General features: G+C 44.8%; 1 protein-coding gene, 1 long non-coding RNA gene and 1 pseudogene across 44 annotated transcripts; all 3 read left to right on the top strand.

The window, feature by feature from the left end:
- Nucleotides 1–3,057: 3,057 nt before the first annotated feature.
- Nucleotides 3,058–37,269, top strand: LOC134807664 (uncharacterized). 5 transcript variants are annotated; one of them, XR_010148697.1, is made up of 5 exons: nt 3,060–3,404; nt 13,861–13,995; nt 15,049–15,132; nt 28,115–28,196; nt 30,626–31,362. It is a non-coding gene; the product is annotated as an uncharacterized LOC134807664 (long non-coding RNA). The 5 variants fall into 5 exon arrangements; XR_010148691.1 differs by having other exon boundaries at nt 29,494–31,362; XR_010148696.1 differs by lacking the exons at nt 28,115–28,196; nt 30,626–31,362 and adding an exon at nt 36,999–37,269 and having other exon boundaries at nt 3,058–3,404.
- A 14,500-nt stretch (nt 37,270–51,769) lies between these two features.
- LOC129136312 (protein FAM87A-like) lies at nt 51,770–55,192 on the top strand (annotated as a pseudogene).
- Nucleotides 55,193–81,551: 26,359 nt separating this feature from the next.
- Nucleotides 81,552–142,773, top strand: LOC100608468 (tubulin beta chain-like). Of its 39 annotated transcripts, XR_010148650.1 has the most exons (14): nt 82,475–82,608; nt 83,834–83,937; nt 102,991–103,173; nt 104,653–104,734; nt 104,820–104,938; nt 107,267–107,434; nt 108,742–114,167; nt 116,697–116,865; nt 120,847–120,892; nt 120,979–121,086; nt 128,135–135,780; nt 136,425–136,639; nt 139,386–139,659; nt 142,672–142,773. XR_010148650.1 is itself a non-coding variant. In XM_063787714.1 (12 exons), the coding sequence occupies exons 9-12, from the start codon at nt 116,716–116,718 to the stop codon at nt 128,941–128,943; spliced, it is 1,113 nt and encodes a 370-aa protein (XP_063643784.1). In that variant the 5' UTR covers nt 82,475–82,608; nt 83,834–83,937; nt 102,991–103,173; nt 104,653–104,734; nt 104,820–104,938; nt 107,267–107,434; nt 108,742–110,522; nt 111,858–114,167; nt 116,697–116,715; the 3' UTR covers nt 128,944–134,913. The 39 variants fall into 39 exon arrangements, 35 of the variants coding, with proteins under 35 accessions (XP_054517378.1, XP_063643808.1, XP_063643835.1 ...); XR_010148662.1 differs by lacking the exons at nt 136,425–136,639; nt 139,386–139,659; nt 142,672–142,773 and having other exon boundaries at nt 128,135–131,337; nt 135,462–136,412; XR_010148664.1 differs by lacking the exons at nt 136,425–136,639; nt 139,386–139,659; nt 142,672–142,773 and having other exon boundaries at nt 128,135–129,153; nt 135,462–136,411.
- The last annotated feature ends 1,406 nt before the right edge of the window (nt 142,774–144,179 follow it).

Genomic DNA, 144,179 nt, shown 5'->3' with positions numbered 1-144,179 from the left:
TGAGCAGTGAGATATTCAAGCACAGCACACACACACTTCTCAGGACAGCTGTCGTGAGAGTTCCGTGCTCATTTCCTTCTGGATACATCAGCAACTCACTCTGCTATGATCCTGCAATACATCTCATGTTAGAATTAGAGACATCTGGGCCAGGCACAGTGGCTGACGCCTATAATCCTAACACTTTGGGAAGCCGAGGCAGGCAGATCACCTAAGGTCAGGAGTTCGAGACCAGCCTGGCCAACATGGTGAAACGCTGTCTCTACCAAAGATACAAAAAATTAGCTGGGCATGGTGGCGCGCGCCTGTAATCCCAGCTACTCGGGAGCCTGAGGCAGGAGAATCGCTTGAACCCGGGAGGTGGAGGTTGCAGTGAGCCGAGATCGTGCCACTGCACTCCAGCATGGGGGACGGAGCAAGGCTCTGTCAAAAAAAAAAAAAAAAAAAAATTGGAGACATCTGGATCAAATCAGCTGCCAGTCTCGCAAACTGTAGGGTAACATCCTATTAAGATTGCTGCTTACACATCATCTATAAAATACTGAAAATATCATTCTAAGAAATCTTTTTTTTTTGAGACAGAGTTTTGCTCGTTGCCCAGGCTGGAGTGCAATGGTGCGATCTCAGCTCACTGCAATCTCTGCCCCCTGGGTTCAAGCAATTCTCCTTCCTCAGCCTCCTGAGTAGCTGGGATTACAGGCATGCACCACCACGCCTGGCTAATTTTGTATTTTCAGTTGAGACAGGGTTTCTCCATATTGGTCAGGCTGGTCTCGAACTCCTGACCTCAGGTGATCCACTGACCTTGGCCTCCCAAAGTGCTGGGATTACAGGTGTGAGCCACCATGCCTAGCCAAGAAACCCTTATTTTAAAACAAGCCAGGCGCGGTGGCTCATGCCTATAATCCCAGCACTTTGGGAAGCCAAGGCGGTGGATCACTTGACGTCAGTAGTTTGAGACCAGCCTGGGCAACATGTTGTAACCCCATCTCTACTAAAAATATATTTTAAAAATTAGCTGGGCATGGTGGTGGGCACCTGTAATCCCAGCTTCTCAGGAGGCTGAGGCAGGAGAACCACTTGAACCTGGGAGGTGGAGGTTGCAGTGAGCGGAGATCACGCCACTGCACTCTAGCCTGGGTGACAATAGAAAGACTCCATCTCAAAAACAAAACAAAACAAAACAAAAACCCACTAAAAAAAAGACTCCATTTCAAAAACAAAACTAAAACCAAAAACACAACACAAATATAGTACACAAATGAAAATAATTACTGTGTTAAACACAGTTTCATAGAAAATAAAAGACCAATCAAATACAATAAGCTGCCTTTTTAGATGGGTATGTTATTCTTCTTTCACAGCTAAAGAAACGGGCTCTTCTTCTAAGGCCAACAGTGACCTGAAATTATTGACTGGCTTTTCCAATCAAGTGGACAAAATGGTACCAAGGTCGCCAACATCAGACAAATTCACTTGAGGGCCTTATCTATGTGCTTTGAAAGACAAAACTGCTTTTGTTAAGGACACTGTATTTCAGAAAAACATAATCATATTAACAAATAATAACACTGTAAAATGCTGATGTGTTGAATGCTACTTTAGAAAAACATGCTCAAATCTAGGGAAAAAATTTGATACAAAACTACGTATCAATTATCTAGCTAGCTAGCTATCTAGAGACCTGCTTTCATTCTATTGCTCAGGATGGGAAGCAGTGGGATTATCATAGCTCACTGCAGCCTTGAGCTCCTCAAGTGATCCTCCTGCCTCAGCCTCCTAACTAGCTAGGGCCACAGGTGGACACAGTTATGCCTGGGTTTTTGTTTGTTTGTTTTGTAGAGACAGGGTGTCACTACATTGCCCAGGCTGGTGTCAAACTTTGGAGTCTCGCTGTGTTGCCCAGGCTGGGGTGCAGTGGTGCGATCTTGGCCCAATGCAACCTCCGCCTCCCGGGTTCAAGTAATTCTCCTTTATCAGCCTCCCAAGTAGCTGGGACTACAAGCATGCGCCACCACGGCCGGCTAATTTTTGTATTTTTTGTAGAGACTGGGTTTCACCATGGCCAGGCTGGTCTCCAACTCCTGACCTCAGGTGATCCACCCGCCTCGGCCTCCCAAAGTGTTGGGATTACAGGTGTCAGCCACTGAGCCTGGCGGAGCACTTTCTTATGTTTTTAAGTAGCCTAACCCAGGTGGGGCGCTGTCCCTCACGCCTGTAATCCCGACAACTCTGATGGCCAAGGTGAGAAGATCGCTTCAACTCAGGAGTTTGAAACTGGCCCGGGCAACATAGCGAGGCCCCCCCCGACCCCATGTCTAGAAAAAAATACAAAAATTAGGCCAGGTGCCCACCGCGCCCGGCTAATTTTTGTATCTTTTGTAGAGACGGAGTTTCGTCATGTTGCCCAGGCTGGTCTCGAACTCCTGAGCCCAAGCCATATATCCTCCCACCTCGGCCTCCCAAAGTGCTGGGATTACAGTAGGGCCCAGCCAGCCTCATGTTTTATTTAGCAGTCCCTCCCTGTTGCACACCTGGATAGTTTTTTTAATTTTTTTAGACAGGGTTTACCTCAATCTCGCAGGCTGGAATGCTGTGGTGGGATCATAGCTCACTGGAGCCTTGAACCTTTGGGTTCAAGTAGCTGGGGGGCTGAGGTAGGACTACAGAGACGGGGTTGCGCCATGTTGCTAGGCTGCTCTTGGCCTGAAGGGTCCTCCCGCCTCGGCCGCGCCAGACATAGTTTTCTATTTTTGACCAACATAAACACTGTGCTGGGTCTGAATTTTTCAGCTACCCTTCTTCAGCCGGCAACACACAGGACCTGCGGGGAGGTCGCTTTTACCAGTCCCCACTCTGGCGAGAAAACTGCCCAGCTCCAGGCACCATAGCGCCCCAGTGACGTAGCCGAACACCCGCGCCTCTGACGTCGCCAAAGGCCCACCTCTATGGTGTGGGCGAAGACCCGCCCTTGCGACGTCACGGAAGGCGCGCCCTTGCGACGTCACGGAAGGCGCGCCCTTGTGACGTCGCAGGGGACTACCACTCACGCAGAGCCAATCGGAACTCGCGGTGGGGCTGCTGGGTCTTCCAGGAGCGCGCAGGAGCGGACGCTGCCTATGGGTGGCCGGGCGGGATGTAACCGGCTGCTGAGCTGGCAGTTCTGTGTCGCTAGGCTTCTGCCCGGCCGCCGCCGCACATAAGCTGCGAGGAGGAGCTTTACGACTGCCCGGTCTTCGGGGCCGGGCGCAGCAAGGGCCAGACTCTGCGCTAGCAGGCGCTGCGCGCCAACCGGCCAGCACCTGTCGCAGAAGGTGCAACCGATCGCACTGTCGCGCAGAAGCTCCTCAATGGCCAGCGCCAGCTGCAGCCCCGGCCGCCCACTCGCCTCAATCTGAGCCTGGGTACGTGCGCCCCACAACGCCTCCCCCAGCCAGGGCCCGGGGATCCCCGGGAGCGTCCCCGGCTACCTGGCGCCGCTCATCCTGGATAGGGTCGGCCCCCTCTGAGGCTGCCCAGCATGAGGGAGCTGCACCCCTGAGCTTGAACTCTGATGGCCCTTTGTAATAGCATTAAGTCTTTGAAACTTTGTAGCGGGGTAGAAGGGGCTAGGAAATGAAGAAAACATCTTTTTAAAAATATAAGCAGTCGGCTGGGCGAGGTGGCCCACGCCTGTAATCCCAGCACTTTGGGAGGTCGAGGCAGGTGGATCACGGGGACAGGAGTTCAAGACCAGCCTGGCCAGCATGGTTTCACTGAAACCCCGTCTCTACTAAAAACACAAAAATTAGTCAGGCGTGGTGGCAGGTGCCTGTAATCCCAGCTACTTGGGAGGCTGAGGCAGATAATTGTTTGAACCGGGATGCGGAGGTTGCAGTGAGCGGAGATCGCGCCACTGCACTCCAGCCTGGGCAACAAACCAAGACTCCGTCTAAACAAACAAATATATGTGTGTATATATATGCGATCGAGCCTGGGAGGTTGAGATTACAGTGAGCTGAGATTATATAAGCGATCGAGCACTGGAGGTTGATGTTACAGTGAGCTGAGATTGCGCCATTGCACTCCAGCCTGTGTAACAGAGGGAGACTCTGTCTCTAAAAAATTATACGCAAGTGAGAGCTTTTCCTCCAGCGCTCATGCTCAGACTGAAGAAAGTAATTGGGCCAGGCCTGGTGGCTCACGCCCGTAATCCCAGCATTTTGGGAGGCGGAGGCGGAAGCGGGTGGATCACTTGAGCTCAGGAATTCCAGACTAGTTTGGGCAACATGGTGGAACCCTGTCTCTACAAAAATACAAAAAATTAGCTGGGCATGGTGGCATGCACTTGTAGTCTCCGCTACTTGCCGGGCTTAGGCGGGAGGATCGCTCAGCTGCAGCCTCGACCTCCAGGGGCAATCCATTTCAGCCTCCCAAAGTGCTGAGATTACAGGAATGAGCTATCGTGCCTGGCTTTACACTATATTTTAATACTTTTTTTGAAAATGGAAACTTTTACAGGCAATTCACTTCCTTCAAACTAATGATAAGGAAGTGATGCTGTTCTGTTCTGTTTTGTTTTTTGTTTTTGTGGTTTTTTTTTTCTTTTTTGAGATGGGGTCTTGCCCAGGTTGGAGTGAGGTGGTGCAAACAAGGCTCACTGCAGCCTTGACCTTCGGGCTCAAGGAATCCTTCCCCGTCAGCCTCCCCGGTAGCTAGGACTACAGGTGCATGCTACCACGCTTGGCTAATTCTTTTTTTGAAATGGAGTCTCACTCTGTCTCCCAGGCTGGAGTGCAGTGGTGCAATCTCGGCTCACTGCAGGCTGGTCTCAACCTCTGACTTCGGATGGTCCACCCACTTCTGCATCCCAAAGTGCTGGGATTACAAGTGTGACCCACCGCGCCTGGCGATTTTGCTCATTTTAGATACTAGAACTTTTTAATTTAAAAATTTTTTTTTTCCTGAGATGGAGTCTTACTTTGTCTCCAGGCTGGAGTGTAGTGGCGTAATCTCGGCTCACTGCAACCTCCGCCTCCTGAGTTCAAGCGATTCTCCTGCCTCAGCCTGCCAGAGTTGCTGGGATTACAGGTGCGCACCACCACACCCAGGAGTTCAAGGCTGCAGTGAGCCATGACCGTACCACTGCACTCCAGCCTGGGCAACACAGCGAGACCCTGACTCCACAAATAAATAAATCAACATCATATGATCTGTACCAGGGTATAGGCAGGTGCTATGATCCCCACTTTTCATCCTCAACTCTAAGTTGAGTCATACATCAACCTCTAGTAAAAAGTGGCATGCTCTCAGTCAAAGGGGTAAGCCCAAACCACGTGGAGAGAATCTTATCTCTTTTGAGAGCTAATATAAAAAGAATTCCTCCTAGGCATAAAAATACTGTGACACCAGTTACTTAGGCTAAACATGCCTATTATGCTAAGTGAGTTATTAACAATAAATACTTTAACTCTGTGCCATGTTAATTATCATAATCTGATTTATAATTTGTTTTAACCTTAGGTTATATATACCTTGAAGCCATTTATATTTTGGTATACTTGTAATAATTACTATACACTGGACTAGGTATATTGGACTAAACACGGAGAGTCAAAAAAGAGTATGTGGTCAGAGTAGAAATCATGCCCTAGCTTCCTTCGTGTCTACCTCCTACCTTGAGTAGAAGTGGTAGAAAAAGTAATTACCTAAGATTTTTTGGATTCTGGTTTGTGGAGAAGCACCCTTATATTTAGGCTGATGGGCGGCGAAATTAGAAAGTATTTTTTGTGATTTAGAATTTTATACGGAGATGTTCATTGTGATTAATTATTCTTTGTATTAGCAGATTTTTGCTTTTTATAGCTGCATGATTTCTTGTTTATTATTCATTCATTATTGTCTATTAATAAAGAAAAACTTTATTTCACTGAGGCAGTGATATATAATCCAACTTGGATTTTTAAATAATGACTGACTTTTTTTCTTTGGGAATACATTACTGTTAAAAATGTAATTATTAGATACATTACTTTTAATGAATATAAGTGGTATAATTAGAAGGCTGAAAAGAATCCTTGGAAACGCGAGTTTAATTTGATAGCTAAGAAACTGAGGACAAGATACTTATTCTTTGTAGCATATTTTCTAATGTCATTTCATTGTCTCACCAAGAAATACTTGCATAAAGCAAGTTCAATTACAGCATCTGTTGAATATTTAAGGTTGAGTAAAGTGGGTGAGTTTAACAGATATTTTCCCTTATTTCTTTTAGGCGAATCTGGATTGGGAAAGTTGACATTAATCAACTCATTATTCCTCACAGATTTGTATTCTCCAGAGTATCCAGGTCCTTCTCAGAGAATTAAAAAGCCTGTACAGGTCTAGATATTGGTATTTTTAATTGATGATAAGCTGGAATAATATTAATACACACAAAGCACGTGTTGTAACTTTCATTATGCTTCCTTAGAGGTGAGATGCAAATTTGCCCTTAGTCAGTGTAAGATGGTAAATATGACTTCATAAAATTAAAAAAACAGAAGAAGTACAGTTAATCGAAAGAATTATCTTGACTAGAACTTTCCAAATTTGTCCTAAGGATTCTCCTAGAGATGACACTGTGACATAGTAACCAATTCCCCTGGAGTTGTGCTATGTAGTATGATAGTCATTTGCCACATGTTTAAATCAATTAAAATTAATTAAATTAAAATGCAATTTCTCATTTGCTCCAGATACATTTCAAGTGCTCAACAGCCACATGTGCCAAGTGGCTGCCATTTTGTGCAGCACATGTATGATTTTCATCATTGTAGAAAATTGCATTGGACAGTGTAGAGAAAACATGATTCATAGAAAAACTATTGTTATTTAAATACAGTGTTCTATATTAGTCAGTGGGATAATACCATATCATAGTTGAATGGCAATAGCAATTCTGTAAGACTCCCAAGCTATATGTGATCTAATTTACTGCTTCTCAGTCTTTGCTATGCATTCCAATCCTGGGTATCCTGTTAAATTTATTTCTTCTAGTAGTTCTGAGATGGGCTGCCTTTCTACACTTCTAACAAGATCCCAGGTGATGCTGATGCTGCTGGATGGTAGATCACACTTTATAAAGCAAGGGGCTAGACTCTAGATATGCACTTTTTATTAAATAGTACAGCAGCCTGTAGCCATTTGTGGCTATTAATCTTTGAAATGTGGGTAGCCTGAATTGTGATGTTCTGCAAATATAAAATATGCCACAGATTTCTAAGACTGAGCATGGAAAAGAAAATCTCCGTAATTTTTTATATTGATTGTATACTGCAGTGATAATATTTTGGATGTATCGGGTTAAATAAAATTGACTGATTTCACCTTTTTCCTATTTTAAAAGTGGCTACTAAGAGAATTTTAAATTACTTACATGACCGACATGGTATTTTTATTTGGCAGCGCTGCTCTAAGCTGTTGATGAAAAATATTGTTGGTGAGCTCTGCTTAGGTAATATATAGGACATGAGCAGAGAGGAGGCACGTGAACAGTTCTGGCTGGAGTAGGCTTCATTGAGGCCGTGATGCTTTTAGCTGGATTTGAAGAAGTGGTAGTGATCATCCCAGTGCACAGGATAGGAGGACAGTCTATATATTCTGAGCGGTAACTCATATATATCATACTGCAAGACCCCAAAGGAGTAATTTTGTGAAGTAAATATCTTATTTCTCCTTTTTAATGTTTCTATTTTAGGAATTTTTTTTTTTTTAGTAACCTTCATAGGGCTTGAGATTTAAAATTACCTGCAAAATTCTACTCTAAAAACTTGATCCTACATGCTTATTTTGTGATAAATATTGGAAATTTTAAACCTAAGCAAGAAAATGAAATTTGAACTTTCTTAATTTGGGTATTATGAATACCTTAAGTATTTATGAATTTAGATATGAAAGGTAAAACTAACCACTATCCAAATTAATATACAGTTCATTTCCAGAACCCTAGTTTCTTCCATGTGCTCACTCGCATTCAGTATTACAACCCCCAAAGATAAACACCTTACTGACTGCCTTCTCCATAAATTTGCCTGTTCTTGAACGTTATATACGTATACTTTTTTGTATCTGTTTTCTTTCAGTGAAGATTATGTCTGTATTATTTACTCATGTTGGGCGTAGTTGTTTTTTTCATCGTCGTATAATACTCCATTGTGTGAATGTATCAGTATATCCTTTATTATTTATTGTAGATAAGCCTTTGGGTTTTCAGTTTTTTACTAACGGGAACATTCTTGTGCATGTCTTAGTAGACTTAGGCACTCATTGCTGTTGTGTGTGCATAAAGATATAAAGGTATTTGAGTTTATTTTATTTGATTTCTAGTGAGGTTGAACATGTCTTTTGTACTCAATAACTGTTCAGATTTCATTAAAGTCTTTTGGTAATCTTAATATTTTCTGTCATTTTCTTGCTGATTTATAGGAGTTTGAAAAATCTAATAATCCCCTACATTTTAGATATTGCAGACATTTTCTCCCCAGGTGAGCATCTGTGAAAGATGTGACATGCCCTCAATTTATTTTAGAATTCTTACATTGGCTTAGCTTCAAAATAAATTGCCTAAACCCATTTTACCTTCCTTTAAAGTAACACTTCAAAAATATCCTCTTCTGTTGTGAATATCTTCCCGGAAACTCTCTTTATCTTGAAAACAAAGGGGTAATGGAGGTGAGAATATCTCTAGTAGGATTTTTAAGACAGGCCTGTGCACACTGTTAAATATCTTTTCTGTACCAAAAAGAAGACCTGTAACATTTGAGAACCAGATTGATCCTTAGTAGAATCCTGTAGAAGTCCTCTTTCCTGATTGAACCATGGAGGTGTATTCCTTTATATACTGAAAACTAGCTGAAGATAATCTAAACTCTTGTGCCCAGTTAGGAAAGAACATGCCATATTACGGACAGGGTCAGACTCATTCAAGAAGCGTGAATATAGTTAGAAAATGAGAATGTAATCTTTTTAATAGTTGGCTGGCTCCTTACCAAGCCCAGTAGTCTTGAAGATATAGGGGAAATAGTGTAAAATGGTTGTCAAGATGAATCTAAAATGGAAATTAATCAGTTCCCTAGAATAGATTGAGAAATTAGCTTTAGGAAAAAGATAAATTTCACACACTCTCTACCACGGAAGGTACAGTGCTGATTCAGACAGACTGGGAATGGTCTCATTTTTAAGTGGTGATGTGAGGTACTTCACTGAGCATTGTGACAGGCACGGGCTTGGGAAGAGCCTATTAGGAAATGGGAGAGGCATGAGACTAAGGAGCACATAAGAGTAATATTAGCACAGAAATTCTTTTTGAGGTTGAAGGTCACTAATTTTATGGTATAGGAATAGAAAGGGGTTAATCCAGAATGGGATTTGAATTGGAAAGGGAAAGAAATAAAGGTTTTGGGAAGGAGGTTGCTAATAGAAAATGAGAGGGGCAAGGGATTTGAGGTCTCAGTAAGGAGACAGGGATGTGAGGAGTGGAGAGGTTCAGAATAGAAAGCCAAATTAGAGTTTTGGGATCAACTTTCTTCTTAGTAAAGTAGTCCTGGGTCTTCGTGAGAAGGAAGTATTCTTCAGGCATAACTGTTCTACTATTGGTTACTTCCTCTTTCATTTTCTTGTGGAACACGATGAAACATTTAAGATGATATTTGTCTTTTGAGCAAATAAATAAGGGAAATAGATAGTTTTTGTGTTTGAGCTAAGTGGAGTATCTCAGGCCATTCCAATGTCTTCAGAGTTTTGGCTGTAATGCTACCTCTTGAGCAAGTGTAGGTAGAGGTAAGCTCTTGACAGAAAATTTTAACCCTCTCTTCAAAATGTTATATGCTTAATTAAATAACTTCTTAATTTACCTTAATAAATGGCGTGTAAACATTAAGTTAGAAAAGGTTAGTGTATATGAAGCTGTATAATCAACATTGTTTGACTTTTTTTCCTCAGATTGTAAAACTGAAAACTCAGTATACTAATACTCTTGTATACTGTATACACTCAGTATTAGAAAATGGGTACCTTTGATTTCTGGAATCTCGGATGCCAAAAGAGGTCTCAATAGATGAATTATACATAGATGATTCATAGATGATAGTTTTAGTTTTATTTATTTTTCAGGGAAAAACATTTGAAAATGTTCTTGATTCATTTTTTTGGTATTAAATTATGCAGCTAATCTTAGAGAACCCTGAGTGATGCCATAAAAGATGTTGATGTGGCCTGCTTAAGGAAAGTGCACGGGAAAGTGGCCATTTGGAATAGATTTGTTAAGAAAAGTTTGAAATTCTTGGACTTGAACTAATTTGTTTTCCATGGATCCCATGAGGATACTTGTAAAAGCAGATGATAGGGTCCAGTTGGATCCTGTGAATGGCACTAGTTTGCAGTTATGTTTTCTGGATCTCTTCCATATGTCGCTGACTTCTTTGTATTTGACCATGTATGGACATACAGAATTTCATAGTCCAGAGAAGAAAAGAAGCTTTATAAACATTCCTTATGTGTGTAAAATACAAATCTTCATTTGTCTTAGCAAGTCAATAAGTAATTAAATTGTTGAACTGGTTTTTTTTTTAAACAGGGAAATATCTTAAAATTTAAGCTGTTAGGTTAAAATGTGTATTTGGTATACAGCATATTACTGAAGGTAGAATGGGCTTCATTTGGTAATAAAGGAACCAGAAATATTTTTAAGTAAAATTGGGAGATGATTCATGTAGATTAACTATATTTTTGTATCACTTTCTAGAATACAGTACTATGTTGTTTAAAAGAGTAAGTAGGTAAAGGAGTGGTATAATTACTTTGGATATTTCTGCTTCAGCCACAGTTACCATGAATAAATGATCTGTCTTTATAAAGGAGATGGAGGTGAACTCAAGATATTGAGATGTTAGATTTGACTGGGTTGTCCTTTGACTGGAAGATCACCAGATAAAGAAAATGTAAACTTCCTAAACCAGATAAGATGATATCGTTAAAAAAATTTTTTGGCCCAGCACTTTGGGAGGCTGAAATGGGAAGATTGCTTGAACCCAGGAGTTTGAAGCTGCAGTAAGCTATGAACTACCATGCACTCCAGCCTGGGCAACAGAGTGAGACCCTGACTAAAAAAAAAAAAAAAATTTTCCTTTGGTTCTCATGATTTCACACTGATGAATCTGGTTGTTTTCTCTTAGTCATTTTGCCTCTCTCATGTTATTAGGGTAACCTGATAATAGACATGTTATCTGAGTTATGTGGTATGTAACAGTGATCTTCTAAATGATGGGCATCCATCACTGATACTGAGGATGATCAGAAACTATTACAACTCTTATTTATTGATGTTTACTTTTAATCTACAGATAAATGATAATACATATTAATACTTAATATTCAGATTGCCAATAGTATATATTTGGTGGGTAAATATCTTTTGGATCTGCAAAATTTTCACTGATAGTTTGTATCAGGATCAAAGCAGTTTGAAGAACATTAATCTAAAAGATAAGACTTTGGCATCTCATTTCTCTAAAAGATAAGTCATGCATGTCCACATCTCAGGCAATTTTTTTCAGTTTTATAAGTTTTATTCTTGATAATAAAATTCTTTTAACAGAAAACTCTTGATTGCTATAGACCTCTGCTGTGTATTCAGTAGTCACTAGCCACATGTGTCTATTTAAGTTAATTCAAATTAAATAAAATTAAATATCAGTTCCTTATTTGCACTAGTCAGATTTTAAGGAGTAAGTAGCCACATGGGCAAGTGGCTACCATCTTGGACAGTGTGGATACACAACAATTCCATCATCTCAGAAAGTGTTATTGGATAGTGTGGCTACAGATTTTTCTTGCTCAGCAATCTTAGTCTCCGCATGTTAGTCTCTTCATGCATTAGGTAGCATCTATAAAACAAGCCAAAAGGAAATAGGCTATCTCTAAAAGTGTCCCAAACTTTTTGTCTTGTAAATTAGCTTATCAGCATACTTGGAGCCTCTTGCCTTAAAAAGGACTTGATATAAATGTGTATCAGGAGAAAGCCTATCTTATGAAGGAATTATTCCCTTTTTATTTGAATCCATGTTTGCTTTATCTTGGGCTCCTGAAAACTGATACTTTGCATTTAACAGCAGCATATGCCCAGGATGAATGATAATACATCTCCTGATACAGAGCTTGAGGTTACAGAATATCTTAAATTGTTCCAGGAACTGTTGTTATCATTTAAGTCCAATAATCAGTAAGATTTCACCCTACCAGAATACACTTTTTTTTATTAACTGTCTGGACCTTTGCTGATTACATTGTCCGGAATGTGGAGTATCACATTTGAGAAGAGGATTGGATCCTAGCCATAACATAAATATAAGGGTGATTACATCCATGCTGAGAAAGATTTAGGAATGATAGTAAGTTCATTTGAGTGAGTGGTTTGGGCCAAACTTGATAGAGAATAGTCCAGGAAGACATTTACTATAAACGGTAGATTAAATGTTCTTGCCTGGTTAATTACATTTGAACTCTGTGAATGACTGAATCACTCAAGCTGCTTAATTGTATTATTAGTGCACATTTAAGTTATGTATTACATGTCTTTAGTGGTGATCAGAATTTTATCAGTTCCTCTGTCTTTTTTTATACCAAGTATGACTCATAAACCCTGAATTAATTTGCCAAGAGATTGGCATACTATTTGTATATATGCTTTTCTTTCAAATAATCTGGATTCCCAATGCCCACAATCATTGATCCTAAAGAAAATGTGGGAGTAGGTAGATAAACTCAAACATCCCTACCATCACCCCTGGTAGGAAATCACTGGTGTAATGTATGATATTAACATCTGCACCAATTACTCTTATAGGTGGAACAATCCAAAGTTTTAATCAAAGAAGGTGGTGTTCAGTTGCTGCTTACAATAGTTGATACCCCAGGATTTGGAGATGCAGTGGATAATAGTAATTGGTAAAAAGGATTTGTCCTCACAACTTTCCAGTGTATTTGGGGTACTGGGGTGGTTAAACTTTCTCTTCTTAACATTTTAAAACTCTTCTTAGCAAAGGTCACCAAACTTCAAGTAACATGACAGGTTTGTATACCAACTTTTCCACTTATTTGACAAAGTTTAATTTCAAAGTTAAACAAAGAAGTTTAACTTATTTGAACCCATTTACTTTTTGATAAAATGGAGATAATACCTATCATAAAATTGTTTTTAAGACATATTCCAAAATAACGTAGCTAGATAGAAGAATTCTCATTATTGTAAGAAATTCAAAATGCTTTGCTTTAATTTTATCCATTTGTATAAATTCTATCTCAATCCTAATTTAAACCTGATATTTAGACCTTCAGTTTTTCCATAAGTCCTAAGTGAAGAAAACAACTATGAAATTTTAGTCTGAAGTAATTATCTTAGTATTTTATAAATAACTTTAATTTTGTTTGAATTCACATTGTTTTTGAGGTATTTTTCTGTCAACTCTTAAAACTCCTAAGTTCATCATGAAGTTTTTATATTATTTAAGTAATCTCTCATTTGAAATTTGAAACTGAATATAATTGTTTTCATATTATGAAGTGTGTTATTAATACACTTACTAGTGCCAATAGTATGCTAATAATTTAGCTGTGTTTCAACAATAAATATTTTCTTTCATTTGGAAAGTTTTGAAATAATGAATAAAGATTTATTCAACACAATTTATATTTTTGAATCTTTATATAGAATAACTTGACATATCTTCCATTGGTTAATTCATTTTGCCTATTTGAAAATATTGATTATTGTCCTTTAACAGTCATCAGTTAATTCATATGTAGAATTGCAACTTAATTGTTTTGTTTATTTGCATTCTATAGCTGGCAGCCTGCTATCAATTACATTGATAGTAAATTTGAGGACTACCTAAATGCAGAATCGCGAGTGAACAGATGTCAGATGCCTTGTAACAGGGTGCAGTGTTGTTTATACTTCATTGCTCCTTCAGGACATGGGTCAGTAACCTGATACTTCTGATTCCTTTTTATTGTTGTTGCTTACTGTTACCTTTATGTGCATATTTGAGTAATCTTTAAGTTTGTGAAGTACATACAACTATACCCATTATTAAGTACCAAATTTCATGTAGAAATGTCTTAGTTGAAAAGCCTTTTTAAGTCCTGTGTAAGCTACAGTGATTTTACTCCTTAGTTCTTATTCATAAGGATTTTCCCTGCTTCATGGAAATAAACAGTGTTGCCACCATGGTTTGAGGTCTCAATGTGGCAAATTTAGCTTTCATGTTGAACTACCAAATAAAGAGAAGCAGCCAAACCAGTTAGACATATTCAAAATAAATCCAGAGATGCTATTTATTATAAGTCTCATAAGAGATGGTTATCAAAAGCACTTGCATGCCAATGTTTTCTTGTGCCATTTCTTTCTGCAAGAAATCTGTTTGGCTTCTGTTTCACCTTAGCTGTCATAGACATGTTTAAGTATCATGTTGTCAGTACTAACCTTTTGTTTATTAGGACATAAGACCTAAGAATCTAGACATTAATCTGATGTGATTGTTCTGTTTGTTATAGTTAGCCTGTACTCCCTTTTTTTGTTCTTTGTACTTCCCCTTTCATTTTGAGTACATATATGTGTCATTTGTAACTGCAGATTTTTCCAATTATTCTTCCTTAGTCTTTTCCTTTGGGTAAGTAACTCAGCATACATAATTCAGCCACCTGGTGATTGTAACTCCACCATCTCTCCACCAAAAGAACTGTAGTAGCATCAAGCTACATAGCATTAAGTTATCTAACACTCACATTACAGTAGAGTAAACCAATTCCTTCAGGTATACCTTTCTCTTCCATTTTTGGCTTCTCGCTCTCTTTTTTTTGTTTGTTTTTATAGATGGGTCAATGCCCATTATCACTCTAGATGGATAAGGGAGCCTTAATTATATACTTATATTTTTGCACTGTCAGATTGGAGTGGGGTAAAAATGTTTCTTCTTTTATGTGTAATACTCTTGTTTTTTGTTTTTTGTTTTTTTTTTTGCTGTGCCCTAGACCATTACATAACTGAAGACTCCCACCTTCAGGCAGGATTGGGTAGTACATGTTTGTAACTACCTGGCATTGCCTTTTGTTGAGGTAATTTCAGTTTTTATTAGTAGTTGTAGTAGTAGTAGTATACTTTAAGTTCTACAGTATATGTTCACAATGTGCAGGTTTGTTACATATGTATACATGTGCCATGTTTGTTTGCTGCACCCATTAACTGGTCATTTACATTAGGTATTTCTCCTAATACTATCCCTCCCCCATCCTCCACGCCACGACAGGCCCTAGTGTATGATATTTCCCGCCCTGTGTCCAAGTGTTCTCATTGTTCAATTCCTACCTATGAGTGAGAAACACCTATGCGGTGTTTGGGTTTCTGTCCTTGTGATAGTTTGCTCAGAATGATGGTTTCCAGCTTCATCCATGTCCCTGCAAAGGACATGAACTCATCCTTTTTTATGGCTGCATAGTATTCCATGGTGTATATGTGCCACATTTTCTTAATCCAGTCTATCACTTTATGGTGTTCTCAGTTTATATATTTAAATCACTAAACTGACTCTTTGACTTAAAAGGCTCAAAAAAAGTCATCTCAAAAATACAACACACTGTATAACCTTTTATAAGTATTTATGTAGCTTCTTGAATTTATATTTTTAAATCATTCTCATTTAACTTGTCAGGGCCTTTTCCTGAAAGCCAGGAGAGTGAAATCTTAACCTGCAGTTAAGTCAATAAAATTTGTCAGCTTATAACCAATTTTATTATTTTAGATTTTCTGGACTCTCTCCAACTATAGTAATTCTCATGAAATCACATTCCTGCCATCCCCTTGGGGAAAATTTTATTTCTTAAAATTGCATGGGAAATGAGAGCTTTTTTAAAAGAAAAAAAGTTTTATATTCAAATGATATGTAGTGGCTTTGTGCCATTTCTTATTCATCACAAGGGGTAAGATGTTTAAAATTGCTATATCTTATATATAAAAATGTACCTTTGAATAATTTCTCAGTTTAACTATTTTTAGAAATGGAGCACAGTTTTGCCCATTGTACATGATATTGTGGATTAAGTGAAAGAATATGAGGCTGGGCGCGGTGCCTCACGCCTGTAATCCCAGCACTTTGAGAGGCTGAGGCAGGCGGATCACCTGAGGTCGAGAGTTCGAGACCAGCCTGACCAACATGGAGCAACCCCGTGTCTACTAAAAATACAAAATTAGCTGGCCATGGTGGCGCATGCCTGTAATCCCAGCGACTAGGGAGGCTGAGTCAGGACAGTTGCTTGAACCTGGGAGATGGAGGTTGCGGTGAGCCGAGATCACACCATTGCACTCCAGCCTGGGCAACAAGAGTGAAACTCCATCTCAAAAAAAAAAAAAAAGAATATGACACAGAATTTTATGTATAGAGTTCCACGTACCCTGCTCACTACAGACTGAAATTCTATGCAGTCTAATAAATGAATCAGAGCCTTTCCATCTTGTCTGGGTAGTCCCTAGGTTCCCTTTTTAGAGGGTTTTGTTTTTAGAGTGATTATAAATTCGTCCAACAGTGCACTTTCAGTGCCTCCTACCTCCCTCTACCAAGTATGAACTGCATGCATGGCTGATATATGATTTCGGCTATTATCGCTTCATGTGCGTTGTTCACTATTTTGTAACTGTTATTAAAGTAAAATACTGACTTGGAACATGAATTTTAAAATGGTGTTTTATCCTTCTAGTATTGATTCCCACTTTTAGAAAAATTGGTGTCATCCAGTGAGTTTTATATAGAAGGATTTTTTCCCTTAGAAATACATACATACATACATACAAAAAAAATTTGTCATTTTCCCTGTAGTTGTTTATTATGCTGTAGAATTTGAGGCTAAATAGTCTTTTCTCTCTGCTGTGGGTTTATCTTCTAGAAATGATAAAGGATTTTCTATTGCTTAAAAACAAGATTTAAAAACTAAATTTGTTGATGAAAAGACTAGCCAATATAAATCTAAATGGACAGAGGGAAAAAATTCAACCAGAATGTAATGCACATGTGAACTAAATGTTTTCTGTTGCTGACGTTTTGTAGGCTTCTGAAATTTAATGAGACTTTTACAAGGTTTACCTTTTTTCCTAAAGTTTAATTTTTAAACTGACTTAAATGTTTTTTGACACTTTGGTTATATTTAAGAAGTTGACTTCTCTAATTTCCTTGTCATGTTTATTTTTAAATATCTTTCTCTTTAAAAGTTGGGATACTATAATAAATATTCAGCAAGTATTTTGTGTTTAAATATAAAATCTTGTTATTAGGATTTTAATACTTTATATATAGTATTTATATATATAAATATAATATAAACAAAACTAAAGACTCTATGAAAGAATCAAATGGATTTTCTATAACTGAAAATTTCAATGACTAAAATTAAGATATTACCAGATAGGTTTAACAGCAAATTCCATAAAGTTGGTAAGAAAACAAGAATACTCAAAAAATGGAAAGAAGTAGAAAATAAAAGCACTGAGAAGCATAGAATGCAAATTTAGAAAAGAGCTTAAGAGACATATCAGACATGGTAAAAGGTTTAACGCACATATAATCAAACTTTCCTAGCTCTGTTCACGGAAAGGGCCTGGGAGCTGCAACACCTCAACAGCAACAAGCACACCTGCTACCTAGAACTTGGTTTCTAAAAACCATCCTCCTCTAAAAGGAAACAGAGCTCTTTGAAGAAATGGTCATTTCAAAGCTAGAGCACAGAAAGTATAAGATGAGCCCAGAATATCTTTTTGTACAAGAAAGTAAGGCAATGCTCAAAGAATGATGGAGACATGCCCAAAAAAAGCAGAGAAGCCAACTTGAAAAGATTCCAACAGGCCAAATATGGGACAATTTGAACATCAGAATAAAATGGTGACAGTCACAGAATTATAACCCATTGAAAAAAGGAATTCATGACATCATATTAATATAAATAATAATTGAATATTGAAATTCGTTAAAGGAAATGAGATATTTATGTAGTCTTAAGGTATCTTCTCACAAATTATGTATTACTTACAAAGGGGAAAAGTGCACCTTAACGTGAGAATCTTGGCAGAACCACTTTAATCAAGAGGTTTAGTTGAGCATTATCAGTAACAGAGTAAATCAAAATCATGAGCCACTTGATAGATACAATGAGAAAATAAAGCATCACTTCTGTGACACCCTATAAAAAATGAATCTAATAATGAGGAAACATTAGAAAAAAACCAAACTGAGGGATATTCTACAAATAAATTGTCCTGTAATCTTCAAAAATTTCAAGGTTATAAAAGTCAAGAGAAACAGACAATCTTTTCCAAACTCAAGGGAACTAAAGAGGCATGAAATCTAAATGCTTAATTCTGGATTTCATCTTTTTGATATAAAGAACAGTATTGAGACTATTGATAAAATTTGAGTGGGGTCTGAAGATTCATTGGTAGTAGTAAGCTCAATTTAATTTCCTCACTTTGATCATTGTACTCTGGTTTTTAGAATGTTCTAGTCAACAGGTAATATGAATTAAACTAATCGAGGGTGACAGGGCATTATATCAGCCACTTATCAACAAACATTTCAGAGAAAAATAGTTCCTTGTATTGTTATTGCAATTTTCTTTGAGATTGCCCCCTCCAAAACAGTAAGAACTTTCAAAAACAAACAAATATATCAAGCCACAGATTCAAAGTGCTATAAACTCCATGCATGATTAGTTCTCACTCATAGGTGGGAATTGAACAATGAGAACACATGGACACAGGAAGGGGAACATCACACACCAGGGCCTGTTGTGGGGTAGGGGGAGGGGGGAGAGATAACATTAGGAGATATACCTAATGTTAAATAACGAGTTAATGGGTGCAGCACACCAACATGGCACATGTATACATATGTAACTAAACTGCACATTGTGCACATGTACCCTAAAACTTAAAGTATAATAAAAAAAATCATACCTAGGTATATCACAATAAAACTTGACCTCAGAGTTTCTAGCTCTCAAGACCAATTCCTCCCATCCTGCCACTAACAGATTTCTCCAAACATCTCTGCACCTCAGAGTGCAAATACAATCAAACATTTCACTCCATTGATAGGAAGCATCCTTCACTATCTTCTACCAAGGCCTTCCTCCTTTGGTGCTTCAAAATTTTTTATGAAAGGAACATCCATTTTATTCAAAGCACCTCCAAACCTGCAATCCTAAGTTCCAGGCAACTCAATCCCAAAAATCCACTGTAGATGCCCAAAGGCTGGGGTGTTCGATCTTCAACATTTTTGCCTTTATGGCTCCCAGTCAAGATAGAGCTGCACCAAGTCCAATTCCATTCCTCATCACAGATGATTTTTTCTACTTTAAGATCAGAACTATACAAGCTTCTTGCTTTGTGTCAGCATGCTGTTGTACCCATGGGCAAATTCTTAGGTAAGACAAAAACACAGCCCCAAGGGCAGGTAGTAATTTTTTCAGAAAAAGGTAAGGCAATCAATTATCTCAGTCTGCCCAGGACAGTCCCAATTTACACATGTATATTCTCCCAATCTGTAGGCTGTCTTTTCATTTTGTTGATTATTTCATTTAATTTTTTATTATTTATTTATTTTATAGAGACAGATCTCATTATGTTGCCCAGGGTGATCCTTGATCTCCTGGCCTCAAGTGATCCTCCAACCTTGGTCTCCCAAAGTGCTGGGATTACAGATGTGAACTACCACACCCAGTCAACGTGCAGAAGGTTTTCAGTTTGATGTAGTCTGATGTAGTCTCATGTATTTATCCTTGTTGTTGTTGCCTGAGCTTTTGGTGTGATATCCAAAAATATCATTGCCAAGATCAATATCAAGAAACTTTCCCCCTATGTTTCTTACAGAAATTTTATGGTTTCAGATTTTTCATCCATTTTGAGTATATTTTTGTGTATGATGTAAGATAAGGGTCCAGTCTCCCCAGTGTTGGATATCCAATTTTCATAACACCATTTATTGAAGAGATTATTCTTTCTCCACTGTGTTTTCTTGATGTCCTTGTCAAAAACTAGTTAACTTTTATATGCTTGGGTTTATTTCTGGGCTCTATTCTGTTTCATTGCTTTACATCTCTGTTTTCATGCCAGTGCCACAGTGTTTTGATTACTATAGCTTTGTAATATAATTTGAAATCAGAATGTGTAATGCCTATAACTTTGTTTTTTGCTCTAAAGATTTATTTATTTATTTATTTTTGCCATTTCAGGTCTTTTGTGGTTTCATATGAATTTCAGAATTGTTTTTCCTATTTCTGTGAAAAATGCCATTGACATTTTGATAGGGATTGTGTTGAATCTATATATTGCTTTGGATAGTATGGATGTTTTAACACTATTAATTCTCCCAATCCATGAACATGAAATATCTTTCCATTCACTTGTGTCTTCTTCAATTTCTTTCATCAATGTTTTATAGTTTTCATTGTGCAGATCTTTCACTTACCTGGTTAAATTTATTCCTACAATTTCATTCTTTTTGATATTAGGGTAAATTGAATTATTTTCTTGATTTCTATAAATTATTTCTTATAATACTCATACTTGTCAGGCCTCTGGGCCCAAGCCTGCATGTATACATCCAGATGGCCTGAAATAACTGAAGAATCACAAAAGAAGTGAAAATGGCCAGTTCCTGCCTTAACTGGTGACATTACCTTGTGAAATTCCTTCTCCTGGCTCAGAAGCTCCCCCGCTGAGCACCTTGTGACCCCCGTCCCTGCCCACCAGAGAACAACCCCCTTTGACTGTAATTGTCCACTACCCACCCAAATCCTATAAAACAGTCCCACCCCTGTCTCCCTTCACTGACTCCTTTTTCAGACTCAGCCTGCCTGCACCCAGGTGAAATAAACAGCCTTGTTGCTCACACAAAGCCTGTTGGTGGACTCTCTTCACACAGATGCGTGAGACAATACTAACACTAATATTATTTTGATTCGTCAGATGGAAAAGTAAGGCTTGAAGAGGTTAGAAATAACTTTTCCAAGGTCACAGAGCTAATTGCCACAACTATAACTCAGCTCTAGTATGTGAACAAAGATTTTTTTATACCAAACCAAAATTATTTATTTCTACTCCACTATTCTATCATGGTGCATTTTAGGTGCTAATGGGAAAAGGTGCTCTATGATGGTGTCCAATAGACAATTAAAATTCAAATCTGGAAATGAGATCTGGACTGAAGATTTTTTTAAAAATTAGCCCTCATCACATGTAGTCAGCTGTAGAAATCCTTAGCATGGCTGAAATTTTTCATATTAAGAAAAGACTAGAACTTGGCCAGGTGTGGTGGCTCACACCTGTAATCCCAGCACTTTGGGAGGCTGAGGTGGGTGAATCACCTGAGGTCTGGAGTTTGAGACCAGCTGACCAACATGGTGAAACACCATCTCTACTAAAAATACAAAAAATTAGCCAGGCGTGGTTGCACATGCCTGTAATCCTAGCTACTTGGGAAGCTGAGGTAGGAGAATTGCTTGAACCCAGGAGGTGGAGGTTGCAGCAAGCTGAGATCGTGCCATTGCACTGCAGTCTGGGCAAAAAAAGCAAAACTCTGAAGAAAGAGAGAAAGAGAGAGGGAGAGAGGGAGAGAGAAAGGAAGAGACAATGAGAGACAGAAAGAAGGAGAGAGAAAGAACAAAAGAACGAATGAATGAACAAACTAGAAATCGAGCAGGAACCTTGGAGGACCTATTGCTTAAGGTGTAGGCCAAAGAAAGTAAGTTAGGGCAAGAGACTAAGGTATGCCAGAGACCCAGGACAAAACACAGTGCAGAGTGATGTCACAGAGCCAAATGGGAGTGCAAGCTATGGCAAGCCCTCCCAAGTATGTGTGGGTTAAATGTAATTAAATTCAAAATCTCTCAACCCAAAAATTTTCTCCACAAAGGAAGTAGAAAAACAAAACAGTTCATTATTGAATAAGCATTAAACCAGAATGTGATGTGTGAATATAATGGAATGGAATGGAATGGACACGAATGGAATGGAATGGAGTGGAATGGAATGGACCCGAATGGAATGGAACGGAATGGAATGGAATGGAACGCACTCGAATGGAATGGAATGGAATGGAACGGACATGAATGGAATGGAATGGAATGGAACGGACACGAATGGAACGGAACGGAACGGAATGGACTTGAATGGGATGGAATGGAATTGAATGGACTCTAATGGAATGGACATGAATGGAATGGAATGGAATGGAATGGAATGGACTCAACTGGAATGCAGTTGAATTGAAAGGATCCAAAAGGAATGCAATGGAATGCATTGAAATCGAATGGAATGGAATGGAATGGAATGGACTTGAATGGGATGGAATGGAATGGAATGGAATGGAACCGAATGGAATGGAATGGACTTGAATGGAATAGAATGGAATGGAATGGAATGGACTCGAAAGAAATGAAATGGAATGGATTCAAATGGAATGGAATGGACACAAATGGAACCAAATGGAATGGAATGGACTCGAAAAGAATACAGTGGAATTTAATGGAATGGACTCTAATGGAATGGAATGGACTAGAATGGAATAGAACGGAATAGACTCGAATGGTATGGAATGCAATGGAATGGACTCGAATGGAATAGAACAGAATAGACTAGAATGGTATGGAATGCAATGGAATGGACTCGAATGGAACGGAATGGAATGGACAAGAATTGAATGGAATGGAATGGAATGCAATGGAATGCACTCGAACGGATTGGAATGGAATGGACTCGAATAGAATGGAATAAAATGAAATGGACTCCAATGGATTGGAATGGAATTGACTCCAATAGAATTGAATGGAGTGGAACCGAATGGAACGGATTGGAATGGAATGCACTCAAAATGAATGGAATGGAATGGATTGGGCTCAAATGGAATGGAATGGATTCGAATGGAATGGAATGGAATGGAATGAACTCAAATGGATTAGCATGGAATGAAGTGGACTCGAATACAATGGAATGGAATGGACTCGAATGGAATGGAATGGACTTGAACGGAATGGAGTGGAATGGACTCAAGTGGAATGGAGTGGAGTTGAATGGACTCGAATGGAATGGAATGTAAAGGAATGGAATGAACTCGAAAGGAGTGGAATGTAATGGAATGAAATGGACTCAAATGGAATTAAATGGAATCGAATGGAATGGACTTGAATGGGATGGGATGGGATGGAATGGAATGGAATGGAAGGGAATGGAATGGAATGGAATGCAGTTGAATTGAATGGACCCGGAATGGAATGGAATGGAATGGAATGAAATGGAATGAAGTGGACTCTAATGGAATGGAATGGAATGGAATGGAATGGAATAGACTCGAATGAAATGGGATGGACTCGAATGGAATGGAACGGAATGGAATCGACTCGAGTGGAATGGAATGGAATGGAATAGAATGGAATTGACTCAACTTAAATGGAATGAAGTGGAATGAACTCGAATGGCATGCAATGGAATGGAATAGAATCGAATGGAATAGAATGGACCCAAATGGAATGGAACGGAATGGAATGGAATGGAACGGAATGGAATGGAATGTATTGGAATGAACTCCAACGGAATGGAATGGACTCGAATGCAATGGAAAGGAATGGAATGGAGTGGACTGGAATGGAATAGAATGGAATGGAATGGATAGGACTGGAATGAAATGGAATGGAATGGACTGGAATGGAATGGACTCAAATGGAATGGAATGGAATGGACTCAAGTGGAATGGAATGGAATGGAAGGGACACGAATGGAATGGAATTGAATGGAATGGAATGGACTGTAATGAAAAGGAATGGATTGGAAAGGAATGGAATAGAACGGAATGGATTCGAATGGAATGGAAAGGACTCGAATGGAATGGAATGGACTCGAATGGAATGGAGTGGAATGTATGCGAATGGAATGGAATGGAATGGAATGGAATGGATTCGAGTCGAACAGAATGTAATGGTATGGAATGGACTCGAATGGAATGGAATGGAATGGAATGAAATGGACGCGAATGGAATGGAATGGACTCGAATGGAATGGAATGGAATGGAGTGGAATGGAATGGACTCGAATGGTATGGAATGGAATTGAATGGACTCGATAGGAATGGAATGGAATGCAATGGAATGGAATGGATTGGACTCGAAAGGAACGTAATGGAATGAAATGTGCTGGAATGGAATGGAATGGAATGGAATAAAATGTAATGGAATGGACTCGAATGGAATACAGTTGAATTGAATGGACCTGAAAGCAATGGAATGGAATGGAACGGATTGGAAGGGAATGGAATGGAATGAAATGGAAAAGACTCGAATGGAATGGAATGGAATGGAATGGAATGGACTGAAATGGAATAGCATGGAATGGAATGGACTCGAATGCAATGGAATGGAATGGACTCGAATGGAACGGAATGGACTCAAACGGAGTGGAGTCGAATGGATTCAAATGGAATGCAATGGAATGGAACGGAATGCAATGTACTCGAATGGAATGGAATGTAATAGAATGAAAATTACTCGAATGGAATGGAATGGAATGGACTCGAATGGAATGGAATGCAATGGAATGGAATGGCATGGAATGGAATCGAACAGACTCGAATAGAATGCAGTTGAATTGAATGGACCCGAAAGAATGGAATGGAATGGAATGAAATGGACTCGAATGGAATGGAATAGATTGAAATGAAATGGAATGTACTGGAATGGAATGGAATGGAATGTACTGGAATGGAATGGAATGGACTCGAATGATATGCAATTGAATGGACTCGCATGGATTGGAATGGACTCTAGTGGAATGGAATGGAATAGAATGGACTCCAATGGAATGTGGTGGGATGGATTCAAATGGAATGGAATGGAATTGAGTGGATTTGAATTGAATGGAATGTAATGGTATGGAATGGAATGGAATGGAATGAAATGGACTCGAATGGAATGGAATGGAATGGACTCAAATGGAATGGAATGGAATGTACTCGAATTGTGTGGAACGGAATGGAATGGACTCGAATGGAATGGAACGGAACGGAATGGAATGGAATCGACCCGAATGGAATGGAATGGAATGGAATGCAATGGAATCGAATGGGATGGAATGTATTGGAATGGACTCGAATGGAATGGATAGGAATGGACCCGAATGAAATGGAATGGTCTCGAGTGGAATGGGATGGGATGGGATGGGATGCGATGGGATGGGATGGGATGGGATGGGATGGGATGGGATGGAATGGAATGGATTTGAATGGAATAGAATGGAATGGAATGGAATGGAATAGACTCGAAAGGATTGGAATGGAATGGACTCAAATGGAATGGAATGGACATGAATGGAACGGAATGGAATGGAATGAACTCGAATGGAATACAATGGAATTTAATGGAATGGACTCTAATGGAATGGACTTGAATGGAATAGAATGGAAGAGACTCGAATGGAATGGAATACAATGGAATTTAATGGAATGGACTCTAATGGAATGGACTTGAATGGAATAGAATGGAAGAGACTTGAATGGAATGGAATGCAATGGAATGGACTCGAATGGAATGGAATGGAATTGACTCAGATGGAATGGAATGGACTCGAAAGGATTGGGATGGAATACAATGGAATGGTCTCGAATGGAATGGAATGGAATGGAATGGACTCGAATGGAATGGAATGCAATGGAATGGACTCAAATGGAATGGAATGGAACTGACTCGAATGGAATTGAATGGAATGGACCCGAATGGAATGGACTCGAATGGAATGGAATGGAATGGAAAAGAATGGAATGGAATAGAATGGACTGGAATGTAATGAGTTTGGAATGGACTTGAATGCAATGGAATGGAATGGAATGGAATGGACTCAAATGGAATAGCATGGAATGGAATGGACTCAAATGCATTGGAATGGAATGGACTCGAATGGACCCGAATGGAATGGAGTTGAATGGACTCATATGGAATGGAATGGCATTGAATGGACTCGAATGGAATAGAATTATAACAGAATGGAATTAACCCGAATGGAATGGAATGGAATGGAATGAAAGGTATTCGAATAGAATGGAATGGAATGGAATGGAATGGAATGGACTCGAATGGAATGGAATATAATGGAATGGGAATGGGAATGGAAGGGATGGGATGGGATGGGATGGGATGGGATGGAATGGAATGGAACGGAATGCAATGGAATGGACACCTATGGAATGCAGTTGAATTGAATGGACCCGAAAGCAATGGAATGGAATGGAATGCAATGTACTCGAATGGAATGGAATAGAATGGACTCGAATGGAATGGAATGAACTCGAATGGAATGGAATGGACTCGAATGGAATGGAATGGAATGCGCCCAAATGGAATTAAATGGAATGGAATGGACTCGAATGAAATGGAAAGAATGGACTCGAATGGAATGGAATGGAATGGAATCGAATGGAATCGAATGGAATGACATGGAATGGATTCGAATGGAATGACATGGAATGGACTCGATTGGAATGGGTTGGGATGGAATGATCTAGAATGGAATGGAATGGAATGGACTCAAATGGAATAGAATGGAATAGAATGGACTCGAATATAATGGAATGAAATTGGCTCGAATGGAATGGAATGGACTTGAATGGAATGGAATGGAATCGAATGGAATAGAATGGAATGGACTCGAATGGAATGGAATGGAATGGAATGGACTCGAATGGAATGGAAAGGAATGGACTCAAATGGAATAGAATTTAATATGGAATTACAAACCACAGTGATATAACACACACGCATGAAGATTTCTAACATGCCATCCTAAATTAAGTCACTGTATCAGTCAGAGTCCAAGTATAGGAAACAGTCACTACCCATGCAAACCTGAAGAGACCTTCATACAAGGGAGCTGAGGCAGCCGCAGCCTGCAGCTCTGTCTTCTAGTCTTGCAGGCATTCATTTAGTTAGTGGAAGCATATCTCCTCCCAGAGCCCAGGCTGCAAGAGTCTGAAATGGAGCTTTTAGCTTTCCAGCCTCTGTATCAAAAGGGCACACCAGAAAGAGGCTAGAATGAATGGTTGGGCACTAACAAATATTTTCACAACCTAAGCCCATACTCGCAGTTGTTTGCTGAACAGACAATCAATAAATCAAACAGCCCTTCCATGTAGAAATTAAGAAGGAAACACAACACCAAAACTCATTATTAAATAGCATTTTGTATTTGAAAACTCATTATTAAATAGCAAATAAATTGCACTAAAATACAAAATTGTAGAATTTGTATTCTGGGAAGCCACAGTAACAAATCCCTGTGACAGAACCCACGAAGTAGAGGTCTCCTGTGGGAATGATGACCGAGGCCCTCGCCGCTGCTCCACCTGCCCCTACAGGGATGCCCTGCTTTTCCAGTTGCCCTTACTCTGATGTGCATCATGGCAGGAAAAAGTGGGCTGCTGCTTTCCTTTAATGCTTTTTGTCCCACTTTATTTTTCACTTTTGCCTAGTATATCTTTTCATTCTTTTATTTTCAACTTTTGTAAATCTCTGTTTTAGGTGGGCTTCTTACGTACAACTTGGAGTTGGGTTTCACTTTTTGATTCAATCTGAAATCTTTTACTTTTACCAGCCTTCAGGTTATGTGTATAAAGTTATGTGTTTACATGTATAGATACAATGTTTGGTCTTACTTTTATGACATGTTTTTGTAGCTTTTTGAAAAAGTTTGTGTTCTCTCTGTAGTTCTTCTGAAATTTAGAAATGTTTTCACTATTTTGTACTAGGGGTTACTTTTGGAATTTTAACTCTATGTAATTCCCTCTCCTTCGGAATCCTCATACAACACATCTTAGCCTGTTAGTTTCCTGTTCCACATTGTGATAAAACTGTCATTCATCTTGCTCCTTCTTCCTTCCATCCCTCTCCTCTACAACTTGATTTTAGTGAATAACATCTTAGTGCCTCCCTGTGATTATAGGTGAGACAGTCAACAAACCTCTAACCACCGACCTTTTCTCCTCTGCCCTCCACTCACACTCTGCTCCATCACCCTCAGCCACACAGCTGACGCTGTAGAGATTCACTGACATCCAGTCTGATGGACACTGTTTCTCCAGCCGAAACTGCTCATGAGAACAGTGAGTATTCCCTGAGTTCTCACATGATCAATAGTGTTTGTTTGAAGACTGGATACAAAAGATGGTTTGACTGGACATAAAATTCATGGGCCATCCTTTCTTCCTGGAGGATCCCATAAGTAAGGATTACTCCACTATCTGAAGAATTTGGAGAAATTTGAAGCCACCCTGATCTTTTCCCTCAGTAAGAGATGACATGTTTGTTTACCCATTGGGAGGTTCTTGCTTCATCTTCAGAGTTTAATAATTCCTGTAGGATATGGCACACTCATAACCTGTTCTCAGTCAACCTTCCCCAGCATAAAATTTGTCCTCTCACAATGTACACTTCCATCTATTTTTACCTGAGCAGAATTTTCCTGAACATTATCTTTAAATATTTGTTCTGTCCTTTTGTTTTGTTTTCCTGTTTGAAGATTCCAATGATAAATATGCTGGAACCCCTCTCCCTGTTCTCTTCAGCTGTAATTTTCTTTCTAGTTCCTTTTAAACTCATGATTACGGTTTCATTCTTATTAATTCTCTCATTCGTATTTTTCCATCACCTTTTTTGTGTTTCCCAAAACATCTGTCTTCTCCTGGGCCCTTCCAATCGCACCTTCACCTCTGTGGTGGTTCTCCTGGCTGCTGCCATCCTTTTTTCTGCCAACTTGACTTTGTCTCCTGCTGTCTCACTTGGTTGTACAGGTTGAGCATCCCTAATTCCAAAATCCAGAATCCTCCAAACTCCGGAACTTTTTGAGCATGGACATGATGCCACAAGTGGAAAATTCCATACTTGACCTCATGTGACGGGTTGAACAAAATTATTAAAAATACTGTATAAAATTACCTTCAGGTTATATGTATAAGGTGTATGTGAAACATACATGAATTTCGTGTTTAAGCTTGTATCCCAAGTTATCTCATTATGTATACGTAAATATTCCAAAATCTGAAAAAATCCAAAATCTAAAACACTTCCAGTTCTAAGCATTTGGGATAAGGGATACTCAACCTCATTAAAATCTCTTTTCTGTTTTGTGGCATTCCTGCACTGGGATCTTCTGCCACAGAACTGCTTCATGAGTTTCCTGTTTTTTTCATTTATGATGAACTGTCTGGTCATGATTCCATCCTGCTTCACAGACACATTTCCCACAATTTCCTTAGAGAATATCCATGCAGTGATGGTCACCTTCTCTAACAGGCATTTCAGAGTGAGGTGGGACTTCCTAGGGCACCTGTTTTGCAGATGCCCTCAGGGTGGGGGAAGGGCAGCTTCCAGCCTTCCCAGTTCCAGCACTCTCTCCCCCAGCCGCTACCTGCATGTGAATCCCTGGGAGACCCCACAGCCCATGTCTCTGAGTAAAACTGGATCCAGGAAGCCCTTTGCTGTCAGTGGTCCTCCCTGGAACTTCTGCACTCTGCAAGCTGGAGTTGAACATCTGCGACTCAGCCTCTCAGTGCACAGGGTATGTGGGGCTCGACTTCTAGACCTGGCCCTGACGAGTGCTTTTGTTAGCCTGAGCCCTTCTGCTCAGTTCCGCCTATACTATCGCTGCCCAGGCTTAGCTGCTTTTGGTAAGCCTCATGCACATTTTAGAGTGTGTGAATTGCATCTGCCTCTTATTTCTCTGAAAATGGAGTTTTTCATCCCTTCCTTCCAATTCTCCTTCCAGCCTTTCTTGATTTCCAGAATGAGAAATCACTAAGTCATATACTGAGCCACAAATAACATTATAAATGTGACAATTACATGATAATCTTTGGGGGGAAAACATTCTGTGATTTCTAACATATTTACATAAAAATATCTTACACTAAAACACACCAGTTGAGGGCACTGGCCAGAGATAAGATTAGGTTAGGCCAAGCAAAGCTGAGAAGACCATTGTTAAAATTTCAATCCTGTTCCTTTATCTTTTCAAATTAACTGAATATTGTTATTAAATTTCTTGTTTTAGTGTTGAATAGCACCCCTTTTCCCTGCTTCACTTTAGAATCAATTTAGAGACAAAGGATTCAGGCCAACTGAGGTTATCAGCATTATCGCTAATAATAGCTGGACTGGCAGATGCGATTCAGATTCACACAACAATGGATTTCCTAATCTGAATCCTAGACTGAGATGAAGCCAGCCAGCCGTAAGCATTGCTTAATAACCAAAGCCTCCCCAGATAGGCTTCTTGCCCTACAGCACTGAAGACATGAAAGAAACAGACCAAAATGTACAAATATCTTTTATTCCTCAAAGGAAAAAGAAGAGTTACACATGCCTGTTTCTCACCAATAAGAGGGGTCAGGGCAGAGTGAGTCTGGGAGAGAGAGTTCTACCACCACGGTTCCCAAAGCATCGTCTAGGGGCCTGTTAGGGGAGCCCGAGGTCTAAACTATTTCCACAGTTTCACTAAGATATGATTTTCCTTTTCCATCCTCACATTTGTTAGTGTGCAGTGAAGTGCTCCAGAGGCCCCAGCATGCTACATTACAGAAGACTGAACTCAGGAGAGATGAGGAATAATCCCCTCCATCACACCAGACACCAGGAGGGTGTGCCAAGGTGTGAGACATACAGTCCAACATGCTACACTATGGAAGACTGAACTCAGGAGCAGAGATGAGGAATAATCCCCTCCATCACACCAGACACCAGGAGGGTGTGCCAAGGTGTGAGACATACAGTCCAACATGCTACACTATGGAAGACTGAACTCAGGAGCAGAGATGAGGAATAATCCCCTCCATCACACCAGACACCAGGAGGGTGTGCCAAGGTGTGAGACATACAGTCCTTACTCTTTTTTTGTTTTGTTTTGTTTTGTTTTGTTTTGTTTTGTTTTGTGAGATGGAGTTTCACTTTTGTCCCCCAGGCTGGAGTGCAATGGCCCGATCTCGGCTCACTGCAACCTCTGCTTCCTGGGTTCAAGCGATTCTCCAGCCTCAGCTTCCCGAGCAGCTGGCATTACAGGTGCATGCCACCATGCCCGGCTAATTTTCTGTATGCCTGGCTAAGTTCTGTATTTTTAGTAGAGACAGGTTTCACCATGTTGGCCAGGCTGGTCTCAAACTCCTGATCTCAGGTGATCCGCCCACCTCGGCCTCCCAAAGTGCTGGGATTATAGGCGTGAGCCACTGCACCCAGCCCAGTCCTTACTTTTAAATAAATGGAGAAATATTTTAAAAATTGTTTTAATTTCTAATGTGGCAAACGTTAATAGATATAACTCACATGACCAAAATCTCTTTGGGGTCCTCAGTAATTTTAAAAAGTGAAAAGGACCCCTGAGACAACATTTGGGTTTGGAACTGCTGCTCCACTAGGGGAAGAAATACCAGAACAGAGAATATGTGTTCCCTGGGAGATAAGGCCTTCCCGACTACCTCCCCTCCTATCATCGAAATAAGTTTTCTACATTTCTTTAATATCATGTTTTAAAATTCCTTTTAAAAGACTGAAATCATCAGCAGAAGGCACGGGATTAGCTTAGCACAGTCAGTTTAGACTAGTTACCCACAGAGGACTACAGAATGGACATCACGAGGCATACATAAGCATAGAGGTGAAAAGGGCCGTGTTCATAGTTGACAAGATTACATTTCAGGTTAAACTGGTAACTAAGATAACAGGGAAAAAGACAATTAACAAAGAAACTGTAATCGTCCATAAGCCTAATTAGCCATAAAGCAAAGTCTGTTGGGAATTTAATGAACATTTGTTAAAAACACAAATATTATAGGAAGTTTTTTATGCAGTCATGGGTCGCTTAACAAGGGGGATACAATCTGATCCGAGAAATGCATTGCTAGGTAATTTCCTCATTGTGTGAACATCACAGAGTGTATTACACAACACCTACACAGCTAGGCTACAGACCTATACAACATATTAATGCACTGAACAGCAACTGTAACATAATGGCAAGTATCTGTGTATCTAAATATATCTAACCATAGGAAAGATACAGTAAAAAAAGGAAACAATCTTATGTGGCCACTACACTACACGCGGTCGGTCATTGACCAAAACATCGTTATGTAGTGCATGACTGCATATCTCCTCAAATCTGACAATTCTAAACAAGTAAAGATGTGGAAGAATTAGATAAACAGAAAGAAAGTACATCCTTCAAATAGAGAATCTGTATTTTTTTCACACATCAATAGAATATTTACAAAAATCAATTATAAAGAACGCTACAAAGGAAAACTTAATCATTTCAAAGAATTAGAGATCTTAAAGGCCAAACTCTCTGGTGGTAATATAATAAAACTAGAATTCAATAAAGTTAAATAAAATCACAGCTATTTGAAATTCGAAGTCCACTTCTGAACACCCTTGGATCTGGGAGCAAATTGGCACTGCATGTGTGCCTGGGCTCCTGAAGGGCCTCACATACATGGGGAGGGGCAGAGAAAGAGAAACAACAACATCCACTACCTCTATTTTTAAAGTCAGCCTTACTACAAAATACAGAAAGTATTCTTCACTGGGCAGACCAAATCAGCTTTGCTCAATCTTCGCCTTTGGGTTCCTTTAGACTTATAATGAACTGTAAGCATTTACTGAGTGATTATTATAAAGGCACCATTTGAAGTACCTGATGCCCTTTTAATGCTGTAATGCCCCTGTGAAGTAGGTCTTACTATTATCCCTGCTCTAGAGATGAGAAAACTGAGGCAGGGAGAGATGAAGAAGCTGGCCCCAAGGCCACACCACTGAGGAGGGAGGGGCCAGACCTGGAGAGCAGGGGGATCCCACAATCTGTGCTTGTGCCTTCCTGCTCTGCTGCTTCCCAGCTAGCGTGTGTGCTGGACACAGCCCTCAGTGATCTCAACTTTGATTATCTAATTTTAAAAAGACTTCTCAAGTTTATTGTCTTTTACAAAAAAGGGATGTAATCTAGCAAGCCAAAGCAGAACCAAGCAGACTTTGTAGTTTTCATCAATTTTCTGGACGCTCCAGCCACTTTCCTCAGGTCCTTTAGCAATGTGTGGACTGCCCGCCCACCGCTGCCCCGAGGTAAGGAAGCACCACACTACAACCTCACGCAGGCTGGATTAAAACATGTCCTCCACTTCAGGCTTAGGAACCAGCGCCCCTCCTACAGCTCACAAGTTGCTCAAGCAGTGGTCTGTGAGAAGTGATTCTATTTTTGGGGTTGTCCCTTTTCTCTGCTTTTCTTGGGAACCATTTTGACTCTCTGTCAAATGTTCACTGACTTCTAGCACTGGCAGAAAGAACGTCTGCTTTTTTATCTGAAACTGAACTGTTACACAACTTATAATTTTATTTTGGTAAAAGCATTCTTAGTTGCTGTGTTTAGTCATACTCTACAAATTATCTTGTTGGTAGGATAAATATGGTGAGAATTAAAGAAAAATGAAGATGGTAGTGGATATTTGCAGACTATTATCAATACCGGCATTTCAAACTTCCAATATAATTTGGATATTTGCCTGGAGGACAAACTTTTTGGCATGCCATATAATGAGGAGCCTTATATTCCCAGTGTGCTCAAACTGCCCTGACACCACCTATTCACCGTCGTCAGCAATCTATGTTCAATTTTCCTTAAAAACATCGGTTACAAGGTCAAATTTAATTCAACTGAGGTCAGACTCTCAGGGGAGCTGAGGAGCACTTCCTTCAATGGAAATGGCCATTTCTGAGTGGTGACAACACTGTCATTTCTTGGACCTTCTTTAACAAATCTGTTCTCAGGAGCATTAACATACTTTGCTAATACATTTTAATCTGGCATTTTTATGGGGGTAATTATAGGAAATGCCTGGAATTAAATAGCCTACAACCAATTCTTGGATCAACAATTAGGAAAACTGAAAAATATATATGTAAATATATCTTTTTCTGTATAAGAAAAGTCCTGCTAAGTTAGGAAATTAGAGGATATCTTTGTGTAGAATCTTTTTATAAAGTGGAAATAGGCCAGGCATGGTGGCTAACGCCTGCAATCCCAGCACTTTGGGAGGCCGAGGCAGCCAGATCACCTGAGGTCAGGAGTTCAAGACCAGCCTGACCCATATGGCAAAACCCCCTCTCTACTAAAAATACAAAAATTAGCCAGGTGTGGTGGCAGGTGCCTGAAATCCCAGCTACTCGGGAAGCTGAGGCAGGAGAATCTCTTGAACCCGGGGGGCGGAGGTTGCAGTGGGCCAAGATTACACCACTGCACTCCAGCCTGGGCGACAAAGCGACTCTGTCTCAGAAAAATACAAAATAAAAAAATAAAGTGGAAATAACTTCCTCTGCTTCTAACTATGCAGTTTGCTTGAAAAAAAAAAAAAGTAACCTGTAGGTGCAGTACAACTATCAGCACAAATGTAATTATCTTAGAGTATCTTAATAGTTCCTACTTCAAGTAGAACTTATGAAGGAGTTTAACTGTGGTAAAAATAATAATAATAATAATTGGAGTAACTTAGAAAACATTTATGTATACAATAGTTGGTTTGTATGCTCAGTCACTCATTCATTTTAGGAATAACAAGTGCCTACTACTTGCCAGGTGCTTGGGATATAGCAGGGCCTACTGAATAAATTATTATACAACAGTAAATTAGCATTGGATTGTGTTGCTTAAAACAACACTCACCAGAGCAAACAAAAGCCTGATTAGCAATATGATCTGAAATTTTAAAAACAGCCCTTTTCAACAGTTCCATCTAATTTGCCAGGTCATTATTTTATAATGTCATATGGGATTGCTGGGTCAAATAGTATTTCTGGTTCTAGATCCTTGAGGAATCACCACACTGTCTTCCACAATGGTTGAACTTATACTCCCACCAACAGTGTAAAAGTATTCCTATTTCTCCATGTCCTCTCCAGCATCTGTTGTTTCCTGACTTTTTAATGATAGCCATTCTAACTGGTGTGAGATGGTATCTCATTGTGGTTTTTGTTTGCATTTCTCTAATGACCAGAGATGAGCTTTTTTTCATGTCTGTTGGCTGCATAAATTTCTTCCTTTGAGAAGTGTCTGTTCATATCCTTTACCCACTTTTTGATGGGGTTGTTTTTTTCTTGTAAATTTGTTTAAGTTCTTTGTAGATTCTGGATGTTAGCCTTTTGTCAGATGGATAGATTCCAAAATTTTCTCCCATTCTGTAGGTTGCCTCTTCGCTCTGATAATAGTTTCTTTTGCTATGCAGAAGCTCTTTAGTTTAATTAGATCCCATTTGTCAATTTTGGCTTTTGTTGCCATTGCTTTTGGTGTTTTAGACATCAAGTATTTGCCCATGCCTATGTCCTGAATGGTATTGCCTAGCTTTTCTTGTAGGGTTTTTATGGTTTTAGGTCTTATGTTTAAGTCTTTAATCCATCTTGAGTTAATTTTTGTATAAAGGTGTAAGGAAGTGGTCCAGTTTCAGTTTTTTGCATATGGCTAGCCAGTTTTCCCAACACCATTTATTAAATAGGGAATCCTTTCCCCATTGCTTGTTTTTCTCAGGTTTGTGAAAGATCAGATGGTTGTAGATGTGTGGCGTTATTTCTGAGGCCTCTGTTCTGTTCCTTTGGTCTATATATCTGTTTTGGTACCAGTATCATGCTGTTTTGGTTACTGTAGCCTTGTAATATAGTCTGAAGTCAGGTAGTATGATGAAAAGATTATAAATCATTCTACTATAAAGACACACGCACACGTATGTTTATTGCAGCACTGTTCACAATAGCAAAGACTTGGAACCAACCCAAATGCCCATCAGTGATAGACTGGATAAAGAAAATGTGGCACATATACACCATGGAATACTATGCAGTCATAAAAAAGGATGAGTTCATGTCCTTTGCAAGGACATGGATGAAGCTGGAAACCATTATTCTCAGCAAACTAACACGAGAACAGAAAACCAAACACCACATGTTCTTATTCATAAGTGGGAGCTGAACAATGAGAACACATGGGCACAGGGAGGGGAACATCACACACCAGGGCCTGTCGGGGGGTGGGGGGCTAGGGGATGGATAGCATTAGGAGAAATACCTAATGTAGATGATGGGTTGATGGGTGCAGCAAACCACCATGGCATGTGTATACCTATGTAACAAACCTGCACATTGAGCACATGTATACCAGAACTTAAAGTATAATTTTAAAAAAAATTTTTTAAGTCATGTGACGCATTTAAGAAAGTCACTTAATTTACATCAGAGTAAAATCAAAGTTTATAGACTTAGGAAATAAAGTCGTAATGAAAAAGCTCTTCACGGCTGTCAGGACAGCTACATTTTTGGTCTCTGTCCTTGATTCCATTGTGACCTTCAGCCCATCTCTCTGGGCCCCATTTTCTTGTCTTTACCTCTTGGGTCATAAATGGATCTCCATGCAGCTGTCATCCCTCTGCCTAAATCCTCCTCAAAAGAAAATCAAAATAGTGGCTAACACAGAGTACAGACTGTTCCAAGAGCTTCCTATGATGGAACTAATCTAATCTTTATAACAGTGCTCTGAGGTAGATGCTAAAATCTACCAGATACTATGGATGAGATGATGAAGTCATATGCTTGAGATCCCTGAGTAAATAAATAAGAAAGAGACAGAATTCCAACTGCGGCCGTGTGGCTGCAGAGCCTCTCTCCCTCCCTGCCTCACCCTCGAGTCCCCGCCTGGGAGGGCTCAGGGTCACTCACTAAGCACCTTTCCCATGCACTGCTGTGAGGCTGCTGCTATTAAGTTGCTACTATGGAGTAGTCATTAGTAGAAATTATGAAAAAATTTGAAACAAAATCTTCATATAGCCAGAGACTCTAGCCTGAGATGTCTTTCCTTATTTGCTTATTATTATTTGTAAAAACAGGGTCTCCCTATGTTGCCCAGGCTGGCCTCAAACTCCTGGGCTCAAGTTATCCTTCTGCCTCGGCCTCCCAAAATGCTGGGATTGCAGGCATGAGTCACCGCACCTGGCCACCTTTCCACACTTAAGAGATTCCTGGGATACTGCGAAGCAGGAGTCCATCTCCAGACATGAGGAGCAGGTGGGCTAAAGGAAACAGGACTGGGGAGTCTTGGAGGGGCAGAGCAATGCCCAGGGACACAGAAACTTTTGAATAAAGACAAGAGAGACCGACTCTTCGCCTACATCTAAAGCAAATGAAAACATAAAAATAAATGATGGCAAGAAACTAAACTAAAAATACGCTACCCCTGAAAGTATGTGACACTGGATGTACTATCTAATTGGTCTGCCACAGGCAGAGAATGAAGTACTTCAGATAAGTTAATTTATCAAATAACTAAAATTAGATATATAAACTTTACGATTCTGAAAACTTTTTTCCTACAGATGTGTGTACTTTAGGAAACACAGCATATTTAACATTTTTATAAATTTCAGTTGCACACCGTGCAGCTTTCAGGAAGCTTTCACACCGTGCACTGCCCTGCATGCACCTCCCGAGCCTCGGGCTGTTCATGCCTGGCTGTCAGAAGTCACCTCCTGGCTGCCAGAGGGGCGAGGGGGCAGGCTGTTCTTCTCAGTGCTATAAGCAAGCCCAGGACTCCAAGGGAATGATAACAAATGTGTAAAAACCACAGTCACATTAACCTATAGGCTCAGGACCCAGTTCTACTTCCTCCAGACAGCTTTTGGGTACTGGTCTCCCTCTCTGTGTTTACAGCCGTCCTGGGTTTGCTGGGCACCTCCGAGTTCATGGAAGTGCAGCTCCTCACTGCAGTTGGGACACACTTACTCCACTTTGACAAAGGGGGTGTTATTTTCAGCAGTGGGTGAACAGCAGTGAACAAACCAAGCCCCTGCTCCTGGGGCTCAACTGGGATGGGGACGCAGACAACTTAAACACGTGACCACTGGCATACCTAAGGGCCAGGGAATGCTGCGGACATGATGGGGGTGGCGAGGCCACGGTCCCAGCCAGGTAGGCTTGAGTTGGTATTGCTACAACCTTGTGATCACTGGCAAACAAGATTTCATGGTGGGAGTGTGACTAGAACTGGATTTCAAAGTTTCTTGAAAGCACTAGTTAGAAAAGACAAGGTACATTGATCTGCACACAGGAGGTGCTCAGCGACACCAGCACTGATGGGCTCCTCCTGCCTTGAGTGAAGAGCATCTGCCCCTGGGGCCATTTTATGCCTCCAACAAGACATCTGGCTCAAACTCAGCTTCAAAGATTAGAGTAAAAACGAAACTTCCATTCCAAACTACTTATCTTTATTTTGGCAACTGGAACAATCTGTAATTGAACACTAAATTCTATTACTAACTTTTATCCTAAGACTGTGTAGTAATTATTGATTAGTCTCAGTTTAAAATTGCTGTTCAGATGGAAAAAATGATTTTACATAAAACATTAGTTGAAAGATACAGGCTGGGCATGGTGGCTCACACCTGTAATCCCAACACTTTGGGAGGCCGAGGCAGGTGGATCACTTGAGGTCAGGAGTTCAAGACCAGCCTGGCCAAAATGGCGAAACCCCATCTCTACTAAAAATACAAAAAAGAATTAGCCGGGCATCGTGGTGCATGCCTGCAATCCCAGCTACTCAGGAGGCTGAGGTAGGAGAATCACTGGAACCCAGGAAGCAGAGGGTGCAGTGAGCAGAGATCGTGCCACTGCACTCCACCCTGGGCAACAGAGTGAGACTCCATCTAAAAAAAAAAAAGATACACATTAAGTTTTTCACACAAATTCTTAAGGGCAGATATTACTAAATGCCATTAGAAAAAAAGGAAACCTTTTATCAAACATTTAAAAAAATGCTTCTACATTTCTTATTTATAGGTATTGTAATAATACTGCGTGACATTACGGACAACTTAGCCTAAATTACGGAAAATCAAATTATTTAGTAGAACTGCAAGACAATCCTCTCGGTTGTTGTAGTAAGTGTTGCTATAAACATTTAAAACCGCAAAAAAAACACCAAATACCTGCACAGTATGTATGATAAATGCATATGATAAAGTAAAAAAAAAATAGCACACACTGAAAGAAAGCCAACAGAAGAGGGCACTGGGCATGGGCCAGGGAGGGCAAGAATTGGGATGGGGACATGGAGGAGCCCAATCCAAGGCAAGACACAGGTTCAGGCTTTACCACAGTCACAAAGGCTGCTTCTTGTTTTTGTTTTTAGCAGAAGGTAAGCATGAGCAAATCACTTTTTAGAGGTAACTTTGCTGGACTTGTGAAGAATGGTGTGCAAGGTCCAGAGCGACTGCAGGAGAGGGAAGGTGGGATTCCCACAGAGCAGGAGCACAGATGAGCCAAGCAAGGCCCTGCTTAGAAGGCAGCAATCAACAGAGATGCACAGACCTGTGAGGGTGCCGGGACAGCCATGCAACAATGCAGCCCTTTTGCTTCCTAAGGTCACCAGTTCCCTCGCTCCACCTCTGAGAGGTGGTTTGGAGAAACACAGCCCTTCTCAAGAGGGTTGCAAGGTAAGTTTAGTTGGTACATGAGTGCACAGCACATTTTAATTTTTATAGTTATGCATTTATTTTATATGTACTAGACAAACGACCGACAGAAAATTTACCATTTCACAGGCATTAGTGTTTAGGATGAGGCTAAAGTAGGTATTTCTGTTTAAAAAAGTAAATTCGAAGAAAAGCTACCCAGCAAATTATAGTAGTATGTGGTACACAGACAAAAAAAAAATTATGCAGTCGTCCAAATGACTGAAACTGATTAAATGCTGGTCCTGGTCTATGGATTCCCCCTCTGACAAAGCACAGAATACTCGCACCTTCTCCAGAGTCAGTGACCAAAGATGAGAGAGCAGGGCACCCAGCACAGAAACCACCAGGAGCCAACGACTTCCTCCTGTGCTCCATCCTACTCTCTCACTCACACCAGGAATTAAATCCTTTTATGTAGACAGATGGTCAAGAAGTGCTACTATAAAGCAACTCAGTATGGTCTGAACTATCAGAGAGCTACATGGAGAAATAGTTACTGCTAAACAGACCTCTCTGCTGATGTTTTTCCCGGCTACTTAAGTACTGAAAATTTCCACAAGGCTGAGTCAAATCTGCATTTCATCATCTATAAGAAAGGTACCTATCGAGAACACCCTGCTGGCCAGTGTGTAAATATCTAAAGGAGGACTCAGAAAACACCGGGGAAGTCCAGCCTGCACGTGGTGGCTGGGCTTCAGTGAAGCATGGAGCACAACAGGAGTTGTAAGTAGTAGTTACATCAGCAGCCCTGGAAATTCTGCTCAGGACCAAACTGAACAAATAACATTATCTAAAGCTTACAATTATTTAACTCCCTAAATTTTCTGTCCTCCCAGTAGCACTTTCAAATGCCTAAAAGCAATTAAAAGAAACATTTTTCCAATGTCTCACAGAACCATTAGAACCACAAAATTAATAGCTTCATAAACTATAGCTTCTATGTTATCCATAATAGAATGAAGGTGCATAAACCACATAGTAATTAATCTTTGGACAAAAGCAAACAATAAATGGAATATATGGCTAAGATCCTTTCTTTTTGAGTGTGGCCCAAGATAAAAATTTCTTCCAAAAGGGTATCATTAATGCAATAAGGCTTTTGTGGAATTCTATTTTGTATGAAATTCCTGTTTTCTATTAGCTACTTCTTCCTCTGTGACACAAGCCTCATTCCTTGTGAAAAACACGAAGCAGAAAACATTCGTGAAATCATCAGGTAAAGATCCCACGACCTTTCTATCACTGACACAGTATGTAGGTACATGGTACAACCCCCAAGGGACCACCTTGTGGCATCCTCAGCAACCACAGAGCCACAGGGCAGATGAGTGTTTGCTCCCACTGAGGCTCTGCAACCTCTGCCACCAATACTGGAGAAATCCTCCAACGTCACTGTTTTCTCCTGAACTTGTTCCCTTGTTTTACGATTAATACACAGCAAACAGGCACACCTTCAAGCTGCCAAAAGCATCTTAAACGTTGTACACTTACAATCTTCAAAATATAGTTGTTCAAAAGAGTCATCAAAGTAGTTTTTGAAATAGAACACTTACTTTGACCACATAATTGAACCTTCGGGTATCTTGAATTGCACTTGAGAAGTCTAACCGATTAAAGGCTTCTCCCAAGGTGCAATAGCCATGCCTCTGGAAGAGCAACACAGAAGTTAAAATTAGTCAATTAGCCAAAAAGAATTGGCAGTTAATGTCAATTGTGCAATTAAAAAAATTTTTGGCAAAGGACAATTTGTTTTTATTTTGAAGACTGATTTTAGATTTAGATGAGAGTATAGTAAAATTGTAGCAATGCTAATAATTTAAGCTGTTTATGTATACCTGAGACACCGTTAACTGACATTTTTTAGAACCTGCTGAAGTAATAGCAAAGACAAATATTTATTAAATATCTTGCTGGTTTGTTTTGTTGGGGACAAACTGGGGTGTGGACGACGTTAAAGCTAAGATCATAAAAGAACTGGATTCATTCTAGGCTACGCAACTAAAAATACATAAATCATCTGATTAACTGCATTGTAAGGATGTAGGTGTTATAAATATCTAGTTGAAACACAGGATTTCTCTGCAGGGGAGGCCTGCACTGCCCGAGTTTGAAGTATAACATGGGATTTCTCTCCAGAGCAGCCATGCACTGCCCAGGCTGGAAGTATGCTCAACCACAAGGATCAGGGCTGGGAGAGGCGCTTCGGTAGCAAGAAGGTGCCTCTGAAAACCAGCATTGGGATGGAGAGGGCTGAAGGCAAGTGCTGGATGTGACCATGGGCAGCTTTCAGGCTGGGAGCACGGATGCCAAGAACCCAAAACACCAAAAAAACTGGTGCTTAGACCCACAGGTCCAAGAACCGAAGGAAGAAAATGAAACAATTTATTTTCAGTACTGTAAACACTGCTGCTATTCTCTTAGATGTTTTTCTTCCATGATACACCCTTATCCTGTATTGGTTTGTATAGATTAGCACATTAGGTTTCAGAAGTCATTTTAAACTCCATCTTCATCCTCCATATTTGAAATATTTAAAATCTACAGATTTTCAGGTCAAAGTTGTAGAGATAAGTAAGCTAGAAAACAATAATAGAAAACATGAGATGATTGGTCTCAAATTCCAAACAGGTGACTTGAGATGTCCTAGAGAAAGCAGCTGGAGTCATAGCACCTTTGCCTCTAACAGCCGATGCACTCAGAGGCTCATGTGCTTCTGTGCGTCAACCCCAATCGCCCTGACGGGTGCACAACTCAACAAAATATACTCATTTAAAACATCCAAATATGTTGACTGAGTGCCTGCTATGTGGAAAACATTTTCCTGGGAACTCTGGGGAAAGGAAACACTCATTTTGATATAGATTATAATCTGAAATCCATCACAGCTGAGATTCCACACGATGGTGCAGCAGACACTTTCCAAGGTCACCACCCATCTCACAAAAGGAAATTAAATCTGATTCACAGAGCAGACCACAAAGAGCATGTCTGGACCTAGAACCACAGCATGTAACCTCGGAAGCAGTGAGACACCAGCCAGCATGGACAAGCAGCAGGCACTTGCTCTATACCAGGTGAGGGTGTGGAGACATGACATGGTGCAGGGACACCAGCACCCAGTCCTAGTTCTGGTCCCTCTCAGCCTTGTTAGGTTCTGGTTCCTAGGATTCCAGGGAACATCCCCACAGCCTCACAATAAGATCCTCCTTTCCTGTATATGCTACCTTGGATGGGATCCTCTGTTCTGTAATCAGTATGGCAACAGAGCAGATGAAATATTTAATGGTCTTTCATGAGCACTAAATGTTGTTTTTTACAAACTAGGTTAGATTCTGTCAAATAATCGTCTAATGGTGTATTTGAGTGTATATTAAGGATCTGATTCATTCTATACCCACTAACCATAACCAAACAGATTAAGTTTTCTTTCTCAGAATCTAATCCTTCAGTTTCTTGGAAGCTGGACTAGTTTCAGAGCATCTACAAACATTTCTGGAATATTTAACTTACCCTGAAATAACATATGATAGACAGTAATTCCCTAAATTATTTTCCCCAATTGTTGCAAAATAAAGCAAATGCAGAGTTTCTAGGACTATAAAAGGAACTCAACTTCCCGGATCCTAGTAAAGAAACAGGAAACAGCTTGAAGCTCTCTGGTTTGTTTTATGGCTCATGAAAAAGCTTTAGCCCAACTTGGCAAAAGAAAGGCAGGGAAAGAGTTCACATGGCTCTGCACAAACCCAACCCAATTACTAATTTCATGTTAGCCACTCTTTATGTGGAATTAGAGGGCTCACAGATGCCCTGCCCTCCAAAACACGCCACAGGGAGGACACATTCCCATCAGCATCAGGAGTTCATGCTAACACAGAGAAAATGCGTATGACTGCAGGAGTCCATGCTTGGTTTAAATAGCCCTGCTGTTGACTCAGATATGTACAGGTAGGCAGGAACCACACACTGCACACATATACCACATGCCACCACACACCATACATCCCACACACCGATGTGTGCACAAATACATGCACAACCATACATACACACCATACATACAACACACATACACCATACACACAACACACACCAATGTGTGCACAAATACACAGCCACATACCACATGCACATGCAAGCACACACAATGGAGAATCACTGCCTCAAAAGCTCCTCATATGCTATTATCTGTCAGAATGTGAACCATAGATCTGATATTGCAAAAGAAATGTGTTTTATGCAACTTTATTAATACATTTATTTAATGTGACTCCATATTCAACAGAAACAATCCAAGATACTCTTTTATTTATAATAGAATACTTACTTCTTTTGTGCTTTCTTTATGGACATAGATCCATTTTTCACGATAAAAACCTAGAATAAAAATTACCTTTGTTTTTAAAATCTGGCAAATCATTTCAAAATGAAGATTTTAAAGGAATTTAAATAATTTGACATATTAACAAAATTATCTGACTTACTATATTGACAAGAAATGCTTTTACTTGGTTGAATGCAAAAGAATTGCTTTGTTTCTTAAATCAGTTTAAGATATGAACAATGATTTCAGACAGTACCAAGTCCTAGTAACTTAGAAGAAAATTAGTATTTATTAATGACTGAAGCCATATGAAGACGTAAATGATTATAAAATGCAATTACATTACCACATTCCTATGTACCCTAATAAAAAGTTCTATTCTTCTGTTGCTGTGTATAGTACTCCATAGAAACAAATTTTTCAGATAAATCTTAAAAGTTTCAAGAATCACACTAACTGTATTCTCCATGTGACCCTATCTTCTTCATAAAGTAGTCCCCCCGTATTCACAGTTTCATCTTCTACAGTTTCAATTACCCACAGTCAGCTTTGGTTTGAAAACATTAAGTGGAAAATTCCAGAAATAAACCATTCATAAGTTTTAAATTGTGTGCCATTCTGGGTGGTGTCATGAAATCTCACACCGTCCTGCTCTGTCCTGCCTGGGATGCAAATCCTCCCTTTGTCAAGCGAGTCCTACACTACCCGCCCCTTGGTCACTCAGTAGCCATCTTGGTTATCGGATCACCTGTTGAGATATCACAGTGCTTGTGTTTAAAGAACCCTTATTGTACTTCATAATAGCCCCAAAGTGCAAGAGCGGTGATGGTGGCCATCTCGCTATAACTGTTTCATTTTATTATTATTCTCGTTAATCTCTTACTGCACCTAATTTATAAATTAAACTTTATTATAAGTGTGTATATACAGAAAAAAAAACATAGTATCCATAAGGTTTGGTAGTATCCACAGTTTCAGGCATCCACTGGAGGTCTATCCCCTGAGGTAAGGGAGCCTACTATACATTAACATGTGTCTTGGTAACTCACAGATATGCTGCATGATAGAACTCTATGCCCTCTCACAGATAGGTCCCACCTCCAGCCTTCCCCTGCTGCCATCTAACATCCTAAACTCCAGCTCTGAATGTCTGTCTCCTGCTGTGAATCTTCAGTGACTTCAAAACTCAAGTCAGGACACCTCTCAGTTTGGCCTCACTGCTCAAGATTGAGCTGAATTCATGACCATAATTCAAGCATTCAGATTCATGGGCTGTTTTGTGGGGTTTGCTATCTCTTATTTTGTTTTTGCACATCTTACCCACTGAAACGTTGGGCTGCAAAAAGTTTGATCACTAAATATGTAGGCAATGCTGGATACTGGGCTGTTATTTACATATTTGTATCACCTTTTATTTCATAAGATAGCATTGTCAGAGTAATTTAGTATTTCAACATAATCAACAAGTAAAATAAAATTAATGAGAATGATCTTACTTTGAGTATTTGTGTCATTTCTAAAATGGTCCTTTTTCCTTTTTTTGGATGCATATTCATGCTCTTCATTATTGAATATTTCTCCATCTTCACTATTTAAGATACTGAAATAAAGACATATTCTATTAAAATATTTTTTCAGGGAGATCTTCATTTGGCTTTTCTTTTGTAAAAGGATACAAATACTTCAAAGTGACAGACTGTGGGCTTGAAGTCACAGGGGTAATGTCTAATACATTTTTGTTTCATTTTGAGAAATAAGATGTATCCTGGTTCTTTGAGAATATTGTACCAGAAAGTGCTGAACATGTTTTAGAATCTCTGAAGGGTCTTGATATGCTTATCCAAGGTAGTTTCAAACATCAAAATGGCTTATTAAAACAGAGATTTTTTTAAAAAACAACTATTAAAACTCCAGAAAAAAGATGGTAAGAACGTGATGATACCCAATACTGACCAATGACTTGATGTATCCCTTACCCCATGCTGAGTAACCACTCAACATTTCTGTTTACTCCCTATATGTTTAAGGGTTTAACTGAAGTTAATTATTACTGCACTGAACATGTTTTTATTAAGCACCAACCACATACACTGTTAACACATTTAACTGGAACCAGGTGAAGTGACATGTATATTTTTACTATTTAAATACATTTAATTAAAAGCTGTTCTTTGTGAAACAAGAAAATCAAATCATAAGGCAATAACTAAACAATGGGAACACCTTTTACTTTTTAAAAAAATGTCTTCCTTACAGAAAAAAAAAACCTGTAAATAGTAATCCACATCCTCAAAACTAAAGATGTGTAAAATTTTTATTTTCCACACACTGATAACAGATTTTCAGTGTAAAGTGAGGAAGGAAGCTCTGTGGAGACAAGCTGGTTGGTGGAGGCATGCAAGAGTGGTGCTCAAATCCAAGGAACTAAAATTGCTTATTTGCCGGTCATCGTTCTTTGACAAGAAAATTGTATACAAGCCCCTTTCCACTCACCACTATTCACTTTTAGTAAAAAACAGCTGACTTTGCCAAATGAGTCACTTTCTCACTGTCAGAACAGACTTAAACAGCAGTGCCAACAGTTGTAAATCATCAAGACAAGCAAAGCATATTTGAAAAACATACAAACAACTGAACTTTTTGTGGCAGACATTATAACAGCAATTTATGGAAATGTGTTGATGTTTGTATTTTATATTTAGTCTTACACCAGTTTGTTATCATTGATTGAAATACTGAATGTAGAAGCTTTAGAATCTAAAAGGGCTTTTCTAACGAAAATTACAAACATATCAAAGGAAAAGCACAAATACAATGTTCTCCAGAAATAGTGTCGCAGAAATAAAGACAGAATATGGAAGGAGACAGGACTGCTGACTAATCTCATACGTACAGGAAGAAGGACACTCCATGCAGCTTAGCTCCAACATGTGAGCGTGGGACAGAAAAGCAAGGTGAACCTAAAGACATCCCATGGACACACTGAGCTGGAACCAACTCTGCCCATAGGTGGTGGGGCCAGGTTCAGATGCTTGCAGTAACCGCATCCTCCTGTGAATCTGGGTCTACATGGCTGTGGCTCCCTGGGGGCTACCCACACTGTGGGTTCCACAGGTGGAGGTGACCTTCTTGGGCACTGCTGGGACACTTCCTGGGTCTGCCTGGGCAGTGGTAGGGCTCAGAGAACTTCAGCGTTAGGGCCTTGGGGAGTCTATGTCAGACTTGAGGACCAAGCCTGGGCTCACAAATGACAACTGGGCTACTATTTTTACAAAGTATTTTAAATGGGGAAAAAGCCATTATTTTTTGGTTGTGGGTTTTACACTGTCAGGTAAATAAAAATGTACAAGTAGAGAAGAAAGATGAATGCTTCTGAAATTTAAATTCGACACATTAAAATGTTAATAAAGGAGTATTTAATTTATAAATCTTTCTATTCTGCATGTATCAACTACATTTCATAGCAATCAACTACATGTCATAGCAAACATGTTCTCTTTTTATAACCTTCAAGACAAACATCACCTACTCTGACGTAAAAACAAGGGAACCTGCCCAACAACTTGATTAAAAAATGTCAAACAACTTCAACAGACACTTCTCCAAAGAAGAGACACAGCAGCCAACAAGCCCATGAAAAGATGCTCCACATCATGAATTGTTAGGTAAATGCAAATTAACACTACAATGAGATACTACCTCACACTCATTATGAGGCTACTGGCAAATTAAAAAAAAAAAAGAAAGTTTAACAAGTGGTGTTGACATGGATGTGGGGAAACTGGATCCTTCGTGCAATGTTGGTGGAAATGGAGGATGGTATAGCTACTATAGGAAACAGTATGGAGGTTCTTCAAAAAATTAAACACAGAATTACCATATGATCCAGCAATTCCACTTCTGGGAATATATTCAAAAGAACTGAAAGCAGAGAATGAAAGATACTTGTATACCCATGTTCATAGCAGTATTACTTGCAACAGATAAACATGGAAGCAACCCACATGTCCATCAGTGGATGAATAGATAAGCAAAATGTGGTGTACACTATACACAATATGGAGTATTATTCAGTCTGAAAAAGGAAATGCTGACACATGCTACAATAGGGCTGAAACTTGAGGACGTTACGCTGAGATAAGACAGTCACAAAAGGACACATACTGTCTGATTTGACTTATATGAGGTACTCAGAAAAGTCAAATCATACAGACAGAAAATAGAAAGCCAGTTACCAGGTCTGGGGGTGCTGGAGAATGAAAAGTTAGCATTTAATGGGGACAGAGTTTCAGTGTGGGAAGATGTAAAAGTTGTAGAGATGTATGGTGGTAATGGTTGCACAATAATGTGAATGTACTTAACACCACTGAACTGTACATTTAAACATGGTTAGGATGGCAATTTTATGTTATGTGTATTTTGCTGCAATCAAAGATAAACTGTGCAAGAGAGGAGAGGAAGTAGCAGCTTGTCTTGTTCATGCTGTCTGAGGTGCATGTCGGAGGGATGGGGTGGGGGCGGGAAGTGTTAAAAACAAAGAATAGAACGTTATACAACACAAGCGGAAAACACAGGGCACAAACGCACTTGTATAAAACACAGAGTTTCCATAAACTTAAAACATGTCTGAATGATGGAGCTAACAGCCCTTAACTCCCCACACCCAGGCTGCACCACAGCATATGTCACCCCCTTGCTTGCAAATGTGCCCAAAAGGCAATGACATTCCAAGTTTCCTCTGACAAGCCCAAGGACAGGGCAATGAGTTTTCCAAGTTCCTTTCCATTCAAGAAAAGGAAGAGAAGAGAATAGAGAAGAATCAACAAAACAACTCCAAATAGAAGTAAACGAGAGCCAAGAACGGAACTATTTCTCATAATTAAACCCCAATTTCTATAAATTACAATCCTCATTCTAGTGATGACCTATAATAAGATTTGCACTTTCCTCTGATGGTATTTTCCTTAAGAGATGGATAACAAGGTCTTAATCTTCATCTCCCAGACCACTCTAGGGTTCTACGCACAGGCTTTACAGAAATGTGCTGTTATGGGCCATCATCTTCAAATCATTTCCACACAAGTCTAGGAAAATAAGACAGGCTAGGATAAGCCTCCGGTTTTTAAAATTGCTAATCAAGGGCATCAGTTCTTAACTATATTGCTGTAAGATATGTCACAAAACTTTTGTTACCAGTAAGAAAAATGACCAACATTTGTGAATGATTTAATTTTTAATAATTATTAAAGTACTACACTACACATAATAAAAAATAATACATACTCATAAACTCAACTTCCTTGAGTTGCCAGTAGGAAGCAACCCTGCCGAGCTCTTGATTTTGGATTTCTGGCCTCCAGAATTGTGAGGACATATATTTCTGTGGTTTTAAGCCACTGAGTTTGTGGTTATGGAATCCCAGAAAATGAATAAAATTATCTATCTTTTCAAGTTACTTCAGTTTGATATTGATTATGAAAGGTACATATATGCTATCAAACAGAAGAGACTTTAGGGAGAAAAAATCTCGCATAAATGCAACAAGTTGCCATGACTCTAAGTGCCAAGGTAATATAACATGCAAACTGTGATAATTTCACCAAAACCAAAACAAAGTGGAACAAATCCTCAAACACAGTTGTTGATAATTCCCACCCTGGCCTCCTCTGACATTTCCTTTGGATCAATTTGGCTGCACCTCTTCTGTCAAGCAGGAGCTGGACGACATTTTGGTCAGCTCCTCCTCAGAGGGGAGCTACAATCTCTGCTCTAACAATCCCCAATTGTTGTCTTAAGTTAGACTGTGTTCATCAATGGCTACCTACTAAACTTAGCTTTTTATCTGTACATTTTCCAATCAGGTCGTATTATTTTCTCCTGGTAGGCAAATGTTTACATTTATCCATTTTCCTGATATAAAGCTACTTCGTATCAGTGTGTTATTAGTCTCTAATTATAAGAAGATAATCCAGAAGAGAAAGTCCAGTCAATTTTATATAAGTTAAAAAAAAAAGATGTGAAACCTATTTTTAGAATTAACATTTCCTTCCTAAATATCTAACACGACACACTTACGGACTCTTAACACACCCTTCTTACATGAAGGGAGCAGCAGAGCAGAGGGCGACAAGAGCACCAAGGCCAGGTGGAGCCACAGCCAATGTGGGCCCATCTCACTCCGCAGGGAGAAGCAACTGCACTGTGCACAGAGTGCAATCTGGCAGAAGGGAAACGCCGTCTTAAAGAGCTTCAGATGCAGCAACCTTGAAGAAGGGCTGTGCCAGAAAGTCCACCAGATGAGGCCGCAAACCTATCAAAGGGCATCAGACACTCTGTGCACAGGGTACACAAAACAATGCCTCCCACATTCTGTGACTTCCTGCGTGTGCCACTTGGACCACCACACTCCCTACCTGCACCATCTTACCTGGACAGACTAAATCTCAGCCACCTCAGGACTAGGATATTAACATGGCTTCCAGTTCTATAAATTCCTCCCCCTTAAGAATGCATGTCTGTAAAATCAGAAATGATGAAAACTGGACTTGTGAGTGGCTTTGTAGTAGGGATTACAGGTCCAGAATAGAATAGGTTCAGTAACATATTTAAGATATTTAAGGGAAAAAATATAAGCCAAAGATTTAACATCTAAATAGTGACTATCAAGGGTAAAAGTCACACATATTTTTTATGAGTACACACAAACACAGGAAGTACGGTGACCAGGAGCTGAGGGATGACCCACTAAAGAATAAGCTCCGGAAACCAAAATGACTAGAGGCAGATGCAAAGGTGAGCTGCAGGGTGGTCTGTATTTATCTGTGGAGCTGCTGGCACATGACGGTGATAAAAGTGCAGCATGCCATGGTTACCAGCTTGGACAATGCAGACAAAGAACAACCACCAGAGAAGTGGTAGGGGCGGGCAGAAGATGTGCAGGGGCCAACTGGGACTGGGGTGTCCATCAGCTAACTGCAGTATCAGGTACTATGGGGAGCCAACCAAAGAAACTAAGTGTTTGCTATAAAGGCATTAGGATAAAAGTGGAAAAAAAAAAGGGAGGAAGAAAGCCCTCTTAAATACCAAAAGGGTAAAAGCAAATAAAATAGAACAAGGGATTCCCTGTTATCTGTGATGTAAAAAATGGACTTGGCTCACCTATTAAATGGAAAACAGTCTTGGATTGGCTCACAAAGCAAAATCAAACACCATACTGCATATAAGATATACAGCTATAAAAGGCTGGGAAAATATATAGAGAATTTATAGGACTCAGAAAAAAAGTAACTGTCACAGGAAACTTTATAGCATTAAATAACTATATCAATACAAATTTAAATAATAAAAATAAATTATTTAAACATATAACTGAAAAAGCCAGAAAAAGAATAAGTGAACCAAAAGAAAGGGGTGAATTATTACAAATAAAAGCAGATATTATTAAGTAGAAAAAGAATAGAACTAAGAAGTAAATCCAAAAGCTGGCTCTCAAGAGAAAATAATCAACCAAAACAAACCACTAGGTATCTGATTAGAAAAAAAAAAAATAAGAAAGTTACAAGTGCTAACAAGAAAAATTTAAACGTTGTAAAAGATAAGGAAAAGAAAGGGATAGAGAGAAAAACGTGTAGATTAAGAGACTTTAAAAACATATCAAATTTTAAGAATAAAACAACACTAAACTATAGTGTCTAGGGATATACACTTGGTGATAAAACTATAAAGATTAGGGAAATGATTACCATAAGAGTTTGGGAAGTGGTTATTTTTGGGGAGAGGAAGTAGGTTATAATAGAAATGGGACATGTGGTGGGCGCTTCTGGGATGATTGATAAAGTTTTATTCCTTGACCTGGGTGTGGTTACAAGGATGTTTCCTTTATAAAAATGAAGAAAAACATTAAAAAATCATTACAGGCAACTTTATAAAACTCTTTGCAGTAAGTTAGAAGTAGATGAAACATTTTTTAAAAATATTAAATTTAATGCTATTCCAATACAAAATCAAGTTTTTTTCTTAGAGCTAAACAAGTTAATTATAAAATGCATTTAAGAACAAGAAGAAACTATCCTAAAATTCATATGGAATGAAAAGAGAGCCCAAACAGCCAAAGCAATCCTAAGCAAAAAGAACAAAGCCAGAGGCATCACACTACTCAACTTCAAACTATACTATACAGCCCCAGTAACCAAAACAGCTTCTGTACCGGTACAAAAACAGACTCATAGACCAATGAACAGAACAGAAAACTCAGAAATAAAGCCACACGCCTACAACCATCCAATCTTTGACAAGGCCAGCAAAAGCAGCAGTGGAAAAAGACCATCCTATTCAATATATGGTGTTGGAATAACTGGCTAGCCACATACAGAAGACTGAAGCCAGACCCCTACCTTTCACCATATACAAAAATTAACTCAAAATATATTAAAGATTTCAGTGTAAGACCTCAAACTGTAAGATCCTGGAAGATAACCTAGGAAATACTCTTCTTGACGTTGGCCTTGGCAAAGAATTTTTGGCTAAGTTCCCAAAAACAATTGCAACAAAACAAAATTGGCAAGTAGAATTTAACTAAATGAAAGAGCTTCTGCACAGCAAGAGAAACGTTTGACAGAGAATACAGACAACCTACGGAATGAGAGAAACTATTTGCAAACTATGCATCTGACAAAGGCCTAATATCCAGAATCTACAGGGAACTTATGCAAAAAACGTTCACCTTCTGTCTGTGTTCACGTCACCAAGAGAATAGAAAGGAAAAGGGAAGAATGCAAAAGTCAAAGACACGTCACCCTCCTTGAGACAGCTCCAGTCCAGGCCAAATCTCAGCCTGCCCTTGGTCCGCTGTGGTTGGGCCTGCACCCAAGCCATGAGCACACGCAGCAATTGTGGCAGCAGAAGCTTCCTCTGGGCTCAGACTCAGGCTGATGCTGCGTCAGGACCTGCCGCGGTCTCGGCTGGGCTTCCTGGGACTCGGTGGTTGTGGGCTGACTGTAAAGCATGGAATGACTCTTAGAAACTGGGCGTCATTCTTTGTGGTTTTCCCAGCTTGGTCTCTGATGATACTCCAGGTCTTAGGAGACATGCTGAATATTTATTATGCTTACATTCAAGCAACATGAACCCTTAAGGTTGATGTAGCTCCCCGTCTTTTTTTCCCAGAAGGAGGAGCACTGAAGGAACATTTTTCCAGTATGGATTCTTTCCAGCTCCGAGAAGCTGGAGGCACACGGATCCCTCGGCCAGCTCCCATCTATGGACGTGCTGTAGTCACAAGGACTGTGACTAAGGCTCAGTCCCTGAGGAGTGCCTTGGCATGGGCTGCTTTAGGCTGTAAACACCCAGTTTTATCCACTTTATGTGAAGAAAGCCAACAAGGGGCATGGAGTGAGTTCCGCAGGTTTTAGCGGCTGTGGCGGCTGGTGCTCAGTGGGGATGATGGAGGGAAGGCGCCTCCCTCTGTGGGCCCCGAGGTCTGTGCGGGAATCAGCTCTGCAGCTGTGTCCAGGGGCAGCCGTAGACCACACACGGCAGGCTCACAGCTCTGTTCCATGAGAACTTTATACACAAAAGCAGACAGGCTGGGCTTGGCCTCTGGATCATAATCTGCTGACCCCTGGGTAAGAAATTTTAAATATTTACTTAATTCTGTTCAACAGAAGGGGTGATATACTGAGGAGTGAATAATGGGAAAGATCTGATTCAGCTGTATCAGGAAGGACTGGTGTAAATTCAACTTATTAACTGAATTCACAGTATTCGTGTTTTATGCCTTTAGGGGTTAAAAATGGGTCACACACGAGCAGCATGCACTTCACTGGCGTGGCAGGGCACCTCAGTGTTTACATGTGTGGTTCCCATGCTTACCAGGGCTGGAGGCCCCTGTTAGTAGTGAAGTGCATGTGGAGTTCTGGATACTTTTCCTGGCTTTCTCTATTTGTATGAGCTTGTGCAGTTAGAGGTTTGGGCTGAATTTGGGTAGAAATGGGTGGCTCACAGGCTGCAAAAGTTCTGTGGACCCCTTTTCCCCCAGCTGATTAATGTTGTAAATATTAGAATATTGTTACATAAAAGTCTGGATTTTTAGTTTCTTTCACATTGGAATAGCTGCCAACATTGGGCCTGCATTCATCTCTCTAGGGCAACGTCGGCTGCAGCGGAGATGGCTGCTCCCCGGTGGGGTGTGTGCTCGGCCTGCAGCCCCCGCCCTCCGGACTCCATTCGCCTCCGCTCTCAGGTTTGCACCTCGTCATTGTCTTCTAATTTTGCATCCCTGGACTGCGTGACCTACAAGGCTCTCAGCACAACAAGACTCTATGATTCTGTCTATTAGAACAAAAAGCCAGTGAGGCAAGTGTATCATCCTGTTGAATTCACAGCATTAACTCTGGGAGTTGGGGACAGTGTCTATTCTTTCTCCAGACACTCTCTGTTTCTCCTGGATGGAAAGGTTCTGCTACTTGTCCCGTGGTCAGGCCCAGCCAATGGAACGGAATGGAAGTGACTCTGCCCCTTATTGGCAGAAACTTTAAAAGCCGCACAACGTTCCTGCACCCTCCCCTCTGCCATGAGCCTGGCAGTGCTCAGGATGGGAAAATTATCTCACCTGGGCCTGAGGATACAGGAGCTACCCCCAGCCTGCAGTGGAAGAGAAGCATGGACGAGTGATTAAACTTTGTGTTTTCAAGCCACAGAGGTTTTTTGAAGTTGTTTGCTACCATGCTTTGTCCCTACAAACACAGTCATGGAGAAGGCCAGTGGCAGACCCTGAGCTGTTCGCGCATCTGTTCACCAGTATCCAGAATAACAATAGATTTTTGAAACATTCCTGAGAAAATTCTGGGAGTTGCATAGCGGCCAGTCTTATTCTCTAAAGTTGTTCCTTCTAAAGGGTGGGATGACTGAAAATTTCAGAAAAGCAAACCACCGCTGAAAGGCAACATTATTTCTGTTGGCAGAAGGCGGCCTGAGCAATCTAGATTTTCCACAGTTCACCAACTCCTTTTTAAGGAAATATGGCTGTGAGAGGAATAAAACATGATTCCTACCTTTAAGGAACTCAGAGAAGTGAATTAAAGGAAGTCACAGATCAGACAACCAACCACACAAAGTTTCTAAGAGCAAACTGTTCAGGTCGGCAAGTCACTCTTATCCACTGTTTTGCCTTCTAAGGTTTCAGTTACTCCCAGTCATGGTCCAAAAACATTAAATGAAAAATTCCAGAAATAAACAATACACACGTTATAAATCGTGTTTCATTCTGACTAGCGTGATGAAGTCTCATGCCGTCCCACTCAGCCCCACGTGGGGTGTGACTCCTCCCTCTGTCCAGCAGATCCACCCTGTCTATACTACATGCTTTTCCAGCAGATCCACCATGTCTAGACTACCTGCGTGGCCAGCAGATCCACCCTATCTACACTACCTGCTTTTCCAGCAGATCCACCCTGTCTACACTACCTGCCTGTACAGCAGACCTGCCCTGTCTACACTACCTGCCTAGCTAGTATATCCACCCTATCCACACTACCTGCCTGGCCAGCATATCCGCCCTGTCTACACTACCTGCCTACCCAGCAGATCCGCCCTGTCTACACTACCTGCCAGGCCAGTAGATCCACGCTATCTACACTACCTGCCTGGCCAGGAGATCCACCCTGTCAACACTACCTGCTTGTCCAGCAGGTCCACACTGTCTACACTACCTGCCTGTCCAGCAGGTGCACCCTATCTACAATACCTGACTGTCCAGCAGATCCACCCTGTCGACACTACCTGCCTGTTCAAAAGATCCACCCTGTCTATATTACCTGCCTATCCAGCAGAACTACCCTGTCTACACTACCAACCTCCACAGCAGATCCAACCTGCCTATACTACCTGCCTGGCCAGTAGATGCGCCCTGTCTTCACTACCTGCTTGTCCAGCAGGTCCACCCTGTCTACACTACCTGCCTGGCCAGCAGATCCGACTTGTCTACACTACCTGCCTGGCCAGCAGAACCGCTCTATCTACACTACCTGCCTGGCCAGCAGATCCATCCTGTCTAAACTACCTGCTTGTCCAGCAGATCCACCCTCTCTACACTACCTGCCTGTCCAGCAGGTGCATTTTCTCTACACTACCTGCCTGTCCAGAAGATCCACCCTGTATGCACCACCTACCTGTCCAGTAAATCCACTCTGACTATATTACCTGTCTATCCAGCAGATCTACCCTGTCTACACTACTTGCCTGGCCAGTAGATCCATGCTATCTATACAACCTGCCTGTCCAGCAGATCGAGCCTGTCTATACTACCTGCCTGTCGAGCAGATCCACCCTGTCTATACCACCTGCCTATCCAGTAGGTCCACCCTGTCTACACTACCTGCCTGGCCAGCAGACCCACCCTGTCTACACCACCTGCTTTTCCAGCAGTTCCACCTTGTCTACACTACCTGCCTCTCCAGCAGTTCCACCCTATCTACACTACCTGCTTGTCCAGCAGATCCACCCTGTATACACTACCTGCCTGTCCAGCACATCCACCCTGTATACACTACCTGCCTGGCCAGCATATCCACCCTGTCAACACTACCTGCTTTTCCAGTAGATCCGCCCTGTCTGCAATACCTGCCTATCCAGCAGATCCACCCTGTCTATACTACCTGCCTGTCCAGCAGATCCAACCTGTCTACACTACCTGCCTGTCCAGCAGATCCACCCTGTTTATACTACCTGCCTGTCCAGCAGATCCACCCTGTCTACACTACCTGCCTGTCCAGCAGATCCACCCTGTCTACACTACCTGCCTGTCCAGCAGATCCGCCCTGTCTATACTACTTCCCAGTCCAGCAGATCGACCCTGTCTACACTACCGGCCTGGCCAGCAGATCTGCCCTGTCTATACTACCTGCCTCTCCAGTAGATCCAACCTTTCTATACTACCTACCTGTCCAGCAGATCCGCCCTGTCTACACTACCTGCTTGGCCAGTATATCCACCCTATCTACACTACCTGCCTGGCCAGCAGATCCGCCTTGTCTACACTACCTGCCTGCCCAGCAGAACCGCCCTATCTACATTACCTTCCTGTCCAGCAGATCCATCCTGTCTACACTACCTGCTTGTCCAGCAGATCCACCCTCTCTACACTACCTGCCTGTCCGGCAGGTGCATTTTCTCTACACTACCTGCCTGTCCAAAACATTCACCCTGTATACACCACCTACCTGTCCAGTAAATCCACTCTGTCTATACTACCTGTGTATCCAGCAGATCTACCCTGTCTACACTACTTGCCTGGCCAGTAGATCCATGCTATCTACACTACCTGCCTGTCGAGCAGGTCCACCCTGTGTACACTACCTGCCTGAACACCAGAACAACCCAGTCTACACTACCTACCTTGCCAGTAGTTCCACATTATCTGCACTACCTGCCTGCCCAGCATATCCACCCTATCTATACTATCTGCCTGGCCAGTAGATCCACGCTATCTACACTGCCTGCCAGGCAAGCAGATCCACCCTGGCTACACTACCTGCTTGTCCAGCAGTTCCACCCTGTCTACACTACCTGCCCGCCCAGCAGATGCACCCTGTCTACACTACCTGGCAGGCCAGTAGATCCACGCTATCTACACTACCTGCCTGGCCAGCAGATCCACCCTGTCTACACTACCTGCTTGTCCAGCAGGTCCACCCTGTATACACTACCTGCCCTCCCAGCAGATCCACCCTGTCTACACTACCTGCCTGGCCAGTAGTTCCACGCTATCTCCACTACCTGCCTGTCCAGCAGACCCGCCCTGTCTATACTACTTGCCTGTCCAGCAGATCCACTCTGTCTACACTACCTGCCTGTCCAGCAGATCCGCCCTGTCTATACTACCTGCCTCTCCAGCACATCCGCCCTGTCTATACTATCTGCCTGTCCAGCAGATCTGTCCTGTCTACACTACCTGCCTGGCCAGTAGATCCACCCTATCTACACTACATGCCTGGCCAGCAGATCCGCCCTGTCTACACTACCTACCTGACCAGCAGATCCGCCCTGTCTACACAAACTGCCTGGCCAATAGATCCACGCTATCTACACTACCTGCCTGGCCAGCAGAACCACCCTGTCTACACTACCTGTTTGTCCAGAAGGTCCACCCTGTGTACACTAGCTGCCGGTCCAGCAGATCCGCCCTGTCTAAACTACCTCCCTGGCCAGCAGATCCACCCTGTCTATATTACCTGCCTGTCCAGCAGATGCACCCTGTCCATACTACCAGCCTATCCAGCAGATCCACCCTGCCTACACTACCTGCCTACGCAATGGATGCACCCTTTCTACACTAACTACCTACCCAGTAGATCCACGCAATCTACACTACCTGCCTGCTCAGCAGATCCACCCTGCCTACACTACCTGCCTACGCAATGGATGCACCCTTTCTACACTACCTACCCAGTAGATCCACGCAATCTACACTACCTGCCTGCTCAGCAGATCCACCATGTCTACACTACCTGCCTGGCCATTAGCTCCACGCTATCTACACTACCTGCCTGACCAGCAGATACACCCTGTCTATACTACCTGCCTGTCCAGCAGATCCACCCTGTCTATACTAACTCCCTGGCCAGCTGATCCAACCTGTCTATACTACCTGCCTGGTCAGCAGATCCACCGTGTCTATGCTACCTGCCTGTCCAGCAGACCACCCTGTGTACACTACCTGCCTGCCCAGCAGATCCGCCCTGTCTATACTACCTGCCTACATAGCAGATCCGCCCTGTCTACACAACCTGCTTGTCCAGCAGATCCACCCTGTCTACACTACCTGCCTGCTCAGCAGATCCACCCTGTCTATACTACCAGCCTGGCCAGTAGATCCACGCAATCTACACTACCTGCCTGGCCAGCAGAACCGCACTGTCTACACTACTTGCTTGTCCAGCAGGTCCACCCTGTCTACACTACCTGCCTGCCCAGCAGACCCAACCTCTCTACACTACCTGCTTGTCCAGGAGGTCCACCCTGTATACACTACCTGCCTGCCCAGCAGATCCACCCTGTCTAAACTACCTGCCTGGGCAGTAGTTCCACGCTATCTCCCCTACCTGCCTGTCCAGCAAACCCGCCCTGTCTATACTACTTGCCTGTCCAGCAGATCCACTCTGTCTACACTACCCGCCTGTCCAGCAGATCCGCCCTGTCTATGCTACCTGCCTCTCCAGCACATCCACACTGTCTATACTACCTGCCTGTCCAGCAGATCCCCCAGTCTACACTACCTGCCTGGCCAGTAGATACACCCTACCTACACTACCTGCCTGCCCAGCAGATCCACCCTGTCTATACTACCTGCCTGGCCAGTAGATCCTGGCTATCTACACTGCCTACCTGCTCAGCAGATCCACCCTGTCTACACTACCTGCTTGTCCAGCAGGTCCACCCTGTCTATACTACCTGCCTGGCCAGTAGATGCACGCCATCTACACTGCCTGCCTGGCCAGCAAATCCACCCTGTCTACACTACCCGCTTCTCCAGCAGGTCCACCCTGTCTACACCACGTGCCTGCAAAGCAGACCCACCCTGTCTGCACTACCTGGCTGGCCAGTAGACCCACGCTATCTACACTACCTTCCTCTACAGCGATCCAACTTGTCTGTACTACCTGCCTGTCGAGCAGATCCACCCTGTCTATACTACCTGCCTGTCCAGCAGGTCCACCCTGTCTACACAACCTGCCTGCCCAGCAGATCCGCCCTATCTACACTACCTGCTTGTCCAGCAGATCCGCCCTGTCTACACTACCTGCCTGCACAGCAGATCTGCCCTGTCTATACTCCCTACCTGGCCAGTAGATCCACGCTATCTACACTACTTCCCTGTCCAGCAGATCCACACTGTCTACACTACTTGCTTGTCCAGCAGGTCCACCCTCTCTACACTACCTGCCTGCCCAGGAGATCCGCCCTGTCTATACTACCTGCCTGGCAAGTAGATCCACGCTATCTACATACCATTCCTGTACAGCAGAGTCACCCAGTCTATACTACCACCCTTTGGAGCGGATCCACCCTGTCTATACTACCTGCCTATCCAGCAGGTCCACCCTGTGTACACTACCTGCTTGCCCAGAAGATCCACCCTGTCTACACTACCTGCCTGGCCAGTAGATCCACGGTATCCACACTACCTCCCTGGCCAGCAGGTCCACCCAGTCTACTCTACCTGCTTGTCCAGCAGGTCCACCATGTCTACACTACGTGGCTGCCACCAGATCCAAGCTGTCTACACTACCTCCCTGGCCAGTAGATCCATCCTATCTCCACTACCTGCCTGTCCAGGAGATCCACCCTCTCTTTACTACCTTCCTGTCCGGCAGATTGACCCTCTCTACACTACCTGCCTGGCCAGCAGATCTACGCTATCTACAGTACCTGCCTTACCAGCAGACCCACCCTGTCTACACTACATGCTTGTCCAGCAGGTCCACCCTGTCTACACTACCTGCCTGTCCAGCAGGTGCACCCTAACTACACTACCTGCCTATCCAGCATATCTACCCTGTCTACACTACCTGCCTGCCCAGCAGATCGACCCTATCTTCACTACCTACCTGGCGAGAAGATCCACCCTCTCTACTCTACCTGCTTGTCCAGCAGTTCCACCCTGTCTACACTACCTGTCTGTCCAGCACATCCACTCTGTCTACACTACCTGGCTGGCCAGCAGATCCAGGCTATCTACACTAACTGCCTGTCCAGCAGGTCCACCCTGTCTACACTACCTCCCTGCCCAGTAGATCCACCCGGTCTACACTACCTACCTGGCCAGTGGATCCACACTATCTACACTACCTACCGGGCCAGCAGATCCACCCTGTCTACACTACCTGCCTGCACAGCAGATCCACCCTTTCTACACTATCTGCCTGCCCAGTAGATCCACGCTATCTGCACTACCTGCCTGCCCAGCAGATCCACCATGTCTACACTACAAGCCTGGCCATTAGCTCCACGCTATCTACACTACCTGCCTGGCCAGCAGATACACCCTGTCTATACTACCTGCCTGTCCAGCAGATCCACACAGTCTACACTAATTGCTTGTCCAGCAGGTCCACCCTGTCTACACTGCCTGACTACCCAGCAGATCCACCCTGTCTATACTACGTGCCTGGCCAGTAGATCCACGCTATCTACATTCCCTTACTGTCCAGCAGAGTCACCCTGTCTATACTACCTGCCTTTCGAGCCGATCCACCCTGTCTATACTACCTGCCTATCCAGCAGGTCCACCCTGTCTACACTACCTGCTTACCCAGAAGATCCACCCTGTCTACACTACCTGCCTGGCCAGTAGATCCACGGTATCCACACTACCTCCCTGGCCAGCAGATCCACCCAGTCTACACTACCTGCTTGTCCAGCAGGTCCACCCTGTCTACACTACGTGCCTGCCAGCAGATCCAAGCTGTCTACACTACCTGCCTGGCCAGTAGATCCATGCTATCTCCACTACCTGCCTGTCCAGCAGATCTACCCTCTCTTTACTACCTTCCTGTCCAGCAGATTGACCCTCTCTACACTACCTGCCTGGCCAGCAGATCCACGTTATCTACACTACCTGCCTTACCAGCAGATCCACCCTGTCTACACCACATGCCTGTCCAGCAGGTCCACCCTGTCTACACTACATGCCTATCCAGCAGGTCCACCCTATCTACACTCCCTGCCGGTCCAGCAGGTGCACCCTAACTACACTCCCTGCCTGTCCAGCAGATCAACCCTGTCTATACTACCTGCTTATCCAGCAGATCCACCCTGTCTACACTCCCTGCCTGCACAGCAGATCCACCCTTTCTTCAATACCTACCTGGCGAGCAGATCCACCCTGTCTACTCCACCTGCTTGTACAGCAGATCCACCCTGTCTACACTACCTGCCTGTGCAGCAGAGCCACTCTGTCTAAACTACCTGGCTGGCAAGCAGATCCACGCTATCTACACTACCTGCCTGTCCAGCAGATCCACCCAGTCTATACTAACTGCCTGTTCAGCAGATACACCCTGTCTATACTACCTGCCTGTTGAGCAGATCCACCCTGTCTATACAACCTGCCCGTCCAGCAGGTCCACCCTGTCTACACTACCTCCCTGCCCAGTAGATCCACCGTGTCTACACTACCTGCCTGGCTAGCAGATCCACGCTATCTACACTACCTGCCTGGCCAGCAGATCCACCTTGTCTACACAACCTGCTTGCCCAGCAGATCCACCCTTTCTACACTATCTACCTGCCCAGCAGATCCACGCTATCTACACTACCTGCCTGCCCAGCAGATCCACCATGTCTACACTACCTGCCTGGCCATTAGCTCCACGCTATCTACACTACCTGCCTGGCCAGCAGATACACCCTGTCTATACTACCTGCCTGTCCAGCAGATCCTCCCTGTCTATACTAACTCCCTGGCCAGCTGATCCAACCTGTCTATACTACCCGCCTGGCCAGCAGATCCACCGTGTGTATGCTACCTGCCTGTCCAGCAGACCACCCTGTGTACACTACCTGCCTGCCCAGCAGATCCGCCCTGTCTATACTACCTGCCTACACAGCAGATCCGCCCTGTCGACACGACCTGCTTATCCAGCAGATCCACCCTGTCTACACTACCTGCCTGCTCAGCAGATCCACCCTGTCTATACTACCTTCCTGGCAGGTAGATCCACGCAATCTATACTACCTGCCTGGCCAGCAGATCCGCACTGTCTACACTACTTGCTTTTCCAGCAGGTCCACCCTGTCTACACTACCTACCTGCCCAGCAGATCCAACCTCTCTACACTACCTGCTTGTCCAGGAGGTCCACCCTGTATACACTACCTACCTTCCCAGCAGATCCACCCTGTCTATGCTACCTGCCTCTCCAGCACATCCACACTGTCTACACTACCTGCCTGTCCAGCAGATCCCCCGTCTACACTACCTGCCTGGCCAGTAGATACACCCTATCTACACTACCTGCCTGCCCAGCAGATCCACCCTGTCTATACTACCTGCCTGGCCAGTAGATCCAGGCTATCTACACTGCCTGCCTGCCCAGCAGATCCACCCTGTCTACACTACCTGCTTGTCCAGCAGGTCCACCCTGTCTATACTACCTGCCTGGCCAGTAGATGCACGCTATCTACACTGCCTGCCTGGCCAGCAAATCCACCCTGTCTACACTACCCGCTTGTCCAGCAGGTCCACCCTGTCTACACTACGTGCCTGCAAAGCAGATCCACCCTGTCTGCACTACCTGGCTGGCCAGCAGACCCACGCTATCTACACTACCTTCCTGTCCAGCAGATCCAACCTGTCTATACTACCTGCCTGTCGAGCAGATCCACCCTGTCTATACTACCTGCCTGTCCAGCAGGTCCACCCTGTGTACACTACCTACCTGCCCAGCAGATCCGCCCTGTCTACACTACCTGCTTGTCCAGCAGATCCGCCCTGTCTACACTACCTGCCTGCACAGCAGATCTGCCGTGTCTATACTCCCTACCTGGCCAGTAGATCCACGCTATCTACACTACCTGCCTGGCCAGGAGATCCACCCTGTCAACACTACCTGCTTGTCCAGCAGGTCCACACTGTCTACACTACCTGCCTGTCCAGCAGGTGCACCCTATCTACAATACCTGACTGTCCAGCAGATCCACCCTGTCGACATTACCTGCCTGTTCAAAAGACCCACCCTGTCTATATTACCTGCCTATCCAGCAGAACTACCCTGTCTACACTACCAGCCTCCACAGCAGATCCACCCTGCCTATACTACCGGCCTGGCCAGTAGATGCGCCCTGTCTTCACTACCTGCTTGTCCAGCAGGTCCACCCTGTCTACACTACCTGCCTGGCCAGCAGATCCACCCTGTCTACACCACCTGCTTTTCCAGCAGTTCCACCCTGTCTACACTACCTGCCTCTCCAGCAGATCCACGCTATCTACACTACCTACTTTTCCAGCAGATCCACCCTGTATACACTGCCTGCCTGTCCAGCACATCCACCCTGTATACACTACCTGCCTGGCCAGCATATCCACCCTGTCAACACTACCTGCTTTTCCAGTAGATCCGCCCTGTCTGCAATACCTGCCTATCCAGCAGATCCACCCTGTCTACACTACCTGCCTGTCCAGCAGATCCAACCTGTCTACACTACCTGCCTGTCCAGCAGATCCACCCTGTCTATACTACCTGCCTGTCCAGCAGATCCACTCTGTCTACACTACCTGCCTGTCCAGCAGATCCACCCTGTCTACACTAACTGCCTGTCCAGCAGATCCGTCCTGTCTATACTACTTCCCAGTCCAGCAGGTCGACCCTGTCTACACTACCGGCCGGGCCAGCAGATCTGCCCTGTCTATACTACCTGCCTCTCCAGTAGATCCAACCTTTCTATACAACCTACCTGTCCAGCAGATCCTCCCTGTCTACACTACCTGCCTGGCCAGTATATCCACCCTATCTACACTACCTGCCTGGCCAGCAGATCCGCCTTGTCTACACTACCTGCCTGCCCAGCAGAACCGCCCTATCTACAATACCCCCCTGGCCAGCAGATCCACCCTGTCTACACTACCTGCTTGTCCAGCAGATCTACCCTCTCTACACTACCTGCCTGTCCGGCAGGTCCATTTTCTCTACACTACCTGCCTGTCCAAAACATTCACCCTGTATACACCACCTACCTGTCCAGTAAATCCACTCTGTCTATACTACCTGTGTATCCAGCAGATCTACCCTGTCTACACTACTTGCCTGGCCAGTAGATCCATGCTATCTACACTACCTGCCTGTCCAGCAGATCAAGCCTGTCTATACTACCTGCCTGTCGAGCAGATCCACCCTGTCTATACTACCTGCCTATCCAGCAGGTCCACCCTGTCTACACAGCGTGCCTGAACACCAGAACAACCCGGTCTACACTACCAGCCTGGCCAGTAGTTCCACATTATCTGCACTACCTGCCTGCCCAGCATATCCACCCTATCTACACTATCTGCCTGGCCAGTAGATCCACGCTATCTACACTGCCTGCCAGGCAAGCAGAGCCACCCTGGCTACACTACCTGCTTGTCCAGCAGTTCCACCCTGTCCACACTACCTGCCGGCCCAGCAGATGCACCCTGTCTACACTACCTGGCAGGCCAGTAGATCCACGCTATCTACACTACCTGCCTGGCCAGCAGATCCACCCTGTCTACACTACCTGCTTGTCCAGCAGGTCCACCCTGTATACACTACCTGCCCTCCCAGCAGATCCACCCTGTCTACACTACCTGCCTGGCCAGTAGTTCCACGCTATCTCCACTACCTGCCTGTCCAGCAGACCCGCCCTGTCTATACTACTTGCCTGTCCAGCAGATCCACTCTGTCTACACTACCTGCCTGTCCAGCAGATCCGCCCTGTCTATACTACCTGCCTGTCCAGCAGATCCGTTCTGTCTACACTACCTGCCTGGCCAGTAGATCCACCCTATCTACACTACATGCCTGGCCAGCAGATTCGCCCTCTCTACACTACCTACCTGACCAGCAGATCCGCCCAGTCTACACAACCTGCCTGGCCAATAGATCCACGCTATCCACACTACCTACCTGGCCAGCAGAACCACCCTGTCTACACTACCTGTTTGTCAAGAAGGTCCACACTGTGTACACTAGCTGCCGGTCCAGCAGATCCGCCCTGTCTAAACTACCTCCCTGGCCAGCAGATCTGCCCTGTCTATATTACCTGCCTGTCCAGCAGATGCACCCAGTCCATACTACCTGCCTATCCAGCAGATCCACCCTGTCTACACTACCTGCCTGCCCAACGGATGCACCCTTTCTACACTACCTACCTACCCAGTAGATCCACGCAATCTACACTACCTGCCTGCTCAGCAGATCCACCATGTCTACACTACCTGCCTGGCCATTAGCTCCACGCTATCTACACTACCTGCCTGACCAGCAGATACACCCTGTCTATACTACCTGCCTGTCCAGCAGATCCACACTCTCTATACTAACTCCCTGGCCAGCTGATCCAACCTGTCTATACTACCTGCCTGGTCAGCAGATCCACCGTGTCTATGCTACCTGCCTGTCCAGCAGACCACCCTGTGTATACTACCTGCCTGCTCAGCAGATCCGCCCTGTCTATACTACCTGCCTACATAGCAGATCCGCCCTGTCTACACAACCTGCCTGCTCAGCAGATCCACCCTGTCTATACTACCGGCCTGGCCAGTAGATCCACGCAATCTACACTACCTGCCTGGCCAGCAGAACCGCACTGTCTACACTACTTGCTTGTCCAGCAGGTCCACCCTGTCTACACTACCTGCCTGCCCAGCAGATCCAACCTCTCTACACTACCTGCTTGTCCAGGAGGTCCACCCTGTATACACTACCTGCCTTCGCAGCAGATCCACCCTGTCTACACTACCTGCCTGGGCAGTAGTTCCACGCTATCTCCCCTACCTGCCTGTCCAGCAAACCCGCCCTGTCTATACTACTTGCCTGTCCAGCAGATCCACTCTGTCTACACTACCTGCCTGTCCAGCAGATCCGCCCTGTCTATGCTACCTGCCTCTCCAGCACATCAACACTGTCTATACTACCTGCCTGTCCAGCAGATCCCCCAGTCTACACTACCTGCCTGGCCACTAGATACACCCTATCTACACTACCTGCCTGCCCAGCAGATCCACCCTGTCTATACTACCTCCCTGGCCAGTAGATCCACGCTATCTACACTGCCTGCCTGCCCAGCAGAACCACCCTGTGTACACTACCTGCTTGTCCAGCAGGTCCACCCTGTCTATATTACCTGCCTGGCCAGTAGATCCACGCTATCTACACTGCCTGCCTGGCCAGCAGATCCACCCTGTCTACACTACCTCCTTGTCCAGCAGGTCCACCCTGTCTACACTACCTGCCTGCACAGCAGATGCACCCTGTTTGCAATACCTGCCTGGCCAGTAGACCCACACTATCTACACTACCTTCCTGTCCAGCAGATCCAACCTGTCTATACTACCTGCCTGTTGAGCAGATCCTCCCTGTCTATACTACCTGCCTGTCCAGCAGGTCCACCCTGTATACAATACCTGCCTGCCATGCAGATCCGCCCTATCTACACTACCTGCTTATCCAGCAGATCCGCCCTGTCTACACTACCTGCCTACCCAGCAGATCCGCCCTGTCTATACTCCCTACCTGGCCAGTAGATCCACGCTATCTACACTACCTGCCTGGCCAGCAGATCCACACAGTCTACACTAATTGCTTGTCCAGCAGGTCCACCCTGTCTACACTGCCTGACTACCCAGCAGATCCACCCTGTCTATACTACGTGCCTGGCCAGTAGATCCACGCTATCTACATTCCCTTACTGTCCAGCAGAGTCACCCTGTCTATACTACCTGCCTTTCGAGCCGATCCACCCTGTCTATACTACCTGCCTATCCAGCAGGTCCACCCTGTCTACACTACCTGCTTACCCAGAAGATCCACCCTGTCTACACTACCTGCCTGGCCAGTAGATCCACGGTATCCACACTACCCCCCTGGCCAGCAGATCCACCCAGTCTACACTACCTGCTTGTCAAGCAGGTCCACCCTGTCTACACTACGTGCCTGCCAGCAGATCCAAGCTGTCTACACTACCTGCCTGGCCAGTAGATCCATGCTATCTCCACTACCTGCCTGTCCAGCAGATCTACCCTCTCTTTACTACCTTCCTGTCCAGCAGATTGACCCTCTCTACACTACCTGCCTGGCCAGCAGATCCACGTTATCTACACTACCTGCCTTACCAGCAGATCCACCCTGTCTACACTACATGCCTGTCCAGCAGGTCCACCCTATCTACACTACCTGCCGGTCCAGCAGGTGCACCCTAACTACACTCCCTGCCTGTCCAGCAGATCCACCCTGTCTATACTACCTGCTTATCCAGCAGATCCACCCAGTCTATACTACCTGCCTGCACAGCAGTTCCACCCTTTCTTCAATACCTACCTGGCGAGCAGATCCACCATGTCTACTCCACCTGCTTGTACAGCAGGTCCACCCTGTCTACACTACCTGCCTGTCCAGCAGATCCACTCTGTCTACACTACCTGGCTGGCAAGCAGATCCACGCTATCTACACTACCTACATGTCCAGCAGATCCACCCTGTCTATACTACCTGCCTGTCCAGCAGATCCCCCCTGTCTATACTACCTGCCTGTTGAGCAGATCCACCCTGTCTATACTACCTGCCCGTCCAGCAGGTCCACCCTGTCTACACTATCTCCCTGCCCAGTAGATCCACCGTGTCTACACTACCTGCCAGGCCAGCAGATCCACGCTATCTACACTATCTACCTGCCCAGCAGATCCACCATGTCTACACTACCTGCCTGGCCATTAGCTCCACGCTATCTACACTACCTGCCTGGCCAGCAGATACACCCTGTCTATACTACCTGCCTGTCCAGCAGATCCTCCCTGTCTATACTAACTCCCTGGCCAGCTGATCCAACCTGTCTATACTACCCGCCTGCCCAGCAGATCCACCGTGTCTATGCTACCTGCCTGTCCAGCAGACCACACTGTGTACACTACCTGCCTGCCCAGCAGATCCGCCCTGTCTATACTACCTGCCTACACAGCAGATCTGCCCTGTCTACACGACCTGCTTATCCAGCAGATCCACCCTGTCTACACTACCTGCCTGCTCAGCAGATCCACCCTGTCTATACTACCTTCCTGGCAGGTAGATCCATGCAATCTATACTACCTGCCTGGCCAGCAGATCCGCACTGTCTACACTACTTGCTTTTCCAGCAGGTCCACCCTGTCTACACTACCTACCTACCCAACAGATCCAACCTCTCTACACTACCTGCTTGTCCAGGAGGTCCACCCTGTATACACTACCTACCTTCCCAGCAGATCCACCCTGTCTATGCTACCTGCCTCTCCAGCACATCCACACTGTCTACACTACCTGCCTGTCCAGCAGATCCCCCCTGTCTACACTACCTGCCTGGCCAGTAGATCCACCCTATCTACACTACCTGCAAGTCCAGTAGATCCACCCTATCTATACCACCTGCCTGGCCAGTACATCCAAGGTATCTACACTACCTCCCTGGCCAGCAGATCCACCCAGTCTACACTACCTGCTTGTCCAGCAGGTCCACCCTGTACACACTACGTGCCTGCCAGCAGATCCAAGCTGTCTACACTACCTGCCTTTCCAGTAGATCCATGCTATCTCCACTACCTGCCTGTCCAGCACATCCACCCTCTCTTTACTACCTTCCTGTCCAGCAGATTGACCCTCTCTACTCTACCTGCCTGGCCAACAGATCCACCTTATTTACACTACCTGCCTTACCAGCAGATCCACCCTGTCTACACTACATGCTTGTCCAGCACGTCCACCCTGTCTACACTACCTGCCTGTCCAGCAGGTGCACCCTAAATACACTACCTGCCTGTCCAGCAGATCCTCCCTCTCTACACTACCTGCCTTTCCAGCAGATCCACCCTGTCTATACTACCTGCCTAACCAGCATATCTACCCTGTCTACACTACCAGCCCGCCCAGCAGATCCACCCTGTCTTCACTACCTACCTGGCGAGCAGATCCACCCTGTCTACTCTACCTGCTTGTCCAGCAGGTCCTCCCTGTCCACACTACCTGCCTGTCCAGCAGATCCACTCTGTCTACACTACCTGGCTGGCCAGCAGATCCACGCTATCTACACTACCTGCCTGTCCAGCAGATCCACCCTGTCTATACTACCTGCCTATCAAGCAGATCCACCCTGTCTATACTACCTGCCCATCCAGCAGGTCCACCCTGTCTACACTACCTCCCTGCCCAGTAGATCCAACTTGTCTACACTACCTGCCTGGACAGTAGATCCACGCTATCTACACTACCTGCCCTGCCAGCAGATCCACCCTCTCCACACTACCTGCTTGTCCAGCAGGTCCACCCTGTATACACTACATGCCTGCCCAGCAGATCCACCCTGTCTACACTACCTGCATGGCCAGTAGTTCCACGCTATATCCACTACCTGCCTGTCCAGCAAACCCGTCCTGTCTACACTACTTGCATATCCAGCAGATCCACCCTGTGTAAACTACCTGCCTGCCCAGCAGATCCGCCCTGTCTACACTACCTGCTTGTACAGCAGATCCACCCCGTCTACACTACCTGCCTGCCCAGCAGATCCACCCTGTCTATACTACCTGCCAGGCCAATAGATCCACGCTATCTCCACTACCTGCCTGTCCAGCAGACCCGCCCTCTCTATACTACTTACCTGTCGAGCAGATCCACTCTGTCTACACTACCTGCCTGTCCAGCAGATCCGCCCTGTCTATACTACATGCCTCTCCAGCACATCCACCCTGTCTATACTACCTGCCTGTCCAGCAGATCTGTCCTCTCTACACTACCTGCCTGGCCAGTAGATCCACCCTATCTACACTACATGCCTGGCCAGCAGGTCCACCATATCTACACTACCTGCCCGTCCAGCAAATCTACCCTGTCTACACTACCTGCCTGCCCCACAGATCCACCCTGTCTATTCTACCTGCCTGGCCAGTAGATCCACGCTATCTACACTACGTGCTGGCCAGCAGATCCACCCTGTCTACACTACCTGCTTGTCCAGCAGGTCCACCCTCTATACACTACATGCCTATCCAGCAGATCCGCCATGTTTATACTATCTCCCTGGCCAGCAGATCCGCCCTGTCCATACTACCTGCCTGTCCTGCAGATCCACCCTGTCTACACCACCTGCCTGCCCAGCAGATCCAACCTTTCTACACTACCTGCTTGCCTAGCAGATGCACCATGTCTACACTACTTGCTTGGCCATTAGCTCCACGCTATCTACACTAACTGCCTGGCCAGCAGATACACCCTGTCTATACTACCTGCCTGTCCAGCAGATCCACCCTGTCTATACTACCTCCCTGGCCAGCAGATCCAACCTGTCTATCCTACCTGCCTGGCCAGCAGATCCACCATGTCTATGCTACATGCCTGTCCAGCAGACCACCCTGTCTACACTACCTGCCTACCCAGCACATCCGCCCTGTCTATACTACCTGCCTACACAGCAGATCCGCCCTGTCTACACAACCTGCTTATCCAGCAGATCTACCCTGTCTACACTACCTGCCTGCTCAGCAGATCCACCTTGTCTCTACTACCTGCCTGGCCAGTAGATCCACGCAATCTGCATTACCTGCTGGGCCAGCACATCCGCACTCTCTACCCTACTTGCTTGTCCACCAGGTCCACCCTGTCTACACTACCTGCCTGCCCAGCAGATCCACCCTCTCTACACTACCTGCTTGTCCAGCTGCTCCACCATATATACACTACCTGCCTTCCCAGCAGATCCACCCTCTCTAAACTACCAGCCTGGGCAGTAGTTCCACGCTATCTCCCCTACCTGCCTGTCGAGCAGACCCGCCCTGTCTATACTACTTGCCCCTCCAGCAGATCCACTCTGTCTACACTACGTGCCTGCAAAGCAGATCCACCCTGTCTACACTACCTGGCTGGCCAGTAGACCCACGCTATCTACACTACCTTCCTGTCCAGCAGATCCAACCTGTCTATACTACCTCCCTGTCGAGCAGATCCACCCTGTCTATACTACCTGCCTGTCCCGCAGGTTCACCCTGTCTACACTACATGCCTGTCCGGCACGTCCACCCTGTCTACACTACCTGCCTGTCCAGCAGGTGCACCCTAACTACACTACCTGCCTGTCCAGCAGATGCACCCTGTCTACACTACCTGCCTGCCCAGCAGATCCAACCTGTCTTCACTACCTACCTGGCGAGCAGATCCACTATGTCCACTGTACCTGCTTGTCCAGCAGGTCCACCCTCTCTACACTACCTGCCTGTCCAGCAGATCCACCCTGTCTATACTACCTGCCCGTCGAGCAGCTCCACCCTGTCTATACTACCTGCCGATCCAGCAGGTATACCCTGTCTACACTACCTGCCTGCCCAGTAGATCCACCTTGTCTACACTACCTGCTTGGCCAGTAGATCCACGCTATCTACACTACCTGCCTGGCCAGCAGATCCACCCTGTCTACACTACCTGCTTGTCCAGCAGGTCCACCCTGTATACACTACATGCCTGCCCAGCAGATCCACCCTGTCTACACTACCTGCATGGCCAGTAGTTCCATGCTATCTCCACTACCTGCCTGTCCAGCATACCCGCCCTGTCTACACTACTTGCCTGTCCAGCAGATCCACCCTGTCTACACTACCTGGCTGGCCAGCAGATCCGCCCTGTCTACACTACCTGCTTGTACAGCAGATCCACCCTGTCTACACTACCTACCTGCCCAGCAGATCCACCCTGTCTATACTACCTGCAAGTCCAATAGATCCACACTATCTCCACTACCTGCCTGTCCAGCAGACCCGCCCTCTCTATACTACTTACCTGTCCAGCAGATTCACTCTGTCTACACTACCTGCCTGTCCAGCAGATCCGCCCTGTCTATACTACCTGCCTCTCCAGCACATCCACCATGTCTATACTACCTGCCTCTCCAGCAGATCCGTCCTGTCTACTCTACCTGCCTGGGCAGTAGATCCACCCTATCAACACTACATGCCTGGTCAGCAGATCCGCCCTGTCTACACTACCTACCTGACTAGCAGATCCACCCTGTCTACACTACCTGCCTGGCCAATAGATCCACCCTGTCTACACTACCTGCCTGTGCAGCAGATCCACCCTGTCTACACTACCTGCCTATCCAGCAGATCCATCCTGTCTACACTACCTGCTTGTCCAGCAGGTCCACCCTGTCTATACTACCTGCCTGGCCAGTAGATCCACGCTATCTACACTGCCTGCCTGGCCAGCAGATCCACCCTGTCTACACTACCTGCTTGTCCAGCAGCTCCAACCTGTTTACACTACCCGCCTGCAAAGCAGATCCATTCTGTCTATACTACATGGCTGGCCAGTAGACCCACGCTATCTACACTACCTTCCTGTCCAGCAGATCCAACCTGTCTATACTACCTGCCTGTCGAGCAGATCCACCCTGTCTACACTACCTGCCTCTCCAGCAGGTCCACCCTGTATACACTACCTGCCTGCCCAGCAGGTCCGCCCAGTCTACACTACCTGCTTGTCCAGCAGATCCGCCCTGTCTACACTACCTGCCTGCCCGGCAGATATGCCCTGTCTATACTCCCTACCTGGCCAGTAGATCCACGCTATCTACACAACCTGCCAGTCCAGCAGATCCACACTGTCTACACTACTTACTTGTCCTGCAGGTCCACCCTGTCTACACTACCTGCCTGCCCAGCAGATCCACCCTGTCTATACTACCTGCCTGGCCAGTAGATTCACGCTATCTACATTCCCTTCCTGTCCAGCAGAGTCACCCTATCTATACTACCTGCCTTTCGAGCCGATCCACCCAGTCTATACTACCAGCCTATCCAGCATTCCACCCTATCTACACTACCTGCATGCCCAGAAGATCCACGCTGCCTACACTACCTGCCTAGCCAGTAGATCCACGGTATCCACACTACCTCCCTGGCCAGCAGATCCACCCAGTCTACACTACCTGCTTGTCCAGCAGGTCCACCCTGTCTACACTACGTGCCTGCCAGCAGATCCAAGCTGTCTACACTACCTGCTTGTCCAGCAGGTCCACCCTATCTACACTACCTGCCTGTCCAGCAGGTGCACCCTAACTACACTATCTGCCTGTCCAGCAGATCCACCCTGTCTACACTACCTGCCTGTCCAGCAGATCCACCCTCTCTTTAGTACCTTCCGGTCCAGCAGATTGACCCTCTCTACACTACCTGCCTGGCTAGCAGATCCACGCTATCTACACTACCTGCCTTACCAGAAGAACCACGCTGTCTACACTACATGCTTGTCCAGCACGTCCACCCTGTCTACACTACCTGCCTGTCCAGCAGGTGCATCCTACCTACACTATGCCTGTCCAGCAGATCCACCCTGTCTACACTACCTGCCTGTCCAGCAGATCCACCCTGTCTATACTACCTTCCTATCCAGCATATCCACCCTGTCTACACTACCTGCCTGCTCAGCAAATCCACCCTGTCTTCACTACCTACCTGGCGAGCAGATCCACCCTGTCTACTCTACCTGCCTGTCCAGCAGGTCCACCCTGTCTACACTACCTGCCTGTCCAGCAGATCCACTCTGTCTACACTACCTGGCAGGCCAGCAGATCCATGCTATCTACACTACCTGCCTGTCCAGCAGATCCACCCTGTCTATACTACCTGCCTGTCGAGCAGATCCACCCTGTCTATATTACCTGCCCATCCAGCAGGTCCACCCTGTCTACACTACCTGCCTGGCCAGTAGATCCACGCTATCTACACTACCTGCCTGGCCAGTAGATCCACGCTATCTACACTACCTGCCTGGCCAGCAGATCCACCCTGTCTACACTACCTGCCTGCCCAGCAGATCCACCTTTTCTACACTGCCTGCCTGCCCAGTAGATCCACGCTATCTACACTACCTGCCTGCCCAGCAGATCCACCATGTCTACACTACCTGCCTGGCCATTCGCTCCACGCTATCTACACTACCTGCCTGGCCAGCAGATACACCCAGTCTATACTACCGGCCTGTCCAGCAGATCCACCCTGTCTATACTACCTGCCTAGCCAGCAGATCCACCGTGTCTATGCTACCTGCCTGTACAGCTGACCACCCTGTCTACACTACCTGCCTGCCCAGCAGATCCACCCTGTCTATATTACCTGCCCATCCAGCAGGTCCACCCTGTCTACACTACCTCCCTCCCCAGTAGATCCACCCTGTCTACACTACCTGCCTGGCCAGTAGATCCACGCAATCTACACTACCTGCCTGGCCAGCAGATCCGCACTGTCTACACTACTTGCTTGTCCAGCAGGTCCACCCTGTCTACAATACCTGCCTGCCCAGCAGATCCACCCTCTCTACACTACCAGCCTGTGCAGCAGTTCCACGCTATCTCCCCTACCTGCCCAGCAGATCCACCCTCTCTACACTACCAGCCTGTGCAGCAGTTCCACGCTATCTCCCCTACCTGCCTGTCCAGCAGAACTGCCCTGTCTATACTACTTGCCTGTCCAGCAGATCCACTCTGTCTAAACTACCTGCCTGGCCAGCAGATCCACCCTGTCTACACTACCTGCCTGGCCAGCAGATCCACCCTGTCTACACTACCTTCCTTGCCAGTAGATGCATGCTATCTACACTACCTGCCTGGCTAGCAGATCCACGCTGTCTATACTACCTCCCTGTCGAGTAGAACCACCTTGTCTATATTTCCTCCTTGGCCAGCAGATCCACCCTGTCTACACTACCTGCCTGCCCAGAAGATCTGCCATGTCTACACTACCTGTTTGTCCAGCAGATCCACCCTGTCTATACTAGCTGCCTCTCCAGCATGTCCACCCTATCTACACTACCTGCCTGTCCAGCAGATCCACCCTGTCTCTAATACCTGCATGTCCAGCTGATCCACCCTGTCTATACTACCTGCCTATCCAGCAGATCTACCCTGTCTACACTACCTGCCTGCTGAGCAGTTCCACCCTGTCTATACTACCTGCCTGGCCAGCAGATCCACGCTATCTACACTACCTGCCTGGCCAGCAGATCCGCCCTGTCTACACTACCTGCTTGCCCAGCAGGTCCACCCTATCTACACTACCTGCCAGCGCAGCAGATCCGCCCGGTCTGTACGACCGACCTGGCCAGCAGATCCACCCTGTCTACACTACCTGCCTGGCCAGCAGATCCACCCTCTCTACACTACCTTCTTGTCCAGGAGGTCCACCCTGTCTACACTACCTACCTGCCCAGGAGATCCACCGTGTCTACACTACCTGCCTGGCCAGTAGATCCACGCTATCTACACTAACTGCGTGGACAGCAGATCCACCCTGTCTACACTACCTGCTTGTTCAGCAGTTTCACCCTGTCTAAACTACCTGCCTGCCCAGCAGATCCACCCTGTCTACACTACCTACCTGGCCAGTAGATCCACGCTATCTACACTACCTGCCTGTCCAGCAGATCCACCCTGTCTGTACTACCTGCCTGTCCAGCATATCCACCCTGTCTACAGTATCTGCCTGCCCAGCAGAACCAACCTCTCTACACTACCTGCCTGGCCAGCAGATCCACCCTGTCTACACTACCTTCCTTGCCAGTAGATGCACGCTATCTACACTACCTGCCTGGCTAGCAGATCCACGCTGTCTATACTACCTCCCTGTCCAGTAGACCGACCCTGTCGATACTACCTCCCTGGCCAGCAGATCCACCCTCTCTATACTACCTGCCTGCCCAGAAGATCCGCCATGTCTATACTACCTGCTTGTCCAGCAGATCCACCCTGTCTACACTAGCTGCCTGTCCAGCATGTCCACCCTATCTACACTGCCTGCCTGTCCAGCAGATCCACCCTGTCTCTAATACCTGCCTGTCCAGCAGATCCACCCTGTCTATACTACCTGCCTATCCAGCAGATCTACCCTGTCTACACTACCTTCCCTGCTCAGCAGGTCCACCGTATCTACACTACCTGCCTGTCCAGTAGATCCGCCCTGTCTGTACAACCTGCCTGGCCAGCAGATCCACCGTCTACACTACCTGCCTGCCCAGCAGATGCACCCTGTCTACACTACCTGCCTGGCCAGCAGATCCGCCCTGTCTACACTACCTGCCTGGCCAGCACATCCGCCCTGTCTATACTACCGGCCTATCCAGCAGATCCACTCTGTCTATACTATCTGCCTGGCCAGCAGATCCACCCTGTCTACACTACCTGCTTGTCCAGCAGGTCCACCCTGTATACACTACCTACCTGCCCAGCAGATCCACCCTCTCTATACTACCTCCCTGGCCAGTAGATCCACGCTATCTACACTACCTGCCTGTCCAGCAGATCCACCCTGTCTACACTACCTGCTTGTCCAGCAGGTCCACCCTGTATACACTACCTACCTGCCCAGCAGATCCACCCTGTCTACACTACCTCCCTGGCCAGTAGATCCACGCTGTCTACACTACCTGCCTGGCCAGCAGATCCACCCTGTCTACACTACCTGCCTTGCCAGTAGATCCACGCTATCTACACTACCTGCCTGGCTAGCAGATCCACCCCGTCTATGCTACCTGCCTCTCCAGCACATCCACCCTGTCTATACTACCTCCCTGGCCAGCAGATCCACCCTGTCTGTACTACCTGCCTGGCCAGCAGATCCACCCTGTCTACACTACCTCCCTGCCCAGAAGATCCGCCCTGTCTACACTACCTGCTTGTCCAGCAGATCCACCCTGCCTACACTACCTGCCTGTCCAGCAGGTCCACCCTATCTACGCTACCTGCCTGTCCAGCAGATCCATCCTGTCTACACTACCTGCCTGGCCAGTAGATCCACGCTATCTACACTACCTGCCTGTCCAGCGGATCCACCCTGTCTATACTACCTGCCTGGCCAGCAGATCCACCCTGTCTATACTACCTGCCTGTCGAGCAGATCCACCCTGTCTATACTACCTGCCTGTCCAGCAGGTCCACCCTGTCTACACTACCTGCCTGGCCAGCAGATCCACCCTGTCTACACTACCTGCCTGGCCAGTAGATCCACCCTGTCTGCACTACCTGCCTGTCCAGCAGATCCACCCTGTCTACATTACCTGCCTTTCCAGCAGGTCCACCCTGTCTACACTACCTGCCTGTCCAGCAGGTCCACCCTGTCTACACTACCTGCCTGTCCAGCAGATCCGCCCTGTCTACACTACCTGCCTGGCCAGCAGGTCCGCCCTTTCTATACTACCTCCCTGGCCAGCACATCCGCCCTGTCTATACTACTGGCCTGTCCAGCAGATCCATCCTGTCTACACTACCTGCCTACCCAGCAGATCCACCCTGTCTCCACTACCTGCCTGGCCAGTAGATCCACGCTATCTACACTATCTGCCTGGCTGGCAGATCCACCCTGTCTACACTGCCTGCTTGTCCAGCAGGTCCACCCTGTCTACGCTACCTGTCTGGCCAGTAGATCCACGCTATCTACACTACCTGCCTGGCCGGCAGATCCACCCTGTCTACACTGCCTGCTTGTCCAGCAGGTCCACCCTGTCTACACTACCTGCCTGCCCAGCAGATCCACCCTGTCTACAGTACCTGCCTCCCCAGAAGATCCACCCTGTCTATACTACCTGCCTGGCCAGTAGATCCATGCTATCTACACTACCTACCTGGCCAGCAGATCCACAGTGTCTATACTACCTGCCTGTCCAGCAGATCCACCCTGTCTCTAATACCTGCCTGTCCAGCAACATTAGTCCTTAAAAAAAGCAAACACACAAAATCAGTGTCTATTTACAACAGCCAAATATTATGACTACGATTTGAAATAAATTTGTAGACCCATGTAAATAAATTTTAAAACTTAATGAGGATATAAAAATGACATGAATAAAGCCTGAAAATCATATTATTAGTATGGAGGACATAGTGACATAAAACCTCGTGACTGTAGACTCAGGGCAACCTAGACTTAAAAGTCCCATGTGGTCTTTTACATGTAAAAAATGAGAATTAGTCTAAAAGTCAATTTTGTCTAAATTTTGATTTTTGGTGAGTATACAGTCAAAATAGTTGTGAAAAGAAAAAAATAAAGTTGTCAAATTTCATGTAACCTATGTTATTTGGAAATTTAAAATAAGTTATATAAATATTTATAACAATATTAAACAATTTCATAAGTGGACTGAATAAAACATAATATTTTATCATATACAATAGCTCCTGCCTTCCTGAGGAAAACATAAAATCAAAGGGCGTGAAGGAAGGATTTTGGTTTCACTGCAGAAACATAATAAGACACCGAAGTGTGTGTTTGTGTGTGCGTACATATAATTAAACTACAGAATATAAAATAGCATCTAATATACATCAAAAATGAGTTTCATAGAAAAATTCATTTTACATATATGTCTACAAAATAATAAAATTTATTCAGCCTCACAATTACTTTGTGAACTGGAAATAACAATGAGTTGTCATTTTATCCAAATCTAAAAAAAAACATACATACAGTATCAAGTTCTGGTTAAAGTAGTAGATGAACTTTACGTGGTACATAAGAGTATCTATACAGTTTGTGGGCTGCATCTTGCTAGAATATATTACATTATAAAATGCACCATTTATTTACTCTGCGATCAAACCCCCAACTTGCCCCAAGTGGAGGAACCCTTGGGGCATTTGCAGAGGAGTCAGTGTGCTAGTAAGCAGCATTCTTTACAAATCTATGAACATCAAGGTCTCCTTGGAACAGATGCTCTGTGAACAATTTATAAAACTCCCTCCTGTTAGACACTTAGGTTGATTCCATTTTTAAATCAATTACTGAATAAAACACACTCCATCGTGTGGATGAAATGCTACCTTAGTTTGTCAAAGCCATCATTTTCTAAACTTTTCTTTTTAATTCAAATCATTAATATTTTGTGACCAGATCAATACTGATTCATTGTTTTAAGCTTCAAATGCATTATACAGTTGGGCAGAACACATTTCCTCTCATCAATCTTCTTTTCCAGGATTTGTCAGGTATTCCTGACATTAATTCACTACTAATATGCACAGTTTCTCTAATCATGGTCAACAAAGATCTGACAGTGCATTGTCCCTAAACGATCCATACTTGCCTCACTGACACCATGTGGCCCACTTCCCATCTATAATCTATGTCTGGGTGTGAAGCCCTTCCCATATGACCCCCCGAATGGAACTTCGCAAGTTCGAATTCACTGGGTCACAGTGTGATAGTGTGAAGATGGGAGGACGTTAAGGGAAGGCTATGGGTGAGTTGGGAAATGTGTTAGGCAGGGTCAGAGATGACCACATCCTAAAAACAACACTTAAGGAGGGAGATGACAAAACAGTCAATGAATAACATGACTTTTTCCAGTGAAAGTGCCATATCTAATCCTTTTCCATGTTTGTTCTCTGAGCTTCTTTCTTAGGGAAGATCCTTCTTGAGAAGCCCCTGCTGAGTATTAGGAAAATGCATTTCAGGACCTCTCATCAACACACCCTCTTTCTTTACCACAACCACATATATGGGGGCATAACTCAACATGTGTAAAAGACAATCTTCTGCTTTTCACTGAACCTCCAGGAATTCAGGACAATAAACGTCTACATGGAGACCAACAGGTGAGTTTTTCTGCCCCTTCTTTCATAACACCGTTCTTCCCTAGTGAAGTCCACACACATCCTTACATGGCAGCTGTGGGTATATCAACTGGTCTGACCCCTTTTAGTCACAGAGCCTGAAGTCTCTGCTAGTACCTGCTGAGCACAGCGTCATGGGTGAGAATGGGCAAGTCTTTTTCTTTCTCTGGTTCCTGAACTTCCCAGGCTCTCTCACTTCTGGATCCTGAATACCCAAATCCCAAGCTTCCTTCCCAGAACCAACACCTCCTCCTCATTAGAAAGATACCTTTGTTCTGTGCTTACTTTATCAAGTCTTGCTCTTTCCCTATCCACTGCCTTGTGTCACTATGTGTGTGTCTTGGGGCCGGTGGAAAGGTGAACAGAAGCCAGTAGAGAGTAACCAGCACCAGCTTCACAGGAGTGGCATGACCTTGATAAGATAGCGGCAGTTTTCCCTTAACATCCCTGCCGCCTAAAGATTTCAGATCATATGTCACACTCTTAAGTAACAGCGATTTGTCTTTCACGGTTTTAATCATATTGATTAAAAGCATTTGTCTTCTCCAGAACATCACATTAAGTCATCAAAAAATATAAACCTTAAAAAGATGTAATTATTGGAACTGAAAAACATAAAAGGTGAGCTTTGGAAATATCTTTGAGCAATTTATTCATTATGAACACATGTAATCTGTTGGAACAAAGTTCTAGGACAATCCAGGTCATCCTTCAATATTTGCAGAAAACAGCACAAAGAAAACTTGATACTTATACTTAGTTGGAAACTTTATGCCACAGCCATTAAATACAGAGATCATATAAAGGAATAGAGGAAGCTGTTGAATACTAAACTAACTCAAATCATCAATATCCTTACGAAGTGCACGCTGAATTAATGTAAAAAGTATTTAGTAAACAAAAAGTATTTTCAGTATACAATTAAGACTGAAAAGTATTGAGGCCTCATAAGCTGAACCTGACACAATAAATTTAAAAGGGAAACTAATTTGGAAATCAGAAAACCATCTAAGGAATTTGGGGATTAGGCTTCTGCTGCCCTCTCTGCTACTGACGGTCAAGGCCTCCTCATTGTATTCTGTCCTCCATATCTCTGCTGATTCCCATTTTGTCTATTTCCGTTTACCCCACTACTACTTGCTCAGGTCACTCTCCTTCATTGTCAGTGTTTGTTCCAATTCCTCAGACCCATCCACTTCCCATCTAAACTTCCCTCCCCTTTTCCCGCTCGTTGGCTCTACCTCCCTCCTCTCTGTTTTCTCCTCACTCTCCTGCCCCACCTCGACATCCACAACGAGGCAATGAAGAAGCCCCCGCCAAGGAAGAGCCCACTTCTCAGTGGGACACCGGGAAGGTAAACACCCAACACTCACCGCTAGTGGGAGGCGATTGCGCAGAAGCACGAGGGTTGTTACAGGATCGGGCAGGTCCCCTACCCCAGTCTCGGACTCAGGGTCCTGTCTGAGGCGGCCACCCCGAAGCGTGGGGTTTGCGGAGACGTAGGGCCTGGCGGAGGGAAGGATGGGGAAGCATCTCAGGGAGGACTGGCGTCTGCCGAATCCCAGGGCTGCCCTGAGGGGCCAAGAGGGGCGAGGGTGGGGACGACGGAAGACAAGCCACATGCCGAATGGGGACCTGACGCGGCGCGCGACAGGATGGGCGGACGGTGAAGAGACCTAGGGAGGAAGGGCCGGACAGGGGCGACCTCAGTGACGGAACCGGACACAGACGCAGATCTGGCAGCTGAGCGACAGGCTCCGGAGCATTTCCGGGCGTCGCGGGACTCCCCGCCGACAGGAGGGCGGTTGCCGAGCCTGTGACATCCGCGGAGACCAGCAGGCCCCGGGTGTGGAGGATGCCGCAGGAAGGGGACTGCGTGGCTGGGTTTGGCCACAAAAAGCGGAGGGCACTCACCCGAGCGGACCTTGGCTCCGGAGAACCCGTTTCCCGGTCAACAAAACACGTCGCGCGAGGGGCGGGGCCCGTACGTGCAGGGAGGGGAGGCAGAGAAAAAGGCGGGGCTGGGCCGGGGCGGGGTCTCGGGCAGGGGCGGGGCCGGGGCGGGGTCTCGGGCAGGGGCGGGGTCTCGGGCAGGGGCGGGGTCTCGGGCCGGGGCGGGGTCTCGGGCAGGGGCGGGGCCGGGGCCGGGCCGGGGCCGGGCCGGGGCGGGGAGCTTACCGACCTCCGGCCGCCGCTGCGCGCGTTTCTGGCCCTGCCGGTGTCTCCGCCGGTTGAAAGCGCGTGTCTGCGTCGGGTTCTGTTGGAGTGCGTTCGGTGCGCCGTGGGTCCGCGCTGCTTCCACCCAACTTCCTGTTAGGTAAGAGGCGCATGAGGCTCCTGTGCCGGGGGCGGTGCTGCTCCCGAGTCGGCGCGCGGCGGGGACGCGAGTCCGTTGGTGCTGGCGGGAGCGAGAGTGGGGCGGGGACCCTCGCGAGCCCGCACTCCGCCTCTGGGTAGCAGCCTCTTCGGCCCCACACGGCGTGACGCGCGCTCGGGCTCCGCGTTCGCGTCGAGGCAGAGGCGTAGGAGGGGTCGGGCCCAGGGCTGGAGGGGCCGGGACCGGGCGGGGTGCTGCCCTGGACACCGCGCCGGCAGCTGTTCCGCGCGGGTTCGTGTCATTCCTATTTTCAACCTGTCCTGCTCCGCACCTGAGATGATTTATAAATTCGGTACCTTTGGGACAGGCGTGGATGACATCCCATAATTTACTTCGCTATTAATTTCTAAATGTAATACATACCACTCTCTAAAAGTATTTTTTAATTTGAAATATATTTGTATATATGTACATATATATTTATTTATTTCTGAATTTTGTCTCCAGTACATATAATGAGGCTTGTAAAGTGGATAGTGTTCAGGACATAGGTGGATTTTGCTTTTAAGTAGTAAAGACTTAATTGGTGACTTACTGGGGCTATTTGATAAGGATTTTTTTTTTAATGAACATTAAAAACAGTGAAATTGTATTTCCGGATTTCATTAACTTCATTTATATCTTAATTGGTGAAAACTGTAAGTTAATAACTCATTTATATTTCCTTTGAAGATTCTTAAGTTTGTGCTACCAATGATTATTTCCAAAAAAAGGCACACTTCTGGTTTTCCCAGAACTAATGCTAGCTTCTCAATCTTTTGAGTTTACTTGATATTAATGTTTGACCTCAAATCATGTCACATTTTTGAAGAAAACTTTCTCTTAGCCAGTGGAACATAAACCACCCTGGAGTTCATATAGAGGAGGGGTTCAAATGCCTCTGATAGTGTCGTGTTAAAACTCATGGCCAAACGCAAGGTCACATAGCTTTCTTTCCATGTTTTCCTCTAGAATTTGTATAGTTTTGTCATTATAAAATGGGTCTTGTCCTAGACCCCAAGAACAGGTTTTTGGATTTCACATGGGAAAGACCTTTTGGCAAGTCACAGAGTATAGTGAAGTTAAGATAGTTTATTAGCGACTACTCAGCTACATAGCAGGGCGTCCTCAGAAAGCAAGAGGAGGAATGCACCTGTTGTAAACATATAATTTTTTTTTGAGACAGAGTTTCTCTCCTGTCACAATGGCATGATCTCGGCTCACTGCGACCTCTGCTTCCTGGGTTCAAGGATTCTCCTGCCTCAGCCTCCCAAGTAGCTGGGATTACAGGTGCGTGCCAATATACCCGGCTAATTTTTTTGTATTTTTGGTAGAGACTGGGCTTCACCATGTTGGTCAGGCTGGTCTGGAACTCCTGGCCTCAAGTGATCTGCCTGCCTCGGCTTCCCAAAGTGCTGGGATAACAGGCATGAGCCACCCGGCACCCGGGCTTAATGTTTGTTTATATAGGTTATTAAGAATCAGTTTGTGACAGGCTATTAGTATTGTTACTTCTCTTTGTTACTGTCGATTTTAACAACAATTTATGTGTGTACTATTACCTTTAAAGTAAAACTTATTTTTAAACTAAGAATGCTGAGTGGTGTGCTGTGTGGGTGTACTGTGCTGGTGTTCTATGCAGGTGTATTATGCATGTGTGCTGTGAAAGTGTATTGTGGGGGTATATTATGTAGGTGTGCCATGCAGGTGTATTGTACAGGTGTGCTGTATAGGGGTGGTATGCAGGTATATTGTGCAGGTGTGCTGTGTAGGTGTATTATATGGGCATGCAGTACAGGTGTGCAGCATCTGAGCTCCGTCTTCACCTTAATCCTGAACACTCTTTTCACCTCTCACCTGCACTGCAGTGCTGTTTCCTGGATCACACTTTTTTGTTTGTTTGTTTAATTCCTCCAGGAGAATGAGTGTATAGGAAATAAGGATTTCTCTTCACATGTTACTTGACTAACAGTTTCTCTGGTTATAGAATATATTTTGGATTTAAAGCTCTCTCTGAATTTTGAAAACACTGTTTCATTTTCCGCTTGCCTCCTATGTTGTTCTAGAGAAGCTCAATCGCAATCTCGTCCCCCATCCTCAAGCGATACACTTCTTTTTTCTTTATTATCTTGAAGCATTGAGGGTCTTTTCTTCATTTTTTGGCTTTCTGAAATTGCAGGACAATATGATGTAGGTTCATTTTTATCTCTGTGCTAGCTCTTTTCATTTGGAAACCTGTGTTGCGTTCTGAATGCTATGGTCTGAAAGTGTACCTTCAAATTCATATGTTCACACTTAATGGCCAAGGTGATAGTATTGAGAGGTGGGGCCTGAAGGACGTGGTTAAGTCACAAGGGCAGAGCCTTCACAGTGGGATCAGTGCCCCTAAGGAAGGGCTGAGGGCCTGGGTTTGCCTTTTTACCTTTTCACCTCCTGCCGCGTGAGGGCCCAGCCACAAGCTACCATCTGGGAAGCAGAGTCCCAACCCTTGCCAGACACTGAGCCCACTGGTGCTTTATCTTGGACTCCCAGCCTCCAGAACTGTGAGAGATAAATTTCTGTTTTTTATAAAGTACTCAGTCTCCTGTATTTTGTTGGAGCAGTACAAATGGAGTAAAACACTAAGACATTTTCTGGAATTCTTTGATTGATAATTTTTTCTTCTCAGTCTTTTATCTTGTCTCTTCCTTGAACACATTATTTCTGGTGTTGAACGTTCCAGACCACTTCTCCAATTTTCTTATACTTTTTTCTCCTATTTTTCACCTTTTAGATCTCTTTTTGTTGTTGATTTACTTTCTGTGAGGTTTACCAACTTTATCTAGTACCAGTTTTATGGAATTTAAAAATGGTTTCAGAGTTTAAGTTCCCAGATCCTCTTTTTTTAACTGTTTATTTTTCATGACTTCCAGTTCTTTAGTGGTGACGTATCTTTTCTCTCTGAAGACAGTATTTACAGTTACTGGAATTCCTTCCTGCTCTCCACCTGTCTTTGGTCTGTTTTCCTTTTCCCGTTTTGATCTCTGTCCTTCATGGTGCATCCTCCTGTTGACTCCTGACCATCTGTTCACATGGGGCTGCTGTGGGGTGACTGGGCCGCGCAGTCTCCCTTGGCAGTTCTCAGCTCTCTGTATCCGTCAGCATTTTCTCTTGGTCTGGTCAGGTTTTCCCAGAGGGGACAGTCCGTTCTCCAGCCTGGGACAGAGGTCAGGGACACATGTGCTCCCTCCCTGGGTTGGCTCTTTATATGGTGAGTGGCAACTGGTTTTGGACCTCTCTCTTGCAGGCTGGGTCTGTGGGATGTAATTAGAAAGCAACTTTATTTCTATTCACTTACATTTATTCATTGGAGGAGGAGTTTCTCTTTCCTAGGGTACACGTGGACATGCCTATGACTTTTCTGCTTTGTCTTATGTTTAAAAATGTCCTTCAGTCATTGCAGGTCACAAGCAGGCTATCAGCTCAGTAATTAAAATAATTCGGTTCTTCATAGTGAATGTAATTCTAAATTAGATTTTAAGTTGTAACTCCCTGCTTCAGCAATGGTGATGGGGCCTAGAAACCAGAGCACCTGAGCTCCATCCTACAGGGGGCCATACCGGGATCTTTCCATTTTCAGAGGCTTCTTTCTGACAGTGAAGTGTGATGACAGACTTGGGGGCAGGGCAATGGCTAGCTTCTAAAAGCCGCTGGCACTTTAGTGATAAATTTAAATTAAGTGACGGGTAGTGAGGTGTTTGTCAAGGAAAGTGCCGTCCAAATGCTAAATACTGATTATTTCTGCAGCAGTGACTGCAATACCTCACTCAATCTCTGTCTTTCTTGAAGAAGTCATAAATAAACACGAATCTATGTAGAAGCGGTAAGTCAGAAAAATCTGTGTGTTTCATTACATAAACAGCGGTTTATCATTAATTGACAGGCTTGGATTGGGAGTTGTTAATGAAACTGATGAGATGTTGGACAGATGAGCTCCCTCTTATTTCGAAGAGCTTATCTAGGGCTGAGTCATGGGACCTGATAGCGTCTTGTGGTGCTGTCTTCTTGTAGATATATCCGTGTTTTAGAGGATTTAGTTTTTTTAAATTTCTCTTAGAATGTGAATTTCACAAAAAAGGACTTCCCAAATGGATGATTATTTGAAAAATGAATTGTCAGACAAAACTGACACATCAGTTATGGAGAAAACCCTTCAAGAACTGGCTTTAAATGTGTTTTAGTGGGAGCCACAGTGTGGAGAGAAACAGAAGAGGGAGGAGAGGGCGCCCCTTGTTTCTCCTCTCCACAGCCAGGCCTTCGCCACCTTTCTCAGTGTCTTCAAGAATAAAATGCCTCCGTTGTTGGTTTTAGCTGCTTTTCTCCCTCGGGGTAGGTAAAGTGGTTCCAAAACGACAAGCATCCTGTAAAGTCGGAAGAGCTGTGTCAACATTAAGCTGCGTGACTTTGGCTATGAGGGAAAAAAGGCTGGTGAGTGCAGAGAAGACAGAGCTGCGGCAGGGCTCCTCCCGCCAAGTCGCCGTGGAGAGGGGCTGTGAGGTGTCCTTAAACGGCCTGGTCTCCAGGGTGACTCAGGAAGGGCTGAGAATGGTCAGCTCCCTCACCTGCTAAACCCGCGCCGCCCCCCTCAGCACACACCCTCCACTCTCCAACCTTGCCCAAGTGCTGGTCCGTCACGTCACTAGGACAGGGCATGGAGACTTGGGCTGATTCTTTTCTTTCCCTTCCTCCCTCATTTTTTTCTTCTCTCATTCCTCCTTTTCCTTTCCTGCTGTTTCCTGCTCTCCTGTTTCTGTCCTGCAGTGTCTGGGGCTCCGGAGAGGCTGGCCCTGGGGTGGGGTCCACATGGACATGGGCGTGAGCAGGTTTGATGGTCATGGGCATAGGCAGGTTCGATGGCCAGAGTTCTTTCAGCTCACAGTAAGTTTTGTTTTGTTTAGTTTTGTTTTGTTTTAGATGGAGTCTTCCTTTGTCGCCCAGGCTGTAGTGCAGTGGCGTGATCTCGGCTCACTGCAACCTCCACCTTAGAGCAATCCTCTTGCCTCATCCCCCCGGGTAGTTGGGACTACATGTGCACGCCACATGCCTGGCTAATTTTTGTATTTTTAGTAGAGACACGGTTTCACCATGTTGGCCAGGCTGGTCTCCAACTCCTGACCTCAGGTGATCCATCCGCCTCAGCCTCCCAAAGTGCCGGGATTACAGGTATGAGCCACTGCACCTGGCCTCAGCTGACAGTAGGTTTTAGAGCCAGATATTTACACACTAACTTGCCAGAAACATATATGACTTTATTATTCTAATTGATTTTAAGAGATATTATGAACTCAAATCCAAAGTTAGGTCCCACCTATCATGACAATTTCATTAAGGAAAAAGTCAAACCATTTTGGAAACGATTCAAGTGAGCAACTTGGAAAAATTTTCTACATTCCTAACTTACTTTCCGGGGGATTGTTCCTGACTTAACATCTATCAGGTGTCTTAGCTTAGCTCTCTTTTTACTTCAGGTTTTTCTTGCCTCCTCAGTGTGCTGGGAGTCCCACTCCACTCAAATGCCCTCAGGTCTAATAATTAACTTCATTGCAGGCTCCTGGCAGGCCTGGGTGGGCGGCAGCTGCATTGTGCTCCTGAAGAAGATTTAAGTTGGGTTTGGTGAACTGGTAGAATTTGCATTTTGCTGTTTCTTTCCCTCTCCCAGAATTTGTACCTTTAAATAGGTTTTTTAGTGTCATTAAGTATATCAAAAGGAAACCCAGTGGGGCAAATTGGCCAGGCTCCATAGAGGTGGCCTTGTCTAAGCCTTTCATCTTATCGATAAGGAAAGACAGGACCAGAGAAGTCACCGACTGTCCCTGGTCCCACTGCTTGGTTTGCGGCAATTTCCTGAAAATAATATCCAAGATGCAAAGCATATGGCTCTGGTGAGACATGTATGAAGAGCTGAGAATGAGACGGCTGAGTGTCAGGGGCAGATCACGAAGGGCTGCGCTCACCATCGGGAGGTCTGGACTTTGCTGTGAAAGACACAGGCCCTCATGTACGTCCAGGGTGCGGTGACAGCGAGGCTTGCAGGAGACAGGTACCTGCTGTGTGGGGGTGAAGCTGGAGGCAAGATGATGCCTGGAGCTAAGAGATGGTCACAGGAAATCCGGCAAGAATTAACGAGGACTGGACAGTGACAGGCAGGCCAAAGAGTGAGAGGAACTTCACTGGCAAGAGCCAACAGGGCTTGTTGATTTAGGAGAGGAGACAAAGGACTGAGGGGTTTCTGGGCTGGGGGGCTGGGGCCTGGGAGGGTGGAGAAGCCACTGTCTGCATTATGGGATGCAGGAGGAGAAGCATTCAGTTCTCCACACAATGAGTTCCCTGAGAGGTGTCTCAGTGGGATCGTGGTGCAGTTGGAAATGTTCATGAGAAAGATGAGAAGCGGCACCAGCAGCAAACATCCAGGAACCCAGAAACCATCAGCACAGGTGCCTGCTGAGTCCCATAGACCCACCAGGGCCCACCAGGACCAACCAGGAAGCAAGTGTGGAGCTGGGAGTGAGGGAGCTGGGTGTGGAGATCAGGGGGAAGACTGTCATCTAAAGGGCGAGAGTGGGAAGGATGGAGTCATCTGTAGCTAAAGGGAACCACCATTAGTCAGTCCTTGTGATGAAGGTGCAGGATGTTCCTGCTTCCGTGCACATCGCTCCTGGGCTGTGGGCAAGTTTGGAACTGCTCTTGTTCCCCAGCATAGTCTCAAGCGAGTGGAATGACGGTTTCCTGTAGAAGCACAGTTCCTACAGGAAAGAAGGCGTGGTTAAGAGCATGAGGGCCAAGGAAAAGGAGGGGATTAGAGATAGCCAGCAGTGAGGGAGACGGTTCCAGATATGAGCCGAGTGGCAAAGCAGGGAATTCAAGAGAGAGAGGAGCATATATTACGCAAATTTTAAATTTTTTGGTAGCAAGCAACCTAGCAAAACTAGCTGAATCCAAAGGGGATTTATTGGCTCACATCATAAAAATCTAGTGAAAGATTCTAGCTGAAGTCATAACTAGATATACAAGTTTAAATAATTTTGTCAGAAACTGTTTCTTTGCTGCTCATCCACCTATCCATCCACCCACCTATCTATCCAACCCTCCCTCCCTCCCTCCATCCACCCATCCACCCACCTACCCACTCACCCATGTCTTTATCCATTGATCCGTGTGCACATCCATCCTTTCATCTCTACTTTCCTCCATCCCTCTCCCTTGCCTCCCTCCCCATCCATCTGCCCATCCCTCCATCCACCTCTTCATCTCTCCTTTCCTCCCTCCCCCATCCCTCCACCCCCTGTTCACCCACCCATTCATCCATCCCTGCATCTTTCCGTCCACTTCTCTGTCTTCTTGTCTCTGCTTCTCTTTGTATTTTGTTCTCACTATTCTCTGTTTCATAAGGCTTCCTGAAAGCAGCATCCATTTATCCCTTGTAGCAAGATCCCTAGAGAAAGACTCATAATTTATCTCTCAGTGTTCATAAACTCTCAGGGCAAATTTTATTTGGCCTGACTTGGATCACCTGCCAATATCTGAACGGATTGCATACCCGGGTAATGGAGTATTTTAATCACTGCAAACCCCCCACCCTCACCTGACCAGTGCCCCACAGCAGGACCACGAGCAGGGCCAAGGTGTCTCCAAGGTGCTGAGGAGCTGAGCGCTCAGCCAGCCCACGGCCACGATGGTGTGCCGCCGAAGCCACGCGGCTGACTTCACAGCCAGGATCCGGGATCAGGCTATGTCCCACGCAGCCTGATGAAGGGTAAAAAAGAGCCCAATGCAGAGTGCTGGGGAAGCATAGAGAGAGCCGGGGCACCTGACCCAGCCTGGGACGGTCAAGGGTGACTGCCGTGCAGGAGGTGGCATCTGAGCTGTTCCTTAATTAGGAAGCCTGGCACAGAATGAAGAATGCATTCCTCAGACTGAGGCAGGGCGTAGGGATCCACATGACCATGCTCCTCTTATCCTTAGGAAGGGACAAGAGACTCCATCCTTCTGCCGTGCAGGAGGTGGCATCTGAGCTGTTCCTTAATTAGGAAGCCCGGCACAGAATGAAGAATGCATTCCTCAGACTGAGGCAGGGTGCAGGGATCCACATGACCGTGCTCCTCTTATCCTTAGGAAGGGACAAGAGACTCCATCCTTCTGCCGTGCGGGAGGTGGTATCTGAGCTGTCCCTTAATTAGGAAGCCTGGCACAGAATGAAGAATGCATTCCTCAGACTGAGGCAGGGTGCAGGGATCCACATGACCGTGCTCCTCTTATCCTTAGGAAGGGACAAGAGACTCCATCCTTCTGCCGTGCAGGAGGTGGCATCTGAGCTGTCCCTTAATTAGGAAGCCTGGCACAGAATGAAGAATGCATTCCTCAGACTGAGGCAGGGTGCAGGGATCCACATGACCGTGCTCCTCTTAGGAAGGGACAAGAGACTCCATCCTTTGGCCTGCAGCTGCTGAAATGACCCTTGCAAGTACTGAATCATCTTTAATGAAAAAATACACTGATATGCTGCGAATGTGGAGCTTATCCTTTCTGCCCAGTCCGTGGGGAAGGTGTGAATTAAAGACCCTGTGCGTGTGCTGGAGGCATCGTGGACTTTTGTTCACGATTTCCTTTCCTTTTGATGCTTCAGTTGTGGTGGTTGCAGCTCTACAAGCTGTGTGATATGGGCAATTCCTCTCACCTTTTGACCACTATTTTTCTTACTAATGAAATGAATACATACAAGAATACTTGAAGTTTAAATAATGAAACATCTGATACTCACAGGCACTACAGTATTGGATGAATTCTTAAGTGACTATAGGACACCTTTAAGCATGTTCTAGGGCAGGATAACCAAGGACACCATCTCACATGCCAGGAAATGAGGGGCCTGTGTCCAATAAGTCCCTGGCTCCACGTGGCTCTGCTGTTGCCCACTTCTCTTGGACCCTGGTTGTGGTCTTCCCTTGCCACAGGGCCTTTGCTGGTGATACTCCCTCTGCCTGGAGTACCTCCATAATGTCCACTGCTGGGGCCTTGCCCATATTCTCTACACGTGGCACTGCAGTGCCCCCCCAGCCAGCTCCCAGGGGCCAGTGCCCCCAGTTCCTTGTCCAAGGTCTTTGTCCCGCAGCTAAAACCCAATCTGCTGCCACCGGCTCCATCCACAGGCAAAAGTTCCAGGGAATAAATGTGTCAGGGCACAGCCCTCAGGAGACCTTGGTTACGGACATCTATCCGTCTCCTCACCCTCTGAGGTGAATACATCTCAGGTGCACTCTTTTGGGTGTTTGTTTTTGCTTTTGTTGTTTGCATTGGCTCCCAGAGTCTGACAGTGGCAGAAGGCTCCAGCTGCCCACAGTGGTGACTGGTTTTAAGCGTACCCTTTGTTGGCCGTCTTCCTCGCTCTTGGAAATAAACAGCCTGCACTCCAATCCTTGTCACAGGGTCAGCTCCTGAGGGATCTTCTTGGCCTTGCTAATGCTGGCTTATCCTTCAGAATTTAGCTTCCATTTTCACTTCTTCATGGGAGTCTTCTTGAGTATAGTTTCCTCGTCATGTCTGCCGCATCTTCCTGAGTCAGGGAATATCTCTTAGGCCATATCTATTATAGTCGTGGTCTGACTTATATTTGTGGTCAATTTTTTTTTCTTAATTTTTCGTAGAGACGGGGTCTCACTATGTTGCCCAGGCTGGTCTCAAACTCTAAGTGATCCTCCTGCCTCAGCCTCCCAAACTGCTGGGATTACAGGCTTGAGCCACCAAGCCTGGCCTATGTTTGTGGTCTCTTTGACTAAAAATGATCTTTTCTTCTAACCTGAAATCTCCTGAGGGATGAAACTTTGTGTCTCTTTGGTTTATCCCAGCATATAAATAGTTACGCATTTTTGAATTAACAAATGAGCACAAATTTGTATCAAATTATTATCTAGGACAAGCAGTGGAAAAAAATTCTGTAAAGGGCCGGATAACTGTTTTAAGCTTTACGGGCCATGCAGTTTCTGTTGCAATTACCAACTCCGCTGTTGAAGGGTGAAGACGTGGGTAGGTAATATATAAAGGAATGAGCATGTCTGGATGTTCCAGTAAAATTTTATTTTCAAAAATAAGCAGCAGAGGAGAGCTTCTGGAATGGTGGTGTGAGGAGCTTGGCAGGCCCTCTATCCAAGGAAATAACCATTTAACCGCCGAACATTCATTTTTTTAAAACTAGAAATTATCCTAAAGGCATACAGCAGGTGGATAAATATTTACTCAAATAAATAATCAACTCTCAGTAAGAACGGTAAGGATCAGTGGTATCAGAGCCACAATCCACCGCTCCCCACCCTCAAAGCGCATTGTGATGAAAGCTCTGCTCCAGGAAGGTCCAGCTAACAAGATGCTGTGGTCTGTCTTCCCGGCTCCTGGTCTAGGGCTGTGGTTTCACCCCAGGAAGGCAGGCCACCAGCATCTCTCATCCCTCTCAGTGTGCACTGCAGAAGCACCATTCCAGGAAGTTGCAACTGAGAGGACTAGGGCTCCCCTGCTTCAGCCTGTGCTTGTCCTCAGAGGGTGGGAGCCCCATCCCAGGTGTGGCAGACTGAGCACATCTGCCTGGATTGCCCCACACCAAGTCACTCACAGTGTGGAGGTTCCATGTCTGGAGGGGCAAGCTAGGAAGACAAGAGGCTACCATGCCCACCCAGCTACTGGCTCGTGCAGCAAGGGTGTCGCTCTGGTGGAACTGGATCACGGTCCCCAGGAGCAGAGGAGACCTAAGAGCAGAGCATGTCCCTGAGGTGACAGACTTTACTTGGAGAACAGCATGCGGAAGTTCAAGCCCAAGGAAGTTGGCAAAAATAGTGGAGATTTTGTTGATGAACAATTAAGAGTGGGTGAAATGGTAGACTAGATAGAACTTAAACAGAGGGAACAAGGAAGAGAGATTGTTGAGAAGAGCTCCAGGGGTCTGAGCAGACTTGAAAAGCTGGCAACGCTCTGCCCCTGCAAAAGGGCCTGATGTTCACTGGATGAGTCTATGGAGCAATTTGTGCCCCAGGCATCATAAAAAATGATAGAGCACTTGCATTTAGTGGATGTTAACAGCTGTGTGTGACACCAAAGAGAGACAGACCAGCAGAAGCTTAACAGAGAGCCCAGAAGAAACCATAGATACCACAGGTGGTCAGAGAGACTGTGTGCTAGTCCAAGGCTGTGCCCTCTGAGAAGCAATATCAGAGCTACGTCCCTAATCAAATAAACAAGCAAGCAATCACACAGAAATAGCAGCCCCTGGGGGTCGGGGTCACAATCCAGATTTGCTATGATATATTACCTAAAATGCCAGTTTCCACAAAAATGCAAGAAAACAGGAAAGTGCAACCCATGCTCAGGAAAACAGAAGGCAACAGAAACTATGACAAATTCCAGACATCGGATTAACAGACAAAGACAGCCAGTGTCAAAACAGCCACAGAAACGTATTCAAGTTACTAAAGGAGACCATGTTAAAAGAATTAAAAGAAATTATGATGACAATGTCCCATCTAATAAGGAATATCAATAAAGAAATAGAAATTATTTTAAAAAACAAAAAATTGTGGAGTTGAAAAGAACAATAACTGAAATGAAAAGTTCACTCAGGGGCCCAGCAGTAAATTGGAGCAGTCAGAAGAAAGAACCAGCAGACTTGAAGTTATGTCAATAGAGATTATACAACCTGAAAAACAGAGAGGGAAAAATAATTAAGAAAAATGAACAGAAGCTTGGGACACCTTTAATGAGAGTACCAGAGGAGATGTGAGAGAGAAAGAAGCAGAAAAAAAGTTCCAAGCAGAAAAAATGTCCAAGAAATAATAGCTGAAAAGCTCCCAAATTTGCTGAAAAATGTTAACCTACACATTCAAGAAGCCCAAAAAACTCTACACAAAGAGACACACCTAGACACACACACCTGGACACACACACCTGGACACAAACACCTAGACACACACACCTGGACACAAACACCTGGACACACACACCTGGACGCACACACCTGGACGCACACACCTAGACAAACACACCTGGACACACACACCTAGACACACACACCTAGACACACACTCCTGGACACACACACCTAGACACACACACCTGGACACAAACACCTGGACACACACACCTGGATGCACACACCTGGACACACACACCTGGACACACACACCTAGACACACACACCTGGACACACACACCTAGACACACACACCTAGACACACACACCTGGACACACACACCTAGACACACACACCTGGATGCACACACCTGGACACACATACCTAGACACACCAGAATCAAAATGTTCAAGACAAAGACAAGGAGAAACCTTGAAAGGAACAGAATAAAATGGCTCACCACAAAGGAGGGAACCCAGTAGGATTAATACTTGATCTCTCTGTAAAATGATGGAGGCCAGAAGGCAGTGGGATAACATATTCAAAGTGCTCAGAGGAAGAAACTATTAATCCACAATCCTATATCCAGCAAGGCCATCTGTCAGACATGAAGGTGAAATAAAGAAATTTCAAGATAAGCAAAAACGGAGAGAATTTCTTGCTAGCTGAACTGCTTTATGAGATATTAAAGGAATTCTTCAGGCTGAAAACAAGTGAACTCATATGATTTTCAAATCCACGCACAAAAAAAAAAGGGCAGTAGTAAAGGTAATTATGTACTTTTTTAAAAAAGTATAAATGCATATATTTTCTCCTGTTTTCAAAAGCAACTGCATAGAACAATAAGTATGGAATTGTATTATTGGACGCATAACATACAGAAATGTAATATAGTTGACAATAACAGTACAAAGGAGGCAAATGGGAAAAACTGTACTGGATTAAGGAAATGACCACATATTGTATAATCCCATTTATATGAAATGTCCAGAATAGGCAAATCCATAGAAGTAGAAAGTAGATTCATGGTTGCCTGGGCTTGCGATGTGGCTGCAAGAAAGAAGGAAATGAGTACTAATGAGCATGTTTCCCTTAGGGAATGACAAAAATGTGATGATTTCACAGCTCTATGAACGTACTAAAAACCATCGTAGTATTAAAAAAAAAAAGAACAGAAGAAAAGAAGAGTAGAATTTTGGGTACATAATTGTAAAATCAATCTTTAGTGGAAAGTTCTGTTATCCAGAAACTCAAAATTAGCTACATAACTTCCCCAGAAATATTCATCCGCAGCAAATATTCATCAGAGACAGAATCCAAACCCAGGTCTGTGTGAATCTAAAGTTTATTTTCCTCCACCTGCCTTAACAACAAATTATTGAATAACTCAAGGACGCAATACCTCGAAAGAGTCTGAAACATTTCTGTGATGAATTTACTTGTGAATCCCAATACTCTTGATTCTAGATGATGTGTTTTGTTCAGCATCTGTTTCAGTCATATCAAGTAAAACCACTTCCCCCAGGTAATATAGTTTTCCTTTTTACTTTTTCCCTTGGCATCAGCATTTACAGCCCCGTGCAGACTGTTTTAACAAACGCGTTGGTGAGGTGTGGTAGAATCACAGGCAAAGGCATGCTTTGCTGTGCTGTGTAGGTACATATCAAACGCTCACCAAGAAATTATAAAATATTATTCATAGCAGTTTTTTTCTTCAGTATTTTATGGGCTAAGTGCAATCTGGCTTTTGATAACAACGGCTGAATAATATTTGAGTTTGCCAGCTGAAATGTCCTAAATATCTTATTGATTCATTTATTGCCTCTTCAAATAACAAGGCAACAAGACAGTGTCAGAATGCTCAGTGTTTTTACTTTTTTGTCTATCATGGGATGGTGTCAGTTTCAGTAAAAACGATGTCTCTTATTTTGGTCCACATTGTAGGAATCTCATCAGTGACACGCGTTTGTGAAAAGCTGTGAATATTCAGTGCCACAGGGTTAAACCTCGGTACAGAAGCGAGACCCTGCTGGGCAGAGAAAGGGTGACCTGGAAGGTGTGTGAGGGCCCCGCCCATGGGCCCCTGTGATGGTCATGGCCTCAAGAATCACAGTCCAGGTGAGGCCCTGAATCTCCACAGCCAGGACCAGTTCCCTCTGCTCTTGGGTGCCGAGGCCAGCGTCAGCCAGGAGAGGCCTGCAGAATCAGCCTGTGCACCTCTCTGACGATAAGCAGAGATGCTGGTTTAGAGACTTGCTACTCACGGGGCAGTCCTCGGGCCTCCTGTACTCACATTACCTGGAACTTCTTGGAAATTCAGAATCTCAGGCCCCAACCCAGACGGACTGAATCAAAATCTTCATTGTGGTAAGACCCTCGGTGACACACAGGCCTGGGAAGCACAGGTTAGCGTGTCACCTTGGGCAAAGCTGTCAGCATTGTGAGCCTCTGTTTTCTACTCTGTAAAGGAGGCATCAATATCTACATGATAAGTTTGCCATGAGTATTGAAAAATAATGTCTTAGAAGCACAGGGCAGAGCCTGGCATGTAGTTTGTGCTCAGTGCACAGCAGACAAGAAACCACATGCACCAGACCCGGGCGGCCGTCGGCAGCCCACGCTGAGCAACCATGGGTGGCCCTCTTGTCTCTCGGGACAAGAAATGCTTCTTTAGAAATGCTTCTTTCCTTTCTAAAATGAAAGTTTTGGACAGTATTTCCTTTCACTTAAAAATTTCATCTGTGTATTTGATGGCCTCTGTCGTTTCTTTCCTGAAACTCCTGCTAACATACTGGGAGCTGAAGAAGGGCTCCGTGAAGGCGAGTAGGGGTGCCTGTCCCTCCCAGGGAGGAGCTTCCCTCCTCTCACCTGCTGCACGAGCCCTAGTGCTTCACCAACTCCAGCCTCAGTGCCCTGACACTGGGGGAGGGAAAGGAAGCGCACGCACCAGCCGTTCCACCCACCGAAGTTGTTTGGTCCCAATCTGCAAAATCAGTTAAACGTCTTCCTGCCTGGCAGCAGATCAAAGGTTGAGGGGTCTGGGACAGACAGAGATGGCTAGAGAATGGATGGTGAAGTGCTCAGAGGCCCTGTGGGCTATCCCACACTCGGCGGAAGACAGCAACACCATCAAATCTCCACCCTTTGTTATCCATGACTTAAAAGTGAACAGGGAGGTGGACAACTGTGCAAAGACTGGCTGGAGTCAAATCCTGGGCATAGATGAAGCATCGAGAATGCTTGTCACACGTTTGAATGTGCAGGGGGACTCTGACTGGAAGCTCCTAGCAGAGGCTGAAGACACTGGTTAGGTCCTGGTGCGTGCCTTGGGATGCATCCCAGACAACGGGCCCAGGAGCTTGAGCTCATGTCCACCTGGCTCACCAGGGAGTCCTGCACCACTCTTCAAACCTAACTGGAAGAGACACTGATCCTTCCTCCCACCTAAGGGCTCCCAGAGCCACAGGTCTCCGCCTCTCCTGCAACACCTCCTGCTGCCTGTTCCCACCGCCCATGATTCGCTCAGTCACCATCCTCAGCAGCACCCGACAGCCTCTGTGTGTCTGTGTCACTCACCATTTCCAGCCCCCTCGGTGCCCAATGCATGTATGTTAGACAGAACAAATGCACGGCGGCCTTCAGCAGCACCGACTGCGTCGACCCCTCTCTGTGCTCACACCAGGAGTGATCAGCGCACACGCCCTCCCACAGGATGGGAGAAGGTGATAACACAGCTGAGCTGGGTGTCCAGAAGCCAGCCCCACCCCACGGCCACTACTGAGAGGTTATGAGATCATGGCCTTATCCCGAGTAATGCTGCTGCAGTGAACTGGGACTTTTTTCCTCTGAATTCAAAGGTGGGGCAGTCTAGGCACCTGGATGCACCATCTGCTCTGTCCCGGCCTGGTGGCTGCTCACTGTGGGATGCTGTGCGATTAGACAGTTACTATCTTTCCCTGGTTGACGGATTAGAGTTTCCCTTTTCTGAGTATCTTGTTTTGAAGTGATCCGAAGTGTTTAGGGTTAAAGAGCGTGATTTTCCCAAACTGTCCAAAGAAATAGAAGCAGGTCTGCAAGAGGGGGGTGCCCAGAGCCTTGAGATGGAAGCGAGATGGGGTGATACCTGGGGAGCTCTCCAGGCCGCCGGGAAGCTGCACGTCATCCTCTGGACCTCTTTGCTGACTGTGTGCTGTCACCACAGCAGCCGCCTTCTCTCATCTGTAAACAGGATTTTACATAACTTTCCATACACTTGGTTGTTGACAATTAAGTAGATTGTTTTTAAAGATACTTGAAATGATATCAGAATTTCCTAAATATATCATTAAAACAGGAAACTTAGTTACCTACGCACTCGAATCACTGGAGAATACCAAATAGGAACAGGAAAATAACACACTGGTAAGAAAAATGTCCAGGGCCAATCACAGGAGTCAAAGCTCGTGATCAAATCAGCTCTGCCTGGGGAGGCTGTGCTCATGGCACCATTTAGTGACAAGTGGGTGACTCTGGGGCGAGTTCCAGGGGTGTCACCCCCAAGGCAGCAGCTCAGGTGCAGCCACCATGGAGGCAGTTTCACTGAGGGGCCCTCTGAGGCCCCTACTCTGAGATTCTAAGACAGGGTTTGAAGAATGTTCCAGCATTTGAACAAATGAACCCTATGATGTCCTGCTGTGAGAGAGAACAATGTCCCAATTTTGCCCAGGTGATTTGAACATCTCGGTATGGATCTGTTATGGGTTGAATTTTCTCCTGCCCAAATTCTTATGTTGAAGTCCTTACCCCTGATAGGACTAGATTTGGAGACAGGGCCTTTAGGGAGGTGATTAGTGTAAAGTGAGGTCACCAGGTGGGCCCTGATGCAATCTGGCATCCTCCTAAGAGGACATGAGGACACAGACACATACAGAGGGATGATCGTGTGAAGACACAGGGAGAGGATGGCATCTGCATGCCAAGGAGAGAGGCCTCAGGAGGAACCAGCCCTGCCCACACCTTGATCTGGGACTTCCAGCCTCCAGGGTTGTGAGAGAGAAATGTCTGTTGTTTAAGCCATGCAGTCTATGGTGCTTTGTTATGGCAGCTCCAGCAAGCTAACCTGGGATCTAAAATGATACTTAAACTGGTTCAGTCTGATTCTTAAACTGGTTCAGTGGAGCTAGGCCAGCCTCCCTCACTCTGAGCAGATGTTGGTCCCTTTGCAGGCCTGCTGTGTGTGATGATTGCTAACCAGGTTATGACAGTGATCTTTAAGTAAGTGGGAATCTTGTGAGTTTTGAGGTTTTTTTTTTTTTTAATGAAATCTACATGGGAGCTTTCAAAGAGAAATAGCAGCCTCTGTATACATTTGTCAAGCAGGAAGCTGGGTCTGCGGGGAGTAGGGTGGGGCTGGTTCTCCCACACTCTTGCCCCTTTCAGGCCCTTGCCTTGCATGGGCTGCGGTGGTTCTGCCAGTGTGTATTCGAACTGATAGGTTTCGCTGTACCTTGATCAGCATCCTGCTGCCAAGAAAGCCAAAAAGGGCTGGAGCAACCCTCCCGTGTGCCATGTGAGCCTGTTTCCTTTCTGCAGTCACCAGTTCACGCAGCAAGTGTCAGAGCGTTCCCGTAAGGCCCGGCTCTCCACAGGGGCCAGGGGAGCTTTCTCTGGCAGGGTCTTCTTCACTGTGTGTAGGATACGGCAGCCTTCGAGGCTGGGGAACCGAAGTTTTCATTTTATTCTATTTTAATTAATTTAAATTACAATAAGTATTATCACTAAGTTTATGCAAACACGTGAGGGAATGCTGATTTAGAGCTGGTGGCATAAGGTCACAGAGCTCCCACGAATCTCACATGGAAGGCTTGTTTCTCCAGGTTTTTTGTAGTTTGTACTGAATCACACACCATGCTGCTTCCATGTTTTTTCAGGGATTTCCAACACAGATTTTCCTGAGTACCCTGGATTAATCTCCTTTTGGATAGGTCCATGGGGGCCCTGCTGCTTTTTCCCCTTAGCCCTGGGCGAGGTCATCATAGAGGGGGAGTGGCAATGGCTCACAAGGTACTAGTGGAACCCCAGTAAGTTATCTCAGAGCCCACTTAGAACGCAAGTGCTACGTCCCCCAAAAGCTTTGCAATGAATATCTGATGGGAACAAACTCAGTCAAGGACAGGCCCAGGTTGGGGCTTGCAGGCTGCAGATTCAGAATTGTTTATGAGATGGGAGCCATACTTTCTAACAACAAGACCTGAATTTCTCAATTTAATCCAAGTCGTGACTTAAGTTAGCACCCTTCCGTTCCTCTATTACATTTCTGTTCGGCATGGATCAAATTGCCTACAAGGTAGAACAGATTTCAACTGCAATCTCTGAACCAGAAAATTCACTTATTCTCATGAAAGTTTGTAATCTTTGGAGAGTTGCTTAAAGAAACACTTAAAACCATCTTTCCTCTTTCTATACTCCAAACTTACCTGCTGCAATTTCTTGCTAAGAAGCAAAGTGCTATTTGCCTATTCCTATCTCTCTTTACCATCAGACACTCCTAAGTTAAGAGCTAGATAATTCGCTCAGCCTCAGGCCAGGCCGAGCCTCCCTCTAGAAGTCACGTTCCTGAGGTGTAGGGGGTCAAAATGCCTTTCATTGTTCAGAAGCAGGTGAGGGGCCAGCCAGGGCACGTCCTGCTCTCCAGGCTTGGTTCAGATAACTGTCAGCCCAGTTTTCAAGAGCACCCACCAAAAATGCACCAAAGCTTACATCCATACAAACACCCGCACATGGATGTTTATGGAAGCTTATTTGTTTTTATTCATAATCACCCAAACTCAGAATCAACCAAGATGTCCTTCAGTAGACGAATGGATAAACTGTGGTGTCTCCAGGCAGTGGAATATTATTCAACGCAAAAAGAAATGAGCTATCAAGGCATGAAAAAATATGGGGGAACTTTAAATGCATAAATGAGTGAAATAAGCCAGTCTGAGAAGGCTACACCCCGTGTGCTTACAACTACAGGACATCCTGGAAAAAGCAGAATTACCGACACAGTGAAAGATAAGGCCTGGTGGTGTGGGGAAGGATGAACAGGTGGAGCACAGGGATCTTTAAGGCAGACGATCTACTCTGTGTGATACTGCAATGATGAGTTCATGCCACTGTATATTTTCCCAAACCTATAGAATGTACAGCACCAGTGGTGAGCCCTGATGTGAGCTGTGGACTCTGGGTGACAATAGTGTGTCAATGGAGGTTCATGGACTGTAACAAATGCATCACTCTGGTGGGGGATGTTGATAATGGGGGAGGCTATGCATGTGGGGAGGTGGGTACGTGGGAAATCTCTGTACTTTCTGCTCAGCTTTGCTCTGAATCTAAAACTGCTCTAAAAATCGTTTATTTAAAAATACACCAAAGCAATGAGGCCGGGCATGCATACAGCCAAAGCCAAATGATATTTGTGTGAGTCAGGTAAATTTGAGATCTGAAAAATGATCACTCCAGGGAGGCTGAGCTGTCATGGGGCACTTTTTGAGAACCTACTTTATACCCATCTGGTGCTTAGAATTACGAATTAGCTATTATTATTACTAAACAATTCAAAACAAAGTCACTTATCTCAGGGCGCTTTCAATCTTGTTGCCATCGAAGCTAACAAAAATGGAAACAGAACAAAGCTACATACGGCACATTTCCCAGAACATTCCAGGTGGAGCCTGGCCCTGTTGATTGTGTGTGGCTGTCACTTGCAGGGGGGTTCCATGGACAAGTGAGTTTGGGAAATGCTGGGTTAGGCAAATACCAACAGGCTTCCTTACTGCAAGATTTCTCATAGTCAAAACATACTTTAAATCTCCAAGAGGATGATACAGAGAGCCATGTTTCCCATAATTAGTTGGCCCCAGAAACAGTTTCTTCTGGGAACATTTTGTAAGATTAGTGCTCCTTGAAACACACTGAGGGAGAGGCTAAACTGAGTGGTAGAGATTCAGAGACTATTTGGATTCTAGCCCCAGAGTATAAAAGGCCAGGGAGAAAGGACTGTGTTCCTGAGATGTTGAGGTGGAGAAGGGGACGTGTTTCTCCACCACCCACAGAGAGGGCTGAGAAGCCCTGGCACACGGGCTGAATCTGGGAGGTCAGAAGGTGAGGTGAGAGGACAGGAAGACAGCCCACGAGACTTTCAAAGGAAATGGTGAGTCTTACCATGGCTCTCTGGGCTGATGGCAGGGCCTGGCACAAGGTAGGAACTGAGTGTGAGTGCGGGATGCACCCAGGTCTGAAATGCTCAGGAAGGACCCTAGGACATGAGCAACCTGGGCTGGTCCCTCATGGAACCTGAATGGCTGGAAGGAAGGAAGGGTGATCCTGCTGAGACAGGGTGTTGTGAAGATTTCCTTTCCCTCCGAACTAACATCTCACTCACTTCTCTCAGTTTCCATCATTATCTTCTATGGAGTTCTTCATTCCCACATCTGTGGCCCTTAAAATCCTACGGTTGAGTGCCTGCCTTGGATCAGCAGTCAGTTCATTACCTTGGTTCTCAGACGATGCTTGCAACAACGCCATGCGATTCGCCCACTCTTGGGTAGATGGAGACATTGGGGCTCAGGTGTGGGTAAGTGATTGTGAGACTCCTTGTTAAGCGGCAGAACCAGGACTCAAATTCACACAGATCTGATTCCAAACCCTGTGGCCCTAAGCACAGTGTTATTAGACAATAAGCCCTCTGCAGGGAGATTTCCAGTGCTGATGGCAGAGTCTGTCATGAAGGAGGACTCTGCTGAATTTTTCTTTGAACCCCAGGAAGTGCCTGGCACAGTTCTCTGAAGAAATTAGAATGCAGCCAGTGGTTACTAAAGAAATGAATAAGTCAAGTAAATGGACAGAGCTGTGTGCTAGGAGTTCTTTTGGGACTACAGAAATGGGTCAGAATTGGAAATGTCCAGAAAATACTCTTGGATAATTATGAAAGCCACATATAGGAGCTCAGGTTTAACTCCATATGAAATGAAGAGTCACAAAAGAAAAGGAGGAGGAGCATGTTCAGGCAGAACCTCAAGCTTGAGAGTGCTATGAAATATGTTCGAGACTCAGAAAATAGTTCCTGAAAGAAATGACACATTAATGAATGAAGGTATAGTTATTTGGAGAAAATGAACCTAGATATAAGAGGAACCATATCAAAATGTGTTTCTTTAACTGCGGTCTTCAGAACCTGTGAGGTTCGTTGGTATATTCTTGGGAACTATGTGTGTTTGAGAAACATATTTCTGGTGCCAAACTGACAGTCACCTCAAATCCGTCACAGCACTTATGATGAATTCGTTTCAAGTTAAATGCTGTAAAGAAAATACTTCTCTTTTTTACTATTAATTCACAATTTAAAAGTGTTTTCTTACTGAACTACATGTTGGTCCCTCAGATAAGGATTTCTCGAGTCTCAGGTCTTTGGGGTCTTTGAGGAGTGTGACTTCTCAAATTGGATGACACTGATCTAACTGGCTGTAGTATCCATTCAAGCATGAGGGAGGTCAGAGCCTGGGAAAGCTCAGGTCCAAACAGCTCTTGAAAGAGGACGTTGCAGGGCAGGCTGCTTTGCACAAAGGGACCTGTAGACACTGAGAACATCAGTATACCAGGAACCAGCCCACCCTTTCACTCTGCCAGACACGAGGCTGTGGGTTACCCATCTTTCCCTGTCTCCTGAACTCATAGCAAAAACAAAAAACTTCACTTGTTTGTTAACACATATAGTTCAAGACGGAAAGGCTTACACTGAAGCAGAAAGGATTGAGGTTTATCAGCATCTTCGCTTTGAGGCCTCATAATGTACTTCCCATGGACTAAAGTTGTTCACTTTCTTTAGAGGATATTAGCTAAAGATGTGGTAAAACCACATTTTTGCAGAAAAGTGAATATTCAAAAACAAATGTATATGGTGATTATTTAATAGTTTTCACTCCACTTCACAACTCAACTTTTGGTTGATGCAAGAGGGATGCAAAGGGAGAATTGTGCTTATAATTCCAGCATTGTGGTGGAATAAAACAGCAGAGCATTGCAGCTGTTGAATATAGTTTTTTTCTTTTTATAGGCAGTTTTAAGAAGAATGCATTGATTCTACAACATGCTATTGTGAAGCCATCCAGGACTGTTCACTCACTTATTTAAGAAAGGTATATTTTCCACTTGGGGTGTGAGAAAAAGTGTGGTGTTCACTCATTGTTCTTCCTATCTGGCTTTTATTTTTCTTACTTTTAGAGAAAATAAGAGAAGTATCCCTGAAGGATGAAATATCCTCAAATATGAAAATGTCTGCTCTCTGAAGACCAACTGTCTTAGTCTGCTTTTTGCTGCTGTAACAGAATACCACAGACTTGGTAATTTATAAACAGTAGAAGTCTATTTGGCTTATGCTTCTGGAGGCTGGGAAGTCCCAGATTAAGGGGCTGCATCTGGCAAGGGCTTCTCGCTGCCTTATAACATGGCAGAAGGCACCATGTGGTGAGACAGTGAGGAAGGGCTGATTTCACTTTCACAGCAAACCCACTCCCATGATAATGGCATTAATCCATTCAGCAGGGCAGAGCCTTCGTGACCCCATCACCTCTTAAGGCTCCTGCTCAGCATGGTTGCACTGGGGTTAAATTTCTAACACCTGAACTTTGGGGACATGTTCAAACCATAGCCAGGGCCCTGAGAAACCCATTTCCACTGACTTCAAAATAGTTCATGAAAATGGAGTGCTGAGAGAGCAGCAGGGCATTCACAAGAATGGTTTTGAGAGGCCTCACTGTGCCAGGCACGGCCCTCAAGGCAGGCAGCTCTGCACAGCCCCCCATGGCAGCAGCTGGTCAGGCTGCCCAAACTCACCACTTTGGAATCACTTCAGCACCACCTATCTTCACTTGAAATCAATTGTCTGCAGATTTTAAACTCGTTTCTATGTGCCCAGTAGGCAGAGAAGCCTTCAGAGAAGGATCCTGACTCGGTGGTTTGTGCAGTGACATTTGGCAGTGTTTGCTCGGCAAGCGAGTCTTTGAGGCTGCCCTCATGCTGCTCAGTGGGCACACCAAGAACAAGAGCTGGCCAGGGATGACGGACGCATCTAGGCCTTCTCGGCCTAAGGGCAAGTCCCATTCTTCCTTGATAGGACTTTAGATGTACCAGTCAGCAAATGTCATCCCCCTCTGCATTCATGTCATGCTGTGCAGGGAATGCTAAACAGAGGCAGATCTAAACTTAGGAGTTAGGCTTCTTCTCCATGGAGATGTGGATCTGCACAGACAAAGTGACCAAGTGGGATTTTCCTGCTATTTCAAGGACTGCTGCTGCACCCTGCTGGCTCTTCCTGCACTCCCTGCCTCCAGGAATGACTGTGTCTCTTTGAGTTAGTGAAGTCATCAACTTTTTTTTTAAATCTCTTTTTATTATTATTATTATTATACTTTAAGTTTTAGGGTACATGTGCACAATGTGCAAGTTAGTTACATATGTATACATGTGCCATGCTGGTGCGCTGCACCCACTAACTCGTCTTCTAGCATTAGGTATATCTCCCAATGCTATCCCTCCCCCCTCCCCCCACCCCACAACAGTCCCCAGAGTGTGGTGTTCCCCTTCCTGTGTCCATGTGTTCTCATTGTTCAATTCCCACCTATGAGTGAGAATATGCGGTGTTTGGTTTTTTGTTCTTGCGATAGTTTACTGAGAATGATGATTTCCAATTTCATCCATGTCCCTACAAAGGACATGAACTCATCATTTTTTATGGCTGCATAGTATTCCGTGGTGTATATGTGCCACATTTTCTTAATCCAGTCTATCGTTGTTGGACATTCGGGTTGGTTCCAAGTCTTTGCTATTGTGAATAATGCCGCAATAAACATACGTATGCATGTGTCTTTATAGCAGCATGATTTATAGTCCTTTGGGTATATACCCAGTAATGGGATGGCTGGGTCAAATGGTATTTCTAGTTCTAGATCCCTCATCAACCTTTTTAAAAAGCATTTAGGAGCTGCTGGTTGTAAATGATCACTGAGAAATAGTATTTCCCTCACTTGTAGCTATCTGCTTCTCTTTTTGGTTCTGGAACATTCTAGAACCTTGGAAGGTGGCTGGGGCTGAGTCTCAGCCAGCAGGGTTGCCCAGTGCCCCTTGTCACCCCCCGAGCAACACAAGGCAGGCTGCGGTTACTCTGGGTCTGTGCGTCTGGGATCATAGTTTTTAAATCTGCCCCAGGGTCCTCCAGTCCCAGCTGTGGAAAGTCACCCTCAGAGGGTGAGGCGGGCGGCGCGCCTCTGTGTGAGTGTCCCCATCCTTCACAGCGAGTTTGTGTCTACTGAATCCCAGACTCTTGGAGGCTGAAGGGTTACAGAGGTCGTGTGTCTCACGTCGCCACTTCACAGTTGAGGACCCCGTGACCCGCTTTGCTCAGTGGCTGCGCAAGATGAGTAATGACCTGAAACAGGGAAAATGTCTTGGATACATCTTGCGTAATGAGGAGAAAAATGCAGCCATGTTGCAGCCTGATAAAATACTCTGCCAGTATCCTGCCATAAAATGACAGGCGAATTTTCAGTAACAGATTCTCTAATAGTTCTATGGTCTTCTAGATGCTAAACTGTTTAAGTATCTACATTTTCTAAGCCCGCCTAATGGAAATATTCTCAAAAAACATAAGCCCTTTATTCTTTCTCAAATAGGTTACATTAGTTATAATATACACTCTGGAGGTGACTTGACCTGTCATTGTGAACAACTATTGCTCTTGGACGACCCAGGACATAGGCCAGCCAGTACGTACCCCAGTGTGTTGGAGAATTGCGCTTGGCTTCTTCCTCTGTGCTGAGTCATGAAAGTTGCCGGAGCAGGTACAGTTACACAACCTCCAGGCAACATCACATGATCGTTCAAAAAATAATCATCAAGTCCAGGATGCAGCATCTGTCTCAGTTTTGGGCATAGGATGACAGTCTGAAATACACTTACTGAATTTGAATAAGAACGGGCTCAGGTCAGTGATTATCGCTGGTGCCTTATCAACGCCCTGTGGCTTTTCAGCATTAGTCCCCATATCCTCGACCGGTGTGGCACTGAGAGCAGCTAACTGTTGCCCTCATTGGTTCCCAGTTGGCTTCCATGACTGGTCAGGGTCAGGTCCACTGCCAACAGGCTGGTGTTGAAGCCCTTGGAGAAACACAGACATTCTGACCCTAAATTATGCTTTCAATGCCATGTGTTTTCTTATCACAAAAATCCTCGTTCTCAAGTTTCTTCTTTCTTTATTTTCATTTCATTTCATTTTTTACCATTCCTCCACAATTCATTGCCCAAATCTACTTTTTACTCAATTTACTTGCTTTGGTCATTTTTCAATATAGCACTTTAATTTCTTAGGCAAATATTTTCAACATTCTCCTGTTTTCTCAAGGATGTATGTTTTCTCCCCAAGTATGATCCTGTTTAAGGACTGGATTTAGGATAACTACTTAGAGGTTAAAAGTCACAAGGGTGTATGGATGAGGCTGGAGTGATCTGGGACCAAAGGTATGGGTGATAAAGCAGAGTATCTAAGCAGCTCCTGTGATTGGTGTCTTTAAAAAAGTAATAATGCATTTGCTTATTTTAGAGACAGGGTCTCACTATGTTGCCCAGGCTAGACTTGAACTCCTGGGCTCAAGGGATCCTCCCACCTCAGCCTCCTAAGTAGCTGAAACTGCAGGCATGAGTCACCACACTCAACTCAGTATCTTTTTTTTTTTTTTTTTGGAGACAGAGTCTCGCTTTGTCCCCCAGGCTGGAGTGCAGTGCTGTGATCTCAGCTCACTGCAATCTCCACCTCCCGGGTTCTAGCTATTCTGCTGCCTCAGCCTCCTGAGTAGGTGGGATTACAGGTGTGCGCCACCATGCCCGTCTAATTTTTGTATTTTCAGTAGAGACGCGGTTTCGCCATCTTGGCCAGGCTGGTCTTGAACTCCTGATCTCAAGTGATCTGCCCGCCTCGGCCTCCCAAAGTGCTGGGATTACAGGCATGAGCCACTGTGCCCTGCCTAGCTCACTATCTTTCAATCAGTAGAGATTCTTTAGTTATTTTTTAACTCCATGGATCCCAAGCTTTGATTTTTGTTTTCCAAACAAATTGCATTTATAAATAATAATTTTTATTTATAATCAACAGACATCTAGGCTTGCTGTCAAGGCTTCTGATCAACATGAGATGACCGCCGTGTGGTAAACTGATGAACCCCGACCCTGATCAACGTGAGATGACCGCCGTGTGGTAAACTGATGAACCCCGACCCTGATCAACGTGAGATGACCGCCGTGTGGTAAACTGATGAACCCCGACCCTGATCAACGTGAGATGACCGCCGTGTGGTAAACTGATGAACCCCGACCCTGATCAACGTGAGATGACCGCCGTGTGGTAAACTGATGAACCCCGACCCTGATCAACGTGAGATGACCGCCGTGTGGTAAACTGATGAACCCCGACCCTGATCAACGTGAGATGACCGCCGTGTGGTAAACTGATGAACCCCGACCCTGATCAACGTGAGATGACCGCCGTGTGGTAAACTGATGAACCCCGACCCTGATCAACGTGAGATGACCGCCGTGTGGTAAACTGATGAACCCCGACCCTGATGAACATGAGATGACCGCCGTGTGGTAAACTGATGAACCCCGACCCTGATCAACATGAGATGGCCGCTGTGTAGTAAACTGATGAACCCCGACCCATTAGGCTTTGGCTACAGAATGTGGAAATAAGTTGTGTTACTACATGTGTGTAATCCTAGGGTTCAGGACACAGGCCGGGAGGTTCCATAGAGTGATGGGTTGTGCAGGTAACTCATCCTCTAGTCCTCTGTAAGCTCCTAGAAGGAAGAAATTATGTCCTTTAGACTAATAAAATTCCTCCAAACCAAATACAGCACCTACTGTGAAGACACAAAGATACTTTTAGAATAGTAAAAACTTTATCCATTGAGAAATTCCTTAATGAAACAGTATCCAAGAAGTCATTTGCCAGCAGATTTCTTAGAGGTGCAATAAAGAAGAGGACATTGCCAGTTGTCACAGCAGCTGCAATAGCTCCTCTCTATTGTTAAACAGTGACATATCTTGTACAGGTTTTCAGTTGACAATCAATTTTAAAGATTAGTTTCGGTCCCCATCAATCAATTATTTATTAACCCATCAATAAAAATTTAAATGCTCTGTGAGGTACAATAGCTATTAAAAGAGACAGAGGCACTTTCTGTGTCCAGAGGGGCTTTTAGTCTGCTCTGGAAAGCAAGATGTGTGCAGATGAGTGACGCAGTGCATCGTGTGGATGCAAAGGGAGGGACTCACATGGGAACCAGAGGAGCTACGAAGGGAGGCAGCGGGGACTGGTGGGTCAAGACCTGGAAATAACACATGAATAGGCAACAAAGGTTTCCGTTCCTCTTCCATGCACTTCAGTCCTTGAAAAACATCTTACCACGGAATTCCACAGCGTACCAAGCGATTCCACAGCTTGATGGCACACTGTCCTTTCTCAGCATTCTTGAAAATGGCATGTGAGCCAAGCCATCTTACTGAGAAATTAACCTTAAACCATTTGATGAACCAAAAATATTTTGTAATACCCATCTCCGACATTAGGTAGGCAAATCACACAGAAACAGTGAGGTCTTCTGAGTCATATTTATCCGAAAAATCACAGCTTGGGTGCATGTGAAGCCAGAGGAGCACTCCTGGGGCCTGCGGTGCCATCGCTCAGCTCCCCTGGGCTTCACATGGCCATGGAGCACCCAGCAAGTGCAGGCTCTGAGCCTTCAGGGAGGGGCGGCATCAGCCAGCACCATCGTCTCCTGGGTCTCGTGCCTCTTACTTGGTTGCGGTGTTGTCAGGGCCAGAATGGGGCAGTTCCGGGTGACATCCAGGTGTGGTTGCTGACACGGAGCACAGGTGAGGTTCACTGAGGTAAGTGGGCCATGGCCTTGGGCTTCTAGTGCAGAGCACACCATCCACTCAGCATGTGAACCCAGCTCCAAAGTGTATGTGTGCATGTGTGTACGTGTGCACATTGCGCATGTCTCTGTGTATGCATGTGCTTTGATGCATGTTGATGTAGGGTGTATCTGTGTATTGTGTATGCACACATACGAGCATATGTTTGTGTACATGAATTTGTATTGCACATGTGTTTAATGTGAACACGTATGTGTTGTCATGTGTATGTGTTCACATGCATGTGTGTGTACTATGTGCAACAATGTGTGCATGTGTGTATATGTGGGTTTATGTTTGTACAGTGTGTGTAGTGTGTGTACACATATACACCTGTGTGCATGTGTACATGGTATTTAAGCATGTTTGCACGTGTGTTTGTGCTTGCATGTGCTGTGTGTTTGTGTTGGTGGGATGTGGGGAGGCTGCTGTGGAGACAAAAGCTGGAGAGAACTTGGTAGAGTAACCCAGGTCGGGAAATGGCACCTGCAAAGGAAGGCTGGAGTGCCTGGGATTCACGTTGAAATGGCCAATCCATCAGCTGGGCTGGACACAGCCATCACGCTGGGCAGCTGTGAGGTTAAAACAGAAAGTCTGGGCTGTAGGGAGGCTGAGAATTGAGATGCATGTATGAGATGAGTCACGAGGTCCAAGTGGTGTGTGTGAGAAAGCAGGCACAGCACCACCAAACACTAAGGAGATTTCAGGGGAGTTACGGGTGGAGGGAGGACATCACATCTACCCTGGAAGTTAAACGTGTTTCGAGTGCATTAAATACTATGGGCCGCAGACGCCTTGTCTCTGTATCTACTCTTTTATAAATGAAGTAAAGTTCTTGGGAAATACTTTTCTCACTGTAAAGCTCACAATCTATCTTGCAAAAAATATTTTAAATTCCATCTCAAATAAGCCAGGGTGAAAAGGGAGCCTGTGCACCAGACACTGCCAGCCTTGCCTGGCTCTCGCCTTCTTGCTCTTCCTTCCCCACCTGCTGGGGATTTTCTTAACGATGGAGATGGGTTTGGGTTTGTCCTGCTGTGCTCTGCTCCCCATTCCCGGATCCAAGGTCCTGCCTCTGTCCTGTCCCCTGAGCCACCTCAGGGATGCAGGGTCCCCCACCTGGTCAAGTGCCCAGTGCTGTGCTGTCATTTGCAAGTTCTTCCTGTGACTGAACTCCAAATGGCACTGGGACTGCTGACTCCACCCACTGGACACCCCGTGTTCTTGCTTTTGGGGTTTCTGAAACAGCCCCAAGACTCTGGGCATCTTGATTTTGCTCCCATTGCTTCTCAGGACGCCCTGCTCCTGTGGTTTGCAGCCCCGGCCTTCTCTTCGAGGATGCCTCTGCTCTTCTGCCTCACACTCGGATTGGACCTTCTTCAGCACAGCCAGTGGCCGAGGCTTCCTCCCTGGGGCTCAGTGGAGCAGGACAGATGCTGCATCCAAACTCTTCCATTGGGTTCCAGTCTGTTCCAGTCATGCCCTTGAGCCTCTAAAGCTCCTAGGTAAGAGACATAGCAGCTGACAGCACTTCCCACTTGATTTGGGTGGACTCCAGCCTCCCCAGCAACAATAAGAGATCAAAGGCATCGTCGAGGAAGCAGCTTGCTGAAACGCTGAGTGCCCGCCACTCTCAGGTCAGGTGGGACCGGCAGGCCAGCGTGAGTTCCTGAACACTTGGTTCTCAATACTGGCCACAGCCACACTGTAAGGGGAAACAAGAGGGCACTGTATGCAAACATCTCTTGAACTCTGGAGTCTGCTCACCTTCCTGCCTCAAGCCCCTCTCCCACGTGGTCCAGTCACCATTCTCCACAGAGACTACCCTAAAACCCAGTGACTCTCGTGTGCCTGCAGAATGGCACAACCCTTTCTCATAGCAGCACTCCTGTTTAATCAGAGGGATGTTAACGACCAAGTCATATTTGCTCGATTTGTGTTCAATATATTTCATTTCTACCGATAAAACTTAAAAATATCCCCACACATGCATTGCCTATTAAAGAGTATCTTCCAGGTACACCTCCCTTACACATCAGTTAACTTGATAATTTCTTCCCATTCTTGTGCAATAAATTTCCTTCCTGATCAGCTCTGTCCAGCAGCAACAATAATCCACGTAGAGACATGCAAACTAAAAGTCCGTTAGTGGAGGCACAAAGCTGATGAGGCTTGGAAAAAAATGACCGATTTGATTAAAATTAGGACCCACGGGAGTGGAGCTCTGCCTATTTTAGAGGCAAAGTAAATGCCTGGGAGTCCAATGACTGACATTCTGTTTGAGGTTTCTAATCACAAGGAAGATGGAGAAAATGCAGAACAAGTGGTCAAGAACAGGGAGATAATAAATAGAATATTTATGGGCTGAGGAAAACAATTACCAGGGGAAAGCCCAAGAAGCAAAGATGAACAGAGAACGTGCTGACTGCGCTGGTTTGGAAAGGCCTAATGACCAAAGGAGGAGAGGCATTATGAGGAGCAGTGACCGAGTGGGCAGGACCCACGGGGATCAGGAAAGGTGCACGGGGGGAAATGAGAGGCCTGAGCAGCTTCCCAGCGAAGGTTTTTGAAGCACGGTTTGATTTTCTCTCTCCCCCTCACCATCCCCAAATTTTAGTTGTGACTATCTCCAGGTACATGGCTTGCGACAGGCATTATATAAAAACTAATGTGAGTTTAATTTTAAAACCTTAGCCATTTTCTGGAACTTAAATATCAAAGAGAAAATGTCCACATATGATGTTAATTGACGTTTGTCTCACTGGTGATTTGTGCTGATTCAATTCCTTTTTTTGTTTTTTTCTTAAGGGGTCAGTTTTAGAATTGGGAGATAGGTGTATAACATATGACTATACAGCACAGGTTGGTTTTTTAACATATAGAAATATCTGCCTTTAAATGAGAACTGAAAACGGAGCTTCTTGGAGGCCACCTACTGGTGGCAGTGATCTGACCGCTGTTTAAGCTTTCTTTGAACTCCTTTTTTTAAAACAGCCTCCATAATCAATGGTGTACGATCTACTCTCTCGTGGTAAAACTTACTCAGTGAAGAGTGTGTTTTATTTTCTGAGGAGCTGAACTGTTCCAATCTGAGTATTCTGAATAAGGACAGTGGTCGAGCATGAGTGATGTCATCTGGGCTTAAAAATAAGTGGGCCTAAAATCTGATTGTTTTCATACATTGTTCAGATATTGACACAAACAGCAATTTATTTTGTAAAAAATGACTGGTATCCGGAACTTGCAACAGCTGTGTGTGGCTTGAAGGGAGATGAAGTGGTGAAGGCCTGGTTTCCACCGAAGCTCTCACAGCCCAGCCTTTCACTGTGTGGCCGGGGGAAGGGTGCTCCGGGTGGGGGACGGGAATGGTGGGACTGGGGATGCCACGCGACAAGGCTGCTGGCCTGGAAGGTGGTCCCGTGGAGAACCGCAGGAGATGAGATTGGAAAGTAGTAATAAGCCATGTGGATAAGAACAGAGGAGTGAGTTTTAAGGGGGACGTCCTGAAATGCCGCTCATGTCGTTTCAGTTCCATAGACCACAGGAAATGCAGGCGAGAGGGCAGCCCGACGGGAAGGAAGGAAGAGGGTGGTGTTGAGCCAGGTGAGTGTGGAGCCGCCCAGGGCACCGTGCTGTGTTATAGCTCAGGCATCGGGTGCTTCTGCCAAACCCTTCAGCACCTGGTTTGGGGCCAAACGTCCTTCCTGTGTGAGAGAAGGCAGAGCCTAGGCAGCATTCCAAACCCCATCCAGATGGGTGGCTGAGTGCAGAGCAAACGGAGCCCAGCACTCCAGAGCCGTGTCCCTTCACTGCCATGATCACGTCACAAACAGCGAGGCTTGGAGAGGACTTGAGAGCTCCTTCAATGCCATCTTCCATCCACTGCGTGAGCCAGAATAGAAAAAAAGGAATAAGAAGAGGTCGGTTAAGCTCTCTATTAAGTTGAGAAAATGGGAACTTCAGGTGATTATGTGAGATATTCAAGTTAAAAAAATTATTTAAAAAGCACATTGTTATTATTAAAATTTTAGAAAGTACAGAGAAGGAAATTTTAATAACCTACACCTAGAACACTAAGATACTGGTAACGTAGAAAAATGTGTAGTTAATGCCTTGATGGATTCTTTTCTATTTTTTTCTCTAGCAATATTTATGTCTATCCACAGAAAGCATATTCATGTATTTGCATGGCTAATATATTTTATGTAAAGTTCTATATATTTCTCAACATTTCACTTAATATTTCTTTATAAACATTTTTCCAGTGGGTAAAAATTTTTCAAAACAGTAATTTTAATGACTATATAACATTTCATTGCATTTATATATCATTTATTATTTAACTACTTCATCATTTTGGATTCACATATTTTCAATAATTTCCATTATAATAATACTGTCATGATATCTTTGTACAAGAATATTTATATTTCTAATTATTTCCTTAGTCTAGTATCCTAAAAACTAAAATTCCTACATCGAAAGGTCAATGTGTATCACGGCTCTTGATTGACATATTGATTTCCATGAAGCTTTCATCAATTAACCCATGAATAGTGTCTGCAAGTGCCCCTTGCCCCATACCTTCAGCAATGTGGACTCTCATGGGAAGTATCTAAATCTCACTTCAGAATTGCAGCCCTGAGTTATTAAACACAACTCTGCCAGTGCCCCTTGCCCCGTACCTTCAACTATGTGGACTCTTATGGGAAGTATCTAAATCTCACTTCAGAATTGCAGCCCTGAGTTATTAAACACACCTCTGCAAGTGCCCCTCGCCCCGTACCTTCCACAATGTGGACTCTCATGGGAAGTATCTAAATCTCACTTCAGAATTGCAGCCCTGAGTTATTAAACACACCTCTACTACACCTATGAAATTGTCTACAAATTGTCTTAGTTTCTTTTCAGCTTTGATTTCTAGAATTGCATGACATTGAAGACAAATGATATAATACCCATAAAGAAGGTTTTATGACCTCTTTCATTATCTCCAACAATCAGAAAGGCAAATTCACAGCAGAGGGCTGAGAAATCTTATCTGAAAATTAACTAAAATGCTGCTTTTGTCAACAGAATAACTTGGGCTTCATTTCATTCCACAATTTCCTGTGTACTGTTTATTACAAGAAGAAAAAATTTCCTGCCATACAAAATGCTCCATGCAGGTAGAACCAGGAAGCTAAAGAAACCTGAGGAAGGTGCTAGAATCATCACTACCTTTTTTTTTTTTTTTTTTATGGAGACAGGGTCTTGCTCTTCACCCAGGCTGCAGTGCAGTGGTACAATCTTGGCTCACTACAACCTCCACCTCCAGGGGCTCAAGCGATCCTCCCACCTCAGCCTCCTGAGTAGCTGGGACCACAGGCAAATGCCACTGTGCCCAGCTAATTTTTAAACTTTTTTGTAGCAACAAGGTCTCACTATGTTGCCCAGGCTGGTCTTGGACTCCTGGGCTCAAACAGTCCTCCCGCCTTGGTCTCCCAAAATGCTGGCATTCCAGGCAGGAGCCACTGTACCTGGCCCCACCTTCTTTTTGCTGTAGGCTGAGCACAGGAGAAGTTGAATTTATCAGGGAACCTAAAGACATGCCCTTCTTTGAAGGCAGAAGTCCTGTCCACGTCAAATGCCCTCCCTCCATCCCTCCCAGCTCCCCAGTCATCCTTCCTATTCTAGGCTCCAGGAGCGAGACCTCCTCCCTGTGCCTGCTAACGTCAGTGCCACGGGCCCTCTTTGGTTCTCCTGCCCATCTTCTCTGACTCTGCCCAACACCCACGGGCCAGAGGCCCTTTTCCTTCTTGGCACTTCTCGGTGGTGTAGCAGGATGAGCCACGGACAAAACCCCTCAGACGCCGGGTTAAGGAATGATTTGGTTTTATTCGGCCAGGAGCTTCCGCGGACTCAAGTCTCAAGAACCGAACTCTCTGAAGACAGAGTTCCTGGCCCTTTTAAGGGTTTACAACTCTAAGGGGTTCCACGTGAAAGGGTCGTGATAGATTGAGAGCACATGTGTTTAGAGTGGGGTGGGGGTTAATCTTTTCACCTCAGGCCTGATCATCGGTGGCACCAGCTGGTCTTGCCACTGACTTCATTCCTGTTGTTTTTCAACGTTTACTTCCTCCTCCTCTTCAGACAGGAGACAGTAAGAGAAATGGCCTCTCTCCTCAGCGGCACAATGGACTTTAGACATCGCGCCTGTTTTGTACTCTCCAAGCCGTACTTCTCTACTCGCCGGCCTGGCGCTGATGCCCAGAGGCCCCCTGTGCTTGTGGTCGTGGCCTTAGACAGTTCCCTGCCCTTCGTAAGTACTAACTTAACTCTTGAATGTGGACGTTTTAAGCTGACTTTTCTTCTTAGCCCTCTGTAAGAGTTTCTAATCTCCCCACAGCAGTCAATGTAATTATTTTCACCCAGGGTGTTGGCCCTGGCTGCTTCGATTTTAAAGTGATCTCTCATTTTGCTGAGGAGAATTTATTAAAGTAAATGACTGTTTTCTCCTGTCATGTCACATTAAAATGTGGAGAGAACTGGTTGTAGGGGCAGTCAAACGGGCTGTGAGACTCTTCGAGCAGCCATGCATCTCCTGGACAGCTCGAACACTGATCAGGGAGGAGATACTGAAAATAAGAAATACGAATTGCCTTTATATGTGTGTATGAGTATAGACACATACATCATGTACATATATGTGTGTATGTGCATATGTGTGCATGTGAAGATGGATAGATGATAGATACATAGGTGATTTATGTATAGGTAGATGACAGATATTGGTAATTAATTGATAGTAGATAGGCTGATAGTATATAGATGATTGATAGATGGATGATAGATCATTGATAGATGATAGGTAGATAGTAGATAGATTATAGGTAGATAAATAGATGGATGATGGATGGATGATAGATACTTGATTGATAGATGATAGGTAGATAGTAGATAGATGATAATGATAGATGATAGGTAGATAGTAGATGTGATAGGTAGATGGTAGATAGAGATGATGATAGATGGATGATAGATGGATGGATGGATGATAGGTGATTGATAGATGGTAGATAGGTGGATGGTAGATAGAGATGGTAGATAAATAGATGGATGATGGATGATAGATAGCTGATAGTAGATAAGGTAGATAGTAGATAGATGATAGATGGATGGATGATAGATGATTGATAGAGAGATAGAGAGAGAGAGAAGGATGATAGACTGAGCATCATAACTTCACTGAATGCTACCAGTTGGATTCAAAAGTCAGCAAACTGAAACGTCGAATTTCAGCCAGCTATCAGAAATATTGTAATCTGACAACAAAAGATAAACAAGGGGACATGGAACTGGCAGCTATTCCAGAAGCTGCACCTCTCAGCATGGGCACAGAGCCACAGAAGTGGAGCCAGAGTCCTCTCCACATCTCCTCTGGGTCGGCGTTATCATTGTCACAATGGGTGGAGGCTGGACCTTGTGAAGGCAAAGGCATACGATGCTTTCTTGCTTCTGCTGTTTGGTGACTCCCTTACTCATTCCCTCTGCGGTGGCTGAGGGGCTGATGATCAGTTCCTCTGCCCAGAATGCCCTGACCATGCTGGGTGTCTGTCCTCCCTAGACCTAGGTCTGCAGGATGACAAGGACCCTGCAGCAGAAACTCCTCTGTCTCTTCCCTGAGCACCGTCTTCCATGCTGCCTGACTATGGTGCTGGTTCCCCTCTGATATGGAGATGGGTGGAGAATGACCAGGATATTTTATGTGGCAATGGGGGTTGAAGCCCACTTCAAAATGGCTTAGGATAAGTGACCAAAAGTCCCAGTGTGAGCATCAGGCATGGCTGGATCCAGGTGCTCAGCACCATCTGGAAATTTGTCTCCATCTTTGACTCTGCTGTCTCTGTGTGGGCTTCATTTCTAAGATGGTTTTCTCTGCACAGCTGTAACAAAGCTCAGGGCTTGCATGATGCTTTGCAGCCAGTACATCAGAGGGGACTTTCCCTCAAGACTTCTGGCAAAATTTGGGGTAACATGCTGTTCTTGCTGGGGTCAGGAGCCATCTTGCACCAATCTCAGAGGCCAGGGGATGGAGAACTCTCCTAGGGTAGTCCCAGGTTCTGTGCCTCCCCTGAAAACACAAGGTCGGAGCCTCCCCATCCAAATTAATGCTCAGACTGTCAGGGAGGAATGACTTCCAAAGAAAAACCAAGGGCCCTTATGAAGAAAAGGAAGGGGTGCACCTACAGTTGCCAGTTCTGTTTGGAAGTGAGGGAGGGGAGGGCAGATTCCCTTGGCTTGTTCCCTAGGACAGCTGTACTTAGGTTTTACTATACAGTCCACTGAAAATGCTTCTCTCATTAGTGTTGTGCCTCTCTCATGCCTCTTTCCTTGGATAAAGAGCAAGCACATTACGAGCCACACTTGGTGCTGGTGCTGTGGCATGCAGCACTACCTAATGCGAGAGAAAGATGTGAGCAAATATCCGGAATATACAAATATAATACAAAAATACAAATATAACCAGTTATACAGCAAACAGCTGTGGGAACAGCAGCTCTGCTTGCAGGGTTGGGTAGTGGAAGGTTTCAGAGTTGATAGCATTTGGATTGGGCTTTGAAGTATGACTAGGAGCTTACCAGATAGAGAAGTGGCGTTTGGACATTGTATGAGAAGGAAACACAATCTGAGAAGGTGTACCATCCTAAGTGAATCTGTCACAGAAGCGAGAAGATGCTGTGTAAACCGGAATAATGCTTGTGTGCGTGGATCTTGATCCCTTCGTGAGCAATAAATGATTTTGTGAATAAATTGAAGAATGCTAAATTAGATCATAGGGTGTGTTTGCAGGGGTGGGGAGAGAGGAGAGCGTCGAAACTGGGGAAGTGGGGAACCAGAGATGGCAAAGCCTGGGACTTCCAGCTTCACCCACAGGACGCGAGGAGCCACATCAGTATCACCCGCACACGCAAGCTCCCATGAAGGCAGCGGTGTCCAGGCTCTGTCGCGTCCTTTCTTTGCAGCCTGGGCCTTGGTTTCTTGCAGGTGCTGTGCCCAAAGGTTAGATTGCCAGATGTGGCCGTGTCTATCAGGGAACATGGACTGAGGCCGGTGCTTTCAACCACACTCACTTTTCACTGTGTTCAGAGGGGGTGGGAAACCTCCCCTAAGGAGGAGATACGACGTGTGCAGATTGAGAGCTGGGGCCACACGGATTCCTCCAGGGGCAAGGGCTGGTGACCTTGCAGTAACTTCCACAGGCCTCAGCACCCTCCTCTGCACAATGGTGGTGGGCTAGCCAGGGCACCACAGAAAGGGCCAGCAAGGCACACCCTCGTCTATTGCCCAGGCACACATGGGCATCCATGACAGCCATGCACGTGTTAGAGCCCGACCAGAGCTGCAGCCTCCTTTGGCTGAGGTTGGAAAAGCAGAGATGTGTTCACAGTTGGAGAATTGGTATGCCTTACCCAAGTGACATCCCTGTCCTTGGAAACTTATTCTGGGGTCACAGAATTAATTCCCCAGGATTGGGTGTCACGAGGAGCTAGTTCCTGTGGCTGAAAACCACCGACACCTCCTTTCCTGGAACATTTCCCTCCTGGCATAGGGCAGTTCTCATGCCAGAACATCTTGGGCCACAAAGAACCTTTAGGACTGAGCATGTCCTTCTGTTTGCTTTAAGCTTTTAAGAAAAAGAATATGCAAAGGCTGATTGAGGCAAAAATACAGGCTATTTCTGACGTTCATTCAGAATGCCACCTAACTAGGCCAGTTTTTGGATTGTATGCCAGCCTCTTTCTGCGGGATGTAATCTCAATGCCTTTGAGTTCAATCAGTCCTATAAATTGCTATCCCTATTCATGCAGTGTGTTTTCCCCTGCGTGAGGCATTTGTGAGTTCCATTAGCACTGATAGGACTTTTAAATGCAGAAGCAGCAGTGAAGGGAATGGCATTTCCCAGCTGTAGGGCACGGGCCTTCTTTGAGATAAAAACCCACCCTGGCATCGATGACATGGGAACTATTCTGTGTCTTTTCACCCGAGAGCTCTTCAATCAACTGATGATCGCACCTGCATAACTGCTACGAGATCTGCTAAGGGGGAGCCTGGCCCAGCCATCTCTTCTTTGTGGTCACAAGCATGAACGGCCCTGGGACATCCTCTTTCCTCACTGTCCCCTCACAGCATTTCCTGACCACTGTGGCCTTGGTCCCACCACCCACCTGTGCGGCTCATCTGGCCATGCACCTCTCCAGCTCACAACTCTGTTTTCTCCCTGTTGTTTCTATGAAACCAGGTTCCAGCCCCGCCACACAGTCTGCACGGCCTCCACCGCAGCTCTGGTGAGCCTCTTGGCCAGCTCCTGGTGACAGCGTGCACCTCCCTGCTCTGAGAAGGTCTCCCTCTCCTCTCTGCCCACCCTGTACAGAGACATCTTTCAAGACCGTCCCAGAGGAGAGTGGCCTCTCTCCTCCACCCCAAGAGGACAGCCTCTCATGTGGCTGTCACCCATCTGACCCCTACCACAGACCTGAGGGTAAGTGGTGCTCACGGGCCCATATCTGCCAGCCTGCGCCTGGTTGGAGACGCCTCCCTCTCATTTGTCCTTGCTTGCTGCATGACTTTGGCAAGTGCTTGCCTCTTTGAGACCCTCAGTTTTCACACCTGAGAAATAGAAAGGCGGTGCCTGCCCCAGCTGCCCCGCAGAAGAGTTTAGGTGGCATGTGAGAAAATGCCTTATGAACTACGATGTGAGCAACTGCAGCATGCTGTGAACACCGCTTTCATGAGCTCCTCGGGGGCAGGGTAACACCCAAGCATTCTTACACCTCCCACCGGGAGGCGTATGCAAATGAAGGCCATCAAGCTTGTTTGATCAGTGATGTATTTCTTTATTTTTAGTTGTAGGATATGACAACTCTATTTTTAGCAGCTATAGCGGCCAAAACTTTGTTACCACTCAGCAGTTGTGTGTTCTTCGAGAGTAGGTTTTGTGCTTTCAAAATATCTGAATCCTCTACCATTTACAGGTGTTCTGTGCATACTTGGTGTATGAGTTGCTCAGGAAGGAAGAAAAATGTGCCCTTTTTATCTTTTAAAAAGATGGCTTGGCTTGGTGCTCCCTTGCCTGCATTCCTTCTCTGTATTTAGAAACGAACCCACACAAGTGAACGTAAAGGAAGCCTCTTGAAAGATAAGGCAGGAAAAATGAGGATAGAAAACAAAACCCTTCTAGAGAGTTTACGTGGAGGCTACCACTGGCATCGCTGCTCTGCAGTCTGTCAACCAGAGGCCCCTGGTGCTGCAGCACGGCCTTGGCAGCTTCACCAACAGGAATGTGTTCTCCTAGGGTACTGGAGGGTGGCAGTCCCAGAGCAAGGTGTGGCAGGGCTGCTCCTCCTGAGGCCTCTCCCTGGCTTGCAGACGACATCTTCTCCCATGTTCTCATGTGGTCCTCCCTCTGCACACGCGTATCTGACATCCTCCCATGTCCTCACACGTTCCTCTCTCTGCACTCACATCCCTGACGTCCTCCGGAGCCCTCACGTGGTCCTCCCTCTGCACTCACATCCCTGACGTCCTCCCGTGCCCTCACGTGGTCCTCCCCCTACACTCACATCCCTGACGTCCTCCCGTGCCCTCATGTGGTCTTCCCCCTGCACTTGCATCCATGACATCCTCCCAACAGTGAGCACGATATGTTATTGGGGTGGGTGTGGGATAAATAAGGTATACCAGGTGAGAATAATAAGAAACTCAACTTTAAAAGATGGTGCTGATTTGGACTGTGGAGAGATTCAACTGCCCTGCTTAGCATTTGAGATTGTGATGGATGAACTAATTAAGAGCCCAAAATGAAAGTTTGGGATAAATATCCGAGGGTGTCTAATATCCCAATTTTTCATCCTCGAGTGGGCAGAGTCCTTGACCCCATTCTAGGGAGACTTCCAAAAGAAAAAAGACCTGCATTTCTTCAACAACCCACACTGAGAGACTTTCCTGCACTTTTGACCTGTGGCTAACACTCCTCACCGTTCATTCTGTCATCAGTGTTTTGGGGAAGCACCTTTATCTCTCTGATTTACAGGTTATTAAGTGGCCCTTACAATTCCCTCCAGAGGTGGAAAAGACGATGATGGTGTCTGAGCTCACAGCAGCAAAAAGCAGGCGTGTGTGCTCAGCAGCCACGTGGCTCGTCTGCTAGGAGCTTACTAAATACGATGTTCTACAACATTGCTTAACACAAGGGGAGACGCTCCTGACTCAGAGTGTTTAATTGCTCACCTACTTCATTTTCTGCCCTCTTGGGCTTCTAAAATGAAAAGAAACCTGGGGCGATACAGTGAGTCAAAGGGGTGCCAGCCGCATCACAGCAAAATAGATTCCTAAAAAATCCCTGGCCTAAGATGACAGCCTTGGCTGGATCAGTTTGAATGTGCTGATAGTGGACATGGTAGAATGAAGGTGGTTGAAATGTTCATATTAAAGAACTTCCACCCAGATTGCAAGAAAAGAGAGAGGAATGGAGATGGCAGCACGAGCCCCTACAATAAAAGCAGATGTTTTGAGATCAGTTATATTTCTTCTGACAAAAAGACAGAAACCAAAGTTTAGCCTGAGACTACAATTAATTGGGCAATAAGCCAGAGGCACATATGGCATAGACAGATTTAAACATTTCTCCCTGATATTAATACAAATACTAAAATTACAAATACTTTGATTCCAAATAAAACAAATATTTAAAAAATTTAATGAATAAACACTGGGGTCTACAGTAGTATTTGAAGGAGAGCTCACAAACAGGTTTGGTTTTTGAAGGTTAGAACTGGTGGTCTAGAGAATTCATTTCATTCCAGAGAGAGAAAGAGAGGAATTTCTTGGGTTCCTTCAGGAATGCATCTAGCTTTGCCTCATCTTTGTTTGAACTATGGATACGGCAGAAGAAAACATGAGGATTTCACAGATTTAAGGTGCAAAAAGTCACTGGGTTCTCTAAGAAGTCTGGGATTCTTCTGCTGGAAAAATAAGTTTGTTGAGAAAAAATGAGTTGGAGGAGGCTGTTATTGAAGTGAAGCAGAATTGTTTTTACTAATCTGCTTATTACCCACTCTGTAGTGTGGAAACAAATTATTCATGCACGAGGTCCTCTTACTGTTCCTAGAATGCAGTGGAAAGAGAACAGATTAGTTTTTCTCCCTCAGAACACAACCACTAGAAACATCCTACCTCAGATGAGATATTGCCTAATTATTTTCAAAAGACAGTGAAAAATCATGGATGTTAATGTTTCCTGCAAAATAAATACATGCTAGAAACAGAAGCATCTGGGTCACAGCTATATTAGAGCTGCCTGTGTTCCCCTGTCACTGACATTAAAACAAAAATGTCCAATACAATCATTCACAGCGTGGGAGAGGGGAAGTTGAAGGATGGAAAGGCCAGGCATAAAAGGATTTCAGAATTTCGGTCCATAAGAAAGTGGCTTTGTGCATTGTCTGTTACTATGTGCAAGGTGAGGTTTGAAGAATGAAAACATGCAGTAACAAAGGCTGTTTTGTCCATCTCACCTCCCCAGATACCAAGTTTCAGACATGTTGCATTTTAATTGAAAGGTTGATATAATTTTTTAAAAGAACACTTGTGGTGTTTGAAGTGACAAAGGCTGCTGTGACAAAAAAGCAGGGAAAGGGAATTTTAAAAAAAAAGCAAACAACAACAACAACAAAAACCCCACAGAAAAGCAAACAACAAACAAACAAAAAACAGGAAGAAGTCGAACTCCCTGGGCTATGACTACTTCCAGGAAGGGGCTACAAGAGGCAGTTGGAAATTCTATTTGCTTTGCAACTGTGGGTTTTCCGGCCTGCTTCCTTTCTAAAGTATATTACTCTGCTTTTGGTTCATGAAGTTATCCATTTCTGTTTTCTGGAACGGCTATGTATTTTCTTTATCTATCATCCATCTATCTACCTGCCTATCATCTATCTATCTATTTACTATCTATCTTTTCTACCTTTCGCCATCAAGAGCTTCAACACCTGGACACATTCCGCAAAGTTTCCTAAGAAAGCAAGAAAAATAATTTTTTTAAAAAAATCCGGAGTCCGGGGGGCTAATGGAGCTTTACTGGGACTCTCTGGCTTAATCCTCCAAACAACCCTGCCATAGCAGTCCATCAGTCCTCTGAGACAGGTGAGGAAACTGAGGTCGCAGGAGGGCACCCAGAAGGTCCAGGCAGAGCCCCCAGGCCCCCACACCTCCCCCCGTGGCAGCTCCAACCCCAGCTTTTTCACTAGTAAGGCACTCGCGCTGCTGGGCCACGCCCACTGCCCCACGCGGGGAAGGAGCTTCGCGCTGCCGCCTGGCTGGGGACTGGGCACCGCCCTCCCGCGGCTCCGGAGCCGGCTGCCACCAGGGGGCGCACCCGCGGTGTCCGGGAGCCTGGCGGCGCCTGTGCAGCGGCCAGTGCACCTGCTCCTGCCCTCGCCTCGGTCTCTGCCAGGACCCCGACGCCCAGCCGGACCCTGCCCTCCAGCGGGGCCGCGGCTCCACGGCCCGCAACAGCAGCCCCACCCGGCATTCGGCGCGCTCCCCGGGGCAGAGGTCGCGGTGTCCTCAGGCTGTGGCGCCGGCCTACAACCCCCACGCCGGGCCCGGGCCCCGTGATTATATTTGGGCCCCGCGTGATTATATTTGACAGGTCTTAGTTGACGCGCTGTTCAGCGCTTTGAGTTCGGCTGAGTTTTGGGTTGGAGAATTTTCTTCCACAGGGGATTGTCTTGGATTTTTCTGTTTCTCCCTCAATATCCACCTGGAAAACATTTCAATTAATTTGTATTCACTTAAGTATTTCCGTGCAAAAACTGTGTACAAAAGCCCCAAAGTATAATTTGCGCAGTTGAGCACATGTTCTGTTGTCCAGCATTTATGGTGGTTTGTAGTGGAAAAGATTTTTAGAATATGTGGATTTTTGGGATATTCCCAGAAGCCCAGATGGCCACACTTTAACTTTGGAGGAATTAATTCTCAGAATATTGCACACAATCAATCGCCTTTGGAAGGAGCATATATTCCCAGCAAAAGCTCTGGTTTTTTGAAGTCTGTGTTGTGTGTTATTTCCAGGAGAATATGCAATGATGACAATGTTATTAACTGATTCGAATATGAAATGCTGTTATGCCAAACAATGAATCTTTGTGTCACACATTATGCCTAACTATAAATCTTCGTGTTATACATTTTAATGTCATTGGAGAGTACTCCTGTCTTCTTGGCATTATTGATAATTCGATTCTAATTGCTAATAAGTCAGAAAAATTAGGAACACCAAATTTCAGTCGTCTCAAAAGCACTCCTCTTATTAAATTTGGATTTTTACCTTTATCACATCAAAAGAAGTATTGTTAGAAAGGTGTTTAATGTTTTCCAGATGGTTAGATTACCGTTATTAGTTCTGATTTCGTTGTTAATTTTTAAAACCATAGAGTTGGAAGTATCAATATGCCTTTCAATATACCTTAGTGGAATTTATTAAATTTTCATGGATGTCCTTTAGGAGTTTCAGGAAGTTATTTCTATTGCTAGATTTCTGGAAGACTCATCAGGAATGAGTGTCAGACATTGTCAGACGTCCATTGAAATCATCATGGTCTTTTCCTTTATTCTATTAATATGGTGTATTACACTGATTTTTAAATTTGTATTGGTAGGATAATTCCACTTGGTTATATTGTCTAACTTTTTTCTAATTTTCTTTAATTTTTATTAGAGATGAGGCCTCACTCTGTCACCCAGGTTGGGGTGGAGTGGCACAGTCACAGCTCACTATAACCTCAAACTCCTGGGCTCAAGTGATCCTGCCACCTCAGCCTCCTAAGTAGCCAGGACTACAGGTGTGCACCGCCATGCCAGGCTTATCTAACATTTTTATGTGTTGCTTCTTCCAGTTTACTAGAGTTTTTGGAGATTTCTGTCTTCATTCATGAGGGATAATAGTCTGCACATTTATTTTCTTGTGATGCTTTTGTCTGATTTGTTACCTGGGTAATACTGGCCTCAAAAATGAATTGATGTTTTCCTGCTTCTCTGCTTTGCAAGCGTTTGTGAAGGATTGGTTATTCACTAAGTGTTTAATAGAATTCACTAGTGAAGCTTTGTGAGCCTGGGCTAGACTGATGAAGAGTTTTCATTAGTCTAATCTGTTTACTTGCTGTATGAGTATGCATATATTCTCTTTCTTCTTGGTTTACTTTTACAATTTCTGTATAGCAGGGAATTTGTTTCTAATTTGTAGTATTTCATGGTTCTAGGTTTTCATGGCAGTTGAGATGTAAGAATAAAAATAATGTTGGGAGAAAGAAGTTGTGGACAATCTGTGAATATCCCAACATCTGTTGTAGGAAGGTTAAGGTTTTTTTGTTTGTTTGTTTGTTTTTGCTGTACTTAACTGAATACTCATATTTATAGTGTGAGACAAATGTAATGTTGTATATAAATAGAACTAGGAAAATGTCTTAGTATTTAATCGAGATGGAAGTCTGGGCCTACCTCCTCTCTTTTATTAATATGTAGACAGGACACCAACACAAATTTGAATGAGGACAAATAAAATGTTAGCAAATGAAGAATGGTATGAATTGGTTAAAATGTGATGAAATAGAGTGGTGAATATTTACATAGAATCCATGATGTGTTAGGTGCTATTTCAAGCTATTTGCACATATAGTTTTAATACCAATGACATTAAGATGTATAACACAAAGATTCATATAAATAAAAATTACAACATTGAAAATAATATTAGATGACACTAAAACTATCATAGAAATACACATTTATATAAAACATAAAGTAACATCTATTAAATAAATTTTAGAAACTTTGATTACTAACCAGATGAGTAAGTGATTAGCCTTCTAATCCAGTAAACAAGGCATACATATTATTTTCAAATTCCAGAGACAAATATTTTAAATATTGAAGCTTAAGACCTAAAAATGTGTCCTGTAACTCTGGGGGAGGGGGTTTCATTTGTTCCACCTGCAGCGAGGTCTGTTATCCCGTCTCAGGTTTGACTCCTGACTTAATTCCTAACAGGGGAAGCTGCTGTCCTGTAACTCTGGAGAAGGGGGTTTCATTTGCTCCACCTGCAGTGAGGTCTGTTAGCCCGTCTCAGGTTTGACTCCTGACTTAATTCCTAACAGGGGAAGCTGCTGTCCTGTGACTCTGGAGAAGGGGGTTTCATTTGCTCCACCTGCAGCGAGGTCTGTTAGCCCATCTCAGGTTTGACTCCTGACTTAATTTCTAACAGGGGAAGCTGCTGTCCTGTAACTCCGGGGGAGGGGGTTTCATTTGCTCCACCTGCAGCGAGGTTAGCCCGTCTCAGGTTTGACTCCTGACTTAATTTCTAACAGGGGAAGCTGCTGTCCTGTAACTCCGGGGGAGGGGGTATCATTTGCTCCACCTGCAGGGCGAATGGTGCTCTCACCTCACACGTGACACTTGGTCCTTTTTGCATTATGGTGGAGACCACGGATGACCGTATACCTGGCCGTCGAGTGACTGGCTGTACTGTCTTACAGGTCAGTGTGGGGCCAGAAAAAACTGGGCCAAGGGGCACTACACAGAAGGCGTGGAGCTGATGGAGTCAGTGATGGACGTTGTCAGAAAGGAGGCTGAGAGCTGTGACTGCCTGCAGGGTTTCCAGCTGACCCACTCCCTGGGTCGGGGGACTGCGTCTGGGATGGGTACCCTTCTCATTAGTAAGATCCGGGAGGAGTACCCAGACAGGATCATAAGCACATTCAGCGTCCTGCCCTCGCCCAAGGTGTCAGACACCGTGGTGGAGCCCTACAACGCCACCCTCTCAGTCCACCAGCTCATAGAAAACGTGGATGAGACCTTTTGCATAGATAACGAAGCGCTATATGGCATATGTTCCAGGACCCTAAAACTGCCCACACCCACCTATGGTGACCTGAACCACCTGGTGTCTGCTACCATGAGTGGGGTCACCACGTGCCTGCGCTTCCCAGGCCAGCTGAACGCTGACCTGCGGAAGCTGGCCGTGAACATGGTCCCGTTTCCCCGGCTGCATTTCTTCATGCCCGGCTTTGCCCCACTGACCAGCCGGGGCAGCCAGCAGTACCGGGCCTTAACCGTGGCTGAGCTTACCCAGCAGATGTTTGATGCTAAGAACATGATGGCTGCCTGTGACCCCCGTCACGGCCGCTACCTAACGGCGGCTGCCATTTTCAGGGGTCGCATGCCCATGAGGGAGGTGGATGAACAAATGTTCAACATTCAAGATAAGAACAGCAGCTACTTTGCTGACTGGCTCCCCAACAACTTAAAAACTGCCGTCTGTGACATCCCACCCCGGGGGCCATAGATTAGGTCCTGGGGGCCATAGATGGCTGTTGCTGGGCCTGTGTGCTCGGGGCAGTGTCTCCAAAGGCACAGATGGGGTTTCTGAACAGGACCTGGGGAGACAGGCAGGTGCTCACAAGTGCTGCTTCCCCCAACTGGCAACCAGTGAGGAAAAACGCCCGAGTGGAGGTCTGACCTGCCCCACTCTGGAAGGCTGATGCTCTCTGGAAAGGTGGGTGATGTGCAGTGTCTGCTGTCTCCCTGTCCCCCACTCCAAAACTTCAGGGAAAAGATAATCCAAGATTGTCAGGATGAGCCTGGTGAGGGTGGCACCTTTGGGGATAGGCCCTTCAGCCTGGCAGAGTCTCCTCCCCAGGCTTCTTGGGGAGCCTGGACTGCAAAGCCTGCTTTGGGGAAGCTGTCAAATAAGAGGTGTGTGTGTGAGCTGGGTGCTGGGCAACACGCGTGGACAGTGCTCTTCTCCCTGGCTCTTGTAGAACTTGTCCACGGCCTGTGTGGTGACCTCTTGGTAATTCCCACCCCCACCCCATCACACAGATAAGATGAAGCCAGCACAGCCCGGGGGTGGGGAGATGTACAGGTTCTACTCCAGGTCCCCTGGGAATGCCCACCTGCCTCCGACGTGTCAGGGAGAACAGGTGAGGCCCCTTCTTGTTCTCTGAATGTTGGCAATGGTCTATTGCAGCGAAATGGGAACAGGCAGGCAGGAGACTCCCTCATCTCAAAAGAAGTGGCTCCTGGAAGCAGCTGGGAGGTGGGAGAGGTTCCCCCATACTCCCCCATACTCCCCCATACTCCCCCATACTCCCCCACACTCCCCCAAGCTCCCCCACGCTCGCCCACGCTCGCCCACGCTTGCCCACACTCCCCCATACTCGCCCAGCCTGTTCTAGGAGCAGGAAAAGGGGCCTCTGTGACAGCCCTCCTCAGTGGCTCTCACTCTCTAAGGGGTGTCCTTGCCCAACCCAGGTGCACACCCATCTGAGATGGCCTTGCATGGACCTGGTTAGGAAGGTTCAGCTGCAGCAACCACTGGAACCTGCCCACACCTGGTGTCTCCACTCACACGTGGGGCTAGATGTTCCTCCCTCCCGTAGTGGCACAGCCAGTGGCAGAGGGGGCAAGCACCGCTGCAGTTCCCACCTGGGTCTGAAGGGGGGTCAGGCTTGGTGCCCATGTATTTCCCAATTACCTGGTTCCATATGGGGGCTTCATGGACAGGAGTGGTGCTTTTCCAGGCCTCTTTTCCATAAGCCAGCTACAGGCCCAGGTTTCCAAGTTTCTGGAGCCCCTCTTCCAGCCTGGCAAGCATGGCGTGTTGTAGGGGAAGGACGTCAAGCCTACAGGCAGCAGAAACCTGTCTGGGTATGTTCTCTACCCCTGGAGGCCCCTGGTTGTTTACCTCTTTGGGTGAAAGTCGGCTTAGGATCTCAACATTCTTGTAGGACTTCAGAACTGTACCGACAGGGGCCCAGGAAGGAGCAGAGGCTGGGGCTGGCAGCTAACCAGTGTAGTGGGGGTTGTAGGGCTCAGTTTGGTCTTGCAGGGAATTCAGGGAGGCTTGGATTTCCTGAAGCTCTAGATGAGCTTGGGCTTGGATATGGAAACGGCATGGAGCCAGGGCCCTTCTGCACACTGGGGTCTGAGTAGTTGCACCCTGGTGCATCCATAGGTGTGCCCCACCTGGAGCACAGCTGTGGATAAAAGCCGGGAGAGCTGTGGAGGGAAGAGGAGGAGGAGGGAGTCTCGGGGCAGCCCCAGCTGCCAGGCAGGGCCTCTGCAAGTGAGATGCAGATCCAGCCTGTTGGCCACTTAGCACCTGCTTGGCCACCTGCAGATCACCTGACCTCTGCTCACCTGTAAATGGGGGTTGCAGCAGCACTTGCCTTCTGGGACTCCTGCAGCTTGAAGGGGCAGCACACACCACATGCTGAGAAGGCGCCTAACTCAGGCAAGCTTCTCCAACAGCACCACATCAGATTAACATCCAACCTGTACAGGACATCAAATCTCCCCATCCCTCATTCCAATGGAAGAAAAGGGAGTCTCTGTCCTAGGGGAGCAAGCACAGGCCTATCTATGCAGTTGGCAGTTGGCACTTGGCCCAGGTTGGGGAAAGGCCCTTGGATACATGCTGATTTCACCAACCATCTGTGGGTTGGGTTTGGCCTGGACCCATGTACCCCAGGAGGCCAGCAGCCCCCTGCATGGGACAGGACTGGGAGGTGTGTGGGAGGGCTGAGCTTTGAGGGAAGCCATTATTTGGCCTCATGGGAAGTGGTGCAGGTGGTTGTTGGTGGCTCAGTTTTGCAGGGCCTGGGTGATCACCCAAGGAGTGAAAATTGCCTTTTTATGAGAAATTGCCAAAACTGATGCAAGCTCATCAGTTGAAAAGGTGAGTAATGCTGACAGTTGGCTTCACCTGCCCCTTCCCCACAAGTAACTGGTGTTCAGAGGTGGATTTGGTTCCTTCCCAGCCTTTCCCGTTTGCATGTAGCTGTGTGCATGTACTTTTGTGTGTACACACACATTCCCTGGAGGGGTTACTTTTATTTTTTTATTTGGGGGGATAACTAGTGAGGCAGCCTGACGCTTGCTTATCTTGTCTTTTAATTGTGGAGTCCTCTATGGAGTGGGCATCGGGTACTTCCTAGCTGGCCTCTGCCAGCTGTTTGGCTGCCCCAGTTTCTGCCCTTCACAGACATGCCGGCCACCTGGTGTGACATTCAGTGGCCTTGTTTGCAGCTAGTGTGATGAGACAAGTGGATCAGGTACATTATAAACTGAAAAAGCACATGACACGCAGAGGGAAAGGATAAATGACCATGGGTGTACTGCTCTGCTGAAGTCCGCATCACATGACTGAGATGACAAACATTTTTTCACCTAACATTTGGGCCCTGAGAAACGGCATCTATGTTTTACTTTTTATTTATAACAGAGTTAGAAGAAATACTACCAGGCTTTCTTTTCCATTTTCCCCAACTCCCTCTTTACCCCCTCAAGTTTACCTACCTCAGAAAGAAGAGCTTACCTGGTTAACGAGAGCCTGAAATTATTTGAGCCAGGTCACTGTGTAAAGGTCAGACTGCTTCTGTCTCCTTGTGCATCACTTGTGCAGCTCAGATGTTTCATAGCTCCGTGTATACAGGTAGCTGTGTTACCCTCCTAGCCTGCTTTCTTGGTTTGATACATGCCTGGGAGCATGTGAGAGCACTTAAGGTCTAGGCTCATGGGAGGACTGTTCTGCCGACCCCAGCTCATCTCTCCAGCTCAGCCTGCATGCCTGCCTTCCTCCAACTGATTCCAGAGTGGGGGATGGGAGGTCTCACACTGACCTCAAGTTTATGTGACTTTTTCCACCTCTGCTTTCCCAGACAGCCCCTGCTGTGGGACTTGTAAGGAGATTTGTGAAGTCAGTATCTACTTTTCTTGTGTGGGTGTTTATAAATTATTCCCCTGGAGGGGAATAAATGTTAGAGGTACTCCAAACGCCTAACATATAAACATCTAAGCCTGGCCCTTTTTTGGTGGTAAAATATATATAACATAAAACTTACCATTTTAACCATGTTTAAAGGTGCAGTTCCATGGCATCCAATATATTCAGTGTTGTCCAACCATCTAATTTATCTAATTTATCCATATCTACAACTTCTTTATCATCCTAAAATGAAACACCAAAACCATGAAGAAGTCACTGAATAGAAGACTGATGTGTTTGACTCCATAAAAATTAAAACTTTGTATGAGAGAAAAATGCCTCAAAGTCAAAAGTCAACAGGCTGGGGAAATAGATCTGCAATATACATTACACACAAAAAGCTAATTTGGGATATATATATACACACACACATATATATACATATGGATATATGTAAATATCCATTTTTAACACCATTTTAAAAATACCATCGTTTCCCCATTGAATAGTGTCGACTCCCTTGTTAAAAATCATGACCGTGTTTTTTGGTTCTTTATTTCTATCGCATTGGTCTTTATGTCTGTCTCTATGCTGGTACAGCATTGTTTCGGGTACTGAAGCGTTACAGTAACTATGAAACCAGGAGGTGTTAGTGCTCTGAATTTGTTAGTTTTTAAGATTGATTTGGCTACTTGGGATTTTTTTAGATTTCATCTGAATTTTAGAATAGGTTTTTCTATTTTTGAATATATTGGAATTTTTATAGTGATTTTATTGAATCTGTAGATCGCTATAGATAACAATGGCATCTTGACAAGGTTTTGTCTTCCAGTCCATAAACACATGATGTCTTTTCATTTATTTGTGTCATCTTTAATACTTTTCTGCCATGTTTATAGTTTTTGCTGTACAGGTTAAGTGGGTTTCTAAGTATTTTATTCTTTTGATGCTATCATACATGATACTGTTGTCTTGATTTCTTCTTCAGATAGTTTATTGTTATTGTAGAAATACAACTGATTTCTGTGTATTGATTTTGTATCCTGCAGCTTTGCTGAATTTTATTTATTGTATCTGACAGTTTATTTCACAGAAACTAAAAGATTTTTAATATATAAGGTTATGTCATCTGCAAACAGATAATTTTACTTTTTAAAAAATTGGAATATCCTTTATTCTTTTACTCACCTTATTGTTTTAACTAACTAGAACCTTCAGTACTACATTAAATAGAAGTAGTAAAAGCAGGCATCCTTGTTTTTGCTCTGAGGGTAAAAGCTTTCAGTCTTTCACCATGTTAGCTGTGTTTTTTGTTGTTGTTTTTTGGTTTTTTTTAATAACATTATGTTAAGGTGGTTTCTTTCTTTTTATAGTTTATTAAGTACATTTTATCATGAATGTGGGTTAAATTTTGACAAATGCTTTTTCTTTAAGATGATCACATGAGGTTTTTTCCTTCATTATGTTAATGTGATATTACACTGATTTTCATGTGTTAGAAATACTTTTATTTCAGGAGTCAGTTATACTCATTCGTAGTGTATAATCCTTTTAATGTACTGCTAAATTTGAATTGCTGGTATTTTGTTGAGGATTTTTGCATGAACATTTGTAAGGGATGTTTGTTTGTAGTTTTCTTATGGTGCCTTTGTCTGGCTTGGTGTCAGGGTAATACTGGCCTCATATAATAAGTTAGAAAATGTTACCTCCTTTTCAACGTTTTGAAAAAGTTTGAGAAAAATTGGGTTAATTCTGCTTTAAACGTTGGGTAGAATTCAACAGTGAAGCCATCTGGTCCAGGCTTTTCTTTGTTGCTGGGTTTTTTATTACTGATGCAATCTTCCTGCTGAGTCTCCTTGCTCGATAGGTTTATTCAACTTTTCTGATTCAGTCTTAGTAGGTTTTTTGTTTCTAGGAATTTGTTCATTTTATTTAGGTTATTCAATTTTTTAGTGTATAGTTCCTTATGGTACTCTTCTACATCCTTTTTTTACTCCAAAAGTTTGTTAGTTATGTACCCATTTTATTTTTGAGTTTGGTAATTTGAGTATTCCCTTTTTTTCTTAGTCAATCTAGATAAAATTTTGTCAGTTTTTATCTTTTTCAGAGAACAAACTGGGTTTTGTTGATTTTTGATATTGTTTTTCTGTTCTCTATTTCACTTATTTCCACTGCTATCTTTATCATTTTTAAAATTTTGCTAGCTTTTATTTGTCCCTCTTTTAGTTGTCCCCCTTTTTCCCTCTGTTTTTAGTTCCTTAGGAGTAAAGTTGTTGATTCGGTATCTTATTTTTTATAATCATTTATAGCTATAAATTTTTTCCTTGTGGTACTGTTTTTGATGTATCTCTTAACTTTTGGTATTTCATATTTTTAATTTGTCTCTAGATATTTTCTATTTTCTCTTGTGATTTCTTCTTTTATCCATCCTTGGGTGTTTAATAACTATATTTTTAGACATAAAATGTGTAACCTACAAAATTTTCTTGATTTGTTACAGTTTTATTTGTTGTAAGTTTTTATTTCAGAATTAAATATGTGTATCAACATTTGTTGTGTTCTCATAAACTTTGTAATACATGGAGATTTCTGGTCCACATATGTAAGTCTCTACATGAATATTATTTTGAAGCATTTAACCTTCTGTTTTAATATTTCAAAGGTCTAAATGAAATTGAGATTTTTGGTTTCTGAGATGAAATCATGGTAGGTGACTGAGAAATGCTTAAAAATTAGCCAAAACTTAAAATTAAGTTAAAGTTTACCTTCAGGATTCAACCTGAATAAGTCACCCTGTATTGCTGGTAATAAAAAATAAGTCTTTAATGGTATAAAAGCAAACTTCAGAGAATGTTTTCTTTTCCCCAGTTGACATCTAAATTAAAAGCTGGAAAAAATTTTTATGGCCTTATGCGTTTTTCACTTTACAATTTCAACTTTTTCTGGTCAAAATTTTTCCAAACAGAGTCCTGTGTATTTGAAAGACAAATTTTTTTTAGTTGAAATGCTTAAGCAGTTAAATAAGGCCATGAAACTTTCTTGAACCTGTGGGAATCCATGAGAAAATCTGACATTATGTTCTATTCTCTTGGAAGGTAGAAATATCGTTTGACTTCTGTTTTGCTGACAAGAAATGTGGTCCTGAGCAAGGCTCCCTGGACAATGACCTCACACATGGAAAACGCTGGAGCCCATCTGTCTCCAATCTGCTGTTTTCCAAAAATTAGGGAACTTCAGTTTTCCCTTTGATACTCTCTGTTTCTACCAACCCCAACGCCAGGGCTGTCCTGCTTCTACAAGTGACAATGACAAATATAGGCTTGAAGGAAGATGAGCTGATGGCATTCCCAGCTTACTACCACTCCTTGGGGGCCTTATCTCACATACGTGGATTCAACTCATAGACTCAGCTGGGTGAGGATCTATTGTTCAGCTACATTAGAAGTGACTGCTTAAGACTCTGGTGTGTGGTGAAATGAGGCAGAATTTTCTCAATGCAGTGTTGGGAGAAGTTTCTCCTCATAATTACCATCTTACTATCACTAAATCATAGCTAAAATAAGGAAATTATTCAAGAAGAAATAGAAATGTAATCTTATGAAGACATAAATTTAGAGATTTGTGGAAAGCCCTTCATAATTTCATGGTGTTCTCTTTGAGCTGGGATTATAGTTGACATTTCATTATAATATATTAGCTATTCTAGACTTTATGCATTTATGTAAAGTTTTCTTTGCTGCACTTTAAGTTCTGTGATACATGGGCAGAGCATGCAGGTTTGTTACATAGGTATACACGTGTCATGGTGGTTTGCTGCACCCATCAACCCATCATCTACATTAGGTATTTCTCCTAATGCTATTCCTCCCCCAGCCTCCCACCCCCCGACAGGCCCCAGTGTGTGATGTTCCCCTCCCTGTGTCCATGTGTTCTCATTGTTCAACTCCCACTTATGAGTGAGAACGTGCAGTGTTTGGTTTTCTTTTCTTTTTTTCTTTCTCTCTTTTCTTTTCTTTTTTTTTTTTTTTTTGAGACAAACTTTCACTCTTGTTGTCCAGGTTGGAGTGCAATGGCGCGATCTCGGCTCACCGCAACCTCTGCCTCCCGGGTTCAAGCGATTCTCCTGCCTCAGCCTCCCAAGTAGCTAGGATTACAGGCATGTGCCAACATGCCTGGCTAATTGTTTGTATTTTTAGTAGAGACGGGGTTTCTCCATGTTGGTCAGGCTGGTCTCAACTCCCCACCTCAGCCTCCCGAAGATCTGAGACTACAGGTGTGAGCCAATGCTCCTGGCCTGGTTTTCTTTTCTTGTGTTAGTTTGCTGAGAATGATGGTTTCCAGCTTCATCTACGTCCCTGGAAAGGACATAAATGCGTAGTATTCCATGGTGTATATGTGCCACCTTTTCTTTATCCAGCTTATCATTAATGGGCATTTGGGTTGGTTCCAGGTCTTTGCTATTGTGAACAGTGCTGAAATAAACATACAGTGCATGTGTCTTTATAGTATAATAATTTATAATGCTTTGGGTATATACCCTGTAATGGGATTGCTGGGTCAAATTGTATTTCTGGTTCTAGATCCTTGAGGAATTGTCACACTGTCTTCCATAATGACTGAACTAATTTACACTCCTACCAACAGTATGAAAGCATTCCTATTTCTCCACAGCCTCATCAGCATCTGTTGTTTCCTGACTTTTAGTAATAGCCATTCTAACTGGCGTGAGATGGTATCTCATTGTGGTTTTGATTTGCATTTATCTAATGACCAGTGACGATGAGCTTTTTTTCATATGTTTGTTGGCCACATAAATGTCTTCTTTTGAGAAGTGTCTGTTTGTTTCCTTTGCCCACTTTTTGATGGGGTTGTTTTTTCTTGTAAATTTGTTTAAGTTCTTTGTAGATTCTGGATATTAGCCCTTTGTCAGACAGCTAGATTGCAAAAATTTTCTCCCAATCTATAGGTTGTCTGTTCACTCTGATGATAGTTTATTTTGCTATGCAGAAGCTCTTTAGTTTAATTAGATCCCATTTGTCAACTTTGGCTTCTTTCGTTGCCGTTGCTTCTGGTGTTTTAGTCATAAAGTCTTTGCCCATGCCTATGTCCTGAATGGTATTGCCTAGGTTTTCTTCTAGGGTTTTTATGGTTTTAGGTCTTATGTTTAAGTCTTTATTCCATCTTCAGTTATTTTTTTGTATAAGGGGTAAGGAAGATGTCCAGTTTCAATTTCTGCATATGGCTAGCCAGTTTTCCCAACATGATTTATTAAATAAGGAATCCTTTCCCCGTTGCTTGTGTTTGTCAGGTTTGTCAAAGATCAGATGGTTGTATGTGTATGCTCTTATTTCAGAGTTCTATATTCTGGTTCATTGGTCTATGTGTCTGTTTTTGTACCAGTACCATGCTGTTTTGGTTACTGTAGCCTTATAGTGTATTTTGAAGTTGGGTAGTGTGATGCCTCCAGCTTTGTTATTTTTGCTTAGAATTGTCTTGGCTATTTGGGCTCTTTTTTGGTTCATGAGAATTTTTAAATAGTTTCTTCTAATTCTGTGAAGAATGTCATTGGTAGTTTAATGGGAATACCATTGAATTCTTTTATAAATTACTTTGGGGAGTATGGCTATTTTCACGAATTAATTCTTCCCTATCCATGAGCATGGAATGCTTCTCCATTTGTTTGTGTCCTATCTGATTTCTCTGAGCAGTGGTTTGTAGTCCTCCTTGAAGAGGTTCTTCACTTCTCGTTAGCTGTATTCTGATGTATTTTATTCTCTTTGTAGCAATTGTGAATGAGTTTCATTCATGATTTGGCTCTCTACTTGCCTGTTGTTGATGTATAGAAATACTAGCAATTTTTGCACATTGGTTTTGTATACTGAGATTCTGTTGATGTGGTTTATCAGCTTAAGAGGCTTTTGGGCTGAGATGATGGGGTTTTCTAGATACAGGATCATGTCATCTGCAAACAAAGATAATTTGACTTCCTCTCTTCCTATTTAAATACCTTTATTTCTTTCTCCTGCCTGATTGCCCTGGCCAGAAGTTCCAGCACTATATTGAATAGGAGTGGTAAGAGAGGCCATCCTTGTCTTGTGCCAGTTTTCAAGGGGAATGCTTCCAGCTTTTGCTCATTCAGTATGATATTGGCTGTGGGTTTGTCATTTATGGCTCTTATTATTTTGAGGTGTGATCCTTCAATAGCTATTTTATTGAGGGTTTTTAACATGAAGGGATGTTGAATTTCATTGAAGGCCTCTTCTGCATCTATTGAGATAGTCGTGTTGTTTTATGTTTAGTTCTGTTTATGTGATGAATTACATTTATAGATTTGCCTGTGTTGAACCAACCTTGTATCCCAGGGATGAAGCCATCTTGATCGTGGTGGGTCAAGGTATCCTTAACAGTCTTAAGTTCAGTCTTTTTACATAATCCCACATTTCTTGAAGGTTTTGTTGTTCATTCTTTTTTGTTCTTTTTTCTCTATTCTTTTCTTCCTGTCTTGTATCAGATAGTTTTCAAGCTCTGAGATTCTTTCCTCCACTTGGCCTATTCTGCTAGTGATACTTATGGTTGCATTGTGAAGTTCTCATGTTGTGTTTCTCACCTCCATCAGGTCAGTTATGTTCCTCTCTAAACTGAATATTCTGCTTATCAGCTACTGTGTTCTTTTATGATTTTTACCTTCTTGCATTAAGTTAGAACGTGCCCCTTTAGCTCAGTGAAGTTTGATATTACCCACCTCCTAAAGCCTACTTTTGTCAATTCAGCCATCTCAGCCTTGCGTCAGTTCTGTGCCCTTGCTGGGGAGGTGGTGTTGTCATTTAGAGGAGAAGAGGCATTCTGCCTTTTTGAGTTTTCAGCGTTTTTGTGTTGATGCTTTCTCATCTTTGTGGGCTTATCTACCTTTGATCTTTGACGTTGCTGACCTTTGAATGGGGTTTTTGTGGGGTCTTTTTTGTTGATATTGTTGTTGTTGCTTTCTGTTTGTTCTTAACAGTCAGACCACTCTTTCCTAGGGCTTCTGTGGTTTTCTGGGGGTCCACTCTGGACCCTAGTCACCTCAGTCTCTCCTGCACCTGGAGGTATCACCGGTGAAGGCTGCAAAACAGCAAAGATGGCAGCCTGATCCTTCCTCTGGGAGCACCGTCCAAGTGGGTACCGACTTGACGTCAGCTGGAATGCTCCTGTAGGAGGTGTCTGGAGACCCCTGTTGGGAGGCCTCACCCAGTCAGGAGAAACAAGATCAGGAACTGCTTAAAGAAGCAGTCTGGCTGCCCTTTGGCAGAGCAGGTATGCTGTGCTGTGCTGATCCCCGGGAGTCTCCAGAGCCAGCAGGCTGGAAAGGCTCAGCCGGCTGAACTGGGGAGATAGCAGCTACCCCTCTCCCTGGAGACTTCATCCCAGGGAGAAATCAGAGTTCTGTCCATAGAACTCTGGCTGGAGTTGCTAAAATTCCAATGGGGAGGCCCTGTCCAGTGAGGAGGGATGGATTTTGGCCTCACTTAAAGAAGCAGCCTGGCCACAATCAGGCACAGCAGCTGTGCTGTGTTATGGGGAACTCCTCCTGGACCCTGCTGCCAGCAGGCTAGAGTGGCCAACTCAAACCACAGATATAGCGGCTGCCCTTCCCCCCAGGAACTCGGTCCATCTCTGGCTGTCTCCAGCCTGCTGCCGCTGGCCAGCTGGAATTCCAAGCCAATGGGACTTGTGAGGTGCTGTGGGAGTGGGGCCTCAGAATGATGTCACTTGGCTCCCTGGATTCAGCCCCCTTCCTAGGGGAATGCACAGATGTATCTCCCACTTTGCTGGAATTCTCGGGGCAGAGGATGCAAAACTCCTGGGTTTCCACGCATGCCCCAGTGAGCCAGCGAGCACTCCGCCGAGACTCCACACAGCTCTGTGCTTCAGACCCAAGGCCATGGTGGCTGAGCTCACCGGGGGACCTCCCGATCTGCAGGTTGCAAAGATCCGTGGGAAAAGCATGGTTTCCCAGGCAGTCACACAATCACTCACCGCCTCCCTTGGCTGCGAGTGGGGGCTCCCTAGCTCCATGCCACACCTGGATGGGCCATCACCCCACTTGCTTTTCCTCACTCCCTGTGGGCCTAGTGGGCCTAGTCAGTCCCAATGCAAGAACCTGGATACCTCAACTCAAGGTGCAGAATTCACTTGTAGTTTTCATTGCTCTCCATGAGAGCCATGGGCCACAGCTGCTTCTAATCGGCCAGCTTGGCCCCATCTAAAGTATGATTTCTTAATACATGAGATGTTTTAAGTACATGACAATAATGATATTTATCACAAATAATATTTTATCTCAATTTCATATAAAAATTGCTAATAAATCAATTATTTTTTGGTTACCACAAAGCTATCTGGAAATGTAACATCTGCCATTTATAAAATTTCTGTAGAGTTAATAGAACTTTTCTTGAAGGGAGGCCGGCAATATGCATCATGAATTCAAGCACTACCAGTGAAGTTGTGGAGTTTGAAGTGGTACTCACATCTTGTTACTGGGATTATAAATTCGTACAAACTTTATCTAATGTGACTAAACAATATATACCAAAATTATCAGTGGAAATACTCTCTGATTCAGCAATTTCATTTCCAGAAATTTACCCTACAGACATACTCATGATGCCTGGAATTATGTATGAATGGGAGAAAGTATTATACCACCTTTTTCATTAACGAAAGTCTGGAAATCACCTTAATGTTTATCAGTCACATTAATGATTATCACCTTACTGTGTATTGAAATTATGGTTATTCATATGATAGCATACTATGCAGCTATTTAAAAAAATAAATTTTAAAAGGATGCTCAAAAATGATGTCCAATATATGTTACAAAGTAAAAACCCTGGGTGCAGAGCCATGTGTCTGATATGCTTCCATTCCTATAAAATCAGAGTGTGTAGAAATGCATAGAATATCTCTATTAACTGGTAACTGTTACAAAATTCAAAGTTAATGCAGGCAAGACCTTTCTTTTTAATGCTAACACTCCAAGGAACTGCACAACATTTGAGGATTTCCAACACATGCCAATCTACCTTTGAACCTACAGATTTTAGGAAATGAGGCTCTTGAAAAATCAAGCATTAATATTCCTAGCTACAGTTGTTTGGGACATAATTAGAATTATCCATTCTTTGAAAGTTTGTAAAATTTGCTCATACAACCGTCTGGGCCTAGTCCTTCCTTTGTGAAAGATTTTATTTTACTAGAGATTTTATTTTCTTCACATTATAGTACTTCTTAGGTTTTCTATTTCTTCTTGATTCTTGAGTCAATTTTGGTACCACTTTGTACCCCACAGGGTGCTTGGGCTCAGAACACATCAGTCAAAGAAAGAGAGAAGAAAGGAAGGCAGGAAGGCAGGGTGAAAGGAAGGAAGGAAGGAAGAAGGAAGGAGACAAGGAAAGAGAGAGAAGGAAGGAAAGAATGAGAGAAGGAAGGATGGAGGGAGAGAAAGATGGAAAGAGAGAAAGAAGGAAATGAGAGAGAGAGAAGGAGAGAAGGAAGGAAGGAGGGAAAGAGGGAAAGGGAAAGAAGGAAAGAAACAAGGAAGCAGGGAGGGAGAGAAAGAGAAAGGGAGAGGAAGGAAGGAGGGAGAGAAAGAGGAAGGGAGAGGAAGGAAGGAGGGAGAGAAAGAGGGAAAGGGAAAGAAGGAAGGAAAGAAACAAGGAAGCAGGGAGGGAGAGAAAGAGGAAGGGAGAGGAAGGAAGGAGGGAGGGAAAGGAGACAGGGAGGGAGAGAGGGAGGGAGGGAGGAAAAGAAAGAAAGAGAGAAAGGTGAAAGGTGGGGACGGGAAGGGAAGAGGAGCCAGCCACAGGCTACAGGCTGTTTGTTCACTCTTTTACTTGACCCAAGAAGTTCTGCCTTTTAAATATTCCACCTTCTGCCATGAGTTACACTGTTCAATATTCATTTCTGAGAGCATTCAAAGGTCTATGTGTGCCCTGCCATGATGGACCATGGCTTCAGCTCTCAAACACAACCCTCAGCCAAAATATTCATGACTGTTCCCTCCCATATACTCATCAATCCCCCATGCTATGGTCTGCATGTGTCCCCCAGAGCTCACGTGTTGGAAACTTAATCCTCTATATGACAGTGTTGAGAGGCGGGGCCTAATAAGAGTGATTAGGTTATAAGATTCTGCCCCCATGTATGGATTAATGTCATTATCTCAGGAGTGGGTTAGTTATCTTGGGAGTGGGCTTGTATTAAAAGCATGTTCAGCCCCTTTTGCTCTCTTTCTTTCTCAAACTCTTGCTCTTCTGCCTTCAGCCATGAGATGACACAGCCAGAAGGCCCTCACCAGATGCAGACCCCTCATCCTTGGACTTCCTAGCCTCCAGAACTCTAAGAAATAAATTTCTTTTCTTTATAGATTCCCTAGTCTGTGGTATTCTGTTATAGCAGCACGAAATGGGTTAAGATGCCCCATTACATGGAGAGTGCTGATCCACAGGGTTCAGATCATTGACTTAGGGCTTGGAGTCTTATACAACATCCCTATGGGAGTTGACCTCCATATTCCCTATCTTCCCGGAATCGCAAATGGTGATTTCAGATCAAAATATAGCCCAGATATTTTGCATTTGGCAATATTGCCCACTTTTCCACAACTTTATCATGTCAGGTTTGATGTGCTCACTTCTATGATCCCTGAAAGGATATGGGTTCAAGATCCTGCAAGGTTACAATCCAAGGATAGAAGAGCCTAGACAAGAGTCCCATCACCTGGGCGATCAGTGCAGAGATATGTCACAAAGCCCCCGTAGGCAGAGCCTAGACAAGAGTTACATGACCTGGGTGACACGCAAACAATGACAACTTATTTTCATCCCCACTTCAGTCTTTGAGGTCAGACAGACCTGGATTCAAATCCAAGCTCCACCCCTCGCTGTGTGAGCTTGCTCGTGCTGCTAACCTCTCTGAGACTTGACTCTTCACTTGTGAAATGAGGATAAAGCCCCTTCTCTCAGGGGCTGTGCCAAGGATGAAATGAGTCATGCATTGGTCAGGACAGGTGATGCTGTGTAACAAGCCCCTAAACCTCAGTGGCGTCAACAGCAAAGTTGACTTCTTTTCTTTTCTTCTTTTTTTTTCTTTTGTTGGGGGTGGGGAGGTGGATGGAGTCTCACTCTGTCACCCAGGCTGGAGTGCAGTAGTGCAATCTCAGCTCACTGCAACCTCCACCTCCTGGGTTCAAGTGATTCTCCTGCCTCAGCCTCCTGAGTAGCTGGGGCTACAGATGTCTGCCACCAGGCCCGGCTAATTTTTTGTATTTTTAGTAGAGATGGGGTTTCACCATGTTAGTCAGGATGGTCTCGATCTCCTGACCTCATGATCTGCCCACCTCAGCCTCCCAAAGTGTTGGGATTACAGGCGTGAGCCACTGCACCCGGCCTTGACTTCTCAATTGATTTCACATCCATCACGGTTCAACAAGGGGGTTCTGGTGGTCGCAGTCAATGAGCCGAGACCATGCCACTGCACTCCAGCCTGAGTGACAGAGTGAGACTTCATCTCAAAAAAAAAAAAAAGTCTCAGGCTACGTCTGAACTAGGAGGGTAGAAAGAATAGTCATTTTGGTTGCCACAAACCATCAAAACAAAGATGCAGATCATTGATGTAAAATTACAGTTAGTTCCTTCCCACTCCTTTTCAGCTTCTCTTCGTTGCTATGACCCAGCGTCTCCTGTGTCAGTTTTCAGTCTATTGTCTCCCAGCTCCTAGTGCACCTTTCAATATGTGCACTGTGATAAACTGGGAAGCACTTTTCAATACAC

Source organism: Pan troglodytes, chromosome 1, assembly GCF_028858775.2.
Source record: "Pan troglodytes isolate AG18354 chromosome 1, NHGRI_mPanTro3-v2.0_pri, whole genome shotgun sequence".
Lineage (NCBI taxonomy): Eukaryota > Metazoa > Chordata > Mammalia > Primates > Hominidae > Pan > Pan troglodytes.
This window is presented reverse-complemented; position numbering and strand designations above follow the sequence as displayed.

Coding starts and splice junctions, on each gene's coding strand:
- LOC100608468 (XM_054661403.2), top strand. CDS start 116,716: ATGGCCTCTCTCCTCAGCGGCACAATGGACTTTAGACATCGCGCCTGT. Junction 116,866..120,846: donor TAGACAGTTCCCTGCCCTTC/GTAAGTACTAAC, acceptor CTATGAAACCAG/GTTCCAGCCCCGCCACACAG. Junction 121,087..128,134: donor CCCCTACCACAGACCTGAGG/GTAAGTGGTGCT, acceptor ACTGTCTTACAG/GTCAGTGTGGGGCCAGAAAA.